Source organism: Mesoplodon mirus (assembly GCF_964341445.2).
Source record: "Mesoplodon mirus genome assembly, chromosome: 5".
Classification (NCBI taxonomy): domain Eukaryota; kingdom Metazoa; phylum Chordata; class Mammalia; order Artiodactyla; family Ziphiidae; genus Mesoplodon; species Mesoplodon mirus.
Window position 1 is genome coordinate 32,348,554 of NC_138980.1, and position 116,925 is coordinate 32,465,478.

General features: G+C 55.4%; 4 protein-coding genes across 11 annotated transcripts; all 4 read right to left on the reverse strand.

Annotated features, from left to right (window-relative positions):
- Positions 1-5,376: 5,376 nt before the first annotated feature.
- On the reverse strand, positions 5,377-27,424 carry MIER2 (MIER family member 2). Of its 6 annotated transcripts, none has more exons than XM_082621046.1 (14): positions 27,357-27,391; positions 19,741-19,831; positions 18,913-19,055; positions 15,475-15,600; positions 14,922-15,045; positions 14,310-14,380; positions 13,971-14,040; positions 10,421-10,572; positions 10,225-10,306; positions 10,037-10,131; positions 8,286-8,410; positions 8,069-8,202; positions 6,829-7,267; positions 5,377-6,339 (listed from the first exon to the last, which is right to left on the reverse strand). In XM_082621046.1, exons 1-14 carry the CDS (start codon positions 27,363-27,365, stop codon positions 6,318-6,320), a joined length of 1,683 nt encoding a protein of 560 aa, XP_082477172.1. In that variant the 5' UTR covers positions 27,366-27,391; the 3' UTR covers positions 5,377-6,317. The 6 variants fall into 6 exon arrangements, with proteins under 6 accessions (XP_082477172.1, XP_082477171.1, XP_082477170.1 ...); XM_082621045.1 differs by having other exon boundaries at positions 13,980-14,040; positions 14,310-14,401; XM_082621044.1 differs by having other exon boundaries at positions 14,310-14,401.
- A 7,466-nt stretch (positions 27,425-34,890) lies between these two features.
- On the reverse strand, positions 34,891-66,600 carry SPMAP2 (sperm microtubule associated protein 2; the record flags this gene model as incomplete). Its single annotated transcript, XM_082621748.1, is given in 16 exon segments — positions 34,891-34,983; positions 34,985-35,166; positions 44,538-44,697; positions 46,934-47,051; positions 48,312-48,381; positions 48,989-49,050; positions 49,546-49,617; positions 49,746-49,862; positions 50,725-51,073; positions 56,841-56,961; positions 57,063-57,284; positions 57,407-57,600; positions 60,414-60,563; positions 63,419-63,493; positions 64,328-64,406; positions 66,577-66,600. Coding segments are annotated over 16 exon segments (2,088 nt in total).
- A 12,373-nt stretch (positions 66,601-78,973) lies between these two features.
- C2CD4C (C2 calcium dependent domain containing 4C) lies at positions 78,974-80,456 on the reverse strand. Its single transcript, XM_082621711.1, has one exon. It carries the CDS (start codon positions 80,445-80,447, stop codon positions 79,185-79,187), a length of 1,263 nt encoding a protein of 420 aa, XP_082477837.1. The 5' UTR covers positions 80,448-80,456; the 3' UTR covers positions 78,974-79,184.
- A 5,550-nt stretch (positions 80,457-86,006) lies between these two features.
- Positions 86,007-114,710, reverse strand: SHC2 (SHC adaptor protein 2). Of its 3 annotated transcripts, none has more exons than XR_014294043.1 (13): positions 114,209-114,710; positions 100,990-101,060; positions 99,219-99,279; positions 98,977-99,096; positions 98,417-98,470; positions 98,237-98,288; positions 98,023-98,149; positions 96,610-96,766; positions 95,904-95,961; positions 92,908-93,051; positions 90,750-91,065; positions 87,935-88,068; positions 86,007-86,729 (listed from the first exon to the last, which is right to left on the reverse strand). XR_014294043.1 is itself a non-coding variant. In XM_082621049.1 (13 exons), exons 1-12 carry the CDS (start codon positions 114,680-114,682, stop codon positions 87,940-87,942), a joined length of 1,758 nt encoding a protein of 585 aa, XP_082477175.1. In that variant the 5' UTR covers positions 114,683-114,708; the 3' UTR covers positions 86,007-86,729; positions 87,935-87,939. The 3 variants fall into 3 exon arrangements, 2 of the variants coding, with proteins under 2 accessions (XP_082477175.1, XP_082477176.1); XM_082621049.1 differs by having other exon boundaries at positions 90,755-91,065; positions 114,209-114,708; XM_082621050.1 differs by having other exon boundaries at positions 90,755-91,065; positions 98,417-98,506; positions 114,209-114,696.
- Positions 114,711-116,925: the final 2,215 nt, after the last annotated feature.

The following is a 116,925-nucleotide window of genomic DNA, read 5'->3' on the forward strand; positions in this document are numbered from 1 at the left end:
TGCCAGCGTGGCCCCGTCCCCGGGAAGGCTCCAGCTCTGTCCACTGGCTCCTCCTGCTGTAATCACAGGGAGGGGTGGGCCCTGTCATTCATTCATCCCTTCATTCATTCATGCAACGGAATTATACGTGTGAAGGTACCTGGCATACATGTTACATGAATGTTAGCCGGCGCCATTATCATGGCACTTTCTTCACTTTAGCCTTGTGGCAATCGGGTGACTCCTCTCTGTGTAGTCTTGACACTTCCAGTTTAGGTAGGGAAGGTGCAACATGATACTGGCATTAATGAAATGCGGGGTTATTAAGCACCTACTGCGCGCCGGGCGGGGCTGACCAAAGAGGAGTGTGGTGGGGCCTGGCCTGGGTGGAAACTGTGGGGTTGAACCTGGGAGGCTCCAGGGGAGGCTCCCGCGGGCAGAGACTGGGAGATGTGGCCACCCTCCCCTCCCTGCTGACCGGTCTCACCCTGCCCTTAAAATACCTGGGCGGGATCAAGATCAAAATGGGGGGAGGGCAGCAAGGATTAGGATCAGGGGTTAAAACTAGGGCTAGCTGGGGAATCCCCCTGGGACCAGCAAGGCCCGCCCCAGGGGAAGCCGGGCTCGGCAGCATGATGTAACTGAGCCCCTAGCTGTGGCCGAGCCTCACCTGTGTCTCCTGGAGGCTGGGCCCCCCTTGTGCCTGGCGGTCACCGCTGCCCTGCCGCCTCACCCCACCTGAGGGGCCCAGGCTTGTCTCAAGGAAGAGGTGCTGGGCTTGGGCAGAAAGGCGCTGGCACACAGCAGGCACCACCTGAGTGCAGCCTGCAGCCCCGCCTCTCTCTGCACTTCTCGTGGGGCTCAGGCCACCCTGGAGTCAGCTCCTTGACACGGGCCTCACTCACTGCCGAGGGTCCTGGAGCCCAGGCTGTACCCCAGGTGGCTGTGCCGGGCGCATCCAGGCAAGGAAGGCTAAGTGGGCAGTCGGCACCTCAGTCTCTCCATCTGCCCGATGGGCACAGGCCAGCACCTGCCCTGGTGTCATAGTGAAGTGCTTGACCAGTGGCCTGCCCCGCTAGGAAGCACTAGACAAAATGGTGGAGGCGGGCACCTAAGGTGGGCTTCCGTCAGAACCCAGCGTCAATTCACCCAGAATCCCAGAACCACGTTGCTCCCAGGACTCCACCACCCCTCAAGGACGCACCACCTTCCACTCGGGGACAGGGTGACCTTCCCGGTTTAGCACTGAGTCCGCATTCGGGAGCCCGTCCCAGTGACGTCGCCCCTCGTGCAGGCCACCCCGACCTCACAGTGCCCTCCCCACCCCTCCTGTGCTCTCAGACTGTATCTGCCAACCCCCAGGCTTGAGCCCCAGGAGGCAGGAGGGCACAGACCCGGCGCTCAGTCACTGCTTCTGAATGAGGGTGAGCCCATGAGCAATGAACAGCCCACGGGCCAGAGCCCGAACTCTCGCAGGATCACAGCCATGCGAGACGGTCACAGAGCCATCTTCACGAGACCTGGTCTCCACCTGCTTCTCAAGAAACGAGGGAAGACAGGGCAGGTCACACCATCGAGCATGCTGTCAAGCTCCCACCACACCCCTCCGTCCCTGCCCACAAAGCCATGGGCCCGGGTCCTTCAGGCAGGTTATGACTGATGAGGAAAAGTGACATGGGCGGCACAGCAGGGCCAGGGAGTCCTCCAAACCTCAGAGACCAAGAACCCCCTTTCCGTGACCCCACCACTGTCCTGTGTGTCGCCCAGTAGGGACAGCCCACCAGAGCAGGGGCTGAGTTCACTTCCCAAGTGCTCACCATGGAGCTTGATCCCAAGTCTCCTCTGAGCAAGGGCTGCGGCTCCAACTACGGGGGGGCGGGGGCTGTGTGAGCAGGCATCAGACCCCCGCAGACGCCTCCACACTCCAGCTCTGGAGCCACCACTGCCCACCCTCCAATTCTGCTTCGGCGGGGAGGGTTACTCCAGGTGCTGACTTGGCCAAGCCCCACCCACTGGACCCCTGAGATAGGGAGGCACTACAGGCTCCAGTCAGCCCCCAGACTGGTGGGACGGGAGCGGCCTCTGCTGGACAAAGCCACAGCCCAGTGCGACCTCTGGACATTCACCAGGCGTTCGATGTGCCAGGCGCCCAGGCTCCATATCCTTACAGCAGCCCAGCAATAGGGCTGCCAGACTCAACGAGGACATGCACAGGATTCCATTAAATTTGAATCCCAGATAAGCGACCAATCACTTGTTACCATAAGTTGTCCCAAATGTTATATGGGATATACTTACACTGAAATATCTGTGATTCAAATCTAACTGGGTGCCCAGTATTTCATCTGGCAGCCCCATCCCAGAACCACAAACCAGGAAAACAAGAACTGTGGGGACAGAAGCGTTGGCTAAACAGTGGGGTCAGGTCTGGACAGCCCAGTCCCACTCCAGAGCCCAGGGTCCTGGGCCAGGGAGGCCGAGGCCCCAGCCCAGGACTGTCGGCTTGGGGCCACCTCCTCCGTTCCCCTCCCAACCCCGGGAGCTGCCTGTGGGTCCAGCCTCCAGTGTGGCCCTGGCTAATGCCAGCCTCCTTCAGCAGAGGGGCTGGAATCAGGGTCACCTGATTCCATGCCATGGAATCCTGGCATGTCCCCTGGGAAGGCCCCTCAAACCAAGCACCCGGTAGGGTTAGAATGTAGGTCACAAAAGAGCTCCACTGCCCCCTGTGTAGAGTGGAGAAAACCCTGGACGACCTGGAAAACAGTAAAAGTACAACGACACTTCTCTTTGTAAGAAGCCCATCCCAGAGGCTGTGCAGGTGTCCCCTACCACCGGGGATGGAACGGGGGACCTGGGTGTGGTGCGGTGCAGCTGGCGACTCTGCCCTCGGGTCTGGGATGGAAAAGAGTGGACCTGTAGGCAGGCAGGGCCTGGCTCACCATCAAGACCCCTGAACCAGAGGTGGATGGCACGTCGCCTCCCGCTCCACTTTCAGGGCCTCTTTGTACACGACGTCCAGAGATGACCAACGGTACGGAAGGTTCCTGGTCAGCAGATGATGCCCCTGAGGGGAGCGACGGTCACTCTGCACCAGCTCAGGAGCCTCGGAGGCCCCTGCTACCTTGCAAGCAGATTTCCAGTCCCCAGGCCTAGAGGAACGGCCTCTTTAGCCTGGCCCTACACTGCCCCCTGGCCCCACTGCTGACGCCACTCCTGTGGGCCCAGCTGCCACCCTTCCTGCCCACGTGCTCTGTGCTCCTGTCACTCCCCACACCAGAACGCTGGCCTCTCCCTGTGAGGCCTGTCCAACCACATGAGGGGAGGAGGTGGCCCCCGTCCAGCCAATCTGAAGACCCCTCCTGCCCAGCCAGAGTTACTAGTGTGGTTATGGGTACAAGACCCAGAAACAAGGCTCACCCAACCTTCTGCAGGGACCACAGACTGAGGGTGGCCGCCTCGGTCACCACAAGGGGCCATGTGCCCGGGCACAACAGTAAGAGGAAGCAGAAAGAAGAGAAGCAGTAAACACCGCAGTCCTGAACACACTCCCGTCCACAGGCATCCCTGGACGGCGCCACGAGCAGGATTCCCGTAGCCTCGCACCAGGCACTAACATTCTGAAAACCAAAGCAGACAGACACCAACGCGGTTATGGCCAGGAAGGCCCGCAAAGCAGCAGCCATGGCCACAGGGAGGCCGGGCAGAGCACTGGCAAGATCTGAGCCGACAATAAGCAAGAGACTCCTTTAAAACAACCGCAAGAATGGGAGACGCTGTGACCCATAACCATGGGAAAACGGTTAAGAGATGTGTCCAGGAATAGCCCAGATGGTGAACTATCCAAAAGTTTAAAGTAACTATTATAAAAAGGATAAAGAACGTACAAGAAAAAAAATGGATAATTTCAGCAAAAATATAGGAAAAAAACAACTTCAAATACTAGATTCAAAATATACAGCGTAGGCGTCACAGCCGCAGTGGGATGGGCCAGGTGGCAGCCTGGAGCAGTGGAAGGAGGGATAGGGAGCAAGGACGGGTCCAGACGCACAGGGAGGACAGGACGACACAGGCAGAGTCTGCGGACGACGACAGGGGTCTGCTGAGTAACCAGGGACCCAGGAGCAGAGCCCAGAAGGGACAGCCAGGAAGCCCCACAGCAATGAAAGGCATCAACCCTCAGGTCCAAGGAGCTCCACGTAGGAAACACCAGGCGCAACACAACCAAACATACAGAGAAAATCACGGTAGGAAAAAAAAAGACATCGTATTTAGGGAACACAAGTGAAAATGCCAAATTTCTCGTCAGAAATAAGAGAACCCAGGAATAAATGGAACATCTTAAAAATGCTGAAAGAAAAAAAGGAAACCTAGAATCTTATACCAAGTTAAAAAGAAAAATAGTGCTTGAAAAACCAAGGAGGGGTACGGACACTTTCAGCCAACGAGCGCGAAGAGCACATTGCAGACTCACTTCCCGCCTCAGGAGGGTGAGCCTGCCTTTGGGGGCCGTGGGAAGCACCTGTTGGGACGGTCCTGACAGCTCCAAGCGCTGAGGGGCCGAACAGCCTCAGGCAGGGGCGCACGGAGGGGCAGCCACCCTGGAAGTTCTCACAAAAGCACAGGGGAACCACCACGCGGTCCAGCTCCTGGGTGTTCACCAAACACACACCCGCACACGGGGGCTTACGGGCGCTGCGTCCACCGCCGCCACACTGGGGACACCGAGGTGCCCTCGGGCAGGCAGGCGGAGCAACGCCACAGTCCGTTCCAGAAAACACACACTCAGCACAAAGAAGTGAACAACGAAGCCACGAACAGCGACGGAGGAACCTTAAACGCACAGAGCGAGGCAAGAAGCCAGCCTGGAGAGGCCACTTACTGAGACAGGAGGAAACCAGAGAGCAGCAAACACCACCTCTGAAGCACTGAAAGCGTGAACAGACCAAAAACTCTGTCACAACCATTCCAATCCTTCCCATCCCACCCAAACGCCCCGGGCTCCCACACTGGCACAGCCAGCTCTGCCGGGACTGACCCCCGACTCCACACACCCAGCACGACTGGCCCCCGAGCCGCCTCCTCCACTCGGCCTCCCTCCCCGTCCAGGCGGCCCTCACCCCACCCGTCCAGTCTCCACAGGGGCCCCTGCCCCGCACGTGTGAGGCCCCAGCCTCGCCCTCACGCGCGCTCACAGGCAGGCCTGTCCCTGTCAGGGTCCAGCTTGAAAGTCACCTCCACTTGCCTGGCCACCTCCCTCACACCGTCACTGACACAGCATGCTCCCCCACGACCCCCGTGCCCCCAGGTCCCTGGATGGGGCCCAGCACAAGGTCCACTGAGGGACCAGCACCTCCTTGTGTCCCACCCACCTGACCCACCACGAGGCACCCACGGGGCTTCAAATCAAGTTTAATAAATAAAACAGCAAGGGGATCAAGGCAGTTGTCACTTCACAGTGTGGTCCTTGGGCCGAGGGAAGGTCGAGTCCGGCCCTGCAGACAGGCTCGAGCCAAAGCCCCCCTTGGTGACACCGGGGCCGGGAGCGCTGCCCTGCCCCTGGAGGACCCCACTCCGATTTGTAAACAGAAACATAAATAAAACGAGGAGGCTGGAGAGGAGAAGGCCCAGGACCCCAAGCCATCTTGCTGGGAAGCCTCAACAGAAACACGACCTAGGGGGTCAGGGAAACGGGCTGGAGCCGGGCCCCTCAGTGTGGCAGGCAACAAGCCTCGGTACCAAGGGGCTGTGAGTTCTGCGTCCTCAGACCCATGCCCGAGGCTGCCGGGGGCCCCAGGGTGGGGGTGGGGGCATAAAGTGCGGCTTTTCCTGAAGTGGAGAGAGCGGGTGGACGTCAGGGCGGGGCGGGCCGACATCGAGGTATATGGCTCTGTGCCCCACAGGGTTTGGCACCGAGTAGCAGCTGCCCCCTAAGCCCTGGGTGGGGGCAGCCCGAAGTCCGGCCAGGCGCAGGGAGACGGTCGAGCAGAGTGCCGAGGGTGCCGGCGGAGGCTGCTGGTAGGGGCGGCGTCCGGCCCCACCTCCCCACGTCCCTGGCGGGGCCGGGACGCCTTCCTCGCCTCTGCTGGCTGGATGGGCCAGCCCTCCGCGCCCAGCCGCCCGACGGGTCCCGTGGTGGGCGCAGAGGCTGGAGCCAGGCAGCAGTGCTGGTGCGTGTGTGGCGTGGGGAGGGGCCACCGCTCAGCCCAGTCCTTGACGTGCTCTAAGCAGAGGGGCTACCGGAGGCCCGCGAGGAGGGGAGGGTCAGGAAGACTGACAGGCAGGCCTCACGGGGGCCCCAAGTCCAATCTGGGCCACACACGCCCACCTGTGGCCAGGGATCAACAGGTCATCACGTTACAGCTGCAGGGGGAGAGAGGGAGAGACAGGAGATCAGTGCAAGCCCAGAGCAAGAGGCCCGGCACGGGGGCGTGGGCGGGATGCGGGCTGGACCGTGGCCCCGCCCCCGCCTCGCCGGCACGTCGCCCCCACAGCCCGCACAGCCGCCTGGCCTGGCCTCCCCCTCTCGAGGCAGCACTGTCCTCGGCAGCCGCACCGTCCTCGGCGGCCGCCTGGGGAGGGCTGGGAGGGCTGGCAGCTCGGCAGGGCCGGGAGGAACCTGGCACTGGCCCCGTTTGTACCTTCTTGGATTTTGAGCCACATGAATGTATTACCTAGCCAGGAAGATAAATGAGCCAAATAAAAAACAGAATAAAGCTAAAGAAATCACTAGCCTGCTCCGTGGGGCCACGCCATCCTCGGGCCGGGGGGGCAACCCCTCCCGCTGGCCTCAGCTTGGCCTGAGGCTGGGGTACAGCAGCTGGGGGTGGGGCGGGGAGGGGCCGCACTCACTGTGACAGGGGCTCCGAGTGCAGCCCAGGGGCCGGGCACACGGGGTGGGCGGCCAGGAAGGGATTCACATCCCCGATGCCGATGAGTCCAAACTCGGCAACCGACAGAGCCACCTGTGCGGGGGCGACGGCCTCCTCGGGCTCTCCATCCATATCCACGTGGCTGGAGATGAGGGGCAGCTCCTCGGGAAGGGCCCCGGGCAGGGCCAAGTCCACAGCCAGCCTTGGGCTGGCACCGGGCTCTGCAGCGGCCATGGTGGGGGAGTAGAAGGCCGGCTCAGCCAGGGCTGGGGGCCGCCGAGGCAGGGGCACGGCCGGGGGCGCGTCTACGTCCGGTGGCTGGAACGAACAGGGCCCTGGCTCCGAGGACGGGGGGCTGTCGGGGGACTCCCCGGGCTCGCCAAGACTCGCAGACGTGCTGCTGCCCACGCTCAGGGGCTCTGTGAAGGGAGAATACGGCTGTGGCCAGGCCCCTACAACGCCCACGCCCAGCTCCACCGGGTCAAGAGCAACCCGGTACGGCCTGCTCGCCCAAAAGCCACTGTCACCTCAGGCTGTGCCCGGTGCGGGGCTCCAACCTGCCGGGTCCAGCAGAGCCAAGGACCCCTCCTCACAAAACTCTCTCACACAAACACGTAAGACATATAGGGATGCAGAAAAGCCCTGTCACACCGGAAGGGCACACTGAGGCTAAGGGCCCCGACTGGGAAGGTCGTGACCCCCATCTTGTAGGGCGGGACAGGACGCAACAGTTCACAGAGGGAGAGGGGCATGGCCTCGGGGAGCTCCCGCACACGGCCGTGGGGCCAGGCACGCGGACAACCCTCCAGGTGGACCACAGACCCAACTGGACCCTGGAACCAGAACAGGGGAAGCCCCAGCGTCCAGCAGACCCACAAAGCAGCATCCTTGTCCCCTGAGGTCCCCTTCAGAAACTGCAGTCGCCACCTGGGCTCTGTCCTGCTCCCGCACGGCCCTGGGCCCGGACACCAAAGGGGGCGTGACACCCCCTGGGCTCCCACCTGGGACTGCAGAGCAGCCCCACTTGGGCCCCAGGCCGCACAGGGTACACCCATGTGGAGAGCCAAGTCCCGAGGATGACTTGTGTGTGACACCCTGTGAGACCACGTGGGGGTGAAGGGACATTGGCCCCCAGATGCCACTCGCTCCTCCGTGTCCACCAGCCCAGGCTGGGCTGCCAGGGAGAAGCGCCCCGAGAAAAGGGGCCACCCCCCACTCACCGGTGCGCATCCGGGTCAGGGGGTCCCGCTCAGGGCCCGGGCCATCGGCAGTGGCAGGCAGAGACGGGGGCGGCGAGGAGCGGGGGCGGCCAGGGCCATCGGGGTCACCGCCATCCAGGTCCTGGTCCGCGTCCCTGCAGGGAGAGGAAAGGTGAGGGCAGGGGCTGCCTCAGGCCAGGGCGCTTCTCCCACCGCCCCGCGGGTACCCGGCACGTACGTGGTTCCCGACGGGCCGTACTTCCGGCGGCCCAGCCGAGTCTGCTGGGAGAAGTAGTCGTAGCGCTCAGACTTCTTCCACAGGTAGTAATACTCCACGCAATCGCCCACGGACCGTGTGCGCACCTGCGGGCGGTGCCGGTCAGCTTGGCCCCCAGCCCCTTCCCAGCCTGCTCCCCACCGCCCCGTGCCCTTAGCTCAGCACCCCATCTCGTGGCCCCCGCTCCATGCCCAGCCTCGGCTCCAGGCCCACCGTCCACCTCCCTCGCCCCAGATGCCCCGAGGACGGCCGCACCCACGTGTGCTCTGTTCCTCACAGGCCCGGCGGAGGGGGGCGGACAACCCCAGCCCAGAGAACATGCAGAGCGAGCCCACTTCTCGCTGAGTGTGGGCGTCACTGGTGCTCCAGGGAGAGCCGTCTGCACAAGGGCATGCCGGGTGTGTGAGCCAACTTGAGGGCACGTTTACAACGTAGCAAGAAAAGCCAGGCCTGCATCCTGGAAGGCCAAGGTGGCCCCACGGGCTCGTGTCCAGGGTGAGCGATCGGGGCGTCTTCCCATCTCGGAGGATCACCCGCAGCAAGGCCAGGGCTGTGCCCACAGCTGACAACCCCACCACCGCGGGACCCAACGCCCATGCCCAGGGAGGGCTGAGGCAAGCAGGCACAGGGGCACCCAGGGACTGCCTGATCTTCTCACCGAAACCCTCTCATGCAACAAGTCTCCCCGGGGCCAGCTTCACCGCAGACCTGAGACTCCGGTGGGAGAGAGGCCACCAGCCCTAAGCTGGGTGGGGGGCGTGCGGCAGACAGCAGGTCAGGACACAAAGGCAGCAGCCCAGCGGGTTCTGGGGCAGAAGCGGCCTCCGCTATGGGACAGGCGAGGCAGGAGCCGCGGGCGCCAGTCCCAGAGGACCAAGTGCTGCCTGGCCACGCCGGGTTCGGTCAGAGGGGCACCATCCCTGTCCTACAGAGTCCCGCGAGGGCCCCTCACCCACTGCACCCTCCCAGGGAAGACGCCCAGACGGCAAGCGTGAGCCCAGTGCCGGCCAGGCCCTGCTCCTCCACCTGTGGGGAGTGGGAGTGGCCAGGGCTGCCGGCCCCAGGGGAGCAAGACAAGACAGGGACGAGGGGCCAGAGTGGGAGCCACTGCGACAACGCAGAGGGACAGCCAGGTTCCCAGACGAGCCACGGGCGCCTGGCCAGGCAGACGTCCAGGGCTCGGGGGAGAGGGCTGGGGCAGCAACAGAGGTCAGCGTGGGAGTCGTTACAAGGGAGCCACAGGCAGGGAGCACCCAAGCGGGGTGTGGGGAGACCAGTGACCCAGGCCTGGTGTTAGGGACACGGGCCTGGGGAGGACAGGGGGTGGGACATGGATGTGGAGACGGGCATGGGGACCTGGCATTAGCAGCCACTTCGGTCATGCCTATTTGGTGCAATGGTGGGAGAGCGTGTGTCCCTGAATAGAGTGAACATGGAGACCCTCAGTCCCCATGGCAAGGGGGTGATGGGGGAGATCCAGGTGAGGGTCAGCGCTGGAGGACTGGCAGTGGGCACGAGACCCTTCCCCAGATTGGAACCTTTCCAGGGGATGGGGGAACTAGAGAAAGATGAGCCGGGGAGCCCACCACGAGCCTGGGGTTCGTTCTGACCTCCCGCTGCGGGTGGACAGCAACTGTGCCAGCTCCCAAGCCCTCCAGCCCCAGAGCAGCCCCCAGCGGGCCGGGAGGCACGGCGGGCGGGCAGGGCCTCACCTTGTTGGCCTGGATCAGGTGGAAGTTCTTGCCGTGCACACGGAAGCCATGCTCGAAGTTGCGGCGCTCCTCCTCGCTCCAGGCGCACAGCCCATCTGCAAAGGTTGGAGCGGTGGGGTGGGGGGGTTGGTCAGCGCGGTCCATGGTGGGGGTGGGGGGGTGGGGGCCGGGGCTGGGGCTGCGCTCACCTCGGATCACCTTCACGTTGAACCGCAGCCTCCGCAGGGCCTCCTCGGCATTGAAGTTGCATTTCACCAGCTCATACAGTGCCTGGGGGAGAGGAGCCACCATTGCCCAGGACAAGTGGTTTCCCTTGAATTCCTCACAATCACACAACCACACTGGCCCAGGCCCCACGGCTCCTCCGCCCCCAGGGCCGCCCACCTGCTCGCTGTCTTTCACCGCCTCTCCCTCCGGGAGCTGAGACTCAGCCACCTCGTGCCACCGCCGCTTCGCCGCCCGGTACAGGAACTCCTCCACCTCCCCCTCAGGAAGGATGCTGGGGTCCCAGAGCAGCTGGTCTTCATTCTCATAGACTGTGCAGGAGAGGGCAAGTTCACATGCCGGCACGCAGTCTGCACCTCCTCTGACCGCCTCCCCAAAAGCATCACCAGCAGGCCAACTCGGCCCCTCTGGAGGACAAGGGCCCATCAGGGGCCTGGGCCTCCACCTCCGCATCTCACAGGGCCAGCTCCGGGCACCTGGGTGCTCGAGGTGGCGGGAAGGCAGGAAGGGGTGGGAGGTCAGTGGGCCCTGAGCAGCCAGTTATCAAGGCCAGCGTCCCAGAGGGGGCAGCAACTAGCCCAGGCTGGAAAGGGGACTTCTGAGCGTGTCCCATGAGGGGCTGCAGGACGAGCTCAGGGAGGTGAAAGGCAGAGGCCCGAGGGAGCAGCGAGAAGAGCCCAGACTCGATCAAGCACAGTGGGGAGACATGGGTGCCAGCGGCCGCGCTCAGGCAAGAGCTCCCACGGCTGCCTCAGTCCCTATAACCGCAGCATCGAGAGCAGACCTCCCAGGGAGAGGAGGGAGGGGAGGAGAGGGCAGCAGAGGTCCTGCCCTGGCGGGGGAGGGGGGCAGGTGCATTAAGGAAGGATAAGAAAGGGACTCTGGCTGCAGTCTGCTTTGGGGCGGGGGAGGTGGGGACAGCCTCCAGCGGTGGGGAAGGATGGGCAGCAAGAGGCAGAAGGCAGAGTTCAGGGCCAGGCCTGGGGAGACCCCAGTGTCAGCATCTCTTGATTACTCAGGGAAGAACCACAGGGGCCAAAAACTAAACAACACACAAAAGCCAAACACCCAGTGCAGTGGCTGAAGAGAGGAACCGGCTCCATGCTGGACTCGCTCTTGTGAGGGAACCAGCGACTCTGGGGCTGGCGCCCCTGTAGACCTGCGACCACCTCTCTCCATCTGCAAAGTCAGCCCAGAGTCCCAGCCCCTCTCTAGAGAAAAAGCGACACCTGCCACCATCGCCGTGTGTCTACCTATGGCGTGAAGGTGAGAGGAAAACCGCGTGACAACACGTAACTCCACAAACAGCTGGACATCAGGGTTAGCAGACAGGACTTCAGTATAACTATGATTAATGATTTAGGGAAAAGGACAAAATCAATGGAAAGCTGGAGAATTTCAGCAGAGAACTGAAATCAATTCAAAAGAATCACACGGACATTCTAGGGCTGGAAAATGCAGCGAGTGAATTATGAACCCACTGGGCAGCTTCAACAGCAGCAGAAGACATGATTAGTAAAATTGGAAAGAATTTCATTCAAAAATATCAAACTGAAGCTTAAAGAGAACATAGTGTGGGACATGTGTAAGATGGTCAAGCAACCTAAGACATGTATAACTGAGTCATGGAGGAAGAGGACAAAGCACAGGACCAATTTTGAAGAGATAATGGCCAAGCAGTGGTTAAGCATCTGCCAATGCAGGGGACACTGGTTCGAGCCCTGGTCCGGGAAGACCCCACATGCCACAGAGCAACTAAGCCCATGCGCCACAACTACTGAGCCTGCGCTCTAAAGCCCATGGGCCACAACTACTGAGCCCGCATGCCACAACTACTGAAGCCCACGCACCTAGAGCCCATGCTCCACAAGAGAAGCCACCACAATGAGAGGCCCGCGCGCCACAATGAAGAGTAGCCCCCGCTCACCGTGACTAGAGAAAGCCCACGTGCAGCAATGAAGACCCAACACAGCCAAAAATAAATAACTAAATAAATTTATTTTTAGAACACACACACACACACACACACACACACGAGTCAGTGCAGTAATGCAAGAAAAAGAAATAAAACTTAAAAAGATCACAAAGAAAGAGGTAAAGTTATCATACACAAATGATATGACTGTATATGTCTAAAAGTGCAAAAGAATCTACAAGGTAATAAAATTAGTAAGTGAATTTAGCCAAGTCACTGTGTACAAGATTACTTAAAATAATAAACTGCATTTCTGCATTTCACAAGACTGCTATACTGAAAACTCTAAAACTGCTGAAAATAAAGAAGGCCTAAGCAGAGATGTAAGCTATGTTTGTGAACTGGAAGTGTCAATATCGTTAATGTATCAATCTCCCCCAAATTAATAAAGAGCCAATGCAACCATAATCAAAATCCTAGCAGGCATTTTTGAGACAAATGACAAGCTAATTTGAAAACTTATATACAAATAAAAGTTACAAAGCTGGAGGGTTTGCACCATCTCATACTAACTTCAAAGCTGCAATAATTAAGAGAGTGGTAAGGACCCAGGGTTAGACAAGAGAACAACAGAAGAGAAGCCCCAAAAGGCAGATATACATTACGGACACGATTCCTGATAAAGGCACCACTGCAATTCAGTGGGGGAAAGAATGGACTTTTCCATATGCAGGGCTGGGGGGTGGTGGTCAACCCTGACCCATACCTCCAATCATACATTAAAATTAAATTAGATCATAGATGCCAACATAAAAGGGGAAATGAAAGAGCATATCTTCAAGACCTGCAGACTCCCTAGACAGCATACAAACACATTGTGGCTAAAATAAAGATAAGCTGGATTTCACTGAAATCAGACACCACAGACTGGGAGAAAACGTCTGCCGTGCACGCAGCCAACCAAGGATGTGCATCCATACAGAAAGGACTCCCCCAAGTCACAAGAGAAAAGCAACCCAATTTAAAAGGGGAAAGGCCTGAGCAGGCACCTCCCAAGAGATACCAAGTGGCCAGTAATTGCAAATTAAAGCCATAATGGGGCACAACTCCACACCCGTCAACAAGGCAGACCACACCAAGCGCTGACGAGGACACAGAGCAACTGGAACTCCCACACTGCTGGTGGGGGCCCCACTCGGTGCCTACTGATGAAGCCCCAGGAACAAGTGTGTGTGTCCACGAAGACAACCACATGGCAAACCACCGTGAACACTGACCAGCAGAAGGATGAGCCAACGTGGCATGGCGCGTGCACACGAGAGAACCCAACACCGTAGTGTACGTGACGCACACTCATGCCAGTGGGATCGAGAGACAGACAGACAACAAGTCCAGGATGGTGAGCGCCCTGAAGAACAGGGCCAGGCAGAACGCAGAAAGACACACGTCTCGAAGGCATGTGGGACGAGCCCTGGATGAGGTGAGGGACTGACGCGTGGGTGACGTGGGAAGAGCCCACACACCCAGGGGAACAAGCGCAGCAGCCCTGGGGGTGGGGATGGGGGGGGTGGCCCACAGGGCCCAGGACCAGCCAGCGGGGAGGGACGGCCACTTCTCAGAATGTCCTGCAGGCTCAGCTGCCCTGAGGAGGTGGCCGCCGGACCTGGGCCAGGACCCTCAGGCTCGCTCCAAGGACCTGGGAACTGGCTCTGGCTGGACCCGGGAGTCTCTCCTGGAGGAGTGGAGTTGGCATTTCTCCTGCTCCCTGTCCCCCCACCTCCCAGGCCCACTTACTCTTCTCACCCTGACGGTTCGAGTGTAGCTTGCTGAGGTCGGCTTGGAACTGAGGCCCAACCATGATCTCCTGCAAAGGCAAAGGCCCAGGAGAGTCAGGGCAGACGGAGGCCCAGGCGCACGGTGCTGATGGGGGCTGCAGGCTGCCGCCCAGAGCCAGGCCACCTGGCCTGAGGCGTGAGGGGGGAGGCAGAGGCCAGCTGTGCATGTGACTGTGTCCAGTGCAGCCAGTCCTGGGGCAGGGGCGGGGGGGCCTCGGGGCTACGGCACTCACTCGCAGTCAAGCCCCAGCCCAGCAGAGGCCTGCGCTGAGGGTGCCGCAGGGTCAGGGCCGCGCACCTTCTTACACTTGTTGGCGGGAAGCGGGTCCTCCTCGGTGTCCGACGAGCTGGAGGAGCCAGGCTCCTTGTCTGCATCAGACAGGAAGCGGGCTTTGGGGAAAGAGGAGCAGCTGAGGCACCTCCTCGGCCCCGTGCGGCCCCCCAGCGAACAGACCCCGGGGCCTCCACCCCACTCTCCATCCACCTGACCCCCACGTGTGCCCCTCCTGAGAAGCGGCTGGGTCCCGGCCAGGTGACGGGCTGTGACGGGCACGGAAGCGGGGACGCAGCAGGCCGCCCTCTGCTGCAGTCATAAACCAGGGGCCCAGGCCCCCAGCACCTCACGCTGCTGCTGCTCAGGCCACAGGGACGCACAGGGAGTGAGGGGTGCATGGCCCGAGGACGCTGCCCTGGATCTAACAGACTTTCAGTCACAGGAACCAACACGTTCCCTCCTCACATAAACCAAGGTCACCAGCCTCAGCTCACTGGCAGGGCAGGGGAGACAGGTCCCTACAGGGGCTCGAACAAGAGCAGGGCACCCCCAGGGATGCCAATGTCTGTGCCCCCAGTGGCCCAGGGCCCCTCCTTGCCCCGCCAGCCCAGGAGTAGGAGCGGGTGGGACACCTACGTCCACTCTGATTAGGGAAAAGGTCAGAGGCCTCATGGGAGGTCACAGATGGGGTGAGGTCATCAGCTGAGGATTGTGTTTCTTCCTCTTCTTCCCCTGAAAGCAAATCCTTCGCTATTTGTTCCTTTTAACAAGAAAGTAGAGAATGTTTTTGCAGTTTGCTTTAACAATCTCAAACAACCCTAACCCGAACAGCAGTGATGGTGCCAAGGCGGACGAGCCTCCCTCTAGGTGCGCAGGACTCCCACGGGGCTGCTTCCCTGCTCCGCGGACGAAGCACTCGCACGAGGGTGGGCCAGCCAGGGGCACCGAGTCGGGGAGGGACACGGCCTCCGCCCGAGGCTGAGAACAGTCAGAGCCCCTCCCTCCTGGCCAGGCCACGACCTGCTCTCGGGACCCGGAGCGTCTCTCCCTCCCAGAGCCGTCCCTGCGACCACCCTGACCCTGGGTGTGTGGCCACAGCCAGCACTAGCTATACCCACACTGCCAGGCTATAAGCCGCGCTTCTGCCTGTCTAGGGCCTTCCTGCCCACCCCCAAAACCGCCCCCTCACCTTGTCCAGGGTCATGTCCGGGAGGGTGGTTGCGGCATCGCTGCCCTCACTCTGGCGCTCCGAGATGGGGTCCGAGGCCTCGTAGCCGTAGAGGGCCAGCAGCTCGTCAAGGGGCATGTCGCTGCTCTGGGGGGCAGGGTTCTGTCAGCAGGGCTGCTCTGGGGCTCTGCTCCCCCACCCCTGAGCCCGTCAGCCCCACGACCAGTCACAGGGACTCACCCCGGCCAAACTGCAGGCCCAGCCCCTCGTCTAAGGGCCCCTCACAGCCCCAGGAGGGCACCGATGAGACGCCTGAGCCCAGAGGCGTCCGCTGTCTGCCCAACGCCCCTGGCCGCGAAGGGCAGAGCCGGGCAGCCTCCCGTCCACCTCCACCTCCCGGCCCAGGCCTGTGCAAGCTCCACGCAAGCACTGCGAGGGCACCCAGTGTCTGGAAATCAACTGTCACCACACGGGACACCAATAAACAAGAAGGGGAAAAACGTGGCCCTTTAATGAACGTAAAAAAGGCATCTGGTCAAACCAACATCACTCCTGATTTTTTAAAACCCTCAGTATGCTAAGTAAAGAGATGGACGCCTCTTCAATGTAACAAGAGAGGTGGCTGACCCTCGCCGCACCGACAACGAACAAGAGGACGCTCGAGGGCCCCACGGCTGCCTAACACTGCTGACACTTGGAGCCACCGTGATATGACAAGAGACAGAAATAAGACCCTTAATTACCGGGAAGGAAGAGGCAAAAACTACCGCTACCTTCCACTCCAGTACTGCTTTCCAATCCTGTTTCTACAAACCTCGCCTGCTCGAGGCCAGTGCCGCTGGCCATGCTGCGTCCTGACCCCTGAGGGTCACAGTCGGCTTCCAGCCTCCTGCACACGCCCTCTCGTTCTCTCACTGTCAACTCCTGCCTGGGGGGCTTCGGATCCCTGCGGAAGACCTCCCCGCCGACCCCCAGCCCTTCCTCTCGGGTTTCCCTATCCAGGCTCTTTTATTCTCACAGCACCCCCAGTGGGGATCACTCACTGTGCCTCTCCCAGTTTCTAACTGTGCACCTGTGGGTGGGGTGGGAGCTGACACGGTGGCTCCCTGGGAAGCAACCTGAGGAGCAGCACGGGGGCGGCTGGGGCAGCCTTTGAGGTCAGGGCAGGGGCACCAAAGTGCGCAAGCGTCAATGCATGCTCACTAAGGGCTTCAAAAGATGCCCGTCTCACTAAAGAACACCCTGCAATTCCTGTGTGACGCTACAGATTTTATGAGAGCTCACCCTGAGGGGGTGTCGTTTTGATCTTCTGTGGGAGGAAAGGGGAGGTAATGGAGACAGCACCCTGGAGCTCAGGGCTGGCGGACAACTCCCGCCTCCTGCCAGGCATTAGCCAGATGAGGGAGACCACTGACTGCGCTTCTTGACGGAGTAAAACTCAGCGTAAAAGCTTTCAAGCACAAAATTCCAATTTTGGAAAACTTGGATCTGACAGCATGAACTTCATAAACCACAATGCCTGCTGGTAAGGGAATATAAAAGGCAGGTGTTTCTGATTTTGCTTTGGATATTAAGTTCTTTCTTTTACTTAATCAGTTTACAAAAATTATGTCTGAAGACTTTTTTTTTTCTTTTTTTTTTTGGCCGTGCCGCATGCCTTGGGGGATCTCAGTTCCCTGATCAGGGATTGAACCGGGGTCACATCAGTGAAAGCGCAGAGTCCTAACCACTGGACCTCCAGGGAACTCCCCTGAAGAAAGCTTAGCTGAGGTAATTTAGCTAATGAATAGCTGATTTTTTTTTTTTTTTGGTTACTTTTGAGAAGTTCTGAATTCAAGCTGAACTCCTTAAAACTGATTTTTCTTTTTTGAACAGAAGACATGTTTTGGTTATAAGACCAAATGGGCACCAAGTGATACACAGCACCAAGCTAAATAAATGCCCTATGATTACTCCTTAAAAAAAACACTCAAGTCCCAGGACTTAAAAGACATCTGGTGAGATCAGTGTTGACATTTAATGGACTGAATGTTTGTGTGTCCCCCCGCCCCAAATTGATATGATGAAGCCCCAATGTGACTGTGTTTGGAGATGGGGCCTTTACGGAAATAAATGAAGTTAAATGAGGCCACAAGGATGGAGTCCTGATGCAACAGGATCAGTGTCCTCGTAAGAAGAGACACCAGAGAGCTAGCTCTCCCCGAGAGGACACGGCAAGAAGCAGCATCTGCAGCCGTGAAGCAGGTCCCCACCAGACACAGACCTGCCAGGCCCTGGTCTGGGACTTCTGGCCTCCAAAACTGCATGAAAATAAATCTCTATTGTTTAAGCAGCACAGTCTGTGGTATTAACAAACGTGTGCTTTCTAGATTTTATACGGCGAATTCTGTGGACATGTGGAAGATTCATACGTCACAGAACCAATATTCACCAAACATCTCACCCACGCAGAAGGTGACAAGATCACACATGGGTCAAGATCACTCCAAGGTCAAGACCAATGGATCTTAACACCAAGGACAGAAACTTTACTGGATCTGGTTATAGAATTCACTTCACAAAACTACCACTTGCTGCATTTTGGAGCAGCATCAAAGAATATCCACAATTATCTGAAAAGATTGTTAAATACTCCTCCCTTGGGGCTTCCCTGGTGGCGCAGTGGTTGAGAATCTGCCTGCCGATGCAGGGAACACGGGTTCGAGCCCTGGTCTGGGAAGATCCCACATGCCGCGGAGCGACTGGACCCATGAGCCACATCTACTGAGCCTGCGTGTCTGGAGCCTGTGCTCCGCAACAAGAGAGGCTGCGACAGTGAGTGGCCTCCGCTGGCCACAACTAGAGAAAGCCCTCGCACAGAAACAAAGACCCAACACAGCCAAAAATAAATAAATAAATAAATAAATAAATAAATAAATAAATTTATTTAAAAAAAAAAACCCTCCCTTTTCCAAGAACAGATCTATATGAGGCTAGATTTACTCTTTAACCAAAAGAACAAATCACAACCGACTAACGTCTGCCTTAAAAGATAGCGTTCACAGACATTTACAAAAATGTCAAACTAGTCCACTCTTCTCCCTAATTTTTTTGTCTGGAAAATAGTTATTTTTCATTTTCCTAAAAATGTGTTCTTTCTACTAACAATGGATTTGCCATATCACCAACATAAACAAAGCTCCTTGAGACCCTCAATAATTTTTAAGAGCACAAAAAGGGGTTCTGGGGGCAAAAAGTTTGAGAACAGTAAGTTCAATGTCCAGCCACCCGCTTGTCTGGAGCCCAGCGCCCCATGAAGGCGGGACTGGCCTGGTCCATCCCTTGACCTCAGTGCCCAGCATGGTCTGGCCTGTGCAGACAGAGGGTCGGCGGCACAGGTCGCCGTGAAGTCCGAGGAGCTCAGAGACTAAGCAGACGGAGCAGCTGCAAAGCCCCCTGGACACCCCGCCCACCGGGTACCTGGGAGCCGAAGTCCTTCTCTAGCTCCTCCTCCGGCTTCTCTGGGCCCCGCGCGGCCCCCTCATGCTCCTCCTGGACACCGTAGTTGCGAGACAGGATCTCCGCCAGGTGGAACTGATGGTCCGCGGACCCCATGGACACCACTGTGGGGAGACAGCGGCCTGTGTGAGCTCCTCGCCACCATCCCAACCACTGAGCTTCTGCAGACGACCACAGGGCGGAGGAAGCCTTGGGGGCCCAGCTGCCACCACAGGGGTGTATGCACGCGCGTGTGTCCACGCGGCCGGGGTCGGCACGCAGCAGCCCAACCGATGTTCAGCCCTCCTCTGGCCTCGGCCCAGCAGCTGGGGGACGTGACCAGATCTGGGGTTTTCCCAAAAGAACCAGGATGTGTTCACTGCTCTGTCTCCATGACTGGTCTTCAATGAGTTGATTTTTAGAAGAAACAAACGAAAAAGGAAATAGCTAGGTCTCACTCAACCCCAGCCAGGGAGCAGTGAGGGCCCAGGCTGGACCTGCACGTGGGTCCCGAGTGCAGCAGGGGGTGGGCAGAGCCACAGGGAGCGGACGGGAGAGGCAGGCGGCCAGCTCAGGGGAGGCGCAGGGTCCCGGGGAGGGAGAGTGCCTGCCCAGCACCACCCCCTCCTGCAGCCCCTGCCCCCAGCCTGGGCCCGGGCCGGCCAGGAAGGTCTGGAGAACGGAGGCACTCGGTCTGGACAACAGGAGACAGCCCTGGCCACCCCGCCCGCACGCCCCATCCCGGGGCTCCAGGGGCCAGTGTGCCGTCTCTCGCACCTGCCAAGGCCCGGGCCCCGGGGAGGAAGGTACCTGCTGTGGTCTGCAAGCCGGGCTCCCCGGGGCACAGGTTGTGAGAGAGGCAAGAGGCCAGGCCAGGGCTCCGCCTCTCTAGCGAGGAGGCCTGCGGAGGAGACGAGCAGGGTTAGGGCCGGAGGCCAGACAGGGCGGGCGAGGGTCAGAGCCAGCCCCAGGGGCATGGGGCACCAGGTAACAGGAGGCCTCCACGGGCTGGGGGCGGGGCAAGGCGGGCCAGGTGTGCAGCTGCGCTGGAGTCCAAGCATCCCTACGGAGACAGGCAGGGAGGGCCTAGGGCCTAGGGCCGGCGGCGGGAACGGCACCCAGGGACACCGTGAAGCCCAGGACGGCCGGCCACCAGCAGTGCTGATCACAGCCCAGGACACGGGGCCCAGGTGACTCAGGCCCACACACAGCCCTGGTGGCACACCCCGCAGCCAGGTGCTGACACCACAGCCACTGCACGAGGGACCAGCCTCCGAAACTTTGTCTTAAAAAGGCAAACAGCCACTATGGAGAAATCTGGCAATTCCTCCAAAAGTAAACAGTTACCAAATGACCCAGCAATTAATTCTACTCCTAGGTACACACCCAAAAGAACCAAAAACATATGTCCATAAAAGGTGTACACACGTGTTCACAGAAGCATGACTTACTACAGCCAAAAGGTGTAAACACCCAAATGCCCATCACCAGGTGAATGAATAAGCAAGACGTGGTCCATCCTTATAAAATATTACTTGGCCATGAAAATGAGAGAAGTCCTGACACTCGCTACCACGTGGACAGACCTTGAGAACAGGATGCTCAGTGAGAGAAGCCAGACACAGAAGGACACACAGTGTGTGATTCCACTGATGGGAAACGTCCAGAACAGGCCAGTCTACAGACAGAGAGTGGGTTCCTGGTTGTCAGGGGCTGGGGAGGGGGTGGGGTGACTGCTGACGGGGTCAGGTGTTTTTCTGGGGTGATGGAATGTTCCAGATAAAAGTGAAGGTCTCAAAACTTTGTGAACATACTAAAAATCACTGAATTAAACACTTTAGATGGGTATATTTTGAAGCACATAAGTTATACCTCAAATTTTTTAAAAGTGCAAATGAAAGCATCGTAACAGCTACCACTGGGACTTCCCTGGTGGTCCAGTAGCTGAGAGTCCACGCTCCCAACACGGGGTCCTGGGTTCAATCCCTGGTCAGGGAACTAGATCCCACATGCCGCAACTAAGAGCTCACATGCCGCAACTAAAGATCCCGCATGCCGTAACAAAGACCCAGGGCAGCCAAATAAATAAGTAAATAAACTTTTTTTAACTGTCTTTAAAAAAAAGCTACCATTATCACGATGTTCAAAATTTAGTAAGAACAAGAAAACTAGACCAATATCTCTTACAAACAGAAACACAAAACTCAACAAAACCCAAGCAAACTGAGTTCAACGACATACAGAGAACACCGCACACCAATGAGGAGAGGCTCAGTGCAGGGATGCAGCACAGGTGTGACACCCAACACAACCAACACAGCAACAGACTAAACACAAAATCCACACCAAAATCATCTCAGCAGATGCAAAGACAGCACATAACAGAGTCCAACACCCTTTCATGATGAAAACACTCAACATATGAAGGCTGAAAGGGAACTTCCTGAAAAGGGCGTCCATCCAAACCCCAGCTACTGCCACCCCTGAGGCGAATGGCTAGCGCCTCCCCCAAAACCAGGGCACCATCTCTTCACAACGTCGTCCTGGAGGAGGCACCAGTCAGGGCAGGAAAGTAAAATAAAAGGAATCCAAATTGGAAAGGCAAGTCATGACCTGGGACACAGAGGATACTAAGGAATCCACTAAAGAAACCAGAACTAATAAATGAGTTCAGCAAGGCTGCAAGACACAAGATAACCTACAAAAATCAACTTTATTCCTATATACTAGCAATGAACAATCCAAAAAGAAAATAAGGAAAACAATTCCATTTCCAATAGCACCAAAAAGAATAAAATACTTAGGAATAAATATAGCAAAATAAATTCAAAACTAATACTCTGAAAAGTGCAAAACACATTGAAAGAAACTAAAGATCTACATAAATGGAAAGACATACTATATTCATAGCTCAAAAGACTATTGCTAAGATGTCAATACTCCCCAATTCATCTACAGATTCAACAAAATGCCTATCAGAATCCCACCAGGCTTCTATGTAGAAACTGACAGACTCCAAAAATCATATGAAAACTCAGGGGACCCCAAACAGCTAGAACAGTCTTGAAAAGGAAGAACACTTCCCAATCTCAAAAGTACTCCAAAGCTACAGTAATCAAAACAGTGTGGTGCTGACATAAAGCTAGATATTTAGATCAAATTAATAGAACTGAGAATTCAAAAACAAACCCATATATTTACAGTCAAGCGAATTTTTAAAGGGGTGACAGAAAAATTCAATGCAGAATGAACAGTCTTTTCAACAAACAGTGCTAGGACAATTGGATATCCAAACACAAAATAATAACATTCAACTCCTATCCTACACCGCACACAAAAACTCACTCAAACTGGATCAAAGACCTCAAATATAAGAGCTAACACTATAAAACTCTTAGAAGAAATCATAGTGATAAATCTTTCTTACCAGGCAATGGTTTCTTAGGTAAGACACAAAAAGCATAATCAACAAAAGAAAAATAGATAAACTGGACTTCATTAAAATTAAAAATTTTTGTGCCTCAAAGGACACCATCATAAAAGTGCAAAGACAACTCACAGACCGGTAAAAGATATCTGCAAATCATACAGTCCCTTTCTAAAGGGACTAACAGGCAAAGTCTCTGAATAGACATTTCTTCAAAGAGATACACAAATGGCCAATCGGCAGGTGGAAGCAAAGCTCATCATTAGGGACAGCAAATCAGCACATGTCACACACCACTTCTGTGACCAGGAGGACACATAATATCAAGTGTGCGGGGAATGCAGGCACTTGGGGGGAGGGGACATGCAATGGGACAGCGCAGGGAACACACCTGGGTGTCACCGGATGCCCCCCAACACGCCACCCTGGCACAGGGTGACCATCAGTGAAGGCAGGTGAGAAAGCAGACCCGGCCCCGAGGCAGAGCACACAGTCTACTGACCAGCCCCGCTCCCCTCCGCCCAGAAGGCACAGCCCCCAGAAGTCAAGGCCTTCCCTCTGCACTGGCCGCCCTGCTGTTCACACGCTCCTGAGCCCTGACCACCCCTTTGGGGACTCCTCGCCGGGTTCTTCTGCATGACGCACACCACCTGGTTAACAAGCTGCTTGTTTCTCTCTTACAAAGCTGCCCTTGTCAGCCTGAACCATGGGGCCCCAGCCAGGGACCCAGGGGGCCAGAGGGAAAAGTTAAGCCTCTCCTCCCTGAAACACCCAAGACAGACAAAAACATTCATCCACGCTGAGACCTGTTCACGAGCGTTCTCAGCAGCATGACTCACAACAGCCAAAGGAGGAAAGAACCCAAATGGCCATCAGATGGAATATTACTCAGCCAGGAAAAGAGGAGAAGCACTGACACTCGCTACAACGTGGACAACCTTGAGAACATGATGCTCAGTGAGAGAAGCCAGACACAGAAGGACACACAGGGTGTGATTCCATTGACGGGAAATGTCCAGAACAGCCAAATCCACAGACATCGAGAGTAGGTTCCTTGTTGTCAGGGGCTGGGGAGACGGATGGGGGAGAGATCACTAATGAGTGCACGGTTTCTTTTGGGCTGGTGAAAATGTTCCAGAATTGACTGGTGATGGCTGCACAACTCTATGAATATACTAAGAACCACTGAATCGCACACATTAAAATGAGTGAATTGTATAGTAAATGAATTATACCTCAGTAAGGCTGTTTACAAAAAAAGAAAAAAAAATAGAATACAATAGTTAATAAACTAAATTATCAAATTTTAGAAAAACAAGTTTAGTAGGAATTTCCACACTGATTTCCTCACTGGGTGCTCAAGAGGTTGTGTAATCATTTTCTTCATAAGAGAAACAGGCGACTTGAAGCTCAGAGAGGTCAAGTCAGTCACCGGCCGTTCACAGCACCCTGGATGGTCCCGCCCAAGCCTAAGGCCCCTGTTTTGCCAAAGTGGGAGAAGGAAACGGATCAGGAGCTGACTAAGCAAGTTCTGGGTTAAAAAGAAAAAGAAGGAAAAAAAAGTGGGTTGGGGGAGGAAAGAAGGAAGGAAGGAAGACAGCATTCTACGGACTTGGTCCCAAAGGCGAGTGGGGTGGAGGAGGGAGCAAGCCCAGGGCGGGAAGGCTGGGCCCAGGGCGGGAAGGCTGGGCCCAGTGCTCAGATGGAGGCGCTGCTGGAAGCAGAGCAGCGTCTGGTTCCTGCTCAGCCCTCCGAGCCTAACCCGCAGCGAGCCTAACCCGCAGCGACGTGTGGGAGGCCATCCTCCAAGGTGGCTGCACCCGGGCACGCCACCCACAGGCGTTCCTCCAGGCACGGGACACCGACGGGCCTCCCTACCCTGTGCGAGGGCTGGGCCTGGGACTCTGGTGAGAGGGCTTCCACGTGACCCCCAAGACTAAGCTGTGAAATGCAGTGCAGTTCCCACAGCTGCCCATGCTGTGAGGAAGCACAAGCCACAAGGAGAGGCCACGCCAGCAGGTGGCATCACAGCCACACGTGGGCAAGGAAGCTTCCCTCCACTGGGGCTGGCTCAGCCCCGCCACCAACCAACCACAACCACATGAGGGACCAGTCAGCCCTCAGAACCGTGACAGGTAATTAAAAACCGATGGCTGGGGCTTCCCTGGTGGTGCAGTGGTTGAGAGTCCGCCTGCCAATGCAGGGGACACAGGTTCGTGCCCCGGTCCGGGAAGATCCCACATGCCGCAGAGCGGCTGGGCCCGTGAGCCATGGCCGCTGAGCCTGTGCGTCCTGAGCCTGTGCTCCACAACAGGAGAAGCCACGTCAGTGAGAGGCCCGCATATCTCAAAAAAAAAAAAACAAAAAACGATGGCTGCTTTGAGGAACTGAGTGTTGAGGTGACTCATCAGGCAGCAGCGTTAACTAGACCCCCCCACCCCCCGCCCACACCCAGCAAAGGTGCCTTGTCCCGATGGGCCACCCAGCACTTCATCCCTGTCTGACCACCTGCAGAGCACCCGCTCTGGGCCGGGAGGCAAGAGGCACTGGGTGCACAACAGTCAATCGACAAACAGGTTCTGCCTGTCCACTCTTGACGAGTCACCCGTCTCGTTGGGGATACAGATAACAAACAAGCAGATGTGCACAGTACTGAGGGGGAGAAAATGGGGTAGGGGGCCTGCACAACTAGGGAGGGCCTGTGTGGCCGTCTCCAGGCAGAGGCCTCCAGGGCAGCGGGACGGCACCACACAGCGAGTCCCCCCAAGGCTGCAGACAGCACAGGGAAACAGAAGGAGCCCAGGGGGTGGAGAAGGGTGCAGGGGGAGATCCTCAGAGATCATGCCACCGGGCCAAGGGTCACGGGGAGGAGATGCGCTTTCCCCTGAGGACAACAAAAAGCCGTGTCTTTTAAGCACAAGACAGAGATGGTGGACTCAGGTTTTTCAAAGAGTAAGCTGGGATCCGCGAAGAAAACAGTATGAAGCACCCCACCTTCTCTCACGGTGCTGATGGCTACTTTGGCGACAACAAAAATCAGGCAGCTAATCCTGATCAAGCACTTACTGCTCGGTTACGAATCGCCATTTTTATCAGTTCAAGACAGTGACTGCACAAGGTTCAGCTTCTCTGTGCAAGCATGGAGCCACGATCTCATGAGACCTCCCCATCTCACAGAGAGTGACCAACCCAAGGTCACACAAAGTAAGAGGCTCCAGAAATACAACGGGTCTCCTGGGCAGAGGCTGGCCATGCCCACCACGACTGGAATTTGCACACCTGTTGTCCTTCACTGCCAGGCCCTAAGGGCCTCCCATGGAGCCAGGCATATGGACTTTCTTTTAGGAAACCAACCCCAATTCACTCAACAGGCACCACCCCAAACTGGACACAGGACAACAGGAGCACCCTGGACACCCGGCTGCCGTGACACTGGGCAGGGCAGAGTCAACAGCCAAACCCCACAGCGCTCAGGGCGGGCTGGCTGGGAGTCTGCCCCATCCACCTGTAACACGAAGCTACCTGCCAGGCCAAGACAGCTGGCCCCTGGGGCAGACGCACACACAGAGCACCGTGCCCCTGCTGGGCCATTGGGAGACTGGCTTCTGCCTCCGTCCCACAAGTCCAGCCACCACCCAGGAGGCCTGTTTCCTCAAACACCCTCTAAGGTAGGAAAGGTAGGAGAACTACTCTGGAAGGGCCCTTTGGGTCCAGCCACCCAGCATAAGGCAGGAACTAGCTAGCAGTGGAGGTCTGGCCTTGGACCGAGATGCCCACACCCTATTTGGCACAAACGCAGGGCCTGTCGCTGCCTCTGAGAAGGTCACTGGTGGGAGAGTATGACCAGTCCTGCCCTCCACAACATCCACCCACAGTGTGCCAAGATACAAACACCCAGTGTGGCCCCATAACCAGGCCGAGCATCCCAGGACCCGGCTGCACCTCACCGCGTGGGTGCCTGCTCCTCTCTGGGCCTGGGCGGCCCCACCCATTGGGTGAGGATCACTTGCTGAGTCCAGGGACCTTCTTGGCATCCCCAAACAGAACGTCTGCGTTAAGAGTCACGTTTGCTGAGTCCCTAATAGGTGCATTATTCATTTCATCCTCACTAGGGCCCTATAAAGTGAGAGCAGGTTCGCACTGTTTTATCCGACATTCAAAAAAGCCCTCAAAGTGAAAGTTTTTCATCCCTGGTTTGACCCGCCACCAAGCTATTCAGTGTCTTGACCCCGACGATCCCAGGTGAGTCTGCTCAAACATCACACCCCAAACCCTCATAATCCGAAACACTGAACTCCAACATCCATCTGGCCCCAAGAATTTGGGGTAAGGGGTCTTGGGCCCGCTTTCCGGACGGACAAAGAGGCTCGGAGAAGTAACTTCAAGCCGCCGGTAAAGGCAGCCCTACGCCCCCCGCGGGCCGGATCCGCGCCGTGAGGGCCCCAGGTCAGAGCTCCAGTCCCGCCCGGAGTCCGGCGGGAGCGCGACTCCTTGGGGTCAGCGCCGCGGGGGTGGGGGGGTCAGCGGGCTGGGGTCCGGAGGGAGCGCGACTCTGCAGGGCGAGCCCCGCTGGCGGGGGAAGAGGGGGTGGCCAGCGGGCGGGGGCCCAGCGGGCGATGGTCTGGTGAGTCGGGGTCCGGAGAGAGCGCGTGCTCCGCTAAGTTGGCAGACGCGGGGCGGGCGCCGGGGGCGGCGGGCGGGGGAGCGGGAAACCTCGGGCGCGCACCCTTCCCCGCCCCCGCAGCCCCCTCCCCACCCCACGCCCCCGCCCCCCGCGCCACACATGCGCTCTGCCGCCCGCGATGTGGCAGCCGGGAGGGGGGGCCGGGGGCGGCCGCCGACGGAGCCCAGCGCCCCTCGGGCCCCGACGGAAGCAGCGCCGCGGCCCGGCCCTGAGCCCCGGGCAGCGGTCTCCGGGCTCGGAGCCCCCACGCGGCCGGGCCGGGCGGCGGGGGCGCAAGCCTGGGCGGGGGCCGGCTCCCCTAGCCCGCTCACTCACCTCCGCCATGGCCGTGTGTGCGCGGGAGGCGGTGGCCGCGCCGGGATCCCCGGATGCGGGGCCGCGCGCTCATTGGCTGCAGCCCCTGGGCGGGCGGGGGCGCCGGGGCGGGGCCGGGGGCGGGGCGCGGGCGGGCGGGCGCGTAGTAGGTGCGCGGACGGGGACGCGCGGGCGGGCGCGGGATACGCGGGTTGCGGGGTCTCGCGGACCTTGGCCTCGTCTGGGAGGTGGCGGTGCCGTGGTGGAAGTGCCAGTTCCTGATAAGCACACCTTAAGCACTGGTCCCAGTTCCTCCTTCCAATCTGTAGTGCCCCCGTGTTACAGGTAAAGACACGGAGCCCAGGAGTGACAGGCCACCCGGGCACGAGCGAGCGGAAGAGCCCGGACTGAAGCCTGGGCAGCGAGGTTCTAGAACTTTCCGCACGTTTGCACCAGTGATGACGGATCTCATTGGAGGCTTGGAACCCGAGTGCCCAGGGTGGGCAGGGGAGGTGGAGGCCTGCCCGGCCGCTGGCTCTGGAACTGTGGTTGTCATGGGTTGTAACTAATGGATGAAACGTGATGGGCCCGCGCTGGGCACTGAGGGGGAGAGTGAACAAAGTGGTCCTGACAAGGATTCCCCCACGTCTCGCATCTTAGAGACGAGCTGGGGGCATCCAGGCGGAAGGTGTAGACAGAGGGGGCATGGGGGCTAGTGAGGAGGCCTGAGCAGAGACTAGGGTGTGGCTGGAGCAGAAGCAGAGAGCAGGCCCCCCAGGTTTCTGGCTTGCACAAACCGGGAAGAGTGCAATGGGGGAGGGGGGGAACTCAGGAGCCCCAGTCCTTTCCAAGCTGTTGCTGATATCGGTGTCATCGGCGTGCTGGGGAGGTGAGACGCACCGTATTCGATGCTTGATGTAAAAGCATTACGCCAGCGCTCCGAGAACCTACCAGCCAGGAGAGAGAACCTCTGTTAGAAGGCCTGCCCTGCTCTCTGCACGAGTCACACGTTACATGAGTCGTGGGCCCCCACTCACCTTGGCATACATCACCCAGACTGAGAGTTCAGGCCCTTGTGACAGAGGGTCCTTGCTCAATCAATCAGTCAGTCAATCAGTGGGCCCTGCCACCCTCGACTGGGCGCTGGACAGCCAGAGTTCCAGTGAGGCAGGGAGATGCACCAACAGATGCGGTGACAGTAGGGCTCTGTGTCATCATCACACGTGGCAGGAACCAAGGGAAAGGGCTTGAGTCAGCCTGGGGCAACCAGAGGAGACTCTTTGACAAGAATCATCAAATAGCCATGAAATGCAGGGGAGCAGGGCGATTCGGATGAAGAGAGGGATGCGTTCATCCCTCTCTGAAAGTCTCTTCCCCATACAACAAAGCTGCAGTCATCAAAACAGCATGGTAGTGGCACAAAAACAGACATGAATCAATGGAACAGAATACAGAGCCTAGAGATACACCCATACACCTACTGTCAATTAATCTTCGACAAAAGAGGCAAGAATATACAGTGGAAAAAAGTCTCTTCAGCAAGTGGTGTTGGGAAAGTTGGACAGCCTCATGTAAATCAATGAAGTTAGAACACTCCCTTACATCATACACAAAAATAAACTCAACATGGCTCAAAGACTTAAATATAAGACATGAAACCATAAAACTCCTAAAAGAGAACAGAGGCAATACATTCTCTAACATAAATCTTACCGATGTTTTCTTAGGTCAGTCTCCCAAGGCAACAGAAATAAAAGCAAAAATAAACAAATGGGACCTAAGCAAACTTACAAGCTTTTGTACAGCAAAGGAAACCATAAACAAAATGAAAAGGCAACCTACAGACTGGGAGAAAATATTTGCAAATGATGCAGCCGACGAGGGTTTAATATCCAAAATATACAAATAGCTCATACAAGTCAACAACAAAAAAACAGACAACCCAATCAAAAAATGGGCAGAAGACCTAAATAGACATTTCTCCAAAGAAGACATACAGACGGTGAACAGGCACATGAAAAGATGCTCGACATCGCTAATTATTAGAGAAATGCAAATCAAAACTACAATGAGGTATCACCTCACACCAGTAAGAATGGCCATCATCAAAACGTCTACAAATTACAAATGCTGGAGAGGGTGTGGAGAAAAGGGAACCCTCCTACACTGTCAGTGGGAATGAAAATTGGTACAGCCACTATGGAAAACAGTATGGAGGTTCCTTAAAAACTAAAAATAGGGTTGCCGTTTGATCCAGCAATCCCACTCCTAGGTGTGTATCTGAACAAAACTGTAATTCAAAAAGATACATGCACCCAAATGTTCGTAGCAGCACTATTCACAACAGCTAAGACATGGGAACAACCTAAATGTCCATTGACAGATGAATGGATAAAGAAGATGTGGTATATATATATATATATATATATATATATATATATATATATATATATATAATGGAATATTACTCAGCCATAAAAAGGAATGAAATAATGCCATTTGCAGCAACAAGGATGGACCTAGAGATTTTCACACTAAGCGAAGTAAGCCAGACAGAGGAAGACAAATACCGTATGATATCACTTATATGTGGAATCTAAAATATGACGCAAATGAATACGAAATGTTCTACGAAACAGAAACAGACTCACAGATGTAGAGAACAGACCTGTGGTTGCGAAGGGGGAGGAGGGTGGGGAGGGGTGGTTTGGGAGTTTGGGATTAGCAGATGCAAACTATTATACATAGAACGGAAAACAACAAGGTCCTACTGTATAGCACAGGAAACTATATTCAATATCCTGTGATAAACCATAATGAAACAGAATATGAAAAGAGTGTATATATATGCATAACTAAATCACTTTGCAGTACAGCAGAAATTAAACACAACATTGTAAATCAACTATACTTCAACAAAATAAATTTAAAAAATAAAAAAGTGAAAGTCTCTTCCCACAGACTATCATTAGAGTGGATAAATGAGGCAACATTTCAGCCAGGTGAGAAAAATGAACACCACAAGTGAGGGGCAGATGGGTGCCCAGAGAAAGGATCACTTATGCCCAGGAATGCATAACCTGTGTCTATACCTGAGGAGCTTCACACAAACCTGAAATAAGGAACATTCTATTAACAGGGGGAGAAAAGGACAGTATTCTTCAGAAATATTAGTGCCATAAAAGGCTGATCTGTGGAAATCTGCCAGACGTGACAACTAAACACAATGCCTGATGCTAGGCTGGCTCCAGTAGGGCGGAGGGAAATTTTTTTTTAATATTTAATTTATTTATTTAGCCTGTGCCGGGTCTTAGTTGTGGCATGCGGACTCTTAGTTGCGGCATGCATGCAGGATCTTAGTTCCCCGACCAGGGATCAAACCTGGGCCCCCTGCATTGGGAGCATGGAGACTTAACCACTGGACCAGCAGGGAAGCCCCTGGGCAGAGGGAAATTATTAGGTCAATTGACAAAACTGAAATTCAGATGCAGATGGAATAAATGCATTGCATCAACATTAAGTTTACTGGAATCAGTAGCTGTTCTCTGGTTATGTAAAAGAATCTTCTTCTTTGAAAATTCACGCTGAAGTATTTAGGGGCTACTATAGACTAAATATCTGTGTACCCTAAAAATTTGTATATGGAAACATAATCCCCAATGTGATGGTATTAGGAGGTGGGGCCCTTGGGAGGTGATTAGATCATGAGGGCGGAGCCCCCATGAATAGGATTAGTGCCCTGGTTGAAGAGACCCCAGAGACCTCCGTCACCCCTTCTGCTCTGTGAAGACACAGCGAGAACAAGGAAGCAATCCTCACCAGACCCCAAATCTGCTGGCACCTCGATCTCAGACTCCACTCTCCAGAACTGTGAGAAATACATTTCTGTTACTTATAAGCCCCCAGTCCGTGGCCTTTTTGTTAGAGCCGCCCCAGAGGACGATGACAGGGGTAAAGTGCCACTATGTATGCAGCTCACTCTCCAGAACTTCAGAAAAGTATATTTTCTGTCTATAAAATATGGACAGGGAGAGACAGCAAACAAGCAAGCAAGGGGGGCAAACTGTTAATAGCTGAATCTGGGGAAAGGTATGCAGTTTGGGGTTTTTTTTTACTATACTTATTCTTGCAATTATTCTGTAAACCTGAATGATTTTCAAATAAAGAGTACAAGAAATGAAACTAAGAAAATAAAAAGCAGTGTGTTCAGCGGAGAGGTCAGAGAGGAAGAGGGGAGACTGCAGAGGGCGTTCCTGGCAGCAGGAACAGCCAAGGTGAAGGCACGGAGGACACGCCATCCAGGAGGTAGGCCGGGCAGAGCGTCCCCGCGTCCCTTGCTCCTGGCACTTCTCTTGTCATTTCGACGGCGCGTGGGGTGAGGTCTGGGCCACCCCAGCAGCTAAGCGTCTTAGCCTAGCGGAGGGAGAGCTCAGGGAGGTGAGGGGTGGTGGGAGCGTGCAGCTCGGGGCAGCGGTGGGGCTGTGGTTCACCCACTAATCTTTCTATTCCAAGTTTTCCCCCTAGAAAAAGAGATGCTGGAGGGACCATGTCCAGAGCACATCACCCCGAGCTGAGCAGTTCAGGGGTGGCTAGTGGGTGCTGTGGGCACCATGCGCCCCCCAAACACACACACAAGCAGTTTCCCAGCTGCTGGGAACATCGGTGGCTGAAGAGAGATGTCACATATTCGTCGCAGAGGCTGCCGCGTCCAGGCCCAGCACCTGTGGCCAACAGGGGACAGGGGACATGGGTGAAGCTCCAGAGCTCCCCATGGGATGTACGGAGACTTTGCATCCTTCACTGCCTGGACGGTGGTGACCACAAGGGCCATCCCCACTCATTTTCCTGTCTCAGCCTCTGTCTCGCAGTCTGTTTCCTGGGGACCTAGCCTCTGACACAAAGCATGAGTCGTATTTTGAAAGATTTAAGAAACAAACAAAAGAAGTAACAGCAGTTGAAAGTGTAACATAAATAGGAAGAACTAAGCCCCGATACTGGTCCTATCAGGATATGTAAACGGGACAAACTCAGTGTGATCCCGGAGTGGGTCACAGGGCAAATCCTGACCCTGAGCTGTGAACCAGCATCAAACCCCAGAGTGAGAAGGTCACACGGAGTCTCCTCCGCCCGCACACCTGCCCCGTATACCTGCGCCCTAGAAACTCCAGCCTGTAGGGACAGAGAACAAGTGAGCAGTTGCCAGGGCCCAGGTGGGAGAACAGCCTGAATACAGAGCAGCCCCAGGGTTTTGGGCGGAGATGAAACTTGTGTATGTTGATTGCAGCGGTGGCTAGTTTACCTGCCTCAGTGCTGGTAAAACCCGGAAAAGGATAGATTTTCCTGTCTGTTCCGTCTCAACAAAGCGGACCATGGATCGCATTGGTGACAGGCAGTATACACGCTTCTTTATCAACTCATTAAATCGTGAGACAATGATTTAAGTGTAGGTAAAGTTACATTTTATTTCTTCAGGAGAGGCGGTATGAAGTTGGTTTTTTTCTCAGCTTGAAGAGGAACGCTAAAATGCGAAGAGGTCTTTGACAAGAGAACGAGCACGTCGTTTTGGACATTCAGCTGGTTTTAAGTTTTGTTTTGTTTTGTTTTGTTTTGTTTTGTCTTGTCTTGCAAGGTCCCTAATGTTGACCATCCCCCACTGGTGGACGTGCACTGTTGGCCAGCACTGCAGTCACCAAGCGTCTAAAGACAGAACCTCTAAGATTTCTAATCTGCACTGGTTTCCTCCTTCTGCTGAGGCAAATCACCACAAATCCAGTAGCTAAAACAACACACCTTCATTATCTGGGCGACAGAAATCTCGGTGTCAGCAGGGCCTTGCTCTCTCCCAAGGCCCCAAGAGGAGACCGTGGGTCCTTTCAGGGTTGCATTCATCCCTCTTCAAGCTGGAGCACAGCAGGTGGCTTTGGTGTCACACAATTTCCTCGGCCTCCCTCTTAGAAGGATGTGTGGCAATATTGGACCCACCAGGGAATCCAAGATAACCTCCGTATCTCAAAATCCTGGACCTCATCTGCAGAGCCCCTGTGCCATCCGAAGTGCCACGTCCACCGGTTTCAGGGGTTGGGACCCGGACATCTTTGGGGCTGGTATTCAGCTGCCCCCTCAGTCCACCCTGCTGGATGCAGGACACCCTGCTTCCAGGACGGACTCCCGAATCATCGGGGCTGTGAGTCTGCGTTGATCTGATCCTGGTGTCCATCACAGCAGCCTCCAGCTGCCGGTTGTACCCCAGAGCAACGGGGACAGAGCTGAGGATTCTGTCATCACTGGACAAGCGTGCACTGTCATCGCCCTCCCGCGACAAGCCTTCACTCGGCAGCGCCCACAGGCTCGAGCAAGCGAGGTCATCCATCCATCCGTCCGCGTGTGTCACTGCATCATTAACCTTTTTCTTCTGAACCTCTGTCCAGGTCTGTACCTACAAATACTCAATAAATGTCCTTTAAGTTACTGAGTGAAGTAATGTCCTCACAGAGTCTGGGAATAACTGGGTCTCAGATTGTGGCTCTGGACCTGATGCTTGCTGGGCTCTGAGAGATGTGAGGGGCTGTCAGCACATCACACGCTCAGGACCCAGCAATCAGACCCCAAGTGGTCCAGCCGGAGCCAGAGATAAACCAGACTTTCTCTAGGGTTGCAGAGACAGAAAAGATCTCTCTCCCACTGTGCTCAGCAGAATAAGAGCCCCCAAAGACACCCACATCCTTCCTGGGCCCTGCGGATGTGTCACCTCACAGGGCAGAGGGGACTTTGCGGGTGGGATTAAGTTAAGGCCCCTGAGATGGGGAGGACCCTGGATTCCCCGAGGGGTCCAGCGTCATCCCAGGGTCCTTATAAGAGGGAGGCAGGAGGGTCAGAGGCAGAGAGAGACGGGAGATGCTGCACCGCTGGCTGTGAGGATGCAGGAGGGGCCGTGAGCCAGGGCTGCAGCACCTCTAGAAGCTGGAAAAGGCGGGAACTGATGCTCCCCTGGAGCTTCCGGAAGGACCAGCCCTGCCCACACCTGGATTTAGCCCCGTGAGACCCGAGCCGGACTCCTGACCTCACGACTGTCAGAGAACCAGTCTGTGTGGTTTTCAGCCCCCGGTTCATGGTGAGTTGTCCCAGCCGCTGTGGGAAACTCCTGTGGGTCTTTCACAAACTCTGTGACCCTCAGCCTCCACCTCAGCACAGGGGAGACACTGATAGTCCCCCCGTCGGGTCACTGCAAAGATCATAATCACGCAACAGGCATCGGCTGGTTTCTTATGGAGGTCACTGAGTTTGAGGTGCTGTGGACGCCCAGGATGCGGCTGGATAAGCAAGTTGGGACAGAAGTGGTTCAGAGGGAAAATTCTGATGTGGGAGAGCGTGGAGTCTGCCACCCGAGGGGCTGGAGACGCCAGGGGAACGTGACTGGGGAAAAGGGACTGCAGGATTGCAGGTTGGATGCAAACATAAACATTATTATTACTGTCTCCTCCAGGCCCCTGCTGTCCTCCTGGCTCCAGGCCAAAGCGCTCAGAGCCACACACAGGGTCAGGCTGCACTTGGGTGTTTACTGGGAACGGGCTGAGGGGCCAGGCCTGGGCTGCTCATGCTTTTTTGGTGACACTCTTGGGGGTGGCAAGCTCGTGCAGGCGAGGGGACGCACGAGCCACCAGGGAGGCTGGAGAGACGCGGTAGGGGTTGTAGCCCTCGCTCAGGTCCCTCCGCACTTTGGGTTTGGCCAGGGAGACGATGCAGGGACTGGCCACCGCCTTCTTGGTGACCTCCAGCACCTCCCAGCGCGGGTCTCGGTCAGGAACACACTTGTCCGACTGGGCCTTGGGCACTGGAGAGGGCGGGAGAGAGGGGTGGTGTCAGAAGCCGGAGCCTGGGGCATGCGGCCACCCACCCACCCAGGCCCTGCCCCGCAGAGATCAGCCTTCTGGGTCAGAGCTCCCAAGTTTAATGGCCTGTCTGTCAACAGATGATGGATAAACAAACATGTCCCTCCACACATGGGAGCATCACGCAACCACATAAAGGGGGGAAGCCTCGACGCTCACTACCACGTGGATGGACCCTGAGAACACGATGCTCAATGAGAGAAGCCAGACACAGAAGGACACACAGTGTGTGATTCCATTGATGGGAAACGTCCAGAACAGGCAGATCTGCAGACACAGAGAGTGGGTTCCTGGTTGTCAGGGGCTGGGGGAGGGGACGGGGGTGACTGCTGATGGGGACGGGGCTTCACTTTTTGGGGGATGCAGTGTTCTAAAATTGACTGTGTTGGACATAGAGAACAGACTTGTAGTTGCCAAGGGGGAGGTGGAGAGGGGGAGGGTTGGATTGGGAGTTTGGGATTAGCAGATGCAAACTAGTATATACAGGATGGATAAACAACAAGGTCCTACTGTATAGCACAGGGAACTATATTCAATATCCTGTGATAAACCATAATGGAAAAGAATACGAAAAAGAATATATATATATATGTGTATAACTGAGTCATTTGGTGTACAGCAGAAATTAACAACATTGAAAATCAGCTATACTTCAATAAAAAATAAATTTAAAAAATAAAATAATATACAATTTTTTTAATGACATAAATATAAAATAAAATTGATTGTGTTGGTGGGTGCACAGCTCTGTGAACGTACTGGAAAGTACTGAATTTTGCACTGTGAAAGGGTGAACTGTAAAGAAAAAACATTTCAAATGGCCATGGGTCCCAGATGGGGGACTCAGAGGGAGCAGAAAAAGGTGCCCTGGCGGCCGGGGGTTGAGGAGGGGGCTCAGGCAGCCCCCGCTGCCACTGTACCTGCAGCCCCAGCTGGGCCCTCTCCACAGGGTCCCACCAGCCACATGGGACCAGTACCCGATATGGGCTGGGCTTTTATCGTTTTTAATTTTAATAAAATCTGTTAATTGATTTAAATCAATGGATGGATTGGCTTTCATTCCATTTTAGTCGTGGACAGACAGCTCTCAGAGCAGACTTGTGGCTCAGCCAGCCCCCTCCGTTCACCTGTCGGGACCCCGGCCCTTCTCCTGCTCAGCCCCCTTCGCCACCTCTCTGCCACCCCTTCCTCCACAGTGGGAGCCATGGGGCATGGTCTGCGCGGGGACCAGGAGAGAGGTGACTGCTGGTGGCCACCGGTGACCACTGCCTTAACTTTGGGCCCCTCGGTTTTGAGGGCTGCCTTTCCAAACCCCTCTTTGCTCCAACACCCTGCAATCGCAAAAGGGCCCTCCCCCTAGTCAGCAGACAACCCACAGTTCGGGGGAGAGGCCCTCGGTGAAAAGAAGGGGGGGCCCTTCCACCAGCCTCAGGCTGGACTACAACTCCTGGGCAGGTGACATGTGCTGGGGCCCCCAAAAGGGAGGGGCTGGGGGACCTCGGGAGGACCTGCCCAGAGCCCACCTTTCTGGGAGTCCTCAGGGAGACTCAGGGGCATTCCCTTTGTTGTAACATCTGGGCTCCAAAAATCTGGTCACAGCTTGAGAGTGTGACTGGTCCACGGCCACAGGGAACCCACAAATGCAAAACGGCATGGACCAGTGCCCACCCCACGTGGCCCCTGCACTGCATGCGTCCTCACTTCACTTCTTTTTTTTTTTTTTTTTTTTTTTGCGGTACGCAGGCCTCTCACTGTTGTGGCCTCTCCCGTTGCAGAGCACAGACTCCGGACCCTCAGGCTCAGCGGCCATGGCTCACGGGCCTAGCCGCTCTGTGGCATGTGGGATCCTCCCGGACCAGGGCACGAACCCGTGTACCCTGCATCAGCAGGCGGACTCTCAACCACTGCACCACCAGGGAAGCCCCTCACTTCACTTCTTAAATGCTGGTCACAACCATGAGTGGGTGGAAGTCTGCGGTTTGAAAAACACAGCCCTACACCAGTTTTATCCATACACACACGGATGTGCATTGATATGTGCTCCTGAAGCCTGGATGAATATACACGCGTGTGCATGTACAAATGTACATGTGCTTATATTCCAGACGTGTGTGTTCATGCATATGTGTGTGAGACAGGATGGTTTGAGAGAGAAGTGCGTGTGTATTTGTGTTTCTGTTCATTTAACCAGTCGTAACAAATTCAACAAATACTTTAACAAATATTAAGGTAACAGATGAATGAATGAATAAACAAACAAACAAAAGATCCCACAAGCAAGCTCGAAAGAAAAGAGACTGGGAAGAAGTTATTTTGCAATGTGCTCGACATAGGGTTAGTGATCATCTTATATAAAGAGCTGCTGCAAATCAATACCCACCTCCCCCGCAGGAAAAAAAAAAAAAGGAAATAGGAAACGGAGAAAATAGGACACAGCAGATTATACCAAAACAGCCAATCAAGCTCTCTGGTGACCATGTGCTAGGAGCTGGGGATACACAGTGAATTTTCCTAAGCCTCTGACTACCTTTGGGTGGCGAGATTCCTTTCTTCATGCTCTTCTGCATTTTTCAAACTCTCTACAATTAGTGCATTTTACTTTTGTTGTGGGGGAACCAGGTATGTCCTTTGTTTTAAAGGACAGGAAGAGGCCCAGAATGGAGCCCGCGTTTCCACAGAGCTGGAACTCCTGGCTCGGGGTCTCTTCCCTCCACCGTCACTGAACTGCCCGGAGCCCGAGGGGAGGGCGGCCTCACTGAGGCTGCCGGCTCTGGAGGGGCCCCAGCAGTTGAAGCCGCAACAGTCCTGGGGACTGCGGGCCGGACCAGAGGGCAGACAGCAGAAGCAAGAAGAACTACAATCCTGCAGCTTGTGGAACAAAAACCACATTCACAGAAAGATAGACAAGATGAAAAGGCAGAGGGCTATGTACCAGATGAAGGAACAAGATAAAAACCCAGAAAAACAACTAAATGGAGTGGAGATAGACAACCTTCCAGAAAAAGAATTCAGAATAATGATAGTGAAGATGATCCAGGACCTCGGAAAAAGAATGGAGGCAAAGACTGAGAAGACACAAGAAATGTTTAACAAAGACCTGAAAGAATTAAAGAACAAACAAACAGAGATGAACAATACAATAACTGAAATGAAAACTACACTAGAAGGAATCAATAGCAGAATAACTGAGACAGAAGAACGGATAAGTGACCTGGAAGACAGAATGGTGGAATTCACTGCTGCAGAACAGAATAAAGAAAAAAGAATGAAAAGAAATGAAGACAGGGCTTCCCTGGTGGCGCAGTGGTTGAGAGTCCACCTGCCGATGCAGAGGACACTGGTTCGTGCCCCGGTCTGGGAGGATCCCACATGCCGTGGAGCAGCTGGGCCCGTGAGCCATGGCCACTGGGCCTGCGCGTCCGGAGCCTGTGCTCCGCAACGGGAGAGGCCACAACGGTGAGAGGCCCACGTACCACCAAAAAAAAAAAAAAAAAAGAAAAGAAATGAAGACAGCCTAAGAGACCTCTGGGACAACATTAAACGCAACAACATTCGCATTATAGGGGTCGCAGAAGGAGAAGAGAGAGAGAAAGGACCAGAGAAAATATTTGAAGAGATTACAGTTGAAAACTTCCCTAACATGGGAAAGGAAATAGCCACCCAAGTCCAGGAAGCACAGCGAGTCCCATACAGGATAAATCCAAGGAGAAATATGCCGAGACACATAGTAATCAAATTGGCAAAAATTAAAGACAAAGAAAAATTATTGAAAGCAGCAAGGGAAAAATGACAACAAACATACAAGGGAATCCCCATAAGGTTAACAGCTGATTTCTCAGCAGAAACTCTACAAGCCAGAAGGGAGTGGCATGGTATACTTAAAGTGATGAAAGGGAAGAACCTACAACCAAGATTGCTCTACCCAGCAAGGATCTCATTCAGATTCGATGGAGAAATCAAAAGCTTTACAGACAAGCAAAAGCTAAGAGAATTCAGCACCACCAAACCAGCTCTACAACAAATGCTAAAGGAACTTCTCTAAGTGGGAAACACAAGAGAAGAAAAGGACCTACAAAAACAGACCCAAAACAATTAAGAAAATGGTCATAGGAACATACATATTGATAATTACCTTAAACGTGAATGGATTAAATGCTCCAACCAAAAGACACAGGCTTGCTGAATAGATACAAAAACATAACCCATACATATGCTGTCTACAAGAGACCCACTTCAGACCTAGGGACACATACAGACTGAAAGAGAGGGGATGGAAAAAGATATTCCATGCAAATGGAAATCAAAAGAAAGCTGGAGTAGCAATACTCATATCAGATAAAATAGATTTTAAAATTAAGAATGTTACAAGAGACAAGGAAGGACACTACATAATGATCAAGGGATCAATCCAAGAAGAAGATATAACAATTATAAATATATATGCACCCAACATAGGAGCACCTCAATACATAAGGCAACTGCTAACAGCTCTAAAAGAGGAAATCGACAGTAACACACTAATAGTGGGGGACTTTAACACCTCACTTACACCAATGGACAGATCATCCAAAATGAAAATAAATAAGGAAACAGAAGCTTTCAATGATACAATAGACCAGATAGATTTAATTGATATTTATAGGACATTCCATCCAAAAACAGCAGATTACACTTTCTTCTCAAGTGCGCATGGAACATTCTCCAGGATAGATCACATCTTGGGTCACAAATCAAGCCTCAGTAAATTTAAGAAAATTGAAATCATATCAAGCATCTTTTCTGACCACAACGTTATGAGATTAGAAATCAATTACAGGGGACAAAAATGTAAAACACACAAACACATGGAAGCTAAACAATATGTTACTAAATAACCAAGAGATCACTGAAGAAATCAAAGAGGAAATCAAAAAATACCTAGAGACAAATGACAATGAAAACACGACGATCCAAAACCTATGGAATGCAGCAAAAGCAGTTCTAAGAGGGAAGTTTATAGCTATACAAGCCTACCTCAAGAAACAAGAAAAATCTCAAATAAACAATCTAACCTTACACCTAAAGGAACTAGAGAAAGAAGAACAAACAAAACCCAAAGTTAGCAGAAGGAAAGAAATCATAAAGATCAGAGCAGAAATAAATGAAATAGAAACAAAGAAAACAATAGCAAAGATCAATAAAACTAAAAGCTGGTTCTTTGAGAAGGTAAACAAAATTGATAAAGCATTAGCCAGACTCATCAAGAAAAAGAGGGAGAGGACTCAAATCAATGAAATTAGAAGTAAAAAAGGAGAAATTACAACAGACACCACAGAAATACAAAGCATCCTAAGAGACTACTACAAGCAACTCTAGGCCGATAAAATGGACAACCTGGAACAAATGGACAAATTCTTAGAAAGGTATAACCTTCCAAGACTGAGCCAGGAAGAAATAGAAAATATGAACAGACCAATCACAAGGAATGAAATTGAAACCGTGATTAAAAATCTGCCAACAAATAAAAGTCCAGGACCAGATGGCTTCACAGGTGAATTCTATCAAACATTTAGAGAAGAGCTAACACCCATCCTTCTCAAACTCTTCCAAAAAATTGCAGAGGAAGGAACACTCCCAAATTCATTCTATGAGGCCACCATCACCCTGATACCAAAACCAGACAAAAATACTACAAAAAAAGAATATTACAGACCAACATCACTGATGAATATAGATGCAAAAATCCTCAAGAAAATACTAGCGAACAGAATCCGACAACACTTTAAAAGGATCATACACCATGATCAAGTGGGATTTATCCCAGGGATGCAAGGATTCTTCAGTATATGCAAATCAACCAATGTGATACACCATATTAACAAATTGAAGAATAAAAACCATATGATCATCTCAATAGGTGCAGAAAAAGCTCTTGACAAAATTCAACACCCATTTATGATAAAAACTCTCCAGAAAGTGGGCATAGAGGGAAGCTACCTCAACATAATAAAGGCCGTATATGACAAACCCACAGCCAACATCATTCTCAATGGTGAAAAACTGAAAGCATTTCCTCTAAGATCAGGAACAAAACAAGGATGTCCACTCTCACCACTATTATTCAACATAGTTTTGGAAGTCCTAGCCACAGCAATCAGAGAAGAAAAAGAAATAAAAGGAATACAAATTGGAAAAGAAGAAGTAAAACTGTCACTGTTTGCAGACGACATGATACTATACATAGAGAATCCTAAATATGCCACCAGAAAACTACTAGAGCTAATCAATGAATGTGGTAAAGTTGCAGGATACAAAATTAATGCACAGAAATCTCTTGCATTCCTATACACTAATGATGAAAACTCTGAAAGAGAAATTAAGGAAACACTCCCATTTACCATTGCAACAAAAAGAATAAAATACCTAGGAATAAACCTACCTAGGGAGACAAAAGACCTGTATGCAGAAAACTATAAGACACTGATGAAAGAAATTAAAGATGATACCAACAGGGCACTTCCCTGGTGGTGCAGTGGTTGAGAATCTGTCTGCCAATGCAGGGGACACGGGTTTGACCCCTGGTCTGGGAAGATCCCATATGCCGTGGAGCAACTAGGCCCGTGAGCCACAACTACTGAGCCTGCGTGTCTGGAGCCTGTGCTCCGCAACAAGAGAGGCCACGACAGTGAGAGGCCCACGCACCGCGATGAAGAGTGGCCCCCACTCGCCACAACTAGAGAAAGCCCTCGCACAGAAATGAAGACCCAACACAGCCAAAAATAAATAAATAAATTAATTTTTTTAAAAAAGGCAGATGCTTGCTTTTAAAAAAAAAAGATGATACCAACAGATGGAGAGATATATCATGTTCTTGGATTGGAAGAATCAATATTGTGAAAATTATACTACCCAAAGCAATCTACAGATTCAATGCAATCCCTATCAAATTACCAATGGCATTTTTTATGGAACTAGAACAAAAATTCTTAAAATTTGTATGGAGGCACAAAAGACCCCAAATAGCCAAAGCAGTCTTGAGGGGAAAAAACAGAGCTGGAGGAATTAGACTCCCTGACTTCAGACTATACTACAAAGCTACAGTAATCAAGACAATATGGTACTGGCACAAGAGCAGAAACATAGATCAATGGAACAAGATAGAAAGCCCAGAGATAAACGCACGCACCTATGGTCAACTAATCTATGACAAAGGAGGCAAGGATATACAATGGAGAAAAGACAGTCTCTTCAATAAGTGGTGTTGGGAAAACTGGACAGCTACATGTAAAAGAATGAAATTAGAACACTCCCTAACACCATACACAAAAATAAACTCAAAATGGATTAGAGACCTAAATGTAAGACCGGACACTGTAAAACTCTTAGAGGAAAACATAGGAAGAACACTCTTTGACATAAATCACAGCAATATCTTTTTTGTGTGTGTGTGGTACACGGGCCTCTCCCTGTTGAGGCCTCTCTCGTTGCAGAGCACAGGCTCCGGACGCGTAGGCTCAACGGCCATGGCTCACGGGCCCAGCTGCTCCGTGGCATGTGGGATCTTCCCAGACCAGGGCACGAACCTGTGTCCCCTGCATTGGCAGGTGGACTCTCAACCACTGAGCCACCAGGGAAGCCCACAGCAATATCTTTTTTGATCTACCTCCTAGAGTAATGGAAATAAAAACAAAAATAAACAAATGGGACCTAAGCAAACTTACAAGCTTTTGCACAGCAAAGGAAACCATAAACAAGATGAAAAGACAACCCTCAGAACGGGAGAAAATATTTGCAAACGAATCAACGGACAAAGGATTAATCTCCAAAATATATAAACAGCGCATGCAGCTCAATATTAAAGAAACAAACAACCCAATCCAAAAATGGGCAGAAGACCTAAATAGACATTTCTCCAAAGAAGACATACAGATGGCCAAGAAGCACGTGAAAAGCTGCTCAACATCACTAATTATTAGAGAAATGCAAATCAAAACTACCATGAGGTATCACCTCACACCAGTTAGAATGGGCATCATCAGAAAATCTACAAACAACAAATGCTGGAGAGGGTGTGGAGAAAAGGGAACCCTCTTGCACTGTTGGTGGGAATGTAAATTGATACAGCCACTATGGAGAACAGTATGGAGGTTCCTTAAAAAACTAAAAATAGAACTACCATATGACCCAGCAATCCCACTCCTGGGCATAAACCCAGAGAAAACCATAATTCAAGAAGATGCATGCGGGGCTTCCCTGGTGGCACAGTGGTTGAGAGTCTGCCTGCCGATGAAGGGGACACGGGTTTGTGCCCCGGTCCAGGGGCACAAACCCATGTTTTTTTTGTTTTGTTTTGTTTTTTTAATAAATAAATAAATAAATATCCCACATGCCGTGGAGCAGCTGGGCCCGTGAGCCATGGCCGCTGAGCCTGTGCGTCCGGAGCCTGTGCTCCGCAACGGGAGAGGCCACAACAGTGAGAGGCCCACATACCACACACACACACACACACACACAAAACAACGAACACACCCCAATGTTCACTGCAGCACTATTTACAATAGCCAGGTCATGGAAGCAACCTAAATGCCCATCGAGAGATGAATGGATAAAGAAGTTGTGGTACATATATACAATGGAATATTACTCAGCCATAAAAAGGAATGAAATTGGGTCATTTCTTGAGACGTGGATGGATCTACAGACTGTCATACAGAGTGAAGTAGGTCAGAAAGAGAAAAACAAATATCATATATTAACACATGTATGTGGAACCTAGGAAAATGGTACAGATGAACCGTTTTGCAGGGCAGGAGTTGAGACACAGATGTAGAGAACAAATGTACAGACACCAAGGGGGAAAGCCGCAGGGGGGTGGGGCGAGTGGTGTGCTGAATTGGACGATTGGGATTGACAGGTATACACTGATGTGTATAAAATGGATAACTAATAAGAACCTGCTGTATAAAAAAATAAATAAAATAAAGGACAGGAAGAGAGTCAGGCCAACACCATGTAAAGAGCCCTTGTGCCCCAGCTTGGCTCTTTTAGCCCTGGCCCTGCACCCCAAGTTTCCCTTCTGCACCCACTTGCTGTACTGGGAGACCCACAAACCGCTCCCTCCCAGAGGGAGCGATTCCCTCTGCCAGTCCCCAGGGAGCCCATGCAGGCCACAGACGAACTACCCGCAGGGATCCAGACAGCTGGTCTGCAGTGCAGGTGGAGCTAGGGAAGCACATATCTGGCAGAAGCAGGTCCAAGTTGACTGTCTGCCCCCACCCGCGTCCAGTGGGGAAGGACACTTCATAAGATGCCAAGTCCCCGGGGACCTGCTTACTAGCCAGGTGAAGGAGGCGGTTATAGTCTGACACGTGTGGCTTGGGTTTTGGCATGGGGTCCCACTCTTCCAGCAGGGCGGCTGGAGCCCTGGGCTTTGCCAGCTGGATGATCCTCGGACTGGGGGTGGCCATCCAGGCTGCCCTGGACACTTGGGACACCTAGAAACAGAATTAGAGGGGAAAGAGTAAAGCAGCCCATGATTCCTCATGGCCCCTGGATCAGAAAGACCCTGAAGGCAACACTGACAAAAGACTGACTGGGAAGAAGTTAGTTTGCAGTGTCTTCAGCAAAGGATTTGTAGTAGCCATCATAAATAAAGAGCTTCTCTAAATCAATAACATGAAAAATCAATAGGAAACTGAGCTAATCGTGCAGGAAAGTAAACCCAAAGGATCAATAATCTTCTCTGTGCACCAGGGAAATGTAAATTAAAACAGCAAACTATCACTCCATGTCAACAAATTTGGCAAAAGTGAAAAAGTCTGGCATTATCAAGCCCTGGCAGGAAGGTGGGAGGAGAGAGATCCCAAAATGTGGCTGGTAGGAGGGTGAATTGTACAAGCACTTGGTGTGTGTGTAACATTTAATGTTTTACAAAAGCTCTCTGCTGGGTGCACTTTGGGTAGGAGACTGCCCAGAGGCAGAGGATTGGCTGTAATGTTCTCTAGGGAGACTGAAAGATGAGTCCCTTTCCTCCTGAAAATGTCCTGCTGTGAAATCACAGACATTACTCTTGTCAAAGACATCCTGGCGCTTACAATTTCACACCCCTCTCAACCACCCCTTCCGTCCCCTCTCCTTTCTTCCCCTCCTTCTCTGCCCACCCGGACGGCCCCCACAGCTCAGGTCACCAGATGAGGCAGTTGAGTCAGCCTGCGGTCCTGCCCTCAAGGGGCCCCCCGTCTGCAGGGGTGACAGGCAGGGAAACAGTCACTTATCCATGCATTTGAAGAATATTGACGACCGTTTTGTGCCTTGCACGGGGCAAGGCCAGCTCTGCAGTAAGGCCACAGCAGACACAGACACATGTCCTCGGGGAGCTCACGTTTAAGGGAAGGATGACAGCCCATCCAGAGCGCACGTGAAAGGGGCTGGTAAGGAGCAAGAAGGGGTGTCAGATGGGGGCCCCACCAGGGTGGGCAGGAACATGCCCAGATGCACATGCCAAGGCCCAGGGGCTTGTTGAGGGACCTGCATTTAGTCCAACAGGGGGCACATGGGGTAGTAGGGATGGAGAAGGCCCCATCCTGCTGGCTTTCCTGGGGCACTGGGGAGACACAGAGGGTGTTGGAGCACAGAAGGACTCGAAGGCTAAACTGGCAAAGGCAAGGCAGGTTTCAGGAAAACAGCAGGTACGTCTCCAGGTAAGAGGTGGGGCCAGACCCTCCTCCGGATGCCAATCCAACCAAACTGACTGCTGAAGCCTTTTTTTGAGACAACTGGGGAAACAGAACATGGACTGGGTATTTGGACACTAAGGTATTATTGTTACATTCTTTCAGTGGGATCTTTGCTGTTAGGGGTTTTAAACTACGCTCGCCTGTTAGAAATCCACATGAAGAGTTTCTGGGAGAAGCAGTGTGTTGTCTGCATTTAGTTGTAAAAGTGTTCAAGTTGGGGTTCTGTCAAACAACCACATGAAAAGACACAGATCCAACGCACATTAAACCACAAGGCCATCCCACCGCACACCTGTCAGAGCGGCCGGCCGTAAAGGAATAACCGGACAAACCAGCAAACAGACACACGGTGCCCGACGGGGCGGCCACTGTGGGAGCAGGTGGTCAGTCTCTGATAAAGTCGGACAGGCCTCCTGGCCAGGACCCCGCTTCTGGGTGTTAACCCTGGAGATACGGCAACGTATCCCACAGAGACCCAGATGCTCACGGCAGCCGTGTGTGCGAGAACCAAAACCCAGAAACGAGCATGTGTCCTTCGGTGGGTGCGAGACGCCCCCGCGGCGGCCCCTCCCAGGGGAGCGCGACTCCGTGCTGCTGGCCAGGCCGGGGCAGCGCGCAGGTGCCGGAGGGTAGCTGCGGGCCACCGGGGCGGAGTCGGGCCTGAGCCGGGGCAGCGGAGCCTCAACTGGAGGAGCGCAAAGGACCAGACTTGAGAAGGGACTGAACTCCGCTGTCACCTCTGAACCGCGGTTGTCCCGCCGCCGCCGCCGTGGAAGCAGACGGCTCCGGCTCCCCTCCGAGCTGACAGGCAGCGGAGGGTGGTCCCTGCGCTGCCTTCAAGGCCCGGGGCAGGAAAGTAACGCCTTTTCTTGAACAAAGCCCAGTGACTCCCGATGGTTCAGGGAAGCAGTCACACGTCTGTTGCCTCTTGCCCTTCCGGAGCCGCTGAGCCCCCGGGGGAGCTGGGAAGCTCCAGGGGGAGAAGGGCACCCACCTCAGACATGTGTATGCTCCAGATGTTATTCCGGACCTTTGGGGTGGCCAGTTCCCGCAGGCGGCTAGATGCTCGGTACTCCAAGGTGGACCGGGGAATGGGCCAGATGGGGCTGGTCCTAAGGGAGAGGCAGGCCTGAGACCCTAACCCGCCACCCAGGGGCATGTCTGTGTGCTTGCGTGTGTACCACTCCTCTCTGACTCTGGGGCTCAGGGAGAGCCTGGTGCAGTGCAGGGTTTTCAAAATACCTCCAAGAGGGGTTCCTACAAGAATCCCTAACAGAGCCCCCTATTCTCAAGGATGGAGCGACCCTCTCCCTGGTAGTCCCCTCCCAGCCGTCTCCCCTACTCCCACCATCAGGCTGGGGTCAGGAGGTGGATCGAAGGGATGAAAGTCGGCCCTGCCACCACCCCACCTCCTAAAACCGGGTCTCATCTCTGCCTCTGCCCCAGAAACAGCCGTATTTCATTGATCCGAGGCAGACTCTTATTTTCATATCTCTGAGGCTGGAATGCAGTGGATAAACACTGTCAGCCCGACCAGAAGGCCCGGGGCCATCCATGACTGGCTGTGCTCCACGGAGCTGTTTACACAGAGGTCACCCCAGATTACAGGTCACACAGAGGTCACCCCAGATTACAGACCACACAGAGGTCATTCCAGATTACAGATCACACAGAGGTCACCCCCCAGATTACAGATTACACAGAGGTCATTCCAGATTACAGATCACACAGAGGTCACTCCAGATTACAGATCACACAGAGGTCACCCCCCAGATTACAGATTACACAGAGGTCATTCCAGATTACAGATCACACAGAGGTCATTCCAGGTTACAGATCACAGAGGTCACCCCCCCAGATTACAGATCACACAGAGGTCACCCCAGATTACAGATCACAGAGGTCACCCCAGATTACAGGTCACACAGAGGTGCCTCCAGATTACGCTCCAACCAGCATTAAGGTGAGAAGTTGTGGTCACAATGACGGCCTCAGAAATGGTAGCTGGAGCCTGTCAACATGGGTGAGTGGGGCTCTCGGGCATGTTTTCCTTTCCACACGTGCGTGAGATAGGAAACTAGTCTGTGTCTGATAACTCCAGACTCCACGTCAGCAAGCGTGGAAGGCGCAAGAACTGAGACAGAATCGTGCCAGAAGGCAGGCGCCTAAAACCATCAGTCTCACAACCGCCAGCTGCCCAGAGCGACACCAGCACCTGCCCTGCGGCCCTGAGAGCCCCCTGCGTCCTGTCTGGGTAGCTGAGCTTCAAAGGCTCACCGTCTGGCCGGCGTGAATGGGTCTCCTGGTCCCAGGACCTGGACCCTCCCCTGCAAGCCCAAAGAAAAAGGGGTCCCTGCCCGGCCGGCCCCTACCTGTTGTTGTTGTAATACTCCGAGTAGAACTTCTTAGGTCGGGCCAGCTCCTCCAGCCGGCAGGACACCTCTGCACAGAAGGGGAAACAGCTCCCTGGAAACCTGCCCCTCCCCGAGGGCTTCCTTCCTCCTGAATCCAGCTTCACACAAGGGACAGCTCACAGCAGACACCCTCACCTGGGGACCGCGGGGCACACAGGGGTGGGGGGGAACAGGGGCTCAGGCTCCTCTGCAGGAAGGACCTGGGCTCCAGGGGCCTCCGTGCTCACTGCAGGGGATTCTAAACCCAAGAGAGAACTTGCCCTGAGCGGCTCTCCAGAAATGAGTTTTCTAGTACTGACCCCACTTTGACTGAGATGCAAACTGTGATTTCCCCTGGAGAGCTTGCCCCCCACCCCTCCCCCGCCAGGACCAGCCTCCAGCTTGGGGACAGACTCCAGAGAGGAGGCCCCTGGAAGACTGGGGGTGGGGGCACTCCTGGGAGATGAAGGAGGGCAGTCCCGCAGGGACCCCTGGGAGGGTTGGGGCTGGAAGGCCCCTCGGTCTCCCCAAACAGAGCCAGGTGCAGGTCACGGTGAGATGGGGGTGACCCGGCCGCAGGCATCTAGCCAGCGCCCCCTCCCCCTGATGCCCACCCCCCTGCGGAGAAGGAGTTAGGGTTAGGTGGGTCAACCTACCGGGCACCGTGATGGTGAGGGTGGTATCCTCAAGAAACCTCTCTGTCCAGTACACAGATGGCCTGGAACACACCCAGTGGGGCTCAGCGTGAGGGAAGCCAGGGTCCCAGCGGTCTGCGCCCCATTCAGCAGCAGAACTCAGGGCACCCCATAAACACAGACAGCGGGGAGAGGGGCAGCTGGAGGGGGAGAGAGGGAGAGCCTCCAGGTGGGAAGAAAGGAGAGAGTAAGTAGATGGGCAGCAGAGGCAGGTCAGAGACGGACGCGGGAGAAAAGTCTTAGAGGCATGGGGAGTGTAGGTTATTCTGAGCAAGGCTGGTGCTCAGAGAAGGAGGGAGCTGGAAAAAAAGAGGCGCAACTGAGAAGCGGCCCGGCGTCTAGGAGCACACCCATCTCAAGCTGGGGGCTTGGGTCCAGAGCTCCAGGTAGAGCTGGGAATCCTGGGGCGGGGCCCCCAATGCAGAGTCCTTCCCCCAGCCCTGTCCCAGGAGAGGAAGGGTGGTTCCGGTGAAGGCCCCCCTTCCCGACGATGTGGGCAGCGGGGGGGTGGGACTCACCAGTAGACACAGAACTGCAGGTTCCTCATGCAGGGGGTGATCCAGGCGTAGCCCCTGCAGCAGCACCCCATCCTGCGAGAGACAGGGCCCCACCCGCCTCTGCGCTGGGCTCCACTGGTTCGGCCGGTACCCAGAGGCTGCCGAGGGCACCGTGTCCCCTCTCAGACCACCCCCCCGATCCAGGCCGCCCAACACCTCACCTGTCTTTCAAGACTTGCCAGTTGGTCTTGGGTTTCGCCAACTCAAACAGCCGCCTCTTCTTCCTCCTCTCCCAGCCCACGGAGGTGCCAGGGGTCCTCTGGGAGGTGGACAGCCGACTGAGGGAAGGTGGATGCTGAGGCCAGAGCCCTTGCTCCCCTGGCGGGGTAGAACCATCCCTGTGCTCCCGCCCCGCCCTCTGGAGGAAAGCCCTGGCACCACAAAGACCTGATCTGAAATACTAGCTTTGCCACCAGCCAGTGCCCTCGGTTCCCTCCTTTGTGAAATGGAACAGAGACCTGCTCCCGCCTGCAGGGCCACAGAGGGGATGCTGAGCCATGGACAGTGCCCTCCAGGAAGCCCGCAGAACACCAAGGCATCCAGTCTCCTGTCCCGGCTCACACCCCTCCCCGAGCCCCGGCCCTCTACACGGCACACGTCCCCTACCCTGCTGGCCACATCACACGGCACCCTGTGCGCCCATCACGCGAGCTCCGTCACTGTGCCGGGAGGGCAAAGGCCCCTCTGCAGTGCCTGAGGGGACGCGTGCTTACCCAGGACCAGGAGGCGAGGGGCTCCAGCCGAGGAACCCATGCACACACTAGGGCATGGGGTCCCTCCCTAGAGGGAGCACCCGCGTTTTTCCGGGTGTCCTCCTGGCCACCGAAAGCATTTCTGGCAATTTATGGTACATGCAATGGTTTCAGCTTTGGGGGTTGGGAGATTTTCCCCCATTTCTTTTTCTTTCTGTCGGATGGAGGGCTCACAACCTCTCAACTCTGCCACCTCCAAAGTTGGCGTTTGCGTAGGGTTTTCCACGACGACTCACCTGCCACCTGGACAGGGGCTGTTTGCCGCCTTCCTCCTCAGAGCAGCGAGGTGCTGACAACTTCACCCCTAGAGTGAGCACCCAGGCCAGTGCAGCCACGCCCAGGGCCACCCCCGCCCACCCCAGCCTGGGCGCCCACATCTCCTGCCCACCGCATCTCAGGCACGCCCTCCTCCGCGTCTTCCTCCAGAGCCCTCTCCAGCTCCGCGAGGGCCTCCTCCGGGTTCTGGGCGTCCACGAATTCTTCCCCAGTCACCTCCTCAGGGGAAGTTTCTTCCTCTTGGTCTTCCAGTCCCAGGTCCCCGTCGTTCAGACCCTGGTATTTGGGGTCCCTGGACCCTCGGTTCTCATACGTGGGGCCCCGGAGGCCCAGGGTGCTGTCATCCTGCCCCCTTGCTGGCTGGTCCTCGGCCTCCGACATGCGGTGGCTGTAGAGCGAGCTTTGCTGGTGGTGCCCCATGTGCTGGGCCCTTCCCAGCCCTGCAGCTTTGCTCTTGGTGTCTGTGGTCACCGGGCAACAGGAGCACGGCCCGCCCACATTCCATGCCCACGCATCCGAGGTGGTGGGCCCCCCTCCAACCTCAGCCCGCCCGCTCCCCTCCTGCCACTCTGCTTTCCTGCTCCTTAAACATGCACCTACCTCAGGGCCTTTGCACTTGTTAGTGCCTCTGCCTGCACACATCCTGGGGGCTCCTCCTCAGGAAGGCAGCCCCATTCCTGGGTCTCCCTGCATCTGGGCACTGGTTTGACTTCTCCATGGTGTTTGGCACAGCCTTGTAGCAAGTCGCCTTCCCAGGCCAGGGGCCGTGAGTGCCCCATTCACTGGTGTCCCGGGGCCTGGGAGGGCTCTCAGGGAAGGGCTGCTGAGTGAGCAGTTACCCTGGGAAAGGGCTCGGTGCTGGGGCACACACCCAGCTCCACCCTACGTTTCTTCTTAAAGTAAAGGACCTGTTTGAGTTCACACTGGGGGAGTCAGTGCTGGGGGTGACAGTTCACCAGGGGTCCCACCTCCTCCCCAGGACTGGCTCAGGAATGGGACCTGAGAGGAGGTCTGCAGGGGCTTTGAGGGATGGTGTCCTCTCTTGAGACAGGAGGAAGAGACCCTGTGTCTTCTTCTTGGTTATTTCTGGGACTGTGTGTGATGTCTAGAGCACAGGCAGTCATCCTGCTACCAGACACAAGTCCATGTGGCCGAGACGCACAGGGAGGCCAAGCAAACTGTAACATCAGAGTTTGGAGCAGAGAAAGGTTTATCACAGGGCCGAGCAAGGAGACGGGTGGCTAGTGCCTCCAAAACCCTGAACTTCCCGAAGGGTTTCAGCAAAGCCTTTTTAAAGGCAAGGTGTGGGAGGGGAGTAGTAGGTTGCTGCAGGCTTCGTGGTGCTGGAATCCTTTGTTCTCGCAGCTGTCCACCTACGTCAGGTCAGGATGTTCCTGTAAACCTCCAGCAAGGCAAATGTTATTCTCTGTCCTGCACTTTTTATCTCCCTATGAATGGGCTCTTAAAGGTCAGAGCCCCGAGACTAGGGCTCTCCTGTATAGTTCAGGCTACAGGCAACATTCTTGGACAAAAGGCGCAGAGCCAGCATGACTAAGCACAGGCAACAGGACACAAAGGTTAAAGCAAAAGAAACAGATCTAACATGGAGTCAGTTTTGTTCTTCCCTGTTACATTGTGACCATGAGACCTGCTAGTCTAAGGATGTGAGCTGAAAGATCATCGACTTGGCGACCCTGGAGCCTTCTGTGTCTGGGCTTCCTATTACTTGACACAAATAGTTCTCTTAAGGCTGAGTTGTTGTAGCTGGGCTTTCTGTTCCCTGCAGCCACAAGCGCCCTGATACATACCCTTCCAGCCCCAGCATTTCATGAGAAATAACTTCAGCGATAGCTGGCGTTCAAAATAGGCTGTCTCACATGGTCAAAAGAAGGTGATCATGGGAATTCCCTGGTGGTCCAGTGGTTAGGACTCAGCGCTTTCACTGTCAGGGCCCGGGTTCAATCCCTAGTCAGGGAACTAAGATCCTGCAAGCCATGCGGCCAAAAAACAGAAGGAAAAAAAAAAGTGAGAAAGTGATTGTTAGGATAGTTGCTTTGTCCTCACCGCCCCAACTCCCACCCCCCATCCTGGGATCCAGCCTTTGGGAAACCCCCTCAGGGCATCACAGGACCACATCCCCCAAACCCTCTGTGTGGAGACCCCACCCAGCGTGACTCTCCATTCCTTTGCTTGGCTGTTCCCTATGCATCATTTAAGACTCCCGTGCCCCTGATGCTTTGCCCCTGGGTGTGGCCTTGCCATCACCTCTGTGAGGGTCCCAGACAGTAAGGCCTTAGAGAGCGTCTGGTCCAATCTGGGAGATCCTCAAGAAATCCCATTGTTGTGAAGTGTCCTAAACCCTCACCTGGCACGCAGTGACTCACAAAAAGATAAGTTCCACGTTGTTGCAACCAGAGAGATCTGTCACCACTGCAAAGTCCCATACAAAATCTTTGTTCAAAAGTGAGGCCACTTATAAAAAACAAGGTCCTATATATAAAATAGATAACTAGTAAGGACATAGTATATAGCACAGGGAACTCTACTCAACACTCTGTAATAACCTATATGGGAAAAGAATCTAAAAAAGAGTGGATATATGTATATGTATAACTGAGTCACTCTGCTGTATAGCAGACACTAACACAACACTGTAAATCAACTATACACCAATAAGAATATTTTAAAAATAAACAAGGTCCTTCTGAAGAGTACAGAGAACTATATTCGAATCCTGTGATAAACCATAATAGAAAAGAATATAAAAAAGAATATATATATGTATAACTGAGTCACTTTGCTGTACAGCAGAAACTAATACAACACTGTAAATCAACTATACTCCAATAAAAATCTTTTTAAGAAGACACTAAAACAATCAAGGCCACTTAGCTATGAGATGGCTCACTAGACCCACTTCCAACGAGCTGCGACCATGTCTGCCATCCTGCACGAGAGAGCCCATGAGGCAGTGCATTTGTCCCCATGACAACCCCAGGAGAGGGGACTGGTCACAGCCCGGGGTGCAGACTGGGCACCGAGCTCCAGGGAGGCTGAGACGTGGCCTCCCCAACCCACAGTCCCATAGGAGGGGCAGAGTGTGGCTTCACCGTAGCCCCACATCCCTCTTTCCAGCCAGGCGCTCATATGGGGTCAGGAGAGGGCGTTCCAGGGGCCAGAGCTCTGGCAGCCCTTGAAGGAGAGCCAGGGTCCAGTTCTGCTGCTCAGACAAGTAAAGAAGCAAGGAAGTTCACAGTCCAGGAGCTGAGATTCACTGGGCAGAAAATGAAGGAGCACTAGCACAGGCTGAGAGGCATTTGGAACTTTGATGGAAGGAGAGCAGGGGCAGCAGCTGGGAGACATCTCACTGCAGGTACTGGGGCCGGGGCACGCAGACAGCAGAAAATAAGACCGGGTCCCTGTGGATTCCTCTTCTACTGCTGCACACGAATCACCACAAACTTAGAGGCTCAGACAGGAGGGATGTAACATCTGACAGTTCTGGAGGTCAGATGTCCAAGATGGGTCTCGCTGGGTGGGGCTGGCTCCTTCCTGAGGCTCCAGAGGACCAGTCCCCTGCCCCTTTGGGGGTCGGCAGAGTTTGGTTCCTCACAGTACTGGGACTGGGTCCCTGTTTCCTCCTGGCTGTCAACGGAGGGCTGCTCACGGCATCCAGACTCCCCCACGTGGCTCGGCCCAGACCCCTTCCTCCATATTCAAGGCAAGGCCTGTCTCTCTCATGTTTAGACTCTCTTCTCACTTCTCTGACCACAGCCGGGAGAGGGTCTCAGCTTTTAAGGACCCACAGGATTAAGTTCTGTCCACCTGGGTCACCAGGCTAGTCTGCCCACCTCACCATCTGTATCCCTTTGGTCATATAAGGTGACAGGTTCCCAGGGTCTAGATATTAAGATGGGTGCATCTTTGGGGACCGTTATTCTCTCCACCACACTTACCTCACACCACACTCCAAAGCAACTCTAAATCAATTCAGGATTTAAAGGCCAAAACAAAACTTTAAAACTTATGGAAAGAAATTAAGGTAGCCATCTTTCTGCCCTTGGGGTAGGAAAGGGTTTTTATTTAACAAGACACAAAAATGCTAATCATAAACGACCATGCTAAATTTTAGTTCTTCTGATCATCAAAAGACAATAAAATGAAAAATCTAGACACGTGGCACAAAAACAGACACATAGATCAATGGAACAGCATAGAAAGCCCAGAAATAAACCCACGCAATTAATTAATTGGTCAATTAATCTACAACAAAGGAGGCAAGAACATACAATGGAGAAAAGGCAGTCTCGTCACTGAGTGATACATGTTAAAGAATGAAATTGGAAGATTCTCTAACACCATACACAAAAACAAACTCAAAAGGGATTAAAGACCTAAATGTAAGAGGAGAAACCAGAAAACACAGGCAGGACACTCTCTGACATAAATCTCAGCAATATTTTTTTGGATTTGTCTCCTAAAGCAAAGGAAATAAAAGCAAAAATAAACAAATGGAACCTAATTAAACTTAAAATCTTTTGCATAGCAAAGGAAACCATCCACAAAATGAAAACGCAGACTACCGAATGAGAGAAAATATTTGCAAATGATATGACCGATAAGGGGTTAATATCCAACATATATAAACAGCGCATACAAGTCAACGTCTAGCAGCACTATTTACAATAGCCAATACATGGAAGCAACCTTAGTATCCAACAACAGATGAATGGATAAAGAAGATGTGGCACATATATACAATGGAATATTACTCAACCATAAAAAAGAATGAAATGATGCCATTTGCAGCAACATGGATGGACCTAGAGATTATCATACTAAGTAAGTCAGACAGAGAAATACAAATACCATATGATATCACTGATATGTGGAATCTAAATATGACACAAATGAACTTATTTACAAAACCGAAATAGACTCCCAGACATAGAAAACAAACTTATGGCCAAAGGGGAAATGGGGTGGAGGAGGGATAAATTAGGAATTTGGGATTAGCAGATACAAACTACTATATATAAAACAGATGAACAACAAGTGTGTAGTGTATAGCACAGGGAACTATATTCATTATCCTGTAATAACCTACAATGAAAAAGAATCTGAAAAAGGGTATACGTATATATATATAAAACTGAATCACTTTACTACACAACTGAAACTAACACAACATTGTAAATCAAGTATAATTCAATTTAAAAAAAGGAAATCAAGGAACTAAGAAAAAGCAAACTAACAAAAACCTCAATGTCAAAAAAAAATTGGGGGGGGCTTCCCTGGTGGCACAGTGGTTGAGAGTCTGCCTGCTGATGCAGGGGACATAGGTTCGTGCCCCGGTCCGGGAAGATCCCACATGCCGCGGACCAGCTGGGCCCGTGAGCCATGGCCGCTGAGCCTGCGCGTCCGGAGCCTGTGCTCCGCAACGGAAGAGGCCACAACAGTGAGAGGCCCGTGTACCGCAAAAAAAAAAAAAAAATTTTTTTTGATTAAAAAATGGGCAGAAGGGCTTCCCTGATGGCGCAGTGGTTAAGAATCCGCCTGCCAATGCAGGGGACATGGGTTCGGGCCCTGGTCCGAGAAGATCCCACATGCCGTGGAGCAACTAAGCCCATGCGCCACAACTACTGAGCCTGCGCTCTAGAGCCCGTGACCCACAACTACTGAAGCCTGCGCGCCTAGAGCCTGTGCTCTGCAACAAGAGAAGCCACCACAATGAGAAGCCTGCGCCCCGCAAGAAAGAGTAGACCCCGCTCACTGCAACTAGAGAAAGCCCACGTGCAGCAGCGAAGACCCAATGCAGCCAAAAATTAAATAAATGAATAAATAAATAAATTTTTTTAAATGGGCAGAAGACCTGAATAGACATTTTTTCCAAAGAAGACATACCGATGGCCAAAAGACACATGAAAAGACACTCAACATCATTAATCATCAGGGAAATGCAAATGAAAACTACAATGAGATATCATCTCACACCTGTCAGAATGCCCATCATCAAAAAGTCTACAAATAACAAATTCTGGAGAGGGTGTGGAGAAAAGGGAAGCCTCCTACACTGTTGGTGGGAATGTAAATTGGTGCAGCCACTGTGGAAAACAGTATGGAAGTTCCTCAAAAAACTAAAAATAGAACTACCATATGATCCAGCAATCCCACTCCTGGGTATATATGCGGAAAAAATCACTAATCCACAAAGACAGGTTCGGCTGCCTGGGACCTTCACGTACAGCTGCGCCATGTTCAGGCTCAGGATGGTGCAGCCCACGTGGCTCAGCATGGTGCCCGTGGAGGTTACCCGCGTGAAGGCGGGCAGCTTCAGCGGCTCTTGCAGCTGGGGCTTCCGCCCGCCGTGACGAGGGGGCAACACAAGTGAGCCGCGACCCCGACTCTGCCATCAGCACTCCCGCCCCAGCTTGCTGGCCTCAGCCCCACTGACCGCTTGGCATGGGACAGGTCGATGTTGGTGGCAACCTTGATGATGTGATGGATCTTCGGGTCCGGTGCGCTGCTGTGGGGATGAAGAGCGCAGGTTGGAGGAGAGGCGCCGGGAAGGGAAGGAGTCCTGAAGGGCAGGGGCAAAGCGTCCCCGCCTAGGAGGGGTTCCCGTGGTGCTGTCCGGCTCCCACACCCCTCGTGCTCACTCTGCTTCTTCTCCTGCTTGGTCACAGGGGTAGGCAGGCCTGGGTCAGCAGCCTTCCTGGAGCCCTCCCACCGCAGCCGGGGCTGCAAGTCCCCTGATTCCACACCCCCTGCCTCTGCCCGTGCGCGCCTCTCACCGGCAGGGACTCATGGAAGGATGAGGCCTGGTCCTGCGTGTACTTGGCAATGGTGTTGTGGGAACGGGAGCCCTTGCAGGGCCAGATCTGTCGCGTGCCCGTCGGGTCCCATTTCTTGTCTGAGGGCTGCTGCACCTCCACCGTGTCCTCACCACTCGCCTCCACCAGCGTCTTGGTGCAGAAGAGGCCCAAGTCTGCAAGGGAGGGCCGAGCAGGGTGTCGGGGCAGGGGGCGGGGAGCAAGCCCCCAACTCACCCTCTCCCTTCTTGCTCCCCAAGCCTCTGATGGGATGGACACAGGCTTCTCAGAGCTCAGCCCAGGAAGAACAGGCGAGAAGCCCAGCCCCTCATGAAGCGGGGAGGGTTGGCCCTCCCAGGGCCCGGCCTTTACCTGGATCACAACCAACCCCCTTTCTCCCACTGCTGCTCTGAGCCCCAGCCCCTCCCCCAGAGTCTTCAGGTGTGCATGAGGCCACAGGTGCAAAGCACCTGGCACACAGTACGTGCTCAATGAATAACAGTTTCTTTAAGTTATCACTGGATCCAATGAAAGATCTCGTCAAGAGAAAGCCTAGAATGTGCTTCAATAGCAGTGGAGGATACATGGGTAAGAGAAGGCTACAAGTACAGAGGAAACAAGATTGATGTTTACAACGCAATATGGTTTCCTTTTACTTTTGTATGTGTTTGAAATTGTGCACAATATAATGTTGAAAAAGAGAAAAAAAAAGATACATGCACCCCAATGTTCATAGCAGCACTATTTACAATAGCCAAGACATGGAAGCAACCTAAGTGTCCATCAACATACAAATGGATAAAGAAGATGTCGTATATATATACTATGAAATGCTACTCAGTCATTTAAAAAAAATGAAATCTTGCCATTTTCAACAACGTGGATGGACGTGGAGGGTATTATGCTAAGTGAAGTAAGTCAGACAAAGAAAGACAAATACCGTATGATAACACTTGTAGGTGGAATCGAAAAAATACAACAGGGACTTCCCTGGTGGTGCAATGGTTGGGGGTCCACCTGCCAATGCAGGAGACATGGGTTCAAGGCCTGGTCCAGGAAGATCCCACATGCCGCGGAGCAACTAAGCCTGTGTGCCACAACTACTGAGCCTGCGCTCTAGAGCCCGTGAGCCACAGCTACTGAAGCCCACGCGCCTAGAGCCCGTGCTCCAAAACAAGAGAAGCCACCGCAATGAGAAGCCCGCACACTGCAACGAAGAGTAGCTGCCGCTTGCGCAACTAGAGAAAGCCCGCGTGCAGCAACAAAGACCCAATGCAGCCAAAAATTAATTAATTAATTTTTTTTAAAGAAAGGAGCAGGTGCCTGGTGTCAGGGAAGTGAAGGCAGAGGCTAGTAAGATCACATTTCACATCCATTCAACTGGCAGAAATGTTAAAGGCCAGCCATTCAATTGTTGGAGAGGATATGGATCAATGAGTGACTTGGTCCAGCTTTGGAAACCAACTTGGCATCATCTCATCAGGTTGAACACTGGTCTGCCCTAACGCTCAGCAATTTCACTCCTGGATTGATCCCAGCACATCCATCAGGAGACCCGAGCAAGGCTGCTCAGACCAGCCCCGTTCGTAGTGGGAAAGAGTGGAAAACAGCCCAGGACTCCACTCACAGGCGAGCGGATGGGAGACCGGTGACCTGAGAAGCTGGGTCCTGTACAGTAGGGACCATGAATGAGCCATGGCCACAGAGCAGCACAGACACAGCTAAGGAGCAAAGCCGAGGGGAAAGAGCACGTCCACGTGCGCACATGTGCACGTGATGGGCTCTTAAGAGGGAGAGAACAGCGACGGTGTAAAGGATTCAGGACACTGTTGCCTGTGGGGATTGTAGATGGGGAAGTTACTGATGACGCTCTTATTCGTGGGTGTTCTTTACAGTATGAATGAGTGGATGGCAGGATGGATGGATGAATAGATGGAATAAGAGATGGTCACATATACACAAAGGAACTTGTCTACGAAACAGAAACAGACTCACAGACGTAGAGAACAGACTTGCGGTTGCCAAGGGGGAGGGGGTGGGGGAGGGATGAATTGGTAGTTTGGAATTAGCAGATGTAAGCTATTATATATAGGCTGGAAAAACAACAAGGTCCTACTGTAGAGCACAGGGAACCATGTCCAATATCTTTTGATAAACCATAATGGAGAAGGATATGAAAAAGAATATATGTGTATAGCTGAGTCACTTTGCTGTACAGCAGAAACTAACACAACGTTGTAAATCAACTATACTTCAATAAAATAAAATTAAAAAAACCAGCAGTTGCTTGAAATCTCCCCCAATAAAGAGAAAGAGAGGGTCACATGAGAAAAGGCGAAGGAGGAGAGACATGAGCAGCTGGGTCACCACTCACCTGTCTCACAATTTACCTCCACCCAATTTCTTTTTAAACAATTCCAAATTCAGCAGGGCCCACAGAGAAAGTCACCCCTGATGTTGCGAAGCACGAAATACATCCATTCGTTTCAAACTAAGGAAACTGGGCGTCCAGAGGCAGAATATGGGCCGGAACCCAGGGTTGCTGCCCGACACTCGGGCTCTCTCTCAGTGCGGCGGGCAGCTTGTCTCCAGAGCGGGCAGTGCCATCCGGCAGCTCCCCCGTGGAGCAGTGGAGTCAAACCCCCTTGAATCTGGGTGGGGACGCTCTGGCCAGCAGAATGGGGCAGATGTGAGGTCCTGGGCCTGCAGCTTCTGCTTCTGCCCACTGCAGGGGTCACCAGGGAGGAAGGCTGACCACTCTGCATCCCCCACGCTTGGAGGAAGCCCAAGCAGCCACACCAAGGTCTGAATCTGTGCCCAGCTAGACCCCAACAGTGAGGGGACTCCAGCCCCGACAGACACTGTGTGGACCAGGCAGTTGTCCCACTGGGACCAGCCCAGGATGCAGACTCCGGCAAGTAACACACTGCGGTTTTAGGTCGCTAACCTGGGGCTGTCTGCTATGCAACAACGTATCACTGAAACCCACCTTCCGCATCCCTTCCTGAGTCCTGCGTGAGTTTGTCCAAGTGGCCCAGGTGGGTCTGCAGGGTCCCCGCCGTCCACTGCCCCGGCCCTACTCCATCACCCTTCTGGGGAGCTGCCTCCTTGCTGCCCTGTTGCCGAGTCCAAGCTTCTGCTGCTCCCCGCACGACAAGCTAATAAATCGAGTCCCTGGGACAAGGAATAGCGACTTGATCTGGAGAAGACAGTGGACTTGCATCCCAAAGAACCATCTTCCCTGAGATAGCGTGCAGGCTTCTTCCATACTGAAAGGGGCGGGACTAAAGCCAAGCACTTCCTGGTTCCCATCAGCCCGGAGGGGAGGTGTGAATGTCTTCCTCCTGCAGCGCTCTCGGGTGGGCCTGGTCAGGAGGTTTCCTGGGAGCTGAACAGAGGTGTTTTAGTTTCATGCTCATTACCTGGGAGGCAGGGCTCCCAGAGATGGGCCATTGTGTTTAATTTAAGCTGATAGAAAACATCCCCGTAGGGACTAGCTTGTAATAGAATACAAGGTTTCTTCCCTATTACACCAACCTGTGCACTTACCCTTCCCTTGATTTTCATGTGAATGAGTTCTCTAAGAGGCACCTTAAATTTCACCTCCTCCAAGAAGCCTTCCCTGACCACCCATCTGAAGTAGAGCTTCCTTGTTTTCCTACCTAAATCTACGGGAATTTTGTTGCTGTTGCATAGCTTTTATCACGACCTCACGTATTGCATTTTTAACCTATCTGTTGTCTTGTTAGCCCATTAGAATACGGGCTCTGCTGCAGCGGGAAGGTGCCTGGACTCCCGGCACCTGGAACAGAGCTCCGCAGGCACAGGGAAGAGGCTGCAGTACCAGTAGTGGACACAAGATGCCGCTGCTCTCAACGGCATGTTGGTCCCTCCGCCGGGGCGTTAATACTGGACCAAGGTCTTCGCGCAGCATCTCCTTAAAGCCCCGCCAGCACCCCCCGCCCCCGCGCCCCCCGCAAACACACACAGTCCCTCCTGCGAGGTGGATTTTATCATCATCATCCCCGTTTCGCTTTCACCCAGGAGGAAACAGGCTCAGAGAGGCAGTCATTGCCCAAGATTGCACAGGACTCGTACCCACAGCATACAGTGCTAAGCTCCAGCTGGGGCTGCATTTGCAAACTTCAGTGGTGATGGGAAATGCCCTTGACCAAAGATCAAGGATGCACGGGGCCTTCCTGAGTCTAAATTATTCTCCCTGGACATCAGCCACAACTCTTCCCTCACTCAGCAGCTTTCCATGGCTCCCACCTTCTACAAGGATGTTTCCCAAAGCAAGGACACACGGATTGGTGTCTTCACGGTGCCTTTAAGTGGGATACAGTCCCACGATAAATAACATCAAATAAGGGGCTGAGACATTACTCCCCTCTCTCTTCTACAGTCCTTCTGGGAATCTCAAGAAGAAAGTCTCAGCAAAAGTTTAACCTCCCCCAGTTTTGTTCATCCCTTTTAACCAAGGGACAGCAGGCCCAAGCCCAGGGCAGGTCGTGAAAGCTAGAATTTAATAACCTCATTTTGTTCTCATTGGTGTTTGTTTGCACACCTCGTTTCTGGTTGTTCTGTAGTTGTTTTGAAATAATTGCAAACTTCCTAGAAAAGTTGCAAGGTTTCCTGAAAATTCCCAGGGACCTTCACCCAGACCTGCCAGCTGTGACATTTTGCAGGTAGCTTCATCTTCTGTCTGCACTCTCTCCTGAACGTTTGAGGACAAGCTGCAGGCAGCACACCCCTTTACCCCTAAATACCCCAGTGTGTTTCTAAGAACAAGGATATTCCCTTCTGTTACCTCAGCATGATTGTCAAAATCAGAAAAAAGTAGCACTGATACAATACCTTATCTAATCAAGAATTCTTGTTCAGATTTCACACGTTGTCCCAGTAATGTCCTTTACAGCTTTTTTTTTTTTCCTGGCCCGGGAGCCAGTCCCAGTGCAGCAGGATGTTTGTCTCCTTTGTCTCCTCTAATCTAACAACGCTTCACTCTGTCTTTCATGACCCGAATGATTTTGAGGAGTTCTGGTCAGTTATTTTATAGGACATCCTTCATCCTGGGCTTCTTTCCTATTGTCTCATGATCAATGAGAGGTTGTATGTGCTGGCAGGAATCCTGCAGATGGAGTGCTGTGCCCTCCTGGGAGGGTGGTGTCCAGAGCACAGGTGTCCCGTTGCTGGTGACGTGACCTCCATCCTCTGACTCAGGGCATCACTCCGGGCTTCTCCGCATTCAAGTAAAGGTGTTCCCCTTGAAATTAATAAGTCATCTTGAGGGAGCTACTTTGATACCAGGCAAAACCTCTGTTTTCCCTCATCAAATTTCACCCACTAGTTTTTACGCCTTCTTTCTTTTCTTTTCTTTCTCTTTCTTTTTTTTTAATGTTTTCATTTCTTTATGGCAAGCTGTATTGGTTTTCCATTTACAGAGACAATACACCTCTTTTTGCTCACATGTATTCAGTTAAAAGAAATGGGTCGATGTTCTGATTTGAAGAAATACGTCAGGCCATAAGAGTACAGGTGAACATGGCCAAAATGGTGACAGGGATTCAGAAGTCAAAGGCTGTGCGTTCCCCTCTCCAGACATTCCTCCTGCTCAGTGGCAACATCTCTCCCCAGACGTGGGCCTCCTGGCAGCAGTTCCTTTGCTGGGTTTGGAGATTTGAGCTGCGTGAGGGGAGTGATGGGTCCCCGCTGGGGCCCGGTGTCCCCACAGAGCCTGGCAGTTGGTGGCATTGTATGAGCCTCCTGGGCTGCTGTAAAAAATCACCCCAAATGTAGTGGTTTCAAACCAGACACATTTATTCTTATACAGGTCTGGGGTCAGAAGTCTGACTCGGGTCTCACTGGGCTAAAGCCAAGGTGTGGGCAATGTTGGTTCCCTCAGGAAGATGCAGGGGAGAATCCATTCCCATAGATCTGAGAAGTGAAATGGGGTGAGCAGACAACTCAGAGATTAGCTGCATCCAGAAGTACGACCACCGGGAGTGGTGTTGAAAGGGCTGGAGCAGGGGCCGCCTGGTGGGAGCTGGAGCCGCAGGGTGACGCCGTCTAAAGCAAGGAGAAAGGGAGAGGGAGAAGCTGAAGGAAAATCTGAGCTACATTAAAACCCTCAACACTTTTGCATGTGGCAAGATTGCATTTTGCTGTAATAATTAAATTCATCTACCACCGTGGCATCTTTTACAAAACTTTATGACCGCGGGAGATGGATGGCACAAAGGCCCCAGTTCTTCACCCTTCCCTGTCCCCATGCCCTCTGTCACATGACTTTGGGGTCTTTCTCTAAAGCAGAATACAATTCTCCAGCCCAGGACGAGCTCTGACAAACAGAATGAGGTAGAAGGGACAGCCCTTCCTGGTGTGTTTCCTTTGCCATCGCCGTGGAAACGTGTCTGGTGAGGCTGCTGGAGGATGAGATGAGGACCACGACGAGGCAGGCAGCCGGCCAGGCCCAGGCATGTGGCTCGGGCCCAGCCCAGCCCGACCCAGCCCAGGCGACGCTGAGTCATAGGTGCTGGTTCTGAAGGCAACACCCCAGGGAGGGGGGCTGTTTGCCTCGCACAGTTTTGTTACAGAAGCCAAGGGACCCACTGCCCTTCCCACCTCTGGGTGGTTCGACCGTGCAATGTCCATCACCTCGGGCAAAGGATGAGCCAGAGGAAGCAGAAATGAGGCTTCAGGGTCCCAAACCCTCTGTCTCTGGATTTCAAAGCACGCTCCAGTTCCTATGGAGATGCAGGGAGGGAAAATCATAAGACCAGCAAAGCTCCCTGCATGCCCCCCTCCACTAAGACTAAATTAGTTCCTCCTGAGTTGGAAGGTCCATAAGCTAGGCAAGAGTCCATCCTGGGGTTCCTGGGAAAGGCAGCCCGGCCCACCTACCCGCACTCAGGCAGTGAAGATGACAGGGGGACCCGGCGAGGCTGGGGGGTCTGAGGGTGGCCCAGACGGTGACCGTCATCTGAGAAGAGCCCAAGGAGGTGGTGTGGGGCCTCCCCATCTGCTGCGTGTTTTATTCACACATAATAGCGTCTCCCCTCAGCACTGTGGACATTGGATCATCCTCTGTGGGACCATCCTGGGCTCTGTCGGTGTTGAACAGCATCTCTGGCCCCCACCCCCTCGATGCCAGGAGCACACCACCACCCCCAGTCATGACGACCACAGATGTCCCTAGACACGGCCCAGCCTCCCCTGGGGGCAGGACCACCCCCGAGAGAAAATGACTGACGTGTAGGTGAGGCCCGGTGTGGTATGTCCATGTGGCAGGACAGGAGGATGGGATGCTTGCCATCTGCTGTTGCCTCAAATAGCAAACGTCCTCCACTCATATTTAAGAAGCTTCGTCCTTCCTGAAAAGGATACTGCTCTTGGCCTTGACTTCTCTGGCCCTGATGAGGAGAGTCTATTTTTCTCCCACAGTGGAAGACCCCAGAAAGGAGGTTTGGCTGAGGGTCTAGGCAGAGAGCTCAAACCAGGGCCCACAGATCCCTTGCACAGCAGCTGGTGACAGGGTGAGATGCATGCTTCCTGAGCATCTGGAAAGGGTGCTGGCATCGGCAGGGAGAAAGCCAGGCCTCAGCAGACAATATTTGGAGTCTGGTTTCACAGGTGCAGGCACGCCCCAGAAGGTGCTGGCTTATTAAAATAGAAGATTGTTTCTTCCCACAGACAGCTGGGTGTGCACAGTCCATGCCCAGCTCGAGACGAGGCTGTGCCCCTCCCTCTTGGTACTTTTTCTACTTTTTAGTGTTGAAGAGCATCTCTCCTAAGTGTGCAGCTTGACGAACTTTCACAACAGGCCACACCCAAGTGACAGCCCCCAGGACCCCCTCAAACCCCTCCATCTCTTCCCTCTTTCCTACTCCTCTCCCCACCCTCCACTCACATCTCATTGGTGGAACTTAGTCACATGGCCACACCTGGCTGCAAGGGCAGCTGGGAAATGTAGTCTTTTTGAGACACACACTTAGATGGGCTTGAGCAATGAGGCAACCTGTTCTCTCCTCCAAAAAGAGGCTCCTGGACTCCTCCCAGCAGGACTCCCTCCTCATAGCCTCCCGTCTCTGCTGCTCTGTGGTTCCCTTGGCTCTGCCTCCTTTTGCATTGTATTCATCATCAGATGGCACCAGGGCTGCGGCTGCTCCAGACATCTCATCATGAAGCTGCAGTGGCCACAGGCAGAAAGGGACCATTTTCCCGGGCCTCCCTCTTAGGAGCAAGGAAACTTTCTGTGGTCAGCAGAATAACACCCCCCAAAAATGTCCACGTCCAAGTCCCCAGAGCCTGTGACTATGTCATGTTGCACGACAAGGGGGAATCAAGGTTGCAGATGGAATTAAGCTTCTAATCAGCTGGCTTTGAAGTGGGGAGGTTATCCTGGATTGTCTTCGTGGGCCCAGAGTAATCAAAAGGGCCCTTCTAAGTGAAAGAAGGAGGCAGAAGAGAGAGAACCGGAGAGAGGGCAGCAGGAGGGGTCAGTCCATGTCGCTGGGGGGGGTCACAAACTGAAGAATGTGGTGGCTCCACAAGCTGCCCTCTCCCCACCTCCCTCACATCTCATTGGCCAGAAGGGGGTCACACATCCACACACAGGCCAATCCCCAGCAAAGGGGTGGGGCACCAGGATTCATGCCAGCACTCAGGCAGGGTGGGGAGTGGGCACCAAACAGTAGCCAGGCTCCTCCACAAGGAAGCAAGTCTGGCAGGCAGTGTCTGCCCCGGGAGCATGAGGGACTGGCACGAGGGGGGGACATCGTGTGCGCGGGGCAATAGCGGGGGACCTGAAGGGCCAGCAACAGCTCGGAGATGCCCAGTGTGAACGCCCGCCCACTGCCTTGCCCAGCAATGCCTAACCTCTAAAGCCCATGCCCCCAGGAACTTAGGCTCTCCTTGTCCTACTGAATTGTGTCTCCCCAAAAAGACATGTTCAAGTCCTAACACCGCCCAGTGATCTGAGAGGACCAAGAGGAACCTCGCTCTGTGTGGTCCCCAAGGCTCTATAAACTCTGACCCCGGGGCCAGTACCATCTCCAAGCTTGGGGAAGGGGATGCTCTCCCCTTTCCCTCTCCCCCAAGGCTGGCTCCCTAGGAGGTCCAGCCCAGGCTCCTCTGAGCTGTCACCTGCTGACCTGGTTGCCAGCATCAGCTGCCATGGCAACCTGCTCGGGTACCAAGACCCTCCCCAGTGCGGCATCATTGGAGCAGCTGGTGACATTTGAATATGGACAGTGGGCTGGATATGAGTATTGTATCGATGTGAAATTTCCCCATCTTGAGAACTGCACCGGGTTATAAAAGAGAATCCTGGGTTTTAGAAAATATACAGTGATGTGTTTATGGGTGAAGGGGGATCACACTTCTAACGTAGTCTTAAGAGGTTCAGAAAAATGCGTATAAATATCTATATATGTATATAGATAATAGATGTAGACACAGGTACAGATAGTTACGGACACAGAATGTGACAAATGAAATGGGGCAAAATGGAACCAATTGGTGAATCTGGGCAGAGTCTATAGGAGTTTCTGGCCCTAATCTTGAAATTTTCTGTAAGTTTGAAATTATATCAAAATTAAATGTTATGAAAACAGTATCCAAAATGCAGCATTCTGGACCCCCAGAGACTTGACTCTTCAGGTCTAAGTGGGCTCAGAATCCGATTTAACCGGCAGCCAAGGACCAGAAGGGTTGTGGTTGAATTGTGTCACCCAAACCGACAGGTTCAAGTCCCAACTCCCAGCTCCTGTGAATGGGACCTAATTTGAAAACAGGGAGTTTAACCATAAACAAAATGAAAAGACAACCTATGGACTGGGAGTAAATATTTGCAAATGATGCGACAGACAAAGGCTTAATTTCCAAAATATACAAACAGCTCATACAATTCAATAACAAAAAACCAAACAACCCAATCGAAAAATGGGCAGAAGACCTAAATAGACATTTCTCTAAAGAAGACATACAGATGGCCAATAGGCACATGAAAAGATGCTCCATATGGCTAATTATTAGAGAAATGCAAATCAAAACCACAATGGGGTACCACCTCACACCGGTCAGAATGGCCGTCATTAAAAAGTCTACAAAGGATGTGAGGCCAATGTGGCCAGCTAGGCGGGTATCCCCTTCCGCTCCATGTGTGTCTCTCTGGAAGCTGTGAGCCTGGTGGAAGAGGATGACCTTCCCCGATAGAGGAGGACAGTTCTTCGGTCAAGGGTATACAAGTACCTGCGCTCCCCTGCTAGAACCTCCAAACAAGCTCTCAAGGTCCATTTGTAGGAGAATGTAAGGTAGTCAAGTTTCCAAGACTCCAGACACATGCAAATGAAGCACTGCATGTGGCAGTCTGCCTTTCAAAAAAAAAAAAAAAAGTCTACAAATAACAAATGCTGGAGAGGGTGTGAAGAAAAGGGAACCCTCCTACACCGCTGGTGGGAATGTAAACTGGTGCAGCCACTATGAAGAACAGTATGGAGCGTCCTCAAAAAACTAAAAATAGAGTTACTGTATGATCCTGTAATCCCACTCCTGGGCATACATCCAGAGAAAACCAAATTTCAAATAGATCCATGCAGCCCAATGTTCACATCAGCACTATTTACAATAGCCAAACCCTGGAAACAACTTAAATGTCCATCGACAGAGGAATGGATAAAGAAGATGTGGTATATATACACAATGGAATATTACTCAGTCGTGAAAAGGAACAAAATAATGCCATTTGCAGCAACATGGATGGACCTAGAGATTATCATACTAAGTGAAGTAAGTCAGAAAGAGAAAGACAAATACCATATGATATCACTTGTATGTGGAATTTAAAATGTGACACAAATGAACTTATCTATGAAACAGAAATAGATTCACAGACATAAAGAACAGACATGTGGTTGCCAAGGGGGAGGGAATGTGGGAGAGAGAAGGACTGGGAGTTTGGGATTAGCAGATGCAAACTATTATATATAGGATGGATAAACAAGGTCCTCCTGTATAGCACAGGGAATTATATTCAATATCCTGTGATAAACCATAATAGAAAAGAATATGAAAAAGAATATTTTAAAAATAGGGAGTTTGATGGGGACTTCTCTGGTGGTCCAGTAGCTAAGACTCCATGCTCCCAATGCAGGGTGCCTGGGTTCAATCCCTGGTCAGGGAACTCAGCTCCCACAAGCTGAGAGACGTGGCCAGGAAAAAAAAAAAAAAGATGGAAATGTGGACACAGACACCCAGAGAAGAAGGTCGTGGAGGACAGAGGTGGGATTGGGATGATGTGTCCACAAGCCAAGGAACCCCAAGAATGCCAGCACCACCAGAATCTGGGAGAGAGCCTGGAACAGAACCCAGAGCACCAGGAAGGAACCAGCCCGGCTGACACCTTGATCTTGGACATGTGACCTCCAGAATGTGAGAGTGAGTTTCTGTTATTTGAGCCCCCAGTGTGTGGTCATCTGGCAAGGCAGCCCAAGAGATGAGCCCAGAGGGCATCTTGGGCAGGAAAGCGGTGCCGGGGGTCCCTCACCCCCTTGGGGGCACTGGATCTGTATCCAGACACTTCCAGGAAGAGCTGGCCACGGGCCTGGATGTCAGGTATTCATCCATATACACCTTCAGCATACACTGGGCACCTACTCTGTGCATACCTGTATGTACAAAGTGCTAGGAGGGGAGAAAGCCAGTAGGGGTGTGAGGTGGCATGGGGGGCTGGTTCAGTAAGGCGGTATCAGGAAGCCCCACCAGGAAGGGATGCTTGAACAAAGTCTGACGGAGCTGAGGGGGCGGTTTTGTGGTGGGGACGGCGGTGCCTGGCCAGGGCACAGCCAGGTAAAGACTCAGCGAAGGGCGGGGATGCTGGCGTGCGGAGGCCATCGGAGTGGAGTGAGGGGGCAGCGGGAGGCCGGAGGAGAACCCCTGTCCTGGGGCTGTGGCTCCACAGGGCCGCCGGCCCCCTGCACGGCCTGACCCACCCTTCTGCCCTCACCTCCGGCCCCTCCCCCTAGCTCCCTCTGCTCCAAGCAGCCCAGGCCTCTCCGCGGTCCCTCCCCGCTGAGCCGGGCACCCGGCTGTCCCAGGGCCCCCCCAACCCCCCCGCCAGATGCGCCCTCGTCCCGTGTCTCCACAGGGCCCTCACCGCAGAAAGGCCTTCCCTGGCCATCCATCTAACAGGTCCCTCTTCTCCCCCCACTTCTTTATTTTCTCCCTAGCGCCCCCGGAGGGCCAGGCTGCCCCTCTGAGGTTTGTCCCCGCCTGGAACAGCGACTGCCCCCGCCCACAGGGAGCCCGCCCCGCGACAGGCTCCTGGATCAAGGATCTGGGAAGTCTTCCCCGGCGGCGGCGGCGGCGGCGGCAAGGGCGGACGCGTGAAGGACCACGAGGGCCGGGCGGCCCCCACAGATGGGCTGCACGTGCCGGTGTAATTTTAGGTTTCCTCGCCCATGGCCCGCCCTTATTATTGTGCAATTAAAGCACTCGAGGCAGCCGACCAGGCAGTAAAAAACAGCGCATCCCAGTCAGCCACAGGGGTGGGGGGCGGGGTCTGCTGCGGTCTCCGAAGGTGGGAGGAGGCCTGGCCCCGCCCCCTGCTCGCTGACTTCTCCAAAAAGTGCAACATCGTGGCATCTGGGTGGTCACTCGCCGGGTCGTGAGTTCAGCAGATACTTGTTGGGCACCTGTGCCCAACAGGCCTGGACAGATGGCATGGGGACAGCCTGGCCCTCCTGGGGGGCTAGGGAGAAAATAAAGAGGGGCGGAAGATGGGGGCGTACATCTTAGATGGAAGGCCAGGGAAGGCCTTTCTGCGGTGAGGGCCCTGTGGAGACCCGGGGCGAGAGCTCACCTGGCCGGGGGCTTGCGGGGGGTGGGGGGGTGGGGCCTGGGACAGCCCTGTGCCCGGCAGGTGGGAGGGACCGCGGGGAGGCCCGTGGCGGTTGGAACGGAATGAGCGAGGGGGAGAGGGAGGAGGTGAAGGCAGGAGGGGACGGGGTGGGTCAGGCCGTGCAGGGCCCTGGGACGCGGAGGGCTCGGCTCTCACCCGGAGGGACGCGGGACCCCCCAGGGCGGCGGGCAGAACAGGGACGCACCCTGCTCGCTGCTCACACGCGCCCTCTGGCGACTTCGGGGAGAACAGGCCGTGGGTGGCGCTGGGAGACGGGGCGGAGGGGACGGCGGAGGTCCGGGAGGGGTGGCGGGGGCTGACGGGGGCTGGGGAGGGATGGTGGAGAAGGAGGATGGGAGGGGACGGTGGGAGAATGGGGCGGGGGGGAGGATAATGGAAAGGGCTGATGGGGTGGATGTGGGAGCAACGGTTGGGGTTAGGGTGGGGAGGTGTGGGGGTTATGACGGTGCCATGGTGGGCGTGGATAGTGGGACCTGACTTGGGCAGGGGCCGAAGAGGGGGCAAGAAATGGGCAGGTTCTGGGAAATGCTTTTTTCATGTCCTTTCTAATGAAATATAGCTTATATGCGGTAAATGTAAGTACATCAAGTTCGGTGAACTTTTTTAAAAATTGAAGTCACATAAAATCATTCTAACGTGAACAATTCCGTGTCATTTAGTACAGACACAACGTGCAACCATCACCTCTAACTCCAGAACATTCCATCTCCCTGAAAAGAAGCCCTGTCCTCATTAGCAATCACTCCCCATCCCCCTCCGCAGACCCTGACAACCACGAATCCACTCTCTGTGTCTGCGGATCTGCCTGTTCGGGACGTTTCCCATCAATGGGATCACACACTGTGTGTCCTTCTGTGTCTGGCTTCTCTCAGTGAGCATCGTGTTCTCAGGTCCGTCCACGTTGTAGCGAGTGTCAGTGCTTCTGTCCTTTTCCTGGCTGAGTGATGTTCCCGTGTGTGGAAGGACACACTGTGTCTATCCATCATCTGTTGATGGACATTTGGGCTGTTTCCACCTTTTGGCTGCTGTGAATAATGCTGTTATGAACATTAATGCACAAGTTTTGGTTTGAGGAACAGTTTTCAATTCTTCTGAGTATACCTAGGCATGGAATTGCAGGTCATATGGTAATTTTATGTGTATCTTTTTGAGGAAATGCCAGTCTGTTTTCCGTAGCAGCTGCACAATCTCACATTCTCTGAGCAGCTGGAAGGTTCTAATTTCTCTACATCCTCTCCAACCCTGCTTATCTTCCGTTTTCCTGATCACAGCCATCTTTCGGGTGTGAAGTAGTACTGCTGTGGTTTTGATTTTCATTTCCCTGATGACTAATGATATTGAGCATCTTTTCATGGGGTATTAGCCATTTGTGTATCCTCTCTGGAGAAGTGTCTATTTGGGTCATTTGCCCTTTTTTTTTTTTTTTTTTTTTTTGTGGTACGCAGGCCTCTCACTGTTGTGGCCTCTCCCGTTGCGGAGCACAGGCTCCGGATGCGCAGGCCCAGCGACCATGGCTCACGGGCCCAGCCACTCCGCAGCATGTGGGATCCTCCCGAATCGGGGCACGAACCCGTGTCCCCTGCATCGGCAGGCGGACTCTCAACCACTGAGCCACCAGGGAAGCCCGCCCATTTTTTAATTGAGTCATGTATCTTTTTGTTGCTGAGTTGTAGGAATTTTGTAAATGCGTTCTGGATACTTGGCCCTTATGAGCCCAGCGAACATTTATAAATAAACTCACCGAGCAACTGTCACCCAGATGAAAATGCCGACAGTGAGAGCTCCCCAGAGGCCATCCTCACCTCTCCTGGCCACTACCCCCAGGTGGCCTGACTTCTGTCTCCAAAGACTCTTGTTGGCTGTTCTTGAACTTCTTACCTGTGGAATTGCACAGTGTCCTTCACGGGACAACATTCAGTGCTGAGGTCCACCTGGCTGTCACGTGCAGTGGTCCCCTCTCTGCAGGGTCAATTCTGGGCATTTGGAAGGCAGAGGTGGATTTGCTAGCGGGCAGGACTGAATGGGGCCGAGAGAGAGAGGATCTCGCAGATCCCCCACCACACAGCCCTCACATCCAAGCCAGCACATCCCGGATGCTGTGCATCCTTGGTGTCTGTCAAATGTGTCCTGTCCACCTCTGCCCAGCCCAGTCCCAACGCCCTCCCACCTCCTCTGGAATCAGCAGCAGCCCCAGCCCGGTCTCTGTGCCACCCAACAGTGCCCCTTCCTCACAGATGCTGCAGGGTCTAAAACATTAACCAGAGCCCCTCGCTCCCCGAGGCTCCCCACTGTCCTCAAGACAAAGTCCACCCTCCCTGCAGGGTCCACCTCTCCAACTACCAGCCTCCTCGATATGCCCGGGAGTTAAGAACTTGCCGACCTCGGATCCACGCAGCTCTTCTCCCGTTCTGTGTCCTGCACCTCCTCCTCCAAGAAGCAGGTAGGGGTTCTGGTGACTCAGACCACAAAACACTGTGAAACAACCATTTTGTGGATTCCGAGGGTCAGGAAGAGGTCGGGGATGCTGGCTGTGGACTGGAAGGCAGGTCAGGCACGCACTGAAGACTCCACGGTGCCATCATCCCAGCCCCCGCAGCCGCTTTTGCATATGGGGATGCTGAAGCTCCTCCCCGACTTCAAGGAACAAGGAAGGAGTTTCTGTGGCTTGGCTGTGGGAGCTGAGGAAATGTTGGGGGGCAGAGTGGGCTGTGGGGGGCTGGGCACCTCTGGCTGAGAAGCAGGGGTGGCTGAGCATAAGTCAGGTGGCTGGAGGAGGGGGGCTTTCTGCGTCACCATAGCAACCCAGGCCCTGAGCTCCTAGGAAGGGCTTGGGGCAGCGATGGGGAGTTAGCCAAGCTGGAAGGTCAGAGGGCACAGTCTCCACTTCTGACACCAACTGCAAGTTCGGGGGTCCTCCAAACCACCCTCGGGTTTGATCATTCTCTGGAAGGGATTCGCAGACCTCACTGAAGGCACCTGAGAGGCTGCACAGGTTACCAAGGGAGGAGTGTGGGGAGGGGGTCTCGCCATCACCACCGTCCACTTATGCCCCTCCCGGCACCACAGGTCCCACACGGGGGGCCAGTGCCGGTGTGATGCCTGCTCACCCACCAGCTGACCTCAATCTCCAGGCCCACTGATGCCGTCACGCAAGGCCACCCTAAAACGCAAGGTTGGTCTTCCTGGCATGGCCAGTCCTGTCAGGCGGGACATGGATCACCTCGCAGACCTCTCTGGGCAAGGCTAAAGCCTCTACCGCCCGAGGGCATGAGGCAGAACCTCACCGCCCAGCCCTGTTGGGCCCCGTGTCTGTGCTGCGTCTGCCCTCGTCTCCGCCCCCACCACAAGGGGCAGGAGACAAGGTTCTGGAGAGGCAACCGCGTCACAGAGAGGACGGTGACTTGTCAGGATTCAAACCCAGGCGGCGTGGTCCAGGCGGGCCGGGGGGCCTCTCACGGGGAGAAGGAGCCTTCCAGTAGTGGGAAGGCAGCCTGGGCGGGGTTGAGGGCTCGGGGTCTGCACCCGGCGCTGCTTCGAATTGCGTCCTGTCCCCTGTGAGCTGGGTGGCTTTGGGCAGGCCCCTGTGCCTCACCCGGCCTCGGTTTCCCCATGTGTGAGTGGGGGCGGCAGCGTCTCGCTGAGGATCCAGTGGGTCGTCCCTCTCACTCGGTAAAGGCTTCGTGAACGGGCCTTGCACGGTATGTGCGCAACTTATGTGCCCTGGAGGGAGTGCGCAATGTCCCCATTGCACGGGGTGGGGGGAGCGCGGGTAAACTGAGGCCCCAGAGCCAGGCCAGCTTGTTCGCAGTGGAGCCGGGCCTCGGCCAGGCGGCTCCGCGGGGGAGGGGTGCGCATCCGGGGTCCGCTCCCCACCCGCGGCTCCTTTTTATTGAAGTCATTTTTCTCCTCGAGTCAGCAGAGCCGGCTGCGGGCAGCCCCTCCCTCCCACCCGCGGAGGAGCTGAGAAGAAAACAAAGGCTTAATTGAATCCCACACTGGGGCGGGGGAGGTGGGGGAGAGGCCCTCGGCACTCGGAAGCCAGGGGAGCCCGGGCCTCAGTGGATCTGACAGGGCCTGTAATTAAAATCCTGATGTGATTAGATTAATATCGCTGCCCTGCGCCTGCGGCCGCGCATGGACCCATCACATCGACCGCGTGGGGAGCCTGAGACCCAGACAAGCCACGTGACTTGCCCAAGAACACAGGGCGAGTGAAAAATCGGGGGCTTGAATTCCGCCGTGGAACGCTCCCCTCGCTTGTCAGGGTTCAGATTCCCAGACCCCAGACATGGGTTGCCAATGAGGGGGGCTCACCAGGCCGGGGGAGGTGTATGCACAACGCAAGCTGCCGGGAAAGTGCATGGGTTGCAGGGCAGGGCGCCCGTAGCAGGCCTCCCATGCCAGGGTGTGGGGCCCTGGGAACCATGGAAGGTTTCAGAGCAGCAGGTGAAGGCAGGGGGCAGACTAGGGTGGGCAGTGCATCAGGGCTGTGGTGGGGTGGGATGGAGGCCTACTGCAGGCTGGATTCCCAAGCCCCCTGGAATGTCTCTGCTGCCCCAGCGCTCCTTCCCTGTTTCAGATTCTGCTCCTTGTGCAAAGCCTTTCTTGATGAATGCCCTGATGGAAGCTCACCCCCTCACTCCAGGGCCACCTTCTCCAGCTCTGTGGGATATACAAATCCCAGGCCTTCCCCATGCTGCCTTCCTTCTCTGCTTCCCTTTCCCGTGTCAGACTGGGGCACCCCAGGTCGGTGCTGTTCCTCTTTCCTCAGACTGGAGATGCTGTATCAGTGATCTTTGACTGCAAATGAAAAAAAAAAAAAAAGTCAAACTGGCTTAAGCAAAGAAGGGAATTTATTGGCCCTCTGAACTGAAATGGTGAGATGGACTTCAGGCATAGCTGGATCCAGGTGCCCACCATGTTGCCAGGCATTTGACTCCTCATCTTTTGCTCTGCTGTCTCCTGTGCTGGCCCCACTCTGAGAAAGGGGCATGGTTTTGCGATCTTCACCAAATCAGGTGCCTACTGCTAGTGGTGGACCTGGATGACCACAGCCTCAGCTGAGAGTAGGAAGATGTTGGATGGTAGCCGGGTTGGAAGGAGAGAGTGCTGACACCACCTTCATTTGCACCCTGGGCTGAACACTGGAATGTTCCAGGTGCAACAACAGACTATTCTGATAGGATCAATATTACAAGGCCGAGTATGACACTAACAAGGAATATAAAAGGGGTGTCTGACCCCACTGGGGTGGGGGCTGCCCTGGGAAAGAGGCAGTGGTTTGAGACCTCAAGGTAGAGGGAGAGAACGTGGGAGAGGGGGTTCCCAGAGGGGAACCAGCATAGAGAGGGGAGGGAGGGGGTCTTCTTGAGTCTATTTATGTCTTTGGGGGCATGCTTTTGGGGGCTGCACAGGGCAGCCACAGCGCAAGCGCACATGCACAAACACACGTACATGTGCACAGCCACACGTTACACAGCAACATTTGTGCACACAAGGTAACATACATGCACAGGGTGCACACACAGAAACGTGCACAATCCACAGATGTGCGAGCACACACGTGCACTCACGTGTTTATGCCCACACTGTCACACATGTGCAAACACGGCTGCACTCTCACATTCACATGGCTACACTAACATTCACACACATGTGCATAAGGCCTACAGCACAGTTACACATGTGCACAGAGGCGCGTGAATGTGTGCATGCACACATACATCACACACACACGCGCACACACCGGTTGCCCATCCATGAGTGGCTGGTGGGAAAGAGGCAAGAAGGCGCCCGGTTGCCCTGGCAACACATCCTGGAACCTGACCAGGCCTGGTTAGTGCAGCTCATCTGGCAGGCTGTCAGCAGGTGGGGGCTGCTCAGGACCCCAACCCGCACAAAGTTGGTGAGGGAACAGCTGGTCTGATTCCACACCCTGGGGCTCAGTTTCCCCACCTGTCAAATGGAGCAAACTCAGCCCACACCAGCTGCAACTCCCACACTCGCGAAGGCTGCGCAGTCCCGGGCTGCACAGACACCCTCCCGTCCCTGTGCACTGCCTGACCCCCAGGCTTCCGTAATGGGAGGCCTGCCCCCCAGCCCGGGTCCCTGAGTGAAAGGAAGCCACTTCCCAGGGGATAGGGGAAGGCAGGGTCAGACCCAAGCTAGAAAGAGCGGGCAGTTCCTCAAGGGGGAGCAAGGGGGGAGGGCTGGGACCCTCGCCCTCCACTGCCAGCTCCCCGGTTCCCCAGCAACCTTGCAGGAACCCAGAGACAGGGTCAGGCCACGGCTTTCCACGGATTCACACACTGTGAGGAGCCTCCCTGGGGCCCAGCGCAGTGTTGGGGCTGTAGATGGCCTTTCACGGAGATAAACCTGCCAGCCCTGGGGTTGGAGACAGACACGACCCCAGACAGCCTGTGAGCTGAGGTGGGACAGGGAACACACAGCAGAGAGGGCCAGGAAGGCTTCCTCTATGAGGTGCCATTTCAGCTAGAGCCTGAGAGCAGGGAAGTTGAGGGGCAGGAGGCATTCCAAGCAGAGAGAACAAGCTGTGCGAAGGCACAGATGTGAATGGCCCAGAGCCAGCTCCCACGCCCCCAACCCACTGCCCCTGGCAGGGGGTCTCCAGGGTGTGTGACAAGGGTGGGGGCTGCCCTCCTGTCTGACTGCACGGGCTGGGGCAGACCAGACGGGAGCGAGGGGCAGGTCAGCGGCGGCGCTCCCGCTTTGGCAGCTGATGGCATCTGAGGGGGTCCCCCTCGACGACGGCCCTGTACGTCCAGTCTCTGTCCCCAGAAGGTCAGAGCGCGGAAGGGGCTGATCCTGGCATGGCTCTCCCCAGTGGCTGCAGTGAGGGCGCGGATTCATATCCTGGCTCTGGGCTAGGCTGCCTCGGGAGGGTGACTGAAAGGCGGGATCTCCGCACCTATGAGATGGGATGCTCGTGGCCCTGGCGAGGCGCGCTCTCACGCATACCTGCGGGATGAACGTCTCATGTCCTCGTATCAGGGCCTGGGGGTCCCTGCCCTGCTGCATTCTCGCTTCCCTGCCTCCACTCCAAGCAGGAGAGGCCCAGAAGCTCTAAAAGGCTGGGGAGGGCTTCACTCACCCTGAAGGCTCACGCCACCCTCCCTGGAATTCAAGACAAAACTCCTCTCTTGTTATTAAACAGCAAAGCCAGCAGATCTCCACCCCCGCATCCCTGAAACACCTTTATTGCACTAAAAACAGCAGTTATAAACAAACACTTGGGGTAGGATGTCTTAAAGATGTACCCACAGTCAATTTCAAACACAGATGTCAAACAGTGCAGGGGCCTATAAAATGGGGGCCCCCAGAAGGAAAGCCGGGGATGTGAGCGGTCAGGGTCAGAGAAGGGGGCTGAAAGTCTGAGCATCTCACTCCATGCAGGGCTGTCTGCCTCCTCCACCCACAGGCCTGGCCCGGTGGTCCCCCGGAGCAGAGGGCCTAAGGGAGCAGGCCCAGGACAGAGGCCGGAGGGGGCACAGCAAGGGACCCTAGTGCCAAGGGATTTCGTTCTCAGCCTCAAGGGTGCACAGGTATGTCTCACCACATGTGCAGAAGGGAACACATGCTCCTCCCCCCGCCCCAGGGCTCTAGAGGGAAACATGCTCCTTCACCCCTCCCCCAGGATGATCTGGAGACCCAGAGCCAGTAGGGACAACGTTTGGACTGGGTGGGGCACCCCAGGATCCCCACAGACTGGCCGGGTCCATCCTTGCCCAGCAGGCAGCCCAGGAGAGGTGAAGGGGCAGAGCTGGCCTTGCCTGGCCCCTGCTTCAAACTGTATCGTTTCTGTTTCGTTGAGCAGGAAACCTCCACAAAAATCATTCAAGGACCCAGATACTGACACAATTAAACCCATGCAGCGGTCTTAGCAGCACGAAAAGCCACAACCAGGGTCTCCCCAGCCTCCCTTTTGTCCCACCCACCCTAACCAAAACCTATGTACACGAGTGGAGTAAAAGTCAAGGCCATCGGTCGCTGGGCATCACTTCCTGGGTAATGCACAGGAGCGGGCAGGGGCAGCAGCCCCCAACCGCAGGGGCCAGGGAGGAACGGGGCCCCCGGGCTGGCACTACTCTCTGGGCACGTTCTGAGAAACCCCTCCAGGGGAGGGAAGTTCCCGACGCCCAGCAGGGCCGCAGGGTCCCGAGTAGAGAAGGCGATGGAGGAAAACAGCTGACAGGAGGGCTGTCTCGCTTGAGGGGCAGGAAGGGAGCAATTGCCCCCATTTTCATCTTCTGGGACTTCCTCCACGGCTGCCCGTCTTTGCCAGGCAGTGGCTCTCAGACGTGGCTCTCACCTCCAGAGCCTGGGAGGACTGAGGACTGCCCAGAGCCAGCCCACCCCAGGAGGGGATTCTCCCACAGCCCCGAGGGGCACCGTGGGCAGAACTTGGGCCTGGCCCTGATCTCTGGGGGGGCGGGGGGCAGGGTCTGGCAGGCCGGTGACAGGAGGACACTCATGCAGCAGAGGAGAAGATATGACTGGGCCTCAGGACCGGCGGCCTCTGGGTCTGTGATCGGCCTTAGCTGCCTCCTGGCCCAGGTTCCAGAACTCCGGAAGGGGTGAAGCAGGGGCATGGAACTTGGGGCACAGGGGGACTCAGCCCTGCAAGCTGACCCTTTCTTTTCCCCCGGCAGCCCCCTCCCTTCTCCTCTGGAAACATTAACCCCTGGAAAACAGCATGACCCAGGACACCCCCAACATGGGCTGCAGCGTCAGGGCCGGGCAGCCTGAGTGGAAACCACCTCCCCTGCCGGATCCGGGTGGGGGTGGGGTCTCCTCTGCCGGCAGGAGGGGGCGTGGGGGCCTTTACAAGAAGGGAAGCAGAGAGGTCAGGGGCAGCTCCTTCTCCCCGAGCACGGTGTCCCGCTTGAGGCTGCTGCCCTTGTTCACCACCTTGATCCTGAGCGCCAGCTTCCGCACGCTGGCCGGCCCCAGGCCGTCGAAGAAGAAGTCCTCGTTGAAGACGGGGTGGCGGCTGTTCTTGACGATGGTGCTGCGCTGCTTCTGCAGCTTGCCGGGCACTAAGCACAGGCCTACACAGCAGTTGATGCTGCGGGCGTCGCACAGCCGGTCGTAGAGGCCCTCGGCCGCCAGCAGGCGCACGCGCAGGCGAGCCTGGGCCGCCTCATACTCCGCCAGCAGCCGCACGCTGCCCCGCGGGCCTATGCGCACAGCGTGCTCCGCGCGGGGCGCCGCGCCGGCCTCGGGGCCGGGCTCCGGGGTGGCCCTGCGGGCCAGGCGGCGCCGGGCCCCAGGGCTGGTGTCCGGCGTGCTGTCGTCGGCCGACAGGGAGCCGTGGCAGCCCACCGAGTGCCTCAGCTGGCTCACCTTGGCCTGACTGTCCTGGGCGAAGCCTTTGAGCAGCGACACGGAGCGCGAGAGCAGGGGGGACCCGAACGGCGAGGACTCGGCCGAGGACCCCGTGTCGCTCTCCCCGCCACTGACGCAGCGGCCCGGGCTCATGAGGGCACCGCCGGCCTCCCTGGGCGCCCCATCGCCCCCGTTGGCCTTGACGCCCCCCCGACGGCGCCGGGTGCCCGGGGAGCCCACCTGGGCCAGAGCCCCGTGCTCGCTATGGAACAGAGACTCCTTGCGCCGTGTGTGGGGGCTCTCGGCCAGCGTGGCGAAGCCATAGGACGTCTGGGCCTTGGGCACCGAGGGCAGCGACATGGCCCCCTGGGCCTGGGGGTCGGCGTTGGTGGCGGCCTCCTCGGCGGTCCAGTCCTCCGCGCTCTCGATCTGGATCACATGCCTGGTGGCCGCCTTCAGCAGGCTCTTGCTCTCGGCGGCCAGCTTGGCAGGCAGCCGGGGGCTCCGGGGGGCGCGGCGGGGCGCGGCAGAGGCCAGGTTCTGCTCCGAGGTCGAGGGCCCCAGCTCAGCCTGAGCCTCCGGCTCCGTGGGGCCGGCGGGCAGCTTCGGGGGGATGAAGAAGTCCGGGATCTTGTCGGGCGTGAGCACGTTGCTGTACAGGGGCCCCTTGGCGGCCCTGTCCCCACCCTCGCCCCCCGTAGCTCCATTCTCCCCTGACCCACGAAGCCGCTCCAAGAACCACATGTTGGTTTTCTTCATCGGGGCGGAGGCAGGAGCCTGGAGGGATCTGCGGAGCCTGGGAAGAGAAGCGGGGTTCGGGAGCTGCAGGCCCCCCTGCACGCGGGGGCTGGAAGAGGGGCTCCCGGCACCCGTTGGGGGGAGCCCTGCAGGGGGCCAGCGGGGTCAGAAGGCGCTGAGGCCCAGGACAGCGGCGGGGTGGGCTCGCCCCTCCTCTCCCCTCCCCGAAGGAATCGCGCTTAACTTCCAAGTGCCGAAGCCCGGCCCGGGAGGTGGGGGCGGCGCTGACTCTCGGGAAGCTCCCAGGGGACTGCGGCTCCACTCTCGCCCTCACCCCCGTTCTGAGGATCTCAAAGCGCTTTCTAAAGGGGTCCGCGCTCAGTCCAGGGGGAAGACACCCCAGGGCGTACGGTGGACCCTGGGGTGTCCCAGCCCCACCACCCCCCCAAGCTCCCACCCACCTGTGGCTTCTCCCCGGGCCGAGGGTCCAGGCATCCGGGGTGAGGGAAGGGAGAGGAGGTGAGTCTGGGGGCTGGCGGCGCGGCGAACCGACCCCTCCCCTCCTCCCCCCACCCCGCCCCGCGGGACTCGGCTGGGGGTGGGGCTGGGGTCCTAGCAGCCCCCGCGGAGCGTGGCAGGGCCGCGAACTCACCTGCCCGGGGATGGTGGCCGAGGCTGGCTGCTCCGCGGACACGCCGGGGTCTCGGCGCAAAGGCTGGGGGCGCGGGGACGCGGGCGCAGCCTCGGTCGGGCTGCAGCGGCAGCGCAGTCGGACTCATTCACCGGCGGCGGCGGCGGCGGCGGCGGGAAACCGCCCAGCTGGCCGCCGCGCCGCCGTATTCCTCCTAGTACGGCCGCCCTCCTCCCCCGCCTCGCTTGCCCCCGGGACCGGGCGGGCGGTCTGCGCAGCCCACGGCGGGCAGAACCGAGGAGCCTCACCGGGACTCGGGGACTGAAAGGGTGGGGGGAAAGAGGCAGGAGGTGGTGGCGGTTTGCTGACGCCCCTAGAAACCCCAGGCCCCTGCCTCAGTTCGTCTGAGGGCCATTTCCCGACTTACGCTGACGAGTAAAAGAACAGCAGTAATAATAACGGCAGCTGAATTTATTACTGAGCACTTTCTCAGTTCCAGGCTCTTAGCGTCCTCCCCCCAGCTCATTCCACAAAAACAGGCGGGTACGTTCTATGGCTGTCTCCAGTTTGCACATGAGGAAGGTGAAGGTTTCTTTCTAGAAACAAGGAGCTAGCCGCTGAGACGCGGCTCAGTGCAGACACCCGAGAAGCCGGCCAGGGCGCTGCTCCTTCATGGAGAGATGTTTATCGAGCACCTACTGGACACTGGGAACATGGCTGTGACTGGCATGCAGCTGCCAGCTTTGTGATGCGTCCTGGTCGGAAGGACGCCAATACAGAAATACACAGGTAAATACTAACCGTAGGTTTGGTGGCTCCCATGACAAAATGTAACAGGAAAAATGTGATTCGGGGTGAAAGGAGAGAGTACCCCCCTGCAGTTCACAGATGGATAAACCAGCAAGGGTAAGACCAGGAGACTCAGGCCTGGCAGCTCTAAGACCACAGCATGACTTGGGATTCCACCCTCCACCCTTGTGATCTGCTGGCCCCAACCCCCCTCTTCCTCACTCCTTCCTCCCTCCCAGCCTCAGTTTCCTCTTCTGGAATCCAAGGCCGAGTGACCAGTCCCAAGTCCAGCAAGATAATGTATTGCCAAGACTGATGCACAGCAGGGGATGCCTAGACCTTATTTAATTATCATATTCCAGGAGCCTCCTCTCTTCCAGAAATGTCCCCGAGCGTCGTCTTGGCTGGAGCTGGGATGGGGGCTGGTCTGGAGTGACTGCTGGTTCAACAGCAGAAGGGGGGACTGGGGGCAGACTGAGCTGGAGCTGGACAGAGGCCCCTCCAACACTTCCACTTGACCTTGGAGTGAGGTGGGGCTTAGAGTCCCATTGTCCAGATGGGGAAAATGAGGCTCCCTCAAGAGGCCTGTCTCAACTTTGCTCACCCAGCAAACATTGAGCCCCCCTTTGTTCTGGGGGCAACACTGGCGTGGCCACACAGTCTGACAAAGGAGGCAGATACCAATGAATGCATCACTTCACTGCCACCTCCAGGAAGCCTGCCCTGCCTGCCCCGCCTCACAGCCCAACACAGCCCGCGGAACACTAACTTCAGCTCTCAGAACACTAACTTCAGCTCTCATGAAAAATACCCTCGAGCAATTACTCGGTTGATGTCAGTCACCCCTGCTGGGCCTGGAGTGCCACAGTAGGAAGGGTGACCCTAGAACAATGCTCTTCCCTGCGGGGACCTCGAGCCACTGCCCAGGATGGCTGAGGTGACTCCCTCAGGCGTCCTGATGACAGGCCGGCCTGGGTACTGGGGCTTCGCTCCCCACACACCCTTGCCTCGCTGGGAGCGGGGTCTTCCTCCCAGCTGGGTTGGGGGAGGAGGGCAGTGAGTTTATTCTGTGCCGGTCTCTGCGCTGAGTAGCTCAGGACGCTAGTCTGGAGCCTTGTATCCGGGTTCAAATCCTGGTGCCAACTATTCCTGCTGTGTGACTTCCGGCAAGCGTCCAAATCTCTCTGTGCCTCTGTGTCCTCAGCAGTCCATGGGCATAACACCTGCCCCTGAATTGCAGCGTCAGAGTGAAGATTCCACAGGGTGAGGTACTATTTGCAAAACGCTTAGTACAGGGCCCAGAAACGTGTGAGTTCAGTGTTGGTTCCACGGATGCTGCTACCGGTGAGGAAGGGGACTCAGTGGGGGAGGGGCCCCAGGACCTGACCCCACCACGGCCCAGCTCAGCCAGAAGCCTCACTCCTATCCCCACCCCATCACATTTGGGGAAACTGAGGCATGGCAGGGAGGGTGGGGGAAGGCACCTGGGGAAGGTCCCCAAGGCCTGCCCTGTGGGGCTGGGGACCCCACCCTGGGAGGGGCCCTTCCAGCTGGTCAGCTCAGCTCCGAGCCCAGCTCCATGTCCCTTGCTGTAAACAGGAACCTCTCCCGGTCCACAGAGCCCTCGGCTGATGGGCATGGCAGCCCCCCCAGGACTGCCCCCCTCAGCAGCAGCCTTCTTGGAATCAGAGATGGGGAGGCCGCAGGCTGCAGCCTCAGGCTGGAGAGAGGGGGCCCCTCTGCCGAATCCTCCACCTCGTGCCGGGGGGCCTTTATCCTCAACACCCTGCCAGGGACCCACTGAATGGGGAGGGGGATGTGGCAGACCTAAGGGTGGCTGGGAGGAAGCACCAGGAGGTGGCTGGAAAGAGATCTGAGCTCCAGTCCAGAGGGGCCACCTGGTGCCCATTTGGCTCCAGGCAGCGGCCTCCCCTCTGAGCTCCGCCTCCTTCCCTGGAAAAGGGAGTGTAGGCCTGTCTGCAAGCTCCCAGGAGAGTCCCGGGCCCAACAAGGCACAGGGTAGCCCACGTCGGAGGAGGGCCATCATCCCCAGTTTACAGAGCAGGACACTGAGGCACAAGGGAGGCCCAAGCCACAGGGCACCCAGTTCAGAAAAGGGAAGCTACTGGCCAAGGCGGCACGATGGAGTTTGAACCCCCGTCTCTACTGCCTCCCTCCCCAAGTCTCCCTGAGGGCAAAGCTGGGGCAAGCAGCGTTTGTTGACTGAATAACTGAAGGTAGAATGGGGCAGGAGCCAGCTGTGCGGGACCCAGGCTCTCAGCCCCCGTCACCGTGGGGGACCCCAGGCCTGGCTTTCCCGACTCAGGGAGCAGCATCAGGGAGGTGATGGGGTTGGAATCCAGGTTCTGCCACCTCCCAGTGGTGTGGCCTTGGCAGTGACCTCATTCCTCGGAGCCTCTATTTCCTCATCTGTAAAGTGGGGAGAAGTTCAGGACTCCAAGTCTGTGCAGTTCTTAGCACATGCCCGGGGTGGGGTGCTAGATAGAGACTTTGAAGGGGAGCCTGGGCCTCAGAGGACCCAGAGCTAGGAATGAATGGCCTACAAATCTCCAGAATCTGACACACACACACACACACACCCCGCCCAGTTCTTTCTGCCCGCCACCTCCTAGTCCCATCCTGTCCCCCACAGCTTAATTCCCACTTGGGAATCTTATCACCTCTGTGCTCAAAAGGCCCCAAGCTTTGCCCAGCTGTGCCCCCCCACTCCACCGCCCCTCTGATCTCCCTTCCAGCCACTCTGGCCATCCTTCTGTCTCCTGAAGAAACTGTGCTCCACACACCCAGGGCCTTTGCACACACCATCCCTTCCGCCCAGATCTCTCTCCTCCTCTCTCGGGGCCTCCCTGCTTGTCCTCCAGATCATTCCCACAGAGAAACCCTCCTGGATTTCCTGGGGCCCCTAAGCTCCAGGGCACTTTCCTTCCCATGGTTGTCATCATACACTTAGCAGTGACCTGCTAATTAATGTCATTTGACAAACTCCACAAGAGCGGGTCTGTCTTGGTCATGTTGCATCTCCATTACCCACCAGGGGTCCTGGCAGGTGGATAAGAGGAGGTCATGAAGGCAGATTAAAGGATATTAGGATGGGGGTGTGGATGAATGGACAAATGAATGGTGAATGGGTCGTTAGATGGATGGATGTGTGATGGATAGGTGGGTAGAGTGATGAACGATGGATGGACAGATGGATGGGTGGGTGAGTGGATGGATGGATGGATGGATGATGGATGGATGGATGGATGGGTGGGTGGGTGGATGGTTGGATGGATGGATGGATTGGTGGCTCTGTCTCCAGGTCCCTGAAGTAAGAGACATGGCATCAGAGTCCCCTTCTGGCTCTGCCTTTTGATGGCTTCCCCCTTAGTTACACGCAGACCAGAGTGGCTTTCACTGCCCACACCCTTACCAGGTCCCCCCACAGCCTGGGACAGAGCCTGCTGAGAGCAAAGAAAGCACAGCCCCTCCCCAGAGCCAGACCCTGGGTAGGGGTGTGGCCCAGCCTGGCAGGATGTGGTGAGGCTTGGGGTGCCTCCTTGGGAAGGATGCCTCCATGTTTTTGGGAGGAGTTGAAGGAGGGTCCTGGGGAGAGATGGGGGTCTCCCTGGGACTTAGAAATCATGTGAGGGAAGGTCAGGAGAAGATAGTCGGGTGCCAGAGCAGGGAGCTGGGCATGCGGGAGAAGTAGGGGCTTTGAGGTCGATAAAGGGGCCTGAGAGAGAACTGGGGTCTTCTCAGGAAAATGAGGAGAGACGTTGGGAGACCAAGAAGCCAGGCCGTCTTTCAGGACAAGTTAGGAGCTATTTGGAGAAGAAAACAAAGAGGTTTTTTGCCAGATATCTGGGGGTATCTCGAAGGACAGAAGTTTCTGGCATTTGGGAGATAGAGTGTTTCCAAAGAGAGGCTGGGGGTATGTTTAACAGAGGAGCTGGAGTGTGCTTTATCTCAGGATAAGATTGAGGTTCTGGGAAATGTCAGGGGATCCGGCCCCACCCCAACAGGGCCACAGCCAGGGCCTGGCTCCCTCTTCCTCCGGCCGCGGGGAGGCCAAATCCGGTGCTGCCTTGGCTTCCCCCCCACCAGGAGACTGAACCCAGACCCCCTCCCCGAGAGGGCCTTGTAAGGTGCAGGAGGGCTCACGTGCCCCGTGGTCATTCCCAGGTTTAATTACAAACTGAGTCCAAGTGTCCAGTGCAGGTTGACAGCTGGGAGGGCGGGGGCCTCACAACCAACCCCACCCGGGTCAGTTGTCTTGGGGTTGCCTGGATGCCCCCCATCATCCCAAGGCTGCCCCCCCACTTCAACATCAGCATTTGCCCTGGCCTGAGGGCCCAAAGCACCTTGATTCTCCCCCCAAAAGACAACTGTGCACTAATTTTTCAGGTGGAAAATCTGAGCCCGGCCAGGACAGGAATCCATCTCCATGCCAGGGAACTGGGGACCCGCTGGTTCCAGGGAGGTGAGCTGACATCCAGCTGGGAAAGGAAACGGTGCCTCCTTGCCCTATCAGGAACCTGGGCCAGGGCTCCGAGATAGATGGCTGCTTTTTGATATATTTTCTTTAAAGGCGAGAAAAGGCTCTGTCTTTGGTATGTGTGCCCTCACTCCAGGTGAAGGCTGGCGGCAGGCAGAGGGCTGTGGGAGAAAGGGGTCGTGGGCTCCGTCTCTTGGCGGGGTTGACCCAGCCCAGCCCAGGGCCAGCTGGAGAAGGAAGATTCCAGAGACCCACGCGGAGGAAGGAGAGACAGCGGCGATTCCGGCCCGACCAGGGTCCAGAGAAAGGCTGAGGGCCCCTAAGGCCACCACAGGGCCATCCGGGGTGGGAGCGGGGACAGGAGCCACGGGCTGAGAACCACGACCTGGGGGAGAAAGAGAAGGAGAGGTCAAGGCTCAGCAGAGACAGCAACCGGAGACCTGGCTTCAGGTGTCAGAGGCCTCAGTTACAAGGCAGCAAAGTGAGCCAGCGTCAAGCCTCAGGCTGAGGGCCAGGGTTCGAGTCCCAGCTCCTCCATGGTCTTGCTGTGTGACCTAGGGTAGTCCCTTAACCTCTCTGTGCTGCTGAGAACGCTCTTAGCAGTGCCTTTGTCAGCGGTGCATGGGAGTCGGTGAAGATGTGGAGAAGGGACGAGCTCAGGGCCTGGACGCAACAGCTGCTGCGTTAGCAGCTATGATTACTGCCATCAGCGTTGCTTCTCGGGTCACAAACAACTTAGGGAGAAGAAGGGAAGCAGGTCAGACCCCGGCACGTGCACACACATGGCCCCACGGCGCCGCAGATGGTTTCAGGTGTTCCACAGGCCGCCCCCATCCCTGGAGCCCTGCTCCAGATTGGGAATCCTGTCTCTGCCTGCGGTGGTGGCCGAGGCCTGGCTGGGGGCAGGGAGCAGGCCAGCGCTGAGTGGGGAAGGAGGCAGGAAGAGACTGTTGTCATGGGGACGGCAGAGCAGCCCAACCTGGCCCAGAAGCGCCTCTCAGCCTTTGGGGAAATTCCACCAGCCCCTTCCCTCTGCGAGCTGAGCCCCCGGCTCCCAGCTTCCCTGTATCCCCGGGCCCTGCCTCTGTCTGCTCCCCAAAGACTGCGGCTGCCACCCAGACCCCTCTGAGCCCCAGCTCGGCCGCATCCTCCCCTGCCTAGCCAGGCCCCCACCTCACCCCAGCCCCGCACCCCCCCAACCAGAGAGGCCCTGGAATCACCAAGACCTGCCTGTCCCTCGCCCACTCAAGACTTCCCGAGGCTCCAGAAGCGACAGGAACGGGTGGACCTTCTCACCCACCCATCTCGCCTCACACTCCAGCCCCGCCAGACCCACCTCCTCCGGGGGCCTTTTACCCCCAGTTAAACACAGAGTTACCCTAAACAACTCAGAGCGTGACTGCTGATGGGCACAGGTTTCCTTTGGGGGTGATGGAATGTTCTGGAATTAGATGGGGGAAGGTGGCACAGCTCTGTGGAGACACTGAAACCCACTGAGTTGTGGATGAATTCTGTGGCATGTGCATCTTAGTGTTTCAGACGAGAAAAATCTGGCAAATGGGGGCTGGGAGCCCACGGGGCCGGACGCACCTGGCTCAGGGTTCCCGCTTGACGACACCACGCAGGTGCAGCTCGCTCTCGGCGGCCACGATGGGCTGGCCGTTCTGCAGGTGGTAGTCGATCAGGTGGCTGATGCTCTCGAAGAGGACGTCCTTCGTCCGCACCTGTGGGGCCAGAGGCCTCAGCATCACCACCATCAGAAGCTTGTCGGAGAGGCAAACTCTCGGGCCAGCCCCAGACCTGCTGATGGGGAGCTGCATCTTCACGAGCCCTCCAATAGCTCGTGCTCAAGGCTGAGGACCACTGGGTCCAAGACTTCAACCACAGAATCAGCCTCAGAATTCCAGAACTACGTGTGGACACAGGCTCCAAAAGCACCAGCACTCTGGGGCCACGCTTCCTGTAGCGGGTTGAATGGTGCCCCCCCAAAAAAGATACGTCTGCATCTTAACCCCTGAAACCTGTGAATGGGCTCTTGTTTGGAAAAGGCCTCTCTGCAGATGTGATTAACATGAGTTCACCTTGATGGATAAGGAAGATGTGGTCCACAGGTACAACGGAATACGACTCGGCCATAAAATAGAATGAAATAACGCCATTTGCGGCAATGTGAATGGACCTAGAGATTATCATACTAAGTGAAGTAATTCAGAAAGAGAAAGACAAATATCATATGATAGCACTTCTATGTGGAATCTAAAATATGATGCAAATGAACTTATTTACAAAACAAAAACAGACTCATAGACATAGAGAACAGGTTTGTGGTTGCCAAGGGGGAGTGGGGTGGGGGAGGGATGGATTGGGAGTTTGGGGTTAGTAGATGCAAACGATTATAAATAGAATGGATAACAAGATCCTACTGTAGAGCACAGGGAACTATATTCAGTATCCTGGGAAAACCATAATGGAAAAGAATATAGGAAAGAATGTATATACATGTGTATAACCGAGTAACTTTGCTGTACAGCAGAAATTAATACAGCATTGTAAATCAACTATACCTCAATTAAAAAATTAATTTTAAAAAAGAGTAAAAAAGGATGAGTTCATCTTGGATTACTCAGGTGGCCACAAATCCAGTGACCGGCATCCTTATAAGAAGAGAAAAAGCTTGGACACAGAGACACAGGGAGGGGCTGCGAGAAGACAGAGGCAGTGACTGGGGTGATGCGTCCACAAGCCAGAGAACAAGAAAGTCCGGCAACCATGAGATGCTGAGGGGGAGATCCAATCCTCCCTCAGAGCCTCAGAAGGAACCAGCCCGGCCAACGCCTTGGTGTCAGACGTCTGGCCTCCAGAGCTGGGAGAGAATAAATCTCTGTGGTTTTAAGCTGCCCAGTTGGTGATCATTTGGGAGGGCAGCACTAGGAAATGAATACACGCCAGGAATCTTGTAGACATGGATCTGAAAATCAGAACCACCAAATCTAAAAGCCACCTGCATCTTAGAATGAGAAAACCTTAGCATCCTGCGTATAGACCTGGACACAACACAGACCCGCTGGCCGCCAGCTGCCAGACATTCATGGGCGATGCCAGACTCGCTGGCCACAAATCACCTGGGGAGCAGGCTGGCAATGCACATGCCTGGGCCCACGGTAAACCACCTATTTCCCAGGCACTGGGAACAGGACCTGGGAACCTGCATGTTAACCAAGTATGTAAGGAGGTTCTGAAGCTTCTATAGTGTCTCTCATCCTGGAGATCTGTTTACCCGAGAGGGAATTAGGCCTGGGGGAGGGCTGACAGCACGCCAGGCTGAGGTCACAGCTGTGAGCACTGCGATCAGACACGAGGGAGGAGGTGGCTCAGGGAACTGACAGAACAGGGGCCTGGAGCCGTGGCCCCACCTGGGCCAGGCCACACAGTCGCCACCCCAGTGTGCCCCGTATAGGGCACAGAGCACACGCAGCCCCTCAGGGCGGCGCCGAGGATTCAGCTGGAGGTGGTAAAAGCACTTGGTAAACTCTGAGAAGGCCCTTAACACCCCACGCTCCTTCTCACCAGGGAAACACCCTACAAAGCCCAAGGCCCTTGGACAATGGAAAACCCTTCAAAACTCTAGCACTCCTTGTAAATTGGAAAATGCCTTGTAAACCCTAAGATGCTTTAGGAGCTATAGGATATGCCAAACCTCACTGACGCAAGGCAGCTGCAAGATGCATCACAATTTATGTACCACAAGAAGAGGAAAAAACCTCCAAGTTCAGTCATGATAAAAGTGATGCAGTTGATGGTTTAAAAAAAAATCAAGACTTTAGAGTTGTCAAAGTGAGAGGAAAGTGTGTACCAGAGGGTTGAAGCAATTCCGTTAACTTGCAGGCCCTGAAACTCCTTGTAAATGGAGACCTGCTTTGTGAACCCTCAGATACGTTAGAAATTGAAACAACCAAATTTATCGCTCAAAGACATTACTGTTTGCAAGATGCGTTAGCGATGATAGAATGTGGGGGAAAAAAGTGCATCTTGCAAATGATGGAATATGTTACTTTGTAAGTCCTAAAAGGCCTTGAGATTGGAAAAGGTTTTGTAACCCCTCTAAATGCTTTATAGACTGGGAAGTCCTTTGTAAAACCTAAAAGTCTTCTAAAACTGCAAAATACTTTGTAATTCTAAAATACCTGGTAAAGGGAAACAGAGTAAAGGGCTCTGTAATCTGAAAAATACTTCGTTAAACCTAAAGGGCGCTTAAAAGGCAGGCGCCCTGGGCCTTGGGCTGAGGGGAGAAGCCAGGTCCCTTCCCTGCCCAGCCCGGCTCCACACCTGCCCCAGGCCCCCTCCCCAACCCCACCCCACACAGCCTCCAGCCCCCTCCCAACTCCTGCCCCGCCCCCGCGCCCACCTTACCACGCCTTCGGGGTCCACGAGCAGCAGGTGCTTGGGCTGCCCTGCGTGCATGCCGGTGAGGACATACTGCCCCGGGTTGGTGACGCTGTCCCGCACAAGGAAGTCCCCGTCCACTCGAAGCAGTTTCTCCGCCGCCCGACGGCTCATCTGGCCGTGGTACCAGGGCTCCTGCCGCAGCTGCTCCTCCGTGGGGGCGATGGGGGCCCGGCGGGTCGGCGGGCTGGGCCACTGGTCCTCCACGGGAAGGGGGGCTGCCGCCGGACCCGCGGCCACGGAGCACTCGTGCAGCCTCAGGGCATCCTCGAAGGGTCCTGTGGGCAAAGACGGTACAGGAGGCGGGGGCGGGGGAAGCTGCCTCCTGCTGGGCTGGAGGGGCCTGGGCTGGGGGGACCTGCTCCTTCACCTTTTATTGGTTCTATTAGTAATGCAATATATTCTCTTGGATTATCTAAGCATGTGCAAAGAACGAGCATGTCTTTCTTTCCAAGGTGCACACCTACTTCTTTTTCTTGTCTTGTTACACTGGCTTCCTTCCCAGTGTTGATGCCTCTTGTTTCAGCAGCTCGTCTGACCGCACTGGCCAGGACCTCCACTCCATGCTCCACCTCGGTGGTAGGCAGCAGGAATCCCTTTCTTTTCCAAACTCTAATGGAAAAGCTCCGGATGGTCTTCCTAAGTTTCCTAAGACTCCCAGCAGGCACCATTGTGACACTGTGCAAGCCTGTCACCCTCTCTGAGATGTGGCCGCATAGCTCAAACACCCTGGAGTACAGTCGCAGCCCTGACCCCTGCCCTGGTGTGTCTGTGCTCTGCCTCCACCCTTCTTCCACTTCTGGTCCCTCCGGATCACTCCTCCCTGACTCCTCCAGTGACCTAGGGGAAGCTGACCCAGCCTCCCGCTCCCAGGACATGTGAGCAGTCCTGGCCAATCAGCGTATTCATCTCGCACCCCTGGCCTAGTGATTGGCTGGGGGATGAGCACATGACCCAAGGAGGGCAAATCAGAGGCAACCCCAGGATTTCTAATGGGCGCCTGGCAACAAGCATCACTTTCTCCACTGGGGTTGCTGGACCACCTGGCTGGTCACCCAAGGGGACAGCCTGCCTCAGAAGGAGTTCACACCCAGGGAACCTCCTTTCCCATCTGAAATTGCTGTGAGGGGCCAGCAGGGCCACAGCAGGTGCAGGTGTCATGTCACTACTGTAATGACAAGAAATCGAGTCGTCGGTGGGGGGAAGGAGGCTTTGCAAACTGTGAAGGAAGAGATTTCCAGGGCTTCTCTGGTGGCGCAGTGATTAAGAATCCGCCTGCCAATGCAGGGAACATGGGTTTGAGCCCTGGTCTGGGAAGATCCCACATGCCGCGGAGCAACTAAGCTTGTGTGCCACAACTACTGAGCCTGCGCTCTAGAGCCCGTGAGCCACAACTACTGAAGCCCGCGCGCCTAGAGCCCATGCTGCGCAACAAGAGAAGCCACTGCAATGAGAAGCCCGCGCACCGCAACGAAGAGTAGCCCTGCTCACCGCAACTAGAGAAAGCCTGCGTGCAGCAACGAAGACCCAACTCAGCCAAAAAAAATAAACAAACAAACAAATAAATAATATTGATGTTGTGGGAAAGGAGGGTATTTTGGACCCAAACCTCCTCCATCAGGCTGAGCCCTCCCTCAGGCTGGGGCATCCCAGAGGGAAGAAGGAATGGGCTCCACCATCAGCTAGTCCCTTTATCAAGACCTGGATTAGGCCTACCTCCTCAGACTGCGGGTCCCCCATTAGGCTGGGATTTCCATTTTAAGGGGCTTGGGCCTCCTCCCTCAGACCATGGAGTCACATGAAGAGGAAGCTTAAACTCCCTCATCAGACTGGGGAGACCCAGAGATGGGGAGCTAGGCCTCTTGCAGACGGAGGCGTCCCACAGAGAAGAGACGCCTGAACGCCCCCCATCACACTCTTCCCCCATAGAGAGGGAGCTGGGTTACCCTCAGGAGACTGGAGGGTCCCACCGAGGAGGGGGTACCATAGGAAGCACACTTTCCCACCCCAACCCTATAACCTGGGGAGAAGTCCCAAGGGGAGGACGCAGGGCATCTCCCATCAGGCCACGGGCTGCTCGGGCCCGGCCTCCTCCAGCAGGCTGGCTCGCCCCCACTTACTCATGTCAAACAGGTCCTTCTTGGGGCTGTCCTCAGGCTGCAGGGGCTCCGGGCCGTCCAGACCCTGCGTGTTGACGTACAGGTGGTCCTCGTAGTCTCGCGGGCCCCGGGCGTCTGCCTGCACGTAGCCATCCCCGGGCGGGGCTGGGGTTGGGGAGCCGGGGGTGGTGGTGGGGTCAGCCGGGGGACCCCAAGGACAAGGGCCCTGAAGGGCAGCCCCGCCGACACCTGTCTCCCTCCAGGAAGGAAGCCCCACCCTTTTGCACAGCAGGCCCCCCCCCCACACCCACGCCTGTCTGCCAGGCAGGAAAGTGGCCAGTGGGCCAGAGCTTCCCAGTTTCAAGGGAAGGCAGGAACCCCAATGTTTATGTTAAATCTCCACGTTTAAAAGATAATAACAGGGCTTCCCTGGTGGCGCAGTGGTTGAGAGTCCGCCTGCCGATGCAGGAGACACGGGTTCGTGCCCCGGTCCGGGAAGATCCCACGTGCCACGGAGCGGCTGGGCCCGTGAGCCATGGCCGCTGAGCCTGCGCGTCCGGAGCGGGTGCTCCGCAACGGGAGAGGCCACAACAGTGAGAGGCCCGCGTACCGCAAAAATTAATAATAATAATAATAATAATAAAATTCTGCTCTCCCTGTAATTATGTTATCAACATGATACACGGTCAGGTCATTTGTTTGCTTGCGTTCTATTTTAGGCTTTCCTTTCTTTTCTTTTCTCAGTTTTGTTTTTGAATGTATAAAGCATTCACATGGTTCAAAAGCCACACCACCATGAAAAGGTATCCTTGGTGGAGTTTCTCCCCGGGTCCCTCAGCACCTGGGTCCAGATCTGCTGGATCCTCACCAGTTTGCCTCTGCCCTGTTCCCAAGGCCTCACCACCGTGTATTATCAGACTGTTGGATTTTCGCTGACCCGATAGGTGAGGAATGGCATCCTGGGGGAACTTAATTTCCATTTCTCTTATTTTGAGCAAGGTTCAGCATCTTTTCCTAGGTTCAAAGGACACGTGTGTATTTTTTTTTCCCCAGAAGTGTCAATCCATTTCTAAACGTCTCCATTTTTAATCGTTGGCAGGGAAATAATGACCTTTGAATACACTGTGGCCAAATGCAGCCCAAGGGCCTGCAGCCGCAGATCTCTGCTTTAAGCCAATTATATCCTTAACCCTCACAGACACCTGGGCTCCTACATTGGCTCCACCCTCTGTGGGCATGAGCAAGTAAGGTCACCTTTCAATGCCTCAGTCTCCTCCTCTGCAAAATGGAGAGAATGGGAGTAGCTTCCTCACTAGTAGGGGTGAAGATGAAACCCTCTGGCTATGATTCAATATGTGTGCTGAGGCTGCTCCAGCCCTGGGTGGTTGATGGGGGCCGAGGGGCCTCAGCCCAGGCTTCCCAGTCTGCACAGAGGAGGCACAGATTCTCCTGGCCTCTTATAATCAAGGTGAAGTGAGAAGGAAGAAACCTGGGTTGCAGGAGTCCAAAGAGAGAAAATTCCTGGGCATTGGAGCTGGGGCATTGACATATTGGTAGGAGTTCTTGGCCAGAGACTTGGGAAAGGCATGATAAGAAGTGATAACATCATGTGCAAAGGCTCAAGGGTAGGAAATGCTAGTGAGCCCTGGGAGTCAGGCCTGAGCAGCCCATGTCCCAGAGAAATAGCTGACCAGGGCCAGATGACGGCTGGGCACCTTCTGGGCACCCAATGCCACGCGTGTTCTTTAACCACAAGCTCTGGGAGCCAGTAGGGCTCTGATGCTCGGCAGTGAAATGCCCAGCTTGTTTGGGAAGATCTAAAAAAAAAAAGCCCAACACATGTCAGCACAGCTGTGAGGGAACAGGCAGCCACAGCAGGGCTGGTGGGCAAACACGCTTCCCGGCCACATCGGGGAGCCATTTGGCAGCTTCCCTACTGTGGCTGACGTGTGCACTCCATCCACAGCTCAGCATCCGTGGGAGGGACACACGGGGGGGCCCAAGGGGTCTGCCACCCATCAAGAGGGGGCCACGTCAATAAGCAACTCCAAGGACAGGGGACTAGCACCCAGCCGTTCAGAAGAGCACACGGACGCAGCCAGAGCCCCAGAGAGACCGAAGGTGTCTGCAGCCTGCCTCGGGGTCCTGACTTCTTTGGGGGCCTGTTGGTAATAAAGGCTGAAAGGAGACACAAAACTGCCAGGGGGGTGAGGTCGCGACCTCGGAGCTGGGGCAAAGGGGATTTTAGGCTTCTCTGTCACTGTAAATGTTGTATAACGTTAACATTTAAATGGCCGAAAACTCTACCATTTTGTTAAAAGCTCATGGTACCTGGTGGGAATGTAAATCGAAAGGGCAGCTGTGTGATTTCTATCACATGGAACAGCAGCCACTGTCCCTGGTACGGATTCTACGGAGGCCCTTGAACAGGGCTGAGTGGTGGACGCTGTCGTGGCGAACACCTGGAAAGTGCCCAAATGTCTGAGCGAGGACAGTCCTTCACGTGGCAGGGACTATGCCCTGGTGAAAAAGAAGGGGGGGCGACTGCCGTGCCCTGATGTGGGGAGGATTCCAAGCTGGGTTGTTACGAGGGGAAAGCAAGGTGGAGGGGTCGATAGCACGCCACCGCCTAAAAACCGGGGAAAGCCATGTATGTCAGAGTTGACTTGAATGTGCATGCAAAATTCTGGAAAAACCATGGAAACTACTAACAGCGGTTACCTGATTAGGGCGGTGGATAAAACAAATGGGGCAGGGGGACTGACTTTTCACTGGATGCCTTTTTATACTCTGGTGCTTTGAACCACGAGATGCAGGACCTATGCCCAAAATACAAGGAAACTGGTCTGCACAGAAAAAAAAAAGCAGACGCTGTCAAATCTCTAAGAGCACGGGGAGTGAATACAATCTCGCCGGTGAAAGTGGAGTGACCTAAAGAGTGGAAGCAGTGTGAGGGGGCGGTGGGGACCCAGGGGGAGGGCTGGGCCCCCCACAGTCCAGAGAGCGGCCGACCGTACCTGAGGGGCCCACGTCCCACTGCGGGCCTCGGGCGTCTCTTCGAGCAGGAGATGCTCCCTGAAAAAGGGAGAAGGGGTCCTCCGGCAGTGTGCAAGCCCAGATCCCAATCTCCCACGGCAACCCTCCTGATTGGCCTGTAGCACCCCCTCTTCACAGCGCAGCACCCCGGTCTCCCACACCAACCCTCCTATAAGGCAGATTCGAAGCTCGGCTCTGAAGCCACCCCCCGCTCCCTGACCTCAGTCTGCCCGCGCGCCCACCACACGCCTCTGCTGCAGCTTCATGGGCCGTCCCCACTTGGAACGCCTGCCCTGGCACATGCTGCCTCATTGCACCTTGATGTCCTTCCCTGCACTGCTCTCCTGGGCAACGTCTATTGACCCGTCAGGGCCCAACCCAAACCCCGCCCTCAGGGACATCCTCCTGACCAGGGGTGGTCAGTCTCCCTGGGGTACGTTCTCGTTATCCTCCTTGGAAGCCCTGATTCAATCACTGCTGTACCCATTTCCTCAACGTCTGCGATGGGAATCCCGTCTGAAGTGTCAAGAATAGGGCCGAGCAGATCTGGGCCGTTTGGGGAGGGAGGAAGGAGGCGGGGGCGGCACAAGAGACCCTCCTCTAGGATCCCAGAGAACAGGAGCAGAAGGAGGGGCTGGGGGTCAGGCCCCCCTGGGACGCCCTGCCCACGAGGTCCCAGAGGCTGACCTGGCCAAGGGCCCCAAGGGCACAGGGCTGCTGCGTGGGGGTGAGCCTGGAGTCCACCAGCCCGCCCAGGGGCGGCTCCTTCCCAGGAGTGCGGTTGTAGTAGTTGTGTTCTGCCTCGTCCTCGTCCCCCCAGGCCGAATCCTCCGGCCCGGTCAGCCTGTGGACACAGAGCCAGCGGGAGCACAGGCCCCAGCAGGGGACGGGACGGGGGAAGGGGCTGGCTCCCAACAGGGTGTCGAGGACTCCAGGCTGAGCTTTGCAATGTGCGGCGGGCAAGCCAGGCCCAGGGACCCTGACCGCCCCCCATCAGCTGGGCGGTGGCACCAGGAACTGTTGCTGATGGAGGGTCTGGGTGCCCCTTTCTGTCCATCAGAGGGGATTCTGCACGAGCCTCAGCGCTTTGGCTGAACCAAGCAGGGACTCAGAAAAGCTGGTCTCCACCCCCTTTGCCCACGCCAGTCCCACTAGAGAGCCAGGGCACAGCGCCAGGCTTGCACCCAGAACCCGGAAGCCACGGCTTAGGGTGGCGACACCCCTCAGCCTTGAAAACGCCCTTGCCCTCTGGCCCTGGATGGTGCCTTCGAAATTTATGCCATGCAGGCTCATCCAGGCAAGTGTGGTTCCTAAGAGCAAAAGAGGGGAAGCCTCTGACTGCTGCTCCGTCAAGGAGGGACAGCAGGTCGCAGTGGGGGCCCCAGAGGAGGGCCCTGCAGCCCGGGGAGGAGAGGGGCTGGGGCGTGTGCGAGGGGCGTGCAAGCCCCTGCGAAGGCCACAGGGGCGTGTCCAGCTGTGCACGCAGGCCCCTCATCGCTGCATATTGGACTTCTAACAAATTCATTTATTCACTCCTTATTCTAGCCAATTCCTGTCTGTCCAGATATTTAAACAGCCGACCGCAGGCCACTGCCTGTCTCTGCCAGCCCAGGAGCTAAGGACGGTTTCTACACTTTTACGCCACAGAACTGTTAAATGGCTAAGAAAACATCCGAAGAACACCATCTGATGACATGTGAAAGTCAGACGCAATTCAGAGTTTGGGGGTGTCCATAAATAAAGTTCTGCTGGCACACAGCCCACCGCCGATTGCTCACACGTCCTCCTTGGCTGCCTTCCGCCACAATGGCTGAGACAGCGGGACGTGCAGTCTGGCCCTTTGCAGAAGCGCCAGCCACCCCCGTGCAGACTAACGATGACAGTATGACGGCCACCACCCGCCAACCAGTTCCCTGAGCCCTCACCTCAGCCAGGAGTGGGGATGTTTTTATCCCAGTTTTACAGATGCGGAAATGGGGTCCTGGTGGCCAAGCCGTGGGCCACGAGGGGCACAGAGCAGGGAGGGGACAAGGATCCAAGCCCGGGGAGGAGGGGCAGGGCCGGCAGAGGTGCGGGAGGACGGGGTGGACAGGCCGGTACCTTCCCGGGGGGACGACAACCCTGGGGGGGCTGTGCAGGTATTGTTTGAAGCGCAGCTCGAAGGCTTGGCCTACGGTGCTGATGACGCTCTGGGCGAGGCCCTCGCAGCACTCCAGGATGTGGCAGGCTGGGGGTCGTGGCGCAGCATCAGCGGGGCCTCGGCTGGCTGACGCGCTCCAGCCCAAGGGCCCCTCCCGCCCCCACCGGGCCTCACCTCTCTGGTTGATGGGGTCCTTGGCCACGTAGGCCACATAATCTGCCATGTCCTGGGGAGAGAGGGCAGCGGGCAGAGGAGTGCCAGCAACGCGGGGGGTGGGACCGACGGGCACAGGCACGGGGTCTCGGGGCTGGGGGGACAGAGGGGCCAGGAGTCCACCCCCAGTCCCGGCCTTACCGTGTCACCACCCGACGCAAAGGAGATGGACTGCATGTGGTGGTTGGCGATGATCTGGCCGAAGAGAGACCACCAGTCACGGGGCTGCCGCTTCAGGGTCGGGGGAGGAGACAGGGGCTCGGGCCAGTCACTAGACCAAGGCCACAGGGAGGCCGGAAGGACAGGGGTGAGGGGATGGAGACATCCCCTCCACAGGACGCCAGGATGACCAAGAGCCCCACTGGACGGGTAGCCCCGCAGCCAGGGCAGGACGCAGAGACCCACAGCCACGCAGCCACACGGGAGGGCAAACTCGCCCCACACTGGTGGGCATTCTCACACGTGCGCACGTGGGAGCCAGGCTCAGACACGTCACCACACCCCTGACACAGACACACGTGCTAAAATCCACACGTGTCCCGGTGCGCAGTTCACAACACCTGCACTTCGCCCAAGGCCCCCCGCCCCCCCCCCCCCCCCCCCCCGCGCCCAGCATGCCTCCAGGCTTCACCTAGGTGAGTCCAAAGACCCTGCCCTGGGTGGGGCTGGCGGAGGCTGGGGGTGGGGCGGGCGGCGCTCACCTGGCGCGTGGCGGGAACGGAGAGGTTGAGGCCGTCGATGGAGATGCTGACAGCGATGCTCATGCCCGCGAAGCGCAGGTTGCTCTTGCCCAGGATGGAGGCCAGTGCCTTGTTGGGGGCCTGCGGGGGCCACAGGGCACCAGGAAGGTGGACCCGCAGTGGGGCTCCAGCTGGGGCAGGCCCCGGGATAGCCACATGCCCCCCACTCGCTCCCACCCAGAGGCCATGGGCCCCTCACCCACCTTCTTCTTCCAGGAGCCCCGGATGCCAGGCACGGCCTCATGGAGCCGGTTGATGGCTTCCCTGTGTGGGCGGAGGGGGGAGGGGCTTAGAGAGCTTGGAGTGCAGGGGCAGAGGCTCAGAGAAGAGGGGAGGGTCAGAGGGCGATGGGCCGAGGAAGGGGTGCAGTGGATGCTGAGCCGGGAGGGGCTCAGAGGAGGGAGGAATGCTGGGGCACCCGGAAGCCTGGACCAGGGGCTCCGGGCTCCCAGCCGCCCACCCCGTGTGCCCCGCAGGTGCCCCTGCCCTCAGCTCTCCCCCTCCAGCTCTTTCTTTCTCAGTGACCAGCGGACCTCTGAGCCACAGCCCACTTGACAGATTTGGGGGTCAGATTTGGGGTTGCTGACACAGCCCTTCAGCTTGAACCCCAAGTTCTGTGTGGCCACAGGCTGGCCAAGCTTCCCATCTGTGGCATGAGAGGATGACCTCTGCTCTGGGCCCCCAGACACAATGGCAGAACCAACCCCCCCAAACAGAATGGGAGAGACTTCCATGGAACGGCTCCTCCCTGCGGAGGGGCTGGAACTTTTACAGGATCCTGAGGGTCAGATGGACACACAGCAGGCTCTCAACAATGTCGGTGCTGTAAGGGGAACCAAGCCCTCACCCCGCAGGTGGGAAGGCAAAATGGAGCAGCAGCTGCTCAAAATGTGAAGCAATCCCACCCCCAGGTGCACACCCTGGAGAACTGAAAACACACGTCCACACAAAGCCTGCCCGTGGGCGGCCACCGCAGCTCAACTCACAACAGCCCGAAAGGTAGAAAGCAGCCGAATGTCCATCAACTGAAAATGGATAAACACCATGTGGCCCCTCCACACACAGGACCATCACTCAACCCTGAGAAAGGGTGAGTCCCTGACACTCGCAACAACGTGGATGGACCCTGAGAACACGATGCTCAGTGAGAGAAGCCAGACACAGGACACACAGGGTGTGATTCCATTGATGGGAAACGTCCAGAACAGGCAGATCCACAGACACAGAGAGTGGGTTCATGGTTGTCAGGGGATGGGGAGGGGGTGGGGTGACTGCTTATGGGGATGGGGCTTCCTTTCAGGGTGATGAAATGTTCTGAATTAGATCGTGGTGATGGTTGCATAACTTCGAAAGCAGCAAAATACATCGAATTTGTACACTTTGATGGGGTGAATTGCTTGATATGTGAATTATATCTCAGTAGAGTTTTTTTAATGTCTCTGGTGAATGCACTAAGTCAGTTTTCAACATGCAAAACAATGTGGGCCCCTCCTGTCTCAGCCCTGGTTGTACCCTTGACTCTACATGACTCAGGTCCAGGCAGCTCGGAGCATCATGACACCACCATGCCTTCTCTGCACCAAAAAAAAGCCGGGACGGTGGACATGCCCTGGTCACCTTGGACGGGCTCCCAGCCCCGTGCAGCCCTGCCCTGAGTCTCAACCGGGAGCCAGCAGCATCGCCCCCCGGGTGCCAGGACATGCTGGGGCGTCAACACCCCTTGTGGGACCCACACACTCTCTGAGGGATGGGCTGTCGTCTCCAGGTTATGGCGATCATCTAGGGTCCGGAGAGCGTGGGTGACCGGCAGGCGGGGACAGAGCTGGGACTGTGCCCCGCCCCAGATCGCTCTGACCCTGCAGAGCACTGCTCCCCAAGCCGGGAAGGGGGAGGGAATTGTCGCCGAGTCCACCACCCTCACCTCCCAGCACAGAGCTACACACCAGACCCCCCACCCCCATAGCCGGGCCTCACCTGGTGACCTGGGTGCGAGTGCTGAAATCCAGGGAGCGCATGGAGCGGAGGACTTCGATGCAGCCCATGTACTGAGGGGAGAGAGCACAGGGTCAGCGCCAGCCCAGCAGAGCCCAGCTGGGGCCTGACCGTGGAACCCAGGCCTTCCCTCCAGCGAGCCCTCCGCCCTCCCCTCCCGCCACCCTGGGCTCCAGCCCCCGCCTCTGTCCTTATGAGGCCCAGCCTGGTTGCCACAGGGCCTTTGCAACAGCCAGCCCCAGCCGTCCCTTCCCCCATCTATTTGCAGACTGGTTCCTTCCCCAGCTCCAGGCTCCCGGTCACCTCCTCAGAGCTGCCTTCCCTGACTGTAAGGGAGCTGTTCCCTGGAAGCGGGGGATCCCTCCAGGCTCAGTCCTGGCTGTTCATTTAAGCGTCTGCTGTTCATTCTCTTTCTGCTCCACTAGGTCAGCCCAGGAGGACTGGATGGTGGCGACCCTGTTCACTTCTGCATCCCCAGGGTCCAGGACAGGGCCTGCGAGCAGGCAGGACAGAGGACGTCGGGCCCACGAAGCCCAAAGCTTTGACTGTCTGACCTTTTCCAGGGAGAGTGTGCCCACCCCTGCCCAGATTACCATTTCCACGGAAGGTAATTCAGTAATTCAAAATCTCCAAGAGACGATGCTGAGGGACAGAGAAGGCAGGAACAGCCGGGGGAGGGGGGGGCAGAGTGGCCAGACGATGGCCACCAGCACCCTCCAACGTGCTGTCTGCACTGCTGGGAGGGGACCTGGGACAGCCATGTGCAGCGTCTGTTGTATGATCCCATTGATGGGAAACGTCCAGGACAAGAAAATCCACAGGGACAGAGAGTGGGTTCATGGTTGTCAGGGGCTGGGGAGGGGCGTAGGGGGTGACAGCTAATGGGGACGGGCTTTTTTCGGGGTTGATGGAATGTTCTGGAACTAGATAGATTTGGTGGTTGCACAACCTTGTGAACGTACTAAATACCACTGTACTGTGATTTAAGACGGTTAATGGGGGACTTCCCTGGTGGCACAGTGGTTGGGAATCCATCTACCAATGCAGGGGACATGGGTTCAAGCCCTGGTCCAGGAAGATCTCACATGCCGTGGAGCAACTAAGCCTGTGTGCCACAACTACTGAGCCTGCGCTCTAGAGCCTGAGAGCCACAACTACTGGGCCCGCTCGCCTAGAGCCCGTGCTCCGCAACAAGAGAAGCCGCCGCAATGAGAAGCCCGCGCGCTGCAGCGGGAAGTGACCCCAGCTCGCCGCAACTGGATAAGGCCTGCGTGCAGCAACAAAGACCCAATGCAGCCCAAAATAAATAAGTTTTTAAAATAAAATTTTAAATTTTAAAAAGGGTTAATGGTAGGGACTTCCCTGGTGGTCCAGTGGTAAAGAATCTGCCTTCCAATGCAGGGGACGCAGGTTCGATCCCTGGTCAGGGAACTAAGATCCCACATGCCGCGGGGCAACTAAGCCCGCGCGCCACAACTACAGAGCCTGCGCACCTCAACGAGAGAGCCCGCGTGCTACAAACTACAGAGCCCATGCACCCTGGAGCCCGCAAGCCACAACTAGAGACAGAAAAAAAACCTACAGGCCACAACTAGAGAGAAGCCTGGGCGCCTCAACGAAAGATCCCGTGTGCCGCAACTAAGACCTGACACAGTCAAAAAAAAAAAAAAGAAAGAAAAGAAATAAATAATGATTAACTTAGTTATGTGAATTTTACCTCAATTTTTAAAAATATTGGGCTTCCCTGGTGGCGTAGTGGTTGAGAGTCTGCCTGCTGATGCAGGGCATATGGGTTCGTGCCCCGGTCCGGGAAGATCCCACATGCTGCGGAGCGGCTGGGCCCATGCGCCATGGCCGCTAAGCCTGCGTGTCCGGAGCCTGTGCTCCGCAATGGGAGAGGCCACAACAGTGAGAGGCCCACGTACCGCAAAAAAAAAAAAAAAAAAAAAAAATTATTTATTTACTTACTTATTTGGCTGCACCGGGTCTGAATTGCGGCACACATGATCTTTTAGTTGCAGCATGTGGGATCTTTTTTTCTTTAGTTGTGGCATGCGGGATCTTCAGTTGCGGAATGCAGGGTCTTTAGTTGCGGCATGCATGTGGAATCCAGTTCCCTGACAAGGGATCGAACCCAGGTCCCCCGCACTGGGAGCGTGGAGTCGTAGCCACTGTGCCACGGGGAAGTCCCCTCGGCTTTTAAAAAATGATACACGCACACATGCTTTGACCCTGAAACTCCATTTGAGGACTTTATCCCACAGACACACCAGTCTGCGGGTTCCCTATGTGTGCACAGGTGGCTGTTGGGAGCCATACTCCACCTTTCCCCCAGGGCTCCGCCCCCCCCCCCCCCCGCAGGACTGGCGCTGGGGAAGGTGCGCGGATATTTACTGCCACCGCAGCCCGCTGCGGAGTACGCCTTCCTATGCTGGCCCCAGGGTGCCCTGCCCCGCTCTGCAGCCCTGCCCCCCGCCACCTGCCCCTCCCTTCCTGCAGGACTTGCAGCACTGGAGGAATAAGCAAGAAATTGCAGACACCCCAAAACTTGACACATCTAGGGTTGTGAGGCCCAACCCAGGACACCAGTTAGGTTGGAATTTCCCATAAACGATTAATATTTTCTTAGCGTATGTCCCAAATAATGCACAAAACATGCTTATACTGACAATTGTTCGTGTTCACGGGAACTTTAAATTTAACTGCGCAGCCTGTATCTTTGCTAAACCTAAATAAATTGCGGTACTGGGAATGGAAGAGTCTGCAGTTGTAAAAAGAGCAAGGTGGGGCTTCCCTGGTGGCGCAGTGGTTGAGAGTCCACCTGCCAATGTAGGGGACAGGGGTTCGTGCCCCGGTCCTGGAGGATCCCACGTGCCGCGGAGCGGATGGGCCTGTGAGCCATGGCCGCTGAGCCTGCGCGTCCGGAGCCTGTGCTCCGTAACGGGAGAGGCCACAACAGTGAGAGGCCCGTGTACCACAGAAAAAAAAAAAAAAAAAAAAAGAGCAAGGTGCCGACTAGAAGGCACAGTGCCTTTTGTGTGGACAAGGGGGCCAAGGAGGACACGTGTATACAGTATGTGTGGACAGTGTGTTTGTGTGTGTGCGCACACACATGTGTGGGTGACAAGCTCTAGCAGGACACAGTAGCTGCTTCTACAGATGCCGTTGGCTGACTGTAAAAGTGGCCACCAGTTCCTCCCCTCCCCTATCCAGGCCCTGAGTGACCGTGATGCAAGCAGCACATGGACAGGCACCGTCACCCGTCACCGGGGCTTGCTCCCCTGCTGCTCTTGGGACTCCGCGACCCTGCCAGGGTAGCCTGCCTGATGACGAGACACATGGCCCACCCCCATCTCCCCAGCTGACATGGAGCCAACCACCATGTGAAGGAGACCATTCAGCCCCAGCCGACCCACAGCACCACAGGAAATAAAAAGTGTTTGTTGTTTTCATGCACTAGGTTGTGCGATGGTTTGTTACACAGCAGAAGTTCCCTAGACAGTGACCAGGAGAAGAAAGGGAGCAAGCCAAGTGAAGATCCGGGCAAAGGGAACAGCAAGTACAGGCCAGAAGCGGGAACAAGCTGGGAGAGACCTAAGACTCACTCCAGTGTGGCTGGAGCAATGAGAGATGAGAGGATATGGGACCCTGGAGCTGTAATGAGGGGTTGGGTTTCATTGTGAGCAACTTGGGGGGCCGTGGGACAGCTTTAAGCAGGGCGGTGAACTGATGTGTATGGATGGAAGATGGATGGATGATGGATGGATGGATGGATTGATGATGGATGATGGATGATGAATGATGGATGGATGGATTGATGATGGATGGAGGATGATGAATGATGGATGGATGATGGACAATGGATGGATGGAGGATGGATGGATGGATGGATGGATTGATGATGGATGATGGATGATGGATGGATGATGGATGATGGATGGATGGAGGATGGATAGATGGATGGATTGATGATGGATGATGGATGATGAATGATGGATGGATGATGGACGATGGATGGGTGGAAGATGGATGAATGATGGATGGAGGATGGGTGAATGATGGATGATGGATGGATGGATGACAGATGATGGAAGGATGATGGATGATGGATGGGTGATGGAGGGACGGATAGACAGGTCCACAGGGACTATGTGCCAGGCATGCGTTAGACATGTAGAAACTCGAAGAGAATTAGCTGTGGTCCCTGCCCCCAAAGTAGACTCTCACACTGAGTGGACAGCGTTGGTGGGTGCTGGATGCTCCACAGGTACCCTCCCTCTAACAGAGCATGCGTCTGTGTAGGGTGTCAGTGCTGCAGGGCCCCAGGGTGTGAGGGGTCTAATTCACCCTAACTAGTGTACAGCTCATTCTGGTTGTGTGACTGAAATTCTCCCAGTGCCCCCAGCCCCTCCCTGGGTGAAGTGGGTGCACAGCTCAACTGCACGAGAGAGGAGATGCAACACGGGTCCCCTTCCCGGAGGGTGGAGAACACACTACGAAGGCAGGGAAGGTAAGCAGGTGGCTGAAGCAAGTGCCAGGCAACAATGACACTGATAAGCCACTTGTCGCATGTCGGGCCCTGTTCCAAGTGTGCTGCGCACATGACCTGTCAACCCGCTCCACCCAAAGCCCGCACTACGGTGACAGCATGACCCCTCGGGAAACATCCCTGAGGGCTCTGTAACCTGTTAGCAGTCACAGGTCATAGGCGGCAGAAATAGGATCTGAACCCACAGCCTGGGCTCTGGAGTGTCCCCCGGCCCCGCGGGAAGTGGTGAGGACTGCAACAAACTACACACTCGGGCCAGAGGGGCCCAGTGTTGCCAGACCACCTGAAATCCAGGGTTTTTGCCTGAAACACCCCAATTTGTAAACAATGACAAGGAATTTTTATTTTTAAATAGAAGACAGAAAAAAAAAAAAAAAGGCAGAGGTCAAACTCAGCCTTGGGCCTGCCAGGGAGCACGACCTCTGACCTAGGATCCCAAAGTCTCCGAAGGCAAGCCGTGGTGTGTGGGTGACAGCCCCAGGAGGGTCTGTCCACATGCCCAGCTTCACAGCCTGTGAGAGGGACCTTAGTGGAAGAGAACCTCTGCAGATACAACCAGGTTGAGGATGTCAAGGTCAGATGGTCCTGGATTTAGGATCGGCCCCCAATCCAATGCCACACGTCCTCACAGGAGAAAGGCAGAGTGGGGCTGAGAGACAGACATGCAGGGAGAAGGCACGTGGAGCTGGAGGCAGGGCTGCGGCCCCAGAAGCTTGGAGACAGACTCTCCTTCAGAGCCTCAGAAGGAACCAGCCTGCCAACACCTTGATTTTGGACTTCTGGCCTCCAGAACTGGGAGAGAATACATTTCTGTAGTTTTAACTGCCCAGTTTGTGATCATTTGTTACAGCTGCCCCCGGGAGACCGACAGAGAAGGCCGGGAGGGGACCCCAAATGGTGGATTTGCAGCCCACCTTCCCCTTTGCCAATGCGGAAACAGAGGCAACCCAGAGCCCGTCCTAGGATGTAAGGGGAAAACTGAGTTACAAGTGGGAAAACTGAGGCCCAGAGCAGGAAAGGGACCCAGCCAAGTTCACACAGCACACCAGGGCAGACACAGGACGAGCACCCAGCTCACCACGCTCCCCGCAGGACGCTCCACCTCTCATGGTGACATAGGTCCTGTACCATTACTACTTAGTGTTTTCATTTTAAATAAACTCCATTGGGGCTTCCCTGGTGGCGCAGTGGTTGAGAGTCCGCCTGCTGATGCAGGTGATGCAGGTTCGTGCCCCGGTCTGGGAGGATCCCGCATGCCGCGGAGCGGCTGGGCCCGTGAGCCATGGCCGCTGAGCCTGCACGTCCGGAGCCTGTGCTCCGCAACGGGAGAGGCCACAGCAGTGAGAGGCCAGCGTACCGCAAAAAATAAAAAATAAAAAAAATAAACTCCATTTATAAACATAACTGAGTTTATTTCTGAAGGCAACTGTAGGAAACAACCCCAAAGTCCATAAACTGCTGAATGGATAAACAAAATGTCATCCGTCCACACACTGGAACATTACTTGGCCATGAAAAGGAGAGAAGCCCCACCACTCGCTACCACGTGGATGGACCCTGAGAACACGACACTCAGTGAGAGAAGCCAGACACAGAAGGACACATGGTGTGTGATTCCATTGATGGGAAATGTCCAGGACAGGCCAATCCACAGACACAGGGAGTGGGTTCCTGGTTGTCAGGGGACGGGGGCAGGTGCAGAGTGACTTCATGGGGATGGGGCTTACCTCTGGGGTCATGAGAATGTTCTGGAACTAGATCATAATGAGTGTTTCACAAATTTGCAAGTGCACTAAGAACCACTAAATTGTACAGCTTAAATGAGTAAGTTTTATGACACTGAATAACATCTCAGTTTTTAAAAAATGTGCATGGGGAAACAAAACCAAAAAGGAGAAAGCAAAAAACAGAAAAAGAAAAGAAAATGTGTATGAGTGGGAATTCCCTGGCGTTCCAGTGGTTAGGACTCCGAGCTCGCACGGCTGAGGGCCCGGGTTTAACCCCAGGTCTGGGAACTAAAATCCCACAAGCCGCATGGTGCGACCAAAAAGAAAAAAGAAAGAAAGAAAAAATGTGCATGAAGAAAAGAGGAAACTGCATATTGCTACCATAAAACTTGGGTTTGATGCCTAGCAGTGTTTTCTAATAACCATTAAAATAAACACATAGGGCTTCCCTGGTGGCGCAGTGGTTGAGAGTCCGCCTGCCGATGCAGGGGACACGGGTTCGTGCCCCGGTCTGGGAGGATCCCACATGCCGCGGAGCGGCTGGGCGCGTGAGCCGTGGCCGCTGAGCCTGTGAGTCCGGAGCCTGTGCTCCGCAGTGGGAGAGGCCAAAACAGTGAGAGGCCCGCATACCGCAAAAAAAAAAAACAAAAAAACCCCACGTAATTATCAAAATGAAAAGTGTCCATCCAGGCAGAACTGTCCATTTTTGCTAAGACGAGTTAGTGAACGTTTATTGGGCACCAGGCTGCTTGCAGAGGGTCAGAGTCCCCCTCCACAGATGCAGCTGAGGAACAGACACACAGGGCTCTGGGCGGAGGGGCCTGGATGGTGGGGACTTGGGGGGGCCAGCGAGGGGGCCCCGGGCAGCAGCGGACTGCCTTGCACGCTTGAACACACCTATGTTACCCTTTCCTTTTAAAGGTCTGACCAAAAAAAAGTACATCCCCACAGATATGTGTTGATTATAACGGAAACAAATGGGGCCTTTACCAGGGAGAAACGTCACCTTAACTGAGTGCGTTAGTCTCCTGGGGGGCGGCCTCGAACAACAGAGACTCTGTGTCTCCCAGTCCAGGGGTCTGATGCCCAGCGTCCAGGTGAAGCAGGGCCACGCCCCAGCTGGAGGCCCAAGGGAGGCCCTTCCTGCCTCTTCCAGCTACTGGCAGTGGCCAGCAGGCCTGGGCTTGCGGACACATCCCTCTGGCCCCTTCCTCTGTGGCCTCTCCCTGTGTGCCTGTGTCCAGATTTCCCTCTTTTGAGAAGGACATCAGTCACACTAGATCTAGGGCCCATCCTGGTCTAGGAGGACCTCATCTTAACCTGATTGCACCAGCAAAGACCCTATTTCCAAATGAAGTCACATTCTGAGGCCCGGCGGACATGAACCTGGGTGGACGCCACTCTCCCCCGTATACCAAGCGACCAACGTTTCCAGCAGCTGCGTCGGGATGCACGGGAACCCCTGCCTCCTGACCAGATGCACAGAGGGCAGCAGAGCTGGCCTCCATGCTCCCTGCCAAAAACGCACAAGGTGAGCCCACCACGAGCATCATGAGACCAGCTGAGGGGCGACACAAACTCAGGGGCAGACTGCAAAATCGTGGGGTGCACTCCTCCAAAATCTGGGGAGCCCTGCACTGATGCTGGTCCTGGGTCCCCAAGGACTTCAGAGCATCCTCCTGGGCGTTCGCGTTTGTGAAAAGCCCTTAACCTTCACCATGACTCCAACCTAACACCATTTTACACAGAACTCGAAGCATCTAGGGCATTTTTTGTTTGTTTTCTTTTCTACTGTGGCAAAATACATGTAACATTAAATTTAACATTTTAACCATTTATAAGTGCACAGCTCCGTGGCACTAAGGACCTTCACATGGTCGTGCAACCATCCCCACCATCATCTCTAGAACTTTCCCATCTCCCCAAACTGAAGCTCTGTCCCCATGAAACGCCGACTCCCCACCCCTCCCCCAGCCCCTGGCCCCACCATCTACTTCCTGTCTCTGTGGATATGACTCCCCCAGGGACCCCCCGTGTGTGGAATCACACAGTATCTGCCCTGTGTCTGGCTTCTCTCACTGAGCGTCACGCCCTCAAGTTTCATCCATGGTGTAGCAGGTGTCAGAACCTCCTTCCTTTTTAAGGCCGAGTGATATTCCACTGTGTGGCTGGATCACGTTTTATTCATTCACCCATCAATGGACAGGTGGGTGTTTCTGTCTTTTGGCTGTTGTGAATAGTGTTGCTATGAACATGGGTGTGCAAATATCTGAGTTCCTGCTCAATTCCCATAAAAGTACTTATCTCCTCCCTAGATGCACACACACACACACTCAACCTCACCCATTTAGCCAGTCATATACTTATAATCCTCCTGCTCTTTCGGATTTATACCAAGAAGTAGAATTTCTGGATCACATAATAATTCTATGCTTAACTTTCTGGTATGGTTTTAATACGCATTGAATTTAACGAAACTATCTTGTATATTGACGGAAGGCTTCATTTTGTGTCGTTCAGGCTTTACCGAGAGTTGTCCGCTATTTTGAAAATCACATGGCCTGCAGCAACTCTAATGGTGGTACTGGAGCTGCCAGAGTAACCCTGGAGCTGTTTGTAGCTGTCGTGTGAACGGTGGCTTTTGTCTCTGTTGCTGTGCGCCTAAAGAAGCTTACACGTTTACACACTGAAACATATTCTATGTTATTGTGAATTGCTGCCTCTGTCTCTCCTTTTTATTGCTGTTTTATTACCTCGTATTGATTTGGGGGGGGAAATAAATGTGCAGGTAGGTGTTATATACATGATGTTCATTTCAGGGTGGAGGTTACAAAACACTAGTTATAAATGAGCAGTGGTTAATTCAACAGTGTTGCAAGCAGTTGGCTTAAGCTGGTGGTTCTCAAACATGAGTGGGTGTTGGAATCAGCCGGCAGGCTTGTAAAACATTGTTCACCAGGCCCACCCCAGAGTTTCTGACTCAGCAGGTCTGGGGTGGAGCCCAAGAATGTGCATTTATAACAAGTTCCCTGATGTCTGGGCACCACACTCTGCTCAGCATTGGTTCAAGTCAATTTGGTGGCCCACCTCCCCTGCCATGAATGGAGCCTGACATCTCCGGCCAGTGAGGTGTGGGGAGAAGAACGAAAGGGATGGCCTTTTCTTCCAGTGGACATGGTTGGATCTGCATGCGATACCTGGTGCTGTAGCCGCTCTTTTGTGACCATGAGGACAGCTAAGCCAGCATGCTGAAGACAGCAGTGGAAAAGATGGAAAGACCTGGGGCTTCAGGGATACGGTCAAGTCATTGAATTAATCCACCCTGGAGCCATCCTACCCCTTGCCTTCAAGGAATCAGCTGCATTTGCAGCTAAAAACACCTGAGCCCAGCTAACCTCCCAAGGTTCCCCACGCACCACCACCAGGGCTGCTTCTCATGTGAGATGATCAATGTCCTCGTGGGTCTAAACTGCTCCGAGTCAGGACTGCAGCGATGCCGCTAAAGGCACCACAGCTGCTACCACCCTCGCCGGGCTCCTTGACGTGGCTGTGCCTCTGTTTCCTCCCCTAGAAACTGGGTGGGAAATCTCAGGGTTGGAGGCTCCACACTAGTGTCTAGAAACCCAGGTGCCCTGATTGCATCACTGCTCGCTGAGTCTCCCTTTTCTTGTCTCAAAACAGGGACCATTACAGGGTTTTGTGAGGGTTCTGTGACATTAGGTAGGTGAGTGAGCTGCTGTATTAGTTTCCTCCTGCTGCTGTAACGAATTACCACAAATTTAACATAAGTGTATTCCCTTACAGTTCTAGAGGTCAGGAGTCTACAGGAGTCTCACGGGGCTAAATCCAGGCGTGGGCAGGGCCAGTCCCGGAGCCTCCAGGGCAGCATTGGTTCCCGCCTTTTCCAGCTTCTAGAGGTGCTGCAGCCCTGGCTCGCAGCCCCTCCTGCATCCTCACAGCCAGCAGCGCAGCATCTCCCATCTCTCTCTGCCTCTGACCCTCCCACCTCTCTCTTATAAGGACGCTGGGATGACGCTGGGCCCCCCGGGGAATCGAGGGTCCTCCCCATCTCGGGGTTCTTAACTTAATCCCTCCTGCAAAGTCCTCTCTGCCTTGTGAGGTGACACATCCTCGGGGCCCGGGACCAGGACGGGGACATGACACATCCTCGGGGCCCGGGACCAGGACGGGGACGTGTTTGGGGCCGTTAGTCTGCCAACCACCCTGGTAGTTGCCAGGTGGAAGCAAGTTCAGGCTCTGAGAGGAGCCTCAGCTGTGGGTCTGGTCCTGGATTCTCACCATGTAACCGCCCTGCCTCTCCGTGCCTCAGTTTCCCCACCTTACGTAAGTGGGGACACACATCCCCTCTTGAGGATCCAGGGTCAGACCTGCCTGTCCCTGCGTAATTTGGTATACGGCTGCTCCTGCCTTGACTTCACGCTTCTCTGTGAACCAGGAGGGGACTCTGTGGCTCCCAGGACACCTGGTGGATGCAGGTGCAGGGAGACAAGCGGCTCCCAGGGGAAGAGCAGGGCACTGAGGCTGGTTCAGGCCCCACGGGGCCGCGCCTCCCAGGCAGCCGGAGTCAGGGCACCACACCCATCAGCCAGCGACTCCTGCCGGCTTGTCTCCAATATGGATGCTGTGGCCCCTCTCTCCCCAGCCCCACGCTGCCCTGGTCCATTGCATCTCTGCTGGCCCGACTGCTCCCCAGCCTCCTCTTAGGTCTCTCTGCTGCCCTTCCAGCCCCACCTCCAGCTCACTTCCACAGGAAAGATCCTTTCAGCTCCAACGCTGCCCTGCGACCCTGCCTAGAACCATCCAAAGCCAAGCTTCTCCCCACAGCCCCCAAATCTTATTCCTGCTCTTCTCCCCCTCCATCAGCCCCACCACGTGGGTCTCCGGCGGCTCCCCGAATGTGCCCGCTAAGCCCCTGCCTCGGACTCTCTCTCCCCAGTCGTTTCACGTCTGGGGCCGCAGTGGCTTCAGGTCTCAGCTTAAATGTCATCTCCTGAGAGGCGCCTCGCCCACCAGCCCGGCTAAAAGCAGCCACCAGTCTCTTGCTCTGACATCACTTGATTGTAATTTCTGCACAGCATCTACCAGTGTCTGCCATTTCCCTGTTTGTCTCTTATTTATTTACTGTCAGCCTCTCCCTCTAGAAATCTGAGCCCCATAAGAGCAGGGATCAGACCTTTCCCATTTCCTACCATACCATCAGCACCTGGCAGGGCGAGGCATGCATTAAATATTTGCTGCATCGATGAAAACGTCAAGATCATTGGAATAATCCAACAGCCTGCACTTCAACAACACGAGTATCTGAATTCTGAACACTCCTAATCCCCGTGGCCATGGCCGGTGGGCAGACACAGCTCGCCCCTGAGGGGATGTGGTTTGAAGCCCAAGGCATCACCCACAAAACATCTCACTACAAAATCAGTCTTGAATCCAGTGAAGCTGAGATTCAGCAAAAGAAGGGGCCACAGCCAAGTTAGAAGATGCCAGGAGAGAACAGACAGACCCAGAGTTTGGGGCAGCCTGAGGCCCGGCATGTCTAACAGGCTTCCGGGATGCAGTGGACCCTGGCTGGACCACACATGGACGAAAGTCAAGGCCCCTGGGGGCCGCCACAACAAAGCACCACAAACTGGGGGCTTAAAACAACAGAAATCTAACCCTGACCCTACAGTTCTGGAGGCTGGAAGTTGGGAATCAAGGTGTGATAGGGCCCTGCTCCCTGGGGGTGAGGGGCTCAGGGGAGGGCTCTTCCCGCCTCTTCCAGCGTCTGGTGGTGGTGAGCGGCCACCCTCAGTGTCCCTTGGCTTGTAGTCGCATCGCTCCATTTCTCCCCTATTGTCACGTGGGCCCTCACGGTGCGTTTGTGTCCAAATCTCCCTCTTCTTACCCAGTAGGGCCACCCTAATCCAGTGTGATCTCATCTTAACTTGATTAGGTCGACAAAGACTCTATTTCCAAATAAAAACCATATTCACAGGTTCCAAAGGTCATGAATCTGGGGGGATACTATTCAACGCAGTACGGGGGTGGGGGGCAGGGTGGGGGAGAGGTTGTAAAAGAACCAAAGACAAAACAACCAACTGCAAAGACACAGACCTCCAGGATCCTGGCCCCAAAAACCAGACTGAGGCGCTGTGAATACTGCCGGACCCTGGATGTGACAATGAACTGTGTACGGGCAGGGGCCCGGTGGGCCGCGGGACCGCACGGAAGCATTTTACGGAGCGTCTTCCCCCCGGGCCGCTTGCCTCCTGATGGTTCATCAAAAACTACACACAGGGGCAGACAGGCTGAGCGGGGAGCGTGCAACGTTCACAGGCGTGGGTGCAAGTACGGGCCGGCCATCGGCCCACGTTTCTGTACGTCCAAAATGTTCATAATAAAACCAGGACAAATGAAGACCTGTTCCCTTACAGCACCTTCCAAGTTCCTGGAGTCTCACATCTCGAATCCTGGGGCCTAGAGGGGCCCGGCCCTTCTGCGCCCCACCTCAGGCCAAGGTCTCCGGTTCTGTTGTCTGGGAAGGAGGTTTCAGTGGGGGTCTGGGTAGCAGGACGCCCCCACCCGCGTCCTCCCCCCACCCCCCGCCAGACTCTGGCCGACGGAACGGGGGCTCCGCTTAACCCGCGCATGCGTGCCCCCCTCCCTCCAGCCGCCCTCTCCCCGCCCCTCCCACCGTGACGCCGTGGGAACCTGGACCCCAGCGCCTCCCGGGTGGGGGCGGCCCGCTGAGCGCGGGCTGGCGATGGGGGTCTAGGGTGATGGAGAGAGAAGGAGGGACGGCAAGAGACCTGGCTCTCGGGGTCCAGAGTGTCCCAGAGAAAGAAGTGGGGCATGGGAGCCCCTGTGCCCAGGCTGGGGCTCCGGGGAATAAGGGATCTCAGGGTCGCGCCGGCCCACTCACCCGAACGATGTAGGAGACCCCGGGCCCCAGGACCCTGGCGTCCGGGTGTAGCCAGCCGTGCGCCGGCTTGTGGATGAAGCTGCCTTTACGGATCCACTCGTCGGCGGCGGAGTCCGGGGGTCCGGTCGCCCCCCGCGAACCCCGCGACCCCCGCGCCCCGGCGGCCCGGCAGCGGCTGAGCGCAGGCAGGGGGCAGGGCGCGGTGCAGCGCGGCTCGCAGGTGCCCAGGACCGCCGCCGCCAACGCCGGAACGCCGGCCGAGTCGGCCGGCTCGGGCTCGGGCTCGGCACCCCCCGCCGCCCCCGCGCCCCCCGCCGCCCGCGCCGCCGCCGGGCCGCGGCCCAGGAAGCCGGCTGGGGCCGCGAACTTCCACTGCGGCATGCGCGGCAGCAGCGCGCAGAAGGTGGTGGGCGCCTCAGGCTCCGGGGGTGCGGGGGGCGCGGGGGCCGCGCGCCCGCCCGGACCCTGCGTCATGGCCGCGGCCGCCCGACCGAGCCCGACCGGGCGCTGAGCCTGGCGCGGAGGAGGCCCTCCCGCTCCCTCCCCGCCCCCGGCCCGGTGATGTCATCCGTCCGGCCCAGCGCGCAGCCGCGGGGGGCTGCGCCCCTGGGACCCCCGGCCCTCGGCGCCCGGCGGGGAGGCTGGGGAAACTGAGGCCCTCCGATGGCACGAGCGCTGACTTGGGTCTGACAGCCAGGGAGGGAGCGAAGTTTCGAACCCAGGGCCGGGGCAGCGACCCCTCACTTCGCCCGAGTTCCTAGAAGCACAGAGGCGGGAGAGACTTATAAATCATCTCCTTTCTTCCCTTTTCGCCGTGGGGAAACTGAGGTCTGGAGTAGGGCGGAGGCGCGGTCAAGGAAGGAGAGCGCCCCAGCCCCTAAGCTTAGCCCCTCCATTCCCACTGTTCCTGCCGGAAGTACTTGAAAATCAGGCCCTGCTTTATTTCCTGACAAGGGGACCTGAGGCTCCGAGAGGGGAAGGGGTGTGTGCCCGAGGACACGCAGCGCAGACTCGGGCCCTACGCTGCCTTGCCCTGGGCCTCACTTTCCCCGGCTGTAAGCCAGGGGCGCGGGCCGGAGGGTCACGGGCTCCTCCTCCATTTCTGGGGGGGCCCAGTCCGGCATCAACTCAACTGAACTCCAGGGCCTGAGCCTCCCAGGCCTGCCGGCTTGTCCGTCCGCCAAGGCCTCAAGGGCTGCCGCCTCTGCACCGGGGAGCGGACGGTCTCGGTCACCCCAGGACCCAGCCTCCCTGCCCGGGGCTGGCCGATCCCCTCCCCTCCCCCTCCAACCCCGCCCCAGGCAGGGCCGGCTGCCGGGAAACAAAGGGAGGGGCCGGGGCCGGGGCAGGTGGGGATGGAAGGGAAGGAGGGGCGAGGCCGCTAGGGGCCGGATCGATAAATCAGAGTGGTGAGATCACCGAGCGGCCGCCTCCCGCGGGCCGGGGAGGAGGCGGCGATGGGGGCTGGCGGGAGGGGCACGCGCGGCCGTGATTGGCCGACGGGCTGGGCCGAGGGCTGTGATGCCCGAGGCCCGAGCCTCTCGCTTAGGGAGCCATTGTGCGCCTGTGGTCCGCGAAGAGCCGGCGAGGAGAGCGTGGCCTTGGGTCGGTGGGGGGGTAACGTCTGGCGGGGTCTGGAGCCCCCCACCTGGTCTCTGTGCGCTCTGTGTCTGTTGTGGACTACAAACTTGTGGGCTGTGTGAGGGTTGGGTTGTGTGTATCTTGTGTGCGGATGTGACCGTGTGTGTGTCCAGGTGTGGGGGGCGGGGAGAGAGAGAGAGAGGAGGGAATCTGGGTTCCCTCCCAGGTGTGTGTGTAGGGGGTCCTGGTATGTGTCCACCTAGTTGGGTGAAGGGTGTGTGTTCAAGTTTGGCATCCCAGGCTGGTGGGAGAGGGACAGAACAGGAGAGAGCTGACCCCCACCCCAGGAGCCCTCTGGGTCCTAACTACTGTGCCCACCCCACACCCCACCTCCACCCCCCGCTCCGTGTCTTCTCCTCCAGGGAGTCGAGGTGCAGTCTGTCCCTCCCAAGCTCCTGGGTTAAGGTCTTTCTGGGCTGGGGTTTATAACGTGTCATCCCATGGAGGGCTCGGTTATAGGACTCCATCCACGTGTTTCCTTCCCGTCCCTGGGAAAGAGCAGCAGGAACAGAGCCCAAAGGGCAGGATTTGCATCCTGGCATCAGAAGGACACACACTCTCAGTGCCCTCAGACAAGTGTCCAATCTCCCTGAAGCCCAGTTTCCCCTTGGTAAACATGACCTGCCTCCTGAGTCACTGTGAGATGATCTTATCAATATCTAGAACACGGTAGGAACCTACTGATGGCAAATGTTAGACTCCATCAAACTCCTATGCATCCCTCAAAGCCCAGCTTCAGTGTCCCTTCTTCCAAGAAGCCTACCTGGCTAGCTCCCCCCACTCAAAGCCCTGGCCCCACCTCTCGCTTCCTCTACCCCTGGATCCCATCTCTGGTCCCATCCAGATCCCCAGGGGCTGCAGAGTTGGGGGTCTGGATCTTGAGAGCAGTGTTGGGGTTTCCTTCCTGTGACATGAACAGACAACGCGTGTGTGATGCGGACAGCTCCTGGTGCCACGGGGATTTATTGGCAAGCAGCTAGAGGGTGCGGAGGGGCAGCAGGGCTGTTTCCAGCCTGATTCGGGGCCGGATTCAGTGCTTCCATGAGTAGCAGGAATGAGTCCAAGTTTGGCAGAAA

Coding starts and splice junctions, on each gene's coding strand:
- MIER2 (XM_082621043.1), bottom strand. Junction 10,132..10,224: donor CAACGTGAAGGTGATCCGAG/GTGAGCGCAGCC, acceptor CAACCTTTGCAG/ATGGGCTGTGCGCCTGGAGC. Junction 8,203..8,285: donor TACGGCCCGTCGGGAACCAC/GTACGTGCCGGG, acceptor CTCTCCCTGCAG/GGACGCGGACCAGGACCTGG.
- C2CD4C (XM_082621711.1), bottom strand. CDS start 80,447: ATGAAGAAAACCAACATGTGGTTCTTGGAGCGGCTTCGTGGGTCAGGG.
- SHC2 (XM_082621050.1), bottom strand. CDS start 114,682: ATGACGCAGGGTCCGGGCGGGCGCGCGGCCCCCGCGCCCCCCGCACCC. Junction 99,097..99,218: donor GGGGCTCCTGGAAGAAGAAG/GTGGGTGAGGGG, acceptor TGGCCCCCGCAG/GCCCCCAACAAGGCACTGGC. Junction 98,150..98,236: donor GGACCCCATCAACCAGAGAG/GTGAGGCCCGGT, acceptor CACGACCCCCAG/CCTGCCACATCCTGGAGTGC.